Below are 115,519 nucleotides of genomic sequence, written 5' to 3'. Positions count from 1 at the left end.
GCGACTTGATATCTAAATATTTCTTCTTTTCACAGGTATTTCAACAGGATTTCTTCCAAATAAGAGGTTTGTCAACGAACTTAAACATGTAAGTCTGCTGCAAATGATGCGGTGCATCTTAAACTGAGAGGATTTCAGATGTTGAAAATACCTCAAGCACTTGTTTCTCATCTCATTTGTCTAAATGTAAATACACATGAGCATGTGTAGGTGGGCGTGCAAACACAATCACACATGCATATAAAATAATGTTTTCCAGCTACGGTTGCTGAATAAACACGATTACCTTGAACGCTTCACTAACTTTTAAATAATTATAGTAGTTCAAAATAAAAATAAAAATATGTTAACGCATATGCATATTTTAATTTGACGCAAATATAGGATGATAAAATGAAAAATGATAATATTTTGGTATTGCATTTTTCCACATGAATAATTGAATTAGTTTAAACCTCATCCATAAATTAAAATCGATAGTTGCTCCTTTCCAGTGCCCTCATGAAATATTCACACACGGACGCAACACGTGCGACTTCAGTCATGCAGGCGTACATTTTCATTTTTTATTGTTGCTGCCGAGCTCTTTAGTACAGTGTTGGGTGAAGTCTGTCCTTTTGAGGACAGTCGCAAACACATTTGAACTAAAATGTGCACACACACAGTTTTGACAGTACAACGAACCGACAAGTACAGTCAAAGTCACAGCCTTTGTTTTACTCGTCTGACCAGTACATGGACCCGCACAGTTCCAGACGCAGCTCACTTGCTTCTGCAGACAGTACTCCAAATCCCTCTCAGAAAAAAGAAAAGAACAGGCATCATATTTTCTCTTTTGTTCTCAGTTTTTCGCCTCTTTTCTCTTCGCTCTCGTCAGCTTTTATCTCGTCGAGCCTCTCATTTCTCTCAAATCCTCTTTTCTCCTTTTTGTCTTGGCTGTCTCTGTTGTCTTCGTTAGTCTGCCTCACACTATAGTGAAACAACTTCCACTCTTATCCAGAACTTCACCACGGGCTGAATTCATCAGCTTATCCAGTGTGTTTGTGCGCACCGGCTTGTGTCTATGGCTACAGTGTGAAGCAGCATTGTAGGAGAAAAGCATGTTCTGAAAATTGAAAGCAAGGGTTGGAGCGTAGAAATTTGTGTATGCGACCTCCTTTCCTGGCTGCCTAACAAAATGGGTAGGGTGCTTGGAATGGGTGGTCGTAGCAAAGCACTCAGCCGTCCATCGACCGGCGGCCATTGATCTGCAAAATCCAATGACTCACTAGCTACTCTGAATGCAACCCACATTCATATACATGCAGACGCGACTGTTGTGTTAGTAAACAAGCACACATGAAGACACTGACTGATTAATGTAATTACAGTCCACAAATTAAATGACTATAATTGGACCAGACTATTTAGACAGAGTCGTTCTTTTGGAGATTGCAGTTAACTGAGATTACAAACCCCAGCCCACACATAGTAATTAAGAAAATGACATTGGAATCTAAAGGTGGAATTGAAATACTGCCTTTGCATTTCTAAGTAAGGTAGTCCTTGTGGGGTTTTTTTGTTTTGTTTTTTTGTTTTCAAAACTATGCAAAAATCTAAAATGGGGGACCAGAAACAGGGTGGGGTGCACGTTTTCTTTTAATGCAATACTTTTTTCTATGTGTTATTTTTGCCTTAAAATTGAGTCACGAGCCACTTTATTAGGAACACCAGTGCATATGCTCATAAATGCAAATACTTAATCAGCCAATCACAAGGTAGCAACTCATAAAGATACCAAAGTTCAAACTGAGCATCAGAATGAGGAAGAAAAGTAATTAATGTCAATTTGAATGTGGCATGGTTGTTGCCAGACAGGCTGGCATAAGTGTTTATGATCTGCAGGGATTTTACAGAGAATACTCTGAAACAGAGAAAATATCCAGTGAGCATCAGTTTTCTGGGTGTAAATACCTTTTTCACGCCAAAAGTTAGAGGAGAGCAGCTCATAGAAAGATGACAGTAACTCAAAAAAAAATTATTACAACCAAAGTATGCAGAAGAGCATCTTCTGAACAAACAATACAATACAATCTTGAATCAGACATGCAGCAGAAGACCACGCTGGATGTGAATTCTGTCAGCTAATGACAGAAAACTGACAATACGCATAGACTTACCAAAATCGACGTTGTCTCATCTGACGAGTCTCGGTTTCTGCTGCAACATTTGGATGGTAGGGTCAGAATTCAGCACAAACAACACGAAAGGACGGATCCGTCATGTCTTGTATTGACAATTAAGGCGATGGTGTAATGATGAGGGGGATATTTCCTTGGCACATCTAGGGACACTCAGTACCAACTGAATATTGTTTAAATTTCACAGCATACATGAATAATGTTGCCTGAGATATAAGGCATGCCTGTCCCTTTATGACTACAGCATACCCATTTTTTGATGGCTTCTGTCAACAGGAAATTGTATCATGTGCAAAAGCTCAAACAGATCGAGAACGGTTTTCTTGAACATGACAGTAAGTTATCTGTGGCCTCCACAGTCACCAGTTCTGAATCCAGTAGAGCACCTTTGGAACATGGTGGAAAAGGAGATTCTCATCAGGGATGTGTAGACAAATCTACAGTAACTCTGGGATGCTATTATGTCAATGTGGGGCAAAAACTCTGGAGAATGTTTTCAGCACCTTGTTGAATCTATGATATGAAGAACTGAGACAGCTCTGAACATAAAAGGAAATCAAACCAAGCTCTATCAATATGTACCTAATAAAGGGGTCAGTGACTCTACAGTCATTTTTTAAAATCTAGTGTTACAGGACTTAAAAATAATTCAATTAAATTAGCAATGAGAATGAATACATGTAGGGTTAATGGAATTTTCATGCTGTCTTTCATTTGTGTTTAGAAAAATACTGCAATATTCCTCGATATCTTTTTTATGTAAGGTTGCCCAATTAAGGTTTCAGACACGCAGGCACAAGTCGTTCACGTGGGTGTGCAGATACTTACAAAGTGTTACATCATACTGTAAATGAAGAAATGCAGGCAGGTAACAAATTAAAGGGAAAAGCAACATAACGTGTCTTTGTAAGATGTCAAGTCATCACAAACTGCCAAAGAACCTTCAGTCTGCTTTGGCATTAACTATACAAGTCTGTGTCATTGTTATGGAGGGATGTGACAGTATTCTTCCGAAGGATTTTTCCTCATTTGGTGATTTGATGATGGTGGCAAAGAGCATTCCAATAACAGGTCCAAGCTCTCCATCCAGAAATGATGATTTGATTTGTTTTTATACCTGGTGACTGTAGAGGTCAGAGCTTGTTCACATAAATTTCAGCCCAATGTATTTCTGTCCGGCAGTAAGGAGAAATAAGACCGAAATGTTTGAACAAAGGATAAAGGTCACTCAGAGCAACTTTGTATTGATTCTGTCCAAGAGGACCTAAAAATGCCAGAGAGATTCCCTCCACAGCAAAAACAGAGCCACTGGATTTCCTCACTCTAGGGTCAAAGGTTCAGGCTTTCCCTTCAATATGACGCCATTTTTTAATGGCCCGTGTATTGATTCGACAGGGCGTTGAATGTCCATCTCAATGGAGAGATTTTAAGGCAATGCTGAGAAACAAATGTGTTATCAAGCTTAAAATTCAAAGAGAAAAATCGGATAACTTTTGACAGCAAACCAACAAATAAAAAAGTCACTTCACTCGTGAGAGACTGAAGATGAAATAAATGAAAACGATCCACTGTCAGTCCAAAGCCTTTAATCCATGACCAGGTTGCAGATAAAGACTTAGGTAGAAACTCTCACTGTGGAGTGTTAAGCTTTTTATTTAATTCACCAAGAAAATCCACAGATTAAAGGCTTTCAAACTCTCTCCATGAAGGCTCTCCTGTGTAGCTCGGTCTGAGTAACACAAAAGGCTTGCATACTAAAAATAATATTTCAAGTGTCACTTCCCAAACAAACTTCTGTTAATGCAGTTCCTACACAATATTTAGGGATTCACATTAGTGTTTTAAGGGCATTTGTCGCAAATCACGGAGTGCGTGATTTCACAGACTTCATGTTTCTTGATTTAAGTGTCAAAACTTCCACGATGAAAGTACAGTGGAAATAAAGAGAAAGTGCACCACTTATAGGAGAGATTTATAACTACTGCTTTTTTCTGCCCTAAATCATTTTCTGAAAGGGCATTTTAATTATCTAAGCATTGAGGATATAGTAGCACAAGCCCAGTTCAAACATTATCATTATCTCTATCTATCTATCTTTTTTTTTTTTTTTTTTTTTTTTAAAACAGAGAAAATACAAACTGCTCACACACCAACAAACACTCTTCCAAATCAATAACTTGTATAGACTGTGCAGTTGAGCTCCATCGCTACGTATCCCTATTATGGAGTGTCTTAAACCATGCTCAATCATCAGGGTAAGGAAATCCCAAAAAGTTGATTCTGTTCATCTGGACGTAGCGTAGCCTGTTATGGAGGTTTCTGCCATCAACACAGCACTGATGTGTCAGCACCGGCTTCACACCATATAAATTTGATGTTTCTTTTCATATAACTTGGCAATTTCTCTTGAATTCTATCACTTTAATATAATTGCATTTTTCTTTAAAAAGTGTCATGCCCACATTTTAGGAAGGTGTTATTATTTTCAATATGTTTCCACCAAAAATGGGTGCACTGTGGTCACAGAGGGATGGACATGGTCAGCAACAACACTTAGTTGCTGTTGTTTATTATGTAGTACACTGAGACCAAAGAAATATCCGGAGCCCTCTTCCTTGTATGTGTACAGACACTTTATCAGTAACAAGGATTCTGTGATGTTTAAATTATGCTCAGTTTATACGAAAGGGCTAAAAAGGGTGCCAAGAAAACATCACCCACACAATTACATCGCCACCACAATTTAATATGACTACAAATTCAGTAGAGATCATTTAAACCATGCTGTTCCCTTCCCTTAAAAAATATATATATATTTAAAAACACCCCCGCAAACTGGTAAATTTAGAGAGAAGTCTTTGACTCCACTAGACAGAACCAAGAGACATTTGATGGAATATTGAGCAGTGCATTGTTTCAGAGTTTGGAGAATTTAATTCATTAAGGGCGGTTCTTACCATGCAATACAAGACACAAAATCAATTTCTTTAAACAATGTCATCTACTTATGCATCCAAGTGTTCACATCGCTTTGCCAAATAGTAGTACTAGTATCCATTCGTTTTTCTACATATCCAAAACCTCTAGCTTAAGTATGAACAAGATGTGTTAAATCCACTTCAAATCACCCATCATGCCAGTGTATCGCCACACACCTTTAAAATCACAACGGAAAATTTCTTCACACAAACACTATAAACTGTGGATAATTTTTTTTTAAAATTTATTTATTGCGATGCATGTTAGTACAGCACAGCTTGCAGCTGAAAATGCACGCACCCTCTATGGGAAGCTTTACTAGTTAATATTTATACTAATTCTTGTAATATTCAAAATAATGTTTTGTAATGATGATGATGTCACTGGAAATTTCTCCAGAAATTAAGATCCACATAAAAATGACTAATGTCAACAAAGAACAGGAGATCAGAAGTACTTATCGTTGAGGTTTTTAATAATCATCGACACATTTATGTACAAAGCAAGCGATGTAATATTCAAATGACCAAAAAAGAAAAAGAAAAAATCCTAAAATGCATCACCTTGTTTTTTTCTTTCATTAAAATAGCTACCTCAGGGATCAAGTCAACCGAATAAGTCTTGTTAAAACTTTCAGATTCCCTCCAACAGTTAAACAGCCCTGGGCATGGGAGGAAGACAAAGCCAGATGGATTCAGGAATATTCCTCCCTCTAATGAAAACAAATGAATTATGAGTGCAAGATTTTTGTAAAACCAGCAAAAAAAAAAAAAAGAAGAAGAAGAAGAAGAAGAAGCTCGTCCCTGTCAGTTTTCCCAAGAGCACCAAGTTTGTCTTTGTTCTTCAGTTAGGGACAAATTAATTCTATGAAACATGTTTTCCCGGCCCACATAATACAGGATAATGTAATAGCATTTACATGGAAAGCAAATATTAAATGTGATGAAATTAAATCAAAAGGGTTTGTTGGGCGTTTCATGTTTGCACGATACACTTTTCTTGATATCAATTCACTTGTATTTGCCACCTGAGTACAAGACGTGTACATTTCAAGCAGCTACAGTTCTTTCTTCAAAACAAGCATATTGAGAGAAATAACCTGATTGTCAAATACACAAAAACAGAGCATCGTCAACTCATTCTACAGTATTAACCATGCGCTAACCCCAGCTCAGTACAATACAACCATACCTTTCTTGGTACTGACATGCCATGTCTGCCTCTTAAAAAAAAGGCCCATAAACACAAACAACTGACATTTAAATGTGTAAACTAAAAACCTGATAAACCTGTACTGATGAACTCTATGAATATGCACCCCTCTTTTTTCTCATCAGGAAACCTTCTCAACCGTTTCTGCCTGTGATCTAAATATAGGATATTCACCACTTGTCTTAAGTACCTCTAAGACAGCCCATCAATCTCGACTGCTTGTCATGCCTGACAAATGGCACTTGTTGCCATACTGATGGAAAAATAAACTCCCCTTTCAAAATTTGAAGCAAAACATGTTCCTAAGTTCAAAACATCCCAACAAAGCCCAAATGAAAGACCAGGACAGAATCAAAGATCAGCTTGGTGCTATAAAAACAGGGGGGAGGGGGAGAACACCCAGGGCAGTACAAACTGAATTAGTCATGTTTAGTGAAATGAAATTCTTTTTTTCATTGCCACAATTCAAGCACTCTTTTTTTTTGGCAACCTATATATTCAAATGACTCTTTCCTTCAAAAGAACCTGTGGTTACTCACACACCCTGGAGATCCAAGCTTATTAAAACACGTGAGGATCTACTATCTCTACCTTAATATGCATTATTTATTTATAAAATCAGGGACTAGAGATAACCGAGGGAAAAATACAGCAGAACAAGGAAACAGTCTCCACTGAACACAATTCTTAAGAAAGCATGAAGGTAAAACAAATGTAGAGAAATTTGGAGGCAGTTTACAAAAACACTTGCGCCACTAGTTTGGTTTGTTTCCTCTTCAGTCTTTACAACAGTGACTGCTTGCATAAGCAGAAACACTGAGGTGTTGGTGGTGTAAGTCACTATGTACAAACACACACGCACACACACACAGTACAGTCGTCCAACTGTTGCACGCCCCAGAGTCCCCAGTTTTCTCAGTGGCATCACAGGTGGAAGTCTGGTTGTATCTCACTCCTACAAACCGGGGAGCAGAGTGGGCAGTGGCCAGTACTCCTATGTTGTGTATGACAACTACAGTGCTCCTCCACTCAACCAAGTCATCTGTCTAACAGAGAGAAAAGTCCTTTTGGGGGGGAAAAGACAAAAAATGTTTTCCTTCAGTCCTTCGAGGGAAGAGGCTGTATAGAGACAAAGACAGAGGAAAATATAAATGTATGGTATTTTGTCTAGTTTGAATAATCGACAAAAATCACAAAACTGATTAAATGATCACCATCTATGCACAAAAACAGGGCTGTAATGTGCATTTATTTTTTCTGAATTATTTGGTTTGGTATAGCTGTTCTCAGGTCCGTATACCCTGTGAGCTTAAACTATAATAGCTCTACTGATGTTGACGTGCTTGTGTTCTAAATTAGTACTAATATTAGAGGGGGGCGCTCCACTCAAGGCGTTTTGGCAGTGCACAAGTTGTTGTCCACCAGCTATAGACTAAAAGCTGCATGCCTTTCCAGGCTAATGTATGACCTAGTGCCTAAATATTTGCATGAACAAAAATAACATATTTAGAGGTCTCCGTTGCTATGGGGAACACAAATGGTGTCATTTACAAGAACAAAAGTAAAATTTATATTTTCAACTGTCAGATGAGCAGCTATAATAGTAAATGTGCAATTTTAAAGCTGAAATTGCAGTTGGCTTTAGTGATTTAGTAATGTAGTTACCGTAAAACAAAGAACTTGTGAACTCTTTGGAATTGCCAAGATTTTAAAGTGATTACTTGTAAATGAGGCCTGACTTCATCACAATTATGGACAAACAATCAGCCCACACTAATCACAGCAAACAGTCAGATAAAAACCAGACACATTATTCATTATCACTTTTAAAATGTTTATAATTTCAAAGAGTTTACAAGTCATTCCTTAGAAAATAATGAATGCTACACCTTTCTGAATGTACAACACGGACACTTCACATTTGATGGGCTATAACTTTGTGTCATTCAATTATATAAAAATTAAATTTAAAAAGTTTATTTGATGGAGCCTAATGACTAAGCTGCTGAAAGGTGTTGCAGCACATAGCAGAATGAGGAACCTACAGGAGAATAATGTATAATTTATGAAATTAATATAAAGACTAGGGCTGCCACGATTACTATCAAAATCGTCGAAGACTAATTTAATAGTCGACGTGTCGTTGGAAGCTTTGTAAGATCCCAAAAGACGCAGGAATAAGTAGTAGGATTTAAGAGTGTAATAACGGACTGAAACAGAAGATGGCAGCATTGCATGTACAAGGACGCCAGCTGCCATTAAACGCTGAAGAAGAAGAAACTGTGTCCCAGAATTCATAGCGCGGCCCATCGCAGCCCTGCTCAGTTTCCAACAATGGCGGCAGCTAGTTAATTTTAATATTACTCTTATTATTCTTTCTGGGTCACAAAATAAATGTTTAACATATTTTCAGACGAGAATGTAGCTGTGTAAACTTCAAACATCTGCTCAGTTTATCAGACACCACATATTTTCAAAAGCGCTCCGTTTTCGGAGACGTCTGTTACCCACTAGCTCATTAGCTAGCCGAGGTTCAAGGCTCACTAGAGCCGGTGAGAACACCGGACTTCCGGCAAATCGTTTTCAAACCCACCGCTGTCTTTCGCTACTCAGGTTAAACATATATAAGTCACTTAGATAACTTAAAAATGTTATTGTTTGGCTTTTTTCAGTATTTTATTTGTCCCTGAGTAAATCTGAGGCTGAGATTAAAGTTATAGTTTTTACACAGCTGAATAAACGTCAAGCAGACAACTGATTACGGTATCAGAAGTGTGAGACGCTCAAGAATATACTCCAGTGTCCTGTTATATTTTAGATAGCAAGGAGCAGACGGCTGAGTTTATTAAACTCCACCGAAACAATCTGCAAACTTCATTAAAATTTAATAAACTATCATCCTGTCTTTATTTTTAGTTAGCACATACCTTAAACACTTAAAACTGTAAGCTAATGATTGTTATATAAGAGCAGATGCATGCTGGTGCAATAAGCTGTACGTTTTACATTCAATGGATGCATGATCTGATTAGTCGACTAATCGCAAAAATAATCGGTGACTAGTCGACTATCAAAATAATCGTTTGTGGCAGCCCTAATAAAGACGAAGGTACAGACTAATATAGAAATGAAATAAAGACAGACATTTACCTTGAGGGTTGGGGTGTTTAGCTTTCATCATCTGAGACATGTGGTTTAGCAGTGGCCATCTCCTCCTTGCTATTTGCTATCATCTTACACTTCTACAAAAAAAAACAAAACAAAAAAAAAACATCAGGTAAAGAATGGTCCATACTTTACATATATGAACCATTACAGAAATGTTATGGGGTTCAAAAGTAGAAAACACAAGCAAAAGAAATTCCATTGTGTTCTTTGCATGGTGACAAACAACTTCACCTCAATATAAATGAACCCTGAAAAACATTATGTCACTATGTCAAATATTTAATATTCTAACTGCTTTCAATTTGCACTTACTGTGATTTGTTTTAGATGGCTATATCCAACACATTATTCTTTCAATAGACATAAACCTACTCAAATAAAAAGATAAATGTACTAAAGCCTTGAACGATTTAAAAAAATTAATAAATAAAAACAAAAACAAAAAAAAAAAAAACACTGCACTACAATATTTTCTGTTCCACATGATTTCAGAAAAACAGCAACGTCAATCAAAATCTGAAGCAAAACCACACGTTTACCTCAGTAAGCTCTTTGATGGTATGTATGTTAGCCTGTTGAGTGACTTTCCTCTTGGCTTCCTCGATGTGGTCCAGGTTAAGAGATGGTGTTGGTGGGACAAGGCACGGGGGAGGCTTGTTAGTTATTGTAGGAAGTGGAGCAAGGGGAGGCATGGCCGCCAGGGCACCCATGTTGGTCAAGGCAGCGGTCATAGTAGCTGCTGTCATACTTGCCACAGCAGCACTCATAGTGATGTTTGACATGCTGGGTATTCCCGGAATATTTGGTAACCCCATTGGACCAATGTTGGGCATATTCGGCATGTTTGGCATTCCCATGCCCATTGGAAGGGGCAAAGGTAAAGGTAAGGAGATGGGGGAAGGAGATGGAGTAGGCAGAGGGAGCTGAAGGATGGCTTTTGGTCGAAGACTCTCAGGAATTGGAACCCCGGCCTTGGCACACATGGCAGCAGCATTAGCCTTGGCTATCTCGAGCAACTGATCCTTATCTGAGGAAAGGAGGGTAAAAGATTGACAGAATGAGGGGAAACACATTAGGGCAAAGGAAGCTTAGATAAAGCAAATGGAATTAAGAAACAAAACCTCTTGCATATGTGGAGCACAAAAAGAAAAATCACGTAAACGCGTTGCATAAATGTTTAGAAATATGACATCAAAATGTCTTACCCAGATCAGTCAGCCGTGGAGGAGTCTTGCTGGTGCTGCGTCGTGTCCGGGAACCTGAGCGACGTTGTTTGCGGAGGATGAGAACTGGAGAGTGGCTAGGTTCCCTCTTCCACCTGTCTCGTCTGTCAAAGGATCGACTGCGAAATACTGGGCGCCTCCCTCGACCCCTCGACCTTGACCTGCGTCTACGATCCGGTGAACGAGATCTGGATCGCCTGCTTCTATCTCCTGATCTGGACCTTTTTCTGCGGCCAGTGGAGCGACTCTTAGAGCGCTTACTCCTTTCTGTGGACTTCCTCCTTCCTCTGGGATTTGGTGAGTGTGAACGAGATCGCCTCCTGCGGGTTGCAGAACGGGACTTGGACCGGCGCGTTTTGGTTCGTGACTTGGACCGTGAGCGCTTGCGTCGCGTGGCAGACCGTGACCTTGATCTCCGACGACGTGCAGGGCTCCGAGATTTGGACCGCCGCTTCTTCCTCTCTGATGGAGAAACAGATTCTCTTTTCTTCACTGGAGACTTGGACCTAAGGGAAGGTAAATGATAAGACTGATAACCGTACACTGTACTCACATTTAATATCTGTACACAGTCCAACAGTTTAACAACTACAGAACAAGCAAGAGGGAGAGATTTCTCTCGTTTACTATTTTGGTATCATGTAATACCACAAAACAAACCTGGACAGTTTTCTTCTGGATGTAGACTTTGATGCTGAACGCCGAGGTGATGAAGTTGAACGAGAAAGTTTTCTGTGCTCCGCAGGTGAGGGAGATGGGGAAAGCTGCTTTTTCTGTACTTCTGGAGATGCTGAACGTGAGGAGCTTCTCTGGCTTTTGGATCCCGTTTTAACTGGAGATTCCACTTCCTCATCTGAGCCTTCCGAACAATCTGACCCATCCGTGCCAGTGCCAGGCTCTTGAGAAACAGACCTGGACCTGGAAACATCTCCCCCTTTTTGAGGAGAATCTGAACTTGTCTGATTAACAAGTTCATCCTGCAACTTTTCTGAAGAATTCCCAATTTCAGAGCTGGAAGATGTTGCTGGGAGTACTGGCTTCCAAGCACCTGCAACGTCAATGACATATCATATGAAGATATGCACATTTGCATAAACTAAACCAATCAATCAATTAAATGATTGATTACTTGAATCTAATGGGCAATACATGAATTGGGACACTTATATGAAGATAAAAACATCTGGAGAAAAACATTGGTTTCAATGGCTTACTTAAATATTTTGAAGGGAAAAGGTCTCACCTTCTGTAGCTGCAAGTCCTCCATTTTCCCCAGCAACCTTAAGCAAGGGGGGCTTCTTCTGTTTAACTGGGGAAGGAGATGTGGATCTGGCTGGAGATGAGCTGTCAGAAAGCCCACCACTTGACTCAGACCTAGACCTGCAGTCGGCAGACTCAGATTTAGACTTTGATCTTCTTCCACTCTTCCTCGGAGTTTTGGACCTCCTTTTGCTAGGCGGTGGTGAATGTGACTTTAACCGGTGTCTTCGAGTCAATGAGCGAGACCTAGACCGTCTACTAGACCGTGGTGGTGAACGGTTTCTCTTAGCAGGGGAACGAGAGCGCCTTCTGACTGGAGATCGGGATTTAGACCGCCGTCTGGAGGGAGGGGTCCTGGATTTTGTTCGTTTGCGGGGACTCCTGGATCTGGAGCGACGACTGCGCTTAAGCACTACAATAGAACGTGACCGAGTTCGTCTGCTCCTGCGGACCGACCGAGATCTTGAACGACGGGATCTGGGGAGTGGTGATCGCTTGCGCCGAGACAAGGATCGACTCCTGGAGCGTCTCCCTCCAGTACGTCTTGCTGGTGATCGTGATCTGGAGCGGCCAAAGGGACGTCTGGATCTAGAGTGGGAGCGGCGTGGTCTAGTGATTGAACGTGACAGCGAACGTCTGCCAACTCCACCCCCACGGCGAGGTGAGCGGGTCCTGGAGTGCCGCGTGCCTCCACGGGAACGAGACTTTGACCTTCGACTTCTCCTCGGAGACCGAGATAGAGATGGTGACCTCCGCCTGTCACGTTTAGGGGACCGTGATATCTTTCTTTTTGGAGACGGAGAAGGATGACGACGCTTTGGGGAAACAGATAGGGAACTCCTCCGCCGTTTCGGAGACCTGGACTTCCTTGGAGACTTTGACACTTTCTTTTTAGGGGTGACAGAGTGAGAAGTAGATCGGGACCGACGGCTTACTCTTTTCGGAGACTTGCGGGGGGGAGACAGTGACTTCGTCTGGGATTTAGGGGTCTCGGAGCGGGACCGAGAACGGGCGTGCTTTATAGGAGTTGCAGATCGTTTTCCCTTTGAGGTTGACCTGGAATGGGTTCTTGACCGTTCTTTCACTAATGATGTTGTCTGAGACTCCTGCCTGCTGGGACTACGTGATGGTGACCGACTTGGGCCTGACTCACTCTTCTTTATTTCTACGGTTCTGGAAGGTGAAGGAGAATTACGCAATTCATCCTCCGTGACTTTCGCCCCTTGAATTGAATTTGTCTGATCTTTCAGTACTGGGTCATCTCTTTGAGCAGCACCTTCCTGTTTTGGGATTATGTCAGGCAATTCCTGGGCATGGCTGAATGTACCATCTCCCTGACTGCACTCTGTTTTAACTGTTGCCATCTGGACTGCCTCTTCCTGGTCTACAGGGGGTGATCTCATAGGCTTCTCCTCCAATTCATTAATGTTACTGTCCTGCGCCTCAGTTGTGGGCACATCGATATCTGATGTCTCTTCTTTTTTGACTCCAAGCAATTCAGATTTCTGCTCAATGATGGGAAGGGGTTTCTCCTCCCCTCGTTTGCCTTTTGGAACCAGTCTGGATACTGGTTCTTTGAGGTCAGATGCCACAGCTGGAGAGTATTTACCACCACCAGATGCTTTGCCTCCTTCACCTTCAGAGTCTGAACCTGAGGCAGAGCTGCTTTCAGAAGGGGAGCGAGATGGGGATTTCCTTTCCTGCTTTTCATCTTTCTTTCTCTTTTTTTTCTTCTTTTTAGCTGCATGCCTTTTTTGTTTTTTGGATTTTGTCTCTCCCTCTGTATCAATACGATCTGAAGAAAATCACAATTTAGAAAGAAAAAGAAGACAAAAAAAAAAAGTTGACATTACACCATTGCTTTTTAAGCAATTATCAATTATAGCCATGTCTGACTTTCTCCTACCTGTAATTGGATCCTTTTTGCTTTCTTCCTTGATTCCTTGGTCTCCAACTCCTGCAGCTGCTGCCAGTCTGGCACTAAAAATACAACAAAAACTAAGTTAAAGAGATTTTTCTTTGTTAATCTGCTAAAAAAAAAAAATTAACACACTTGAAACAAAAAAATTCAGCTAATCTATCAAAAAAGGTTCACAGACAGTGAAAATTTATTGAAATAGCACACTGGGTTGATTCAGAATTCATTAAGTCTTTAGTCAAAGGCAAAACCTGCTACTTTTATGCGCAGATGTATAGATCTGTTAACTGGCTTTGAAGTGGAGGTCAGCCTAATTGCAACCATGGGCTCATTTAGACAAAACTGATTTGTCATGAGTGTTTTAAAAGAGATGCAGACAGTCATGCAATTTCAATTGAATGAATGGTACCAACAAAAGAAAGATACAACATGTAGACATAGACCTTTAGGAAATTCAGATAATGTGCACGTGTCTGTTCTGCACCACGGTTTAGAGAGGACACAGATCATTGGTTGTTGAGGTAGCTGATTAAATGTTGTGATTCCTCTCAAACTGCTCATCAAAAGAGAACAGATCCATCAAAAATCTTTATAATTCGTGCAGTCTGTGCCCAACAAAAAAGGCACCTTGTGACTTTTCTTAGAAAAGCTTCCCATTTAATATAGGCCTTTTTTAAAACAACTTCAACTTTTATATTATTTTAGTGGTTTACAATTTCAGTTATTTCTACTTGCATTAAAAAGAAAAAAGAAAAATGCAACGTCTATGTGTTGTTTTAGTCAGATTACATTTGTCTACAATTATGACTTACATAATGAACAATCACATCTTCATTTCATTTATTTATTTCACACTTGGTACAACAGATCAAACAAACAAACCACACTTTCTATCAATAAAGCACTACAACCATGTGTGAAAAGGAGCAGGAAGAAGAAAATATTCTTATTAAAATTTAAGATTGCAAATAATTTCCAATGGTTTGAATACAGGATTTTCCTTGGTCAAATGTAGGCCTTCAAGGCACAAGAGTAAGCATGAATCAGTCCATGTACAGTAACGGCAAAGAGTCAACTACAGAAATCTAAGCACTTCTGAATAACAAAACTGATTATTTTGTTTTGGAAAATGAAACTTTTATTAATCAATTGCTTTTGTATGCAAGAAAAAAAATCCTAAATATTAAGTAATGTACAATTTTTACTGTGCCAACTTATCAAGTCTCACATTTAGTTTAGAATTTTAAATTTTTCCAACCTGGCTCTGGTGGTCCTGACAGGTCTCGGTGGAGGTGGAGGCTCAACATCAGACTCTGCACCAGATTCTGAACTACTCTCCTTCTCGCCCTTCCTCCGCCTCTTCTTCTTCTTGCTCTTGTGTTTTCTGTGTTTCTTGTTTTTCTTGTGGGAAGGCTCAAGCTCTTCCTTGGCATTCATGTCATCTTTCTCAGGTGCCTCCCCCTCACCTGCACAGGGAATCCAATATTTCAAATTACACAAGTCTTTGACAAACAGAAAAGGAAAAATCTACAGCAAGCAGATACCATTTAGTTCTGTACGGTTCATCTAGTTTATAGTGTAATGTTGTGAGCAAGCTGTTATGAGATAGTTTACAGATATTGGTTAGCACCAGCATTAGGGTTGGGTCATATCATACCGTTCACGGTAATACCGGTATAATGTCGGGCAACGATAATAAAATGAAATATTGCAATAGAATATGGGTAAAACTTACTGACAATACCCAGAGAACCATGTTGGGTAATTTACCACTTTTCATGTATAGTTGTTTTTTTTTTTTTTTTTGGTAAGGCAAGAGCACCCAGTAGGAAGGGTGATGGCCACACACTCTGTGAATTCACTCAACAATTACCTGCGTAATTCGAACACTTTTGTAACAAAACATCACACAGACTTTGTGCTCCAAACTGGACTTTGTGTCCACGGAGCTGGTATCTTGAATATCCTGTTCAATATCAAATCCAACACTGGGTGAAAACAGTTCAAGAGAAAACTAGAACCATCTAGAGAGAGGGATAACTGTAACCAACTCTGTACATGGTTCTGGGGAATGCCAGATGGTGTTCAAGAGCGCTGGTCAAACATAATGAAGCATGAGATATTCTGAATGTTCAGTCTGTTTTGATAACCTTCTTCAGCCAGTTTCAAGCATCTAGTAGATGGGATGAGCAGCTGATCAATGATACTGACAGAACAGCAGGCAGCAAAACCTGTGCCCAAACAACTACATCATTCCCAACAGGCTTTAAGGTTGTGTTTCCCATACACTTGGAATACAAGGATTGACATCTCATTCACAATTTAGTTTTCACTGGCAATCACAGCCCACCCAAACAACTATCAAATTACAGTGCATACCTAGATAGTAGCTTTACCTGTTTGAGAGAATACTAGATCTAATTATTGGTAATTATTTTACCCAAGATGAAAAAACGACTTTTTGGCAGCTGCAGTGGCGTTTGGTTCTACATTTTCCTGTTTGTACAATGTAAACACATTTTTACTAATCAGATGCCTGCTTATTGTTTATTAGTGATAGGTAAACAGCTCTGATCAATACTACCACCACCTGGCACTAATAGGACATTACATCTTACACAGCATTGCAAAAGAACAATATTTTCAGACGGAACAGTCATGTAAACCATTACTTTTTTTTTTGTATTTTAATAATTTAATCACTATTGTAACTGTAACTTCGGTCATTGCTGTGCTTTTTTTTGGAAGTCGAATTTCCCAGAGGAACCCACCCGAGGGATTAATAAAGTTCTATCTTATCTTATCTATTCAAATATTCAACAATGATCGTATTTGTGTCCATGCCTAATAACAAGCAGTGTTTCCAGTGAGTCACTCTCGTTCTGAACAGATCATTATTTGTTGGGAAAATAACTAATTAACTGTAAACAGACTAATTAATCATTTAGTTATCTTCATGTCAATGGGCTTGCTATGTGCAAAGGGAAGTAAAGAGCTTTACACAAAGAGAGGAGCATATGGTGAAACAGAAAAACACAAGGTGAAATGAAGACCAGAGGAGAGAAACTAGCACAAATACTGTGGTTTATCCATCCCAAAAATGAATACTAAAAGGCATCCGCAATCATGCAGTGAGACCAGTTCAGCATGGAGCTTTACAGAAATTAAAAGCAACTTGATATTTTTTTGTACATTTATTTTAAATCTCACATAAATTAGAGATAACAATAAATATAAGTTATATTTTATTCATTTCACATAAATTTACTGAGGCACATACTTACACTTTAACACTGAAATCTGTGGGGCAAAAACAAACTTAAACAAAATGAGTCAAATCTGAACAGATTCGGACCTCTTTGGGGCTTGTGCATCGCTTACCTGAGGGGATGTCCACTGCACACTCCATTATGCTGTTATGCTGATCTTGTAAAAGATTATTTCAATGTCACTGTTGTGCTGTTCCCTCTCTCAACTCTAGGGAGAGAAAAAGGTAATTTAACTTGAGCAACAAACGGATGCCATACCAACAGAAGTATAGATTCACCATACTTTAGTATACATTTTGGTAACGCTACTGAAACTGCTAATATTTCCTCAAACTACATGTAAGGATGAAAACTTTCTACTGATTTGGAGCAAAACAGTAATCATTGGTTGTTATGAGTCAACCACTGTTGATGACTAAATACCATTTAAGTGGTATTCACGTATCTAATAAAAAAAACAGCCCGATCTAATTGGTTTTAAATGTCGTGGGAGAAATATTCTTAATGCCTAACATGAGTCTGAAGAAAAATTTGTTTTACTACACTTGTGTTTTATTTGCCCCTGCAATTATCCAAAGGTACAAAAACTGCCCCAAAGTAATCAGTAGGGCTGTGATTAAAGCTGCTCTGTTTTTCTAAAACAAAAGAAAAAAAAAAAAAAAAGACAGTGTACTCTACCCAGTCCCCATGGCAAGCCAACTTAATGCTCCCTCACAAATAATATAGCCATGGTGCGATTAATACTGATTTTGATTTTACCAAAACAAATGAATTATTTGAGAATAGCCTTCTACTAGGAAACTAAGGTAGCTCATCTATGAAAAAGGATATAAACCAGTACATCAAAATCAGACAATATTCTGAAAGAAAAACAGAATAGCTTGGCCTATATTTAATCACAAGTTTTACTGTGAAACAACAACAGACCATCAAACGGCCATCTTCCTACATTTCTCTAATTTTTAAAAAGACTGACGTTTAACACTTAAGTCCCTTGTCTTGAGCAGCAACTTCCATATTAAAACTGGTATATTTCTGGAAAATTATCAATTAACACTCTTCAAGATTACTCTGGAAATAAACAATGAAGTATCAACCAGAAAAATCAACATAGATAACACAGATTTAGCAGATGAGTATCCTTTAATATTTACATGTCCAAAGAACAAAACATCGCTCTTTTATTCCGCTACTGAAGAAAGTAGTTTTCTAGCACTTCCAGTAATATGTCTACTATAAGCCAATATCATAACCCATTTAGCACATAATAACCAGAATCAGGTAGTTTACCCTTGCCGTCTACCACACAAAGGTGAATCTGAAATGTGAAGGCAAACATATTTCAAAAGTATTCAACAGTGTAACTTAGCCACGTAGTTTTAAGCAATAATGCTTCGTTAGCCAAAATCTAAGATCAACGGACATCTTAAGTAACATCTAAAAAACGATTCTATAAATCTTTTACAATCAGGTCCCAATTGCTTATTTGAGGATTTTAATTCGGTTTTTTCTTTCCATTAAACTCTGCACATTACTCACGGACGAAGTGGTTTTGTAACGCTAAAGCTTTAACAAAGCCATCAGTAGTCCTTGCCAGCATGGATACATAACCTGCGAAAAGGACCAATGCTCACAAACATTATTAATAACGCCAATTTCGGGACGTAAAGGCTTCACTTAAGGATAAATTCAGAACTGGTTACTTCAACGAAAACAAAGACGATACTACGCTAAGATGCACACGGTGTTAAATAGCTAACACGTTTAGTGGACATTACGTTTCTCTATTAAAGCTAAGGCTAACGCCAGAGAACACATTATTTTTGGATTCAGTTACCTTGAGCTAGTTTAGCTGGCCTTTCAGCAACAGATATATTATAATACAGTTTTGATTAACTGCGAAATACAACCCTCCTGTACTCGCAGACCAAAAGCTAAATGAATGGCGAAAACAAGGGACACAAAGTTTCAAACTGCGACAGTTCGTTAACACGTTAGATAAGCCGCTGTCGGGCCTGCGCAGCTAAAGCTAACGTTCATTCACAGATGACTGCAGCTGGTTGCTGCTAGTTAACGTTAGCTTACTTTTAAAGAACAATAATTCCGATGTTTGTCAAACTATTATTCCCTTTAACCTAAACGCTTACCAGCTAGGCAACACGAAAGCAGTAAAAGACAACTATACTGCCTGCACACCTCGGCCTCAATGTCGGCTCATTGCCCGCTTGCTCTCCAGCGAGGACATTACCGCTAGCCATAGCATGCTCGTTAGCTTAGTTTGCTAATCACTTGGCTGCTACTTCTTTCAACAAAACAGATTAGTTCGTTCGTTCGTTCATCATACAGCCCTTTCAGTGACGCAAACTTACTGTGTTAATGTTGGATGGCTGCGCTTCCCGCGTAGAGGATGCCAAATGAATGCAAATTGCCCGAAGCTAAGAAGTCACTGAATATGCTAACCGTAGTCGTTAGCCAACTAGATGCCCCGCCATGATGGGGAAGGTATCCCAACATGCCATGCTCCGCGGGTTTGAATGGCGGCGTCACTGTCTCCTAGGCAACTCCAAGCGCAGCCAAATGCATTAAAACTTGACATGTTTATATCTCGGTGTTTTCCTATTTATTAATTACTTTAGCTTGCAATGCAAAAAACCCTATATAGCCATATCGTGTACATAAGTGGTGGTGTGGAAATTTAGTCCACTGCACACATAGTTTAGGCATGTAGTTTAAGCTACTCTCTTGAACGCTATTTACTCAACAAACTTGGATTTTGGTTTTGATGCACTTCTGCTGATATTTGTTTAGAAATATTTTCGGCCTGAAGTGTTTTTCATAATTTTTCCAGAATTTGGTATGAATAGAAAGCTAGATTTATTTTTAAGATTTTTAATAAATAGTCTTCATAGACTCTTGTATCCATTCAATTTAGGGGCAAAAAACAGTTAAAACATATATTTAAGCCACCGTTCTCGCTTTGAATCGCCTTTGGATTTCAACAGGGATGCATAGGTGGTTTATCACAGACACGTTTCTTTGAGACATGTATTCACTTTGAAAATCAGAGCCAAACAGAATTAGGGGCAATGCTTTGACATGAGGAACGAATGCTAAAGTGGGACACCTAATCCCACTAATGAGGAATGACACGCATTAACCCCTGGAGGGTCTTGGGTCGATTTGTGGCTATTTTCAAATTTCGATTACATGCCATTTGCACAGTGTTGAATGGAATATAGCGAAAGTCTGCAAAAAAAAGTTTGGTCACATTTACTGTTAAAATTTCAGTATGACTTCCGGAAATTAGCTTCAGTGGCTAAGCTAGCGATAAACTTACGCTATTAAAAATGTCCTTAAAATGAATGTTAAAAAACCTTCAAATCAGTTGCGGGTCTGTGTGAACGTGGACTAATTATTCGGAAATATCAAGACAAATTAAGGTCGTGTTGATAAAGTTGTTTTAACTTACTTGCATGTCATGCCAACAGTCTAGTTTAGTGCATAATTATCGCGTAATAACGCTTGTTTTTATCCTGTGACAGAAGGAACTGAAAAGGCTGTGTGTTTGTGCTTTTATTCTGAAAGGATTGGCCCGGAAGTGCCGTTGCAACCTTGCATTGTGTGTCAGAAAGCGAGTTCTTGCAAGTTCAACTTAATGTTTTTACTTGAGAATTCTCCAGCTGTCAACAGACATGAAGAAGAGATTTAACATCAACCTGGACGATTCTGCTTTCACTAAAGAAAGAACACCGGTCTGTATTTTGCTAAAAAAAAATAAGTTCACGGTTACGTAGCAGGCTTGCTAGCAAACGAGTCTTCAAGCATACAATTTAAATTTTTAACGTAAGATTCGTTTAAAAATGAGCTATAAAAACGTATCTATAAAGGGTTTTCGTCAGGTGGATTTCCAGACTCGTGAATGGTGGTTTGATATGATTTAATTCATAGTTAAATTATCGGTTCTCAGAGAGTTGATTGTGATTGTTGATTGATCATTGTGATTGCGTTTCAGCCAAAGCCACAGTTTCAACTCGCTTCCAAAGTTGGACAAAGCACTTCAGCTTCAGCTACCACAAAGCCTGCTCAGTCAGTGACCCAGCCGGTCTCCTACGCAGAATACATCGTCCAGAGTAAAAGCAATGCGGCTGCTGCTTCACGTAGAGATGCTGCCTCCAAGTTGCCCAGGAGCGATAATGCTGAAGTTACCTGTGTGAGGCAAAGTGAACCATCTACAGTGTCCTCCAGCACAGAAAAATGTAAAACAGTGCAGGACTTGGCTAAAGGGCCCCATGTCAAACTGAGTGAAGAGGCACAAGAGGCTACAACGGGTCAAATAGAGGGAAGCGGCCAAAGGTCAGAACCGGGCATCAGCTCCGGTCCTAAACCAGTGGGATCTGGGAGCACCATTATTGTCAGTCCTCGACAGGTATGTATTAAAACTATATAGCTTTGATCCAACAGGTTATGGTTTACAGAAAACCCTAGCGTCCTTTCATGCATTCCTATTAGTGTCCCAGATTTTGGCTTGCACAGCTGTGGACTCCTCAGTGTCAAGCAGTCTGCACACGGAGAAGTGAAGTACAATTCATAATTCAAAGTATATATTAGACACATGAAAACAGGAAATAATTGTGATTGGCTGTTGATGGGAAGATGCGATGGTTTAGACTTGTCGCCCCCTGATTTGTTCTCCTCAGGGTTCTTCCGCATGGCAACGGTCATTAACCTCTAGTCAGGGATCTTGTGAGAAAACCGCTCCCTACCTTACAGTTGTTACCAGCGATGTTTTATTTTCATGTTGAAGTCAGCTTTAATTGACACAATGAAGTCTCTATTTCTTGTTGGCTATAGCACCCTGTTATTATACACTCAAGGTCAAGTAACCTTTCTTGTCTGATACTGTGTTCTGTAAGTGTGTAGCAATTTACCTTCTACACCCAACTCTTTCTATCTCTCTTAGTTCATCCTTTACAACATGGGGTTAATGCTTTTAATGAGGAGTGTGTCAAATCTATTATGAGCATATATTGCAGTCGATGTTGAAAAGACACCCAAAAACCCCAAAACTTATTTCTAACACTACAGAGAGGAAACCCCATTCTGAAGTTTGTTAGGAGTGTCCCATGGGAGTTTGGAGATGTTGTGCCAGATTATGTCTTGGGACAGACAACCTGTGCTCTCTTCCTCAGGTGGGTTCTTGTGCTTCACAAACTCTGTTTATGTGAGCAAGAAAAAGTTGTTGTCACTGCACACACACTGGAACATTTTTGTTTTACTTTTTTCTGTTACTGTAATATCATGTTGTTATAAAAAAAAAAAAGGTTTCTATGCTTATATTTGTTGAAAAAATATGCTTTTTTCCTTTGCTTTATTTCTATTGTGTATTTTGCTTTGCTTTGATGTTGGTTTATGTTCTTTCTGTTTGTTTGTTTTTTGACTCGACATAAAGTCTGAGGTATCACAATCTCAACCCAAACTATATCCATGACCGTCTGAAACAGCTTGGACACACATTCACACTACGAGTGCTACTGGTTCAAGTAGACGTGGTAAGTAAAGATGCTCTTTAGCATTACTGATTATTTAAAGTATTCTCAACATTCAGTGGCCTGACTTCTTTGTGGTAACTTGGAGATTATTACTATTTATCAAACCATTAGGGGATGCTCTGTGTCAGTCATTGTCAAATCTAATCAAATTAAGATCTTTGAATGGCTGCAGCAGCTATTCTAAGGTGTCATTTCCTCTGATAAAGTAAAAATAGCACATGCTTATAATATACAGTCCAGTTTAGAGTTTTTTCTCAATTGTCTTAATGTGTTTATTGTTCTACTTTTATCAAAACCTTACTGACTGCAAAAACGTGAGCCTAATGTTAAGTGTTCAGATTCTTAAAAAGGAATGTAAAGGAGTGTATGTGCAGAAACAACAGCAGTTTGTACAGACGCAATGGGAAATGCTAAGGTTGGTGGGGAAGCGTGTTATTAATTTGAGAAGAGCGGTGAGAATGGTGTTCCTGATGTGAGAAATGCGTCAAAGTGATTTGAAACTGTAGTCACATAAATAATGCATTAAGGCACTTTTTTTCTATTTCAAATGCAGCTCCTGCATCTTTTTTAATCATTCAGTACCTCAGAAGCTGTTGAACATTACTCTTGTGAAATCTATATCTGAATAGCTTCAGTTTGTACATATCAGGAAAGGAGGAGGCTGTACAAAGTTTCCTGCTACAGGATTTCAAGACTGATACCATCTTCTTATTCTCTTTGTTTTCATCTAAATCTTTTACACTTCCTCCAAGCAACTAGAAGCCGTCTTGTGACAGGATCAAAACAGTGGTGATGCAAATTAATTTGCGCTCATGCTTCATTTTCTTTTGTTGTGCACTACCCATCTGTGAAATATAATGACTGCATTTTGCACAGCTGTGTGGTATTACATTCAGAAGATTTGCACACAGACAGCAGACGTGGGTACACACCTGTGCAGTACCACTTGGTTTTAAAATTGTGTCGTTTTCTTGTAACTGGATTACATCTATGCTGAACAGAATTTGCTCTTAAAGTAACTCATTTTAGATCCTGTTTAGATCGACTATAATAAAAGCAGAATCAGTGCAGCTACTGCATTTTAGATCTTTTTATACTTTAATACTTTGTGTCCATCTTTATTTTTCACGACAGACTCAGTCCTCCTCCTCATGGAGTATACTTTTTCTTTTTCTTATTAGGTGGATGGTTTGTATTGCTCTATCCTTTCTCTTTAAACTGGTTCAGTTGGATTCAAGTCAGGCAGCATACTTGGTCTGACCTGAAAAGGGCAGGTCATAGTGTTTTTTCCCTCTACTTTTGAAACTCTATTGTGATGTGGGCAGTGTGCCTTGGATCATTATTATGCTGGAATATCCCTCTTCTGCCGGCTTCTGGAGATTAGGAGTCATGGTGTCAGACAGTATTTTGGTACATTCATAGTGCAAACTATAAAGGTAATCTCCCCAGCACCTTTTGCACCAATGTATCCACACCTCATCAAACATGTTTGATCCCATTTGAACTGAACATATTTATATTGTTCTCAACTGCCCAAAGAACGTGCTCCCAATATTCATCGGTTTGTTTTGGGGTTTTTTTTTCCATGTCCTTTTTTTCTCCTCTAAGTTTAATATTACAGTTTTGTACTGAAGAACAAGCAAGTTCTTTTACTTGGACGCCATCCAGTGAGCTTAATGTTATGCATTGTCCTTCACAGCTGTCACAAAAACTCTGATTTCCATTTATAACCCCTGTGCCAAGTCTTAAGCACTTACCCAACTGTTTCTCAGAGCTGGATTGTGCAAGCAGTGCACTGTTGGTGGCATCATTTTAGGAGGACAGCCACTGCAGCTCTGATGAGTGGCAATATGGCTCATTTTGTACCTCCTGATTACTGCTGCAGCAGCTGTGCTTCCACTGATTTTTAGGTGGAAATCAATCTTTCTTTATGTTTTTTCCATCTTTGTGGAGCTTCGTGTTGAGATTATTCAGTTCCTCTGACAGTTCTTTTCTATGTGGAACCATGAGGCAGACATACAGATCAGACAAAACCCACAGGTCCAAAATTGAGAAAGTCCAGCAAAGAGTGTTACTTTTCATAAGAATCACTACTCTAAATGTCAGCTCAGGAGAATGCAAGTGCCATAAGGTGATATAATTTACATCATTTATCATTTAAACACTGTTTCAAAGGATTATACTCACCTTTGTTAAATACTGTGTAAACATCTGCCACAGAACTCAAAAGTAAATTTGTGATAGTTCTGCAAGTGTTCGTGTCTCCAGGGCCGCTTTGGGACATCTGGGTAATACTAGAAACAAAATTTGAGGCTTTTAAGCAAGTGAACAACAGAAACGGGGAAACAAATTACCTCTATGAAACTGTGGATTATCTAACGATAACAGCTGTCAGGTTGGTAACGTCAGCTGGCCTTATGAATTGCTGACAAAAATGTAAACATCCAAAAGTTTTATATATTAACAAGACAACAATCTTTTCAGGACATTACAGCTCTCCTTTAGCAGCTTAATGTAAGTGATCAATGCAGATCTACTCATTTGTGAAGTATATCTTGCCTCAGCTGAATTAGTTTCGCTAACAGTGGTGTAAATGAAGTGTGAAGAGGTGCAGCTGGAGACTATTTTTGGCACTGTGCGTAGGAAAATAAAGATCTCAGAGCTGCCAAATAATAGATACTGTGTAAGAAGACTCAGATTTGGGTCAAAATGAAAAAATGTTACAACATCTCAATTTGTAGCAAATCTAAAGGAATAATGTGACTTCATGAAGTCTTTAAGAATGAATTGTTGTTGTATTTTGTTTTAACCCTAACATCTGTTCAACTACAGAAAGATCCTCATCATGCGTTAAAAGAGCTGGCTCGCATGTGCATCATGGCTGACTGCACTCTCATCTTGGCTTGGAGGTAAGCAGCTTGCTACAAGACACATATATAAAATAAATAATCAGTGTGATTCTGGCTCCAACATCTAAAAACTATAGTTCAAAGACAAAGTCAAACGCTTCTTGTCTTTTTAAATGTGTTTTGTTGTTTTCTGTCGTTTTCATTTTGAACTGCCAGTCCAGAAGAGGCAGGTCGCTACCTGGAAACGTATAAGTCGTATGAAAAGAAGCCAGCTGACATGCTGAAGGAGCAAGTCGAAAAAGACTACCTGTCAAAGGTGTGTGTAGAGTCACTGTTTTCTATGTGAGCTCTTGGTGCTTTTTTTTGTCTTTTCGCCTACTTGTGCCCATTTAATAAAAGAAATAGATGTTATAGAAATGTCATGGAAGATATGATAACATGGGAATGTACAGTATTTGCCAAAATGTTGCAGTAGCTTTAAGACCATGAATACTGAAAATGCTGATTGGATCTCTGCTTACTTCAAGGTTACAGATTGCCTGACAACTGTGAAGTCTATCAACAAAACTGATGCCATTACTTTGCTGTCTGCGTTCTCTGTGAGTGCCTCATTTTTTCACAATTTTCACTTCAAGTATTAATTAATCATGTTTATTAAATTTCTTTAAAGACTCACTATATATACCACAAGAGTCTGCAAAGCCTAAAGGGAGATGTGCAACTTGATTGGTTCATGAACAACTGCGAGTGTGTAATTGTAGTTCAGTCATGTTGTCAGTGGATATGATCCAATCAATAAACAGACATGTTGTATTCTTCAGTCTGTAGAAGGAATCGTCAGTGCCTCTAAGGAAGATTTGGTTGTCTGCCCAGGACTTGGACCACAAAAAGTGAGGAAAACACATGTGCTGAGTATAAATATACACGGCGTAGATGAAGTGTTTGATGACTTAACATGTTGACATTTTGTGTTTACAGGCAAGACGACTCTTTGACGTCCTCCATAAGCCCTTTCTCAAGGCAAAGACAAAAGACAGCTGAGACTTTTGTTTTTTTTTTACCAAGAATGTGATATGCTTCTGAAAACAGTTCTACATGTTTGATCATCATGTTGAACATCAAACTAAAACACTCAGGAGGACTGAATACTACAAAGTCTATCGATTTACAGAGTTAAGGGAGAAACATGTTTATCCCATACAAACTCAACTAGACCTCAAACTTCATGCCATGGCTTTTCTTTTGTGGATTCTTGACATGAACTGGTTAGTTTGAAGTGGCCCATGTTTAAAATGTACCTTCTTCCTCGCTGGAATCAGTGGATGTGTTTTAGGAATTTAAGTTGTGAACTGTTTGAGCTTCAAACTTATGTATTTTTTTTTCTGTGTGTGTGCGTGTGTTATTAATTTGTATAATTTGTTAATAAATATTTTTGTTATATTTTGGTTTTTACATTATTTTATTTTTAACTGTATAATATATCTTAATATTTCATTGCAGACACACAAGACAACAATGATTTTGCTTGAATCTCTGCAGAAAGTGCACTAGAAAAAAACTAGTGCTTTAAAAAAAACTCATTCAAAAAAGGAAAAATAAGGCAAAAAAAATTTAAAGTCTGATATAGAGGTATGGATAAACTGGCGACTTGTCCGGGATGCTTTCCTTTTTATAGCTTTTATGATCTAAGTTTTTGAGAAAGTGGATGGAAGGATATCTAAAATTCTTTGAGATGTCCAGCAGTATATTAAATCTGTTTTATCTTCTTGGAAAAATTTTTTTTAATGTATTTGCATGAATGGTCCAGGGTTATTTTTAATCAAGAACCTAATGTTTAAATTTGAGGCAACGGGAAAAGCGTGCAGATCAAAAATAAATTTTTCATACCCTCAAGTCATTTTCTTTTAAGTCAAACATTTTGTCCAGGAAATTGTGAAATTCTGTTCTTTGGTCTTTCAGGAAACTTTCAGTGAAGGGTCGCTTTACACAAGCTTCAAGTCGGCCAGTTACTTAACGTGATATTAACATAGAGGCCATTTGGAAATAGAAGTGAATATGACACCAGAAGAAGGACGAAAATGCAACTGTGAAACAAACCGAATATGAAGACCAACGTATCTCATAATGAAGCTTAATAATATTTGGTGCACAATGCAGTAAATGCAGGGTTAAATGTCGTGTTATTTCGTTTGAGATGAACTTACAGTTTCGAAACTTCCGACAGCACGTGAAGGCTTGATAACGCAACCTTACGTCGAAACAGGAAGTGTTTGCAGTGCGCGCTGTAGCTGAAAGTAGGAGTTTCGCCGCTCGATTCACTCTAAACACACAGTGGGGTTTTTTTGTAGTTTTTTTTAGTTGCTCTGCACGTGAAATGGTTTGGCTTGTTTGTTAGAGAAAAACAACCAGCGAAAGTGTCAAAAGCAAATATGCAGACGGAGGATGAGGATGAGGCGTCCTGTGAGGAGTACGTTGCCCGGTCAGATTTCACTGGAAGTAGCACCGATCAGGTCAGAGAGACCCGCAGACCTCCGAGATCCTAGCCTTAAAATGGGAGGTGGGGGTATCAGCAATAACCGTGTGACTTTTTTTTGGTCTCACAGCTTAGTTTCAGCAGAGGGGACAGATTGCTCGTGCACGCGAAGCCCTCCTCAGAGTGGTGGTGGGCAGAGCTGCAGGGGGTCATAGGTTATGTCCCTGCCAGCTACATGAGCCAGGATGCTGCAGGGGAGGAGGAGGAGGACCCCTCAATAGAAGACCCGTGGCAAGATGAAGAATACTTTGGCAATTATGGAACGCTGGTTGGACATTTTAAAGAAGTGTATTGCTTTGCATATGTCCAGATTATTATCATGAACTTGAAGATAATGATGATTTGATCATAATATGCGAGTATAAACTGTTTCCCAGCGCGTTAAGCAGCCATGCGTCTAAGCATCGTCTTTTGTCGACACTACCCTGCAATGTAGCTGTGCTGGTTTAAGATGATGGTCCTCAGTGGTGCATGATTCAGAGTTTCCAGTGATATATTTACTCCTGAGATGCTGGGAAACCATGCTCAGAATAGATAAAAGATTGCTTTTAGACCCTGATTTCCAAATATACACATGTAAGCCTTTTCTTGAATGCATTACCCCTGATAAACAAGGGGGGGAAAGCATGTAACTAGACCCTGCTGTGTTTTGGGAATTTATTTGGATCCCATTTGGAGTCGTTTATTTATCAGTCGATTAATTATCAAAAACTCTTGTTTAATTCAAGCAAATTTTATATGTCTGATTTTATTTCATATTGCCATTTAGAAATTAACGTTTTATTTTATGAAGCCACTTTTCATTATAAAGAGTTAGGTTTAACAGGGGCACAGTTATGTGACTGATCACTGCTTTGATCAGTATTTTATTATAGTTAAAAAAAATGTCTAACTTTTGAGCATTAAATAAACTGCCAGTGGCTACCTGTCAGTTTGCTGTACATACATTTTTTTAGGCACTGTGTTTCATTTAGTCATGTTTCACGACACAGAGGCTTCACCTGGAGATGCTGTCAGACAAGAGCCGCACTGAGGCATACCGGCAGGTTATTCTCAGCAACAGTGCTTCTCTCAGCAGCAAGAGGGTAATGGACCTCGGCTGTGGGACTGGCATCATCAGTCTGTTCTGCGCTCAGTTGGCACGCCCCTCAATGGTAATGTTGAATCTTGGATTTTGTGTTATAAGGAGAAATGAAATCAGATTGAAATGAAATGAGATTGCATTCATTTTTAAATAATGAGGAAAAATCTGCATATATTGTGAGTTAAGTTTAGGTTTCCTGCCAAATAACAAAAACGAATTAGAATCTAAGGGTCCAAAAGTAAAATCTTTCACATAAATGTGGTTACTTAGAGGAGCAAAATCACCAGTTAGGTATTGAACATTGGTGTACTTCTACTTCCATCTGCTGGACAAAGAGTGTTGCTGCATTGAGGAAACAGCATGATGTATAGAGTGCACGGAAGGAGATTATCTGTGGTGTTGTAGGTGTATGCTGTGGAGGCGAGTTCAATGGCAGAGTATACCAGGCAGCTGGTGAAGCAGAACGGCTATGATGAGGTGGTCACGGTGCTTCAGGGGCGGGCTGAAGAGATCGAGCTGCCTGAACAGGTGGACGTCCTGGTTTCTGAGTGGATGGGTAACTGCCTTCTGGTAATTATAACACTTCCTGTCCTGCTACTTTAAAAAAAATACATTGTTGTGGGACATCCTTTTCTGCTCTTACCCATGTTCAGGTTTTACTATACCACATTGCCTCTTTCATTGTTGTTTGTTTTGCCTTTTCCCCATGCTCTAGTTTGAGTTCATGGTGGAGTCAGTTCTGCTGGCCAGGGACCGCTGGCTTAGAGATGGTGGCACGATATGGCCCTCCTCTGCGGCCCTCACCTTTGTGCCATGTCAGGCCGACAGCTATTATGCCGAGAAAATGGCCTTCTGGGAGCGGCCATATGGCCTCGACTTCACTCCTCTTCAGTAAGAGCCATTAGTTCACAGTTGACAGTGAGGAATGTCCTGTCACTTACAGATATGCGTGTGTCTGTCTGTCTGTCTGTCTGTCTGTCTGTCTGTCTGTTTGTTTGTTTGTTTGATTGATTGATTGATTGATTGATTGATTGATTGATTGATTGATTAAGTCCAGTAATGGCTGATTTCTTACTTTATGTGCTTGTGTTAAAATCTGTTTTACCACTAGATGGCCAGCTTTGAATGAATCATCCTCTCTGATTCATATCTGAGAGACAGCCTTGTGCCAGTTCATGCGTTGCCTTAAACACTTATATTGCAAAGCAAGTTCAACACATCCAGGCTTTCTTGATTTAGCTGGCTTGATAGAAACTAAAACCCCAGTCTGAGATAAGAGGCTTCATGATGCTGTGCTATCAACAGCCAGTCTTTCTGCTTCAGGCTCTGTGCACGTTCACACAAAAAGTCTTTTACACATCATTCTTTTTCCACACAAAATCAGCTGTGGACAGCATGGTGCAATCAGGGACAATATCAACAATATAAGAGCATCTAACCTCAATATGTAAAGATTATAAAACGATGAGAGCAAAATGCAGCACTGGAGCTGCAAATAATGAGATTATTTCTTCAAAAACTCTACTCTGGTGATTTGATCATCACAAGCACACAGAGCAGTACAATAAATATATTTCTGTATTACTGCTCAGTGAGCTGTCTGTGTTGCTGTTTCTACCATGTCAGCAGCACGTTAGAGCTCTAGAACTTTAAACTTCTCAGGAAATGAAGAGTCAGTTTCAGCTCTTGTTCTGTCCCACTGCCCGATCAATTAAACGTAGGAATTGCTGTAGTTTGTCACCAGTACAAAGTGAAATTACTTTTATTGATTGAATATTGATAGGTTGGTGATAAATAGCCCCAAAATGTAAGTGATCACTCTTTTAATGTGTGTTCCCATTACTACATTTCCACTAGTGTAAAATAAAAAAACCTGGCAGTATTAGGACCAAACTATGAAAGCTTGTGTCCATTACTGAAAAGTGATATGTCAGATTTTCAGGTTATTATCTTGTAAGTTGTAATTTTGAAATAATAACACAAAATTTGGCATCATCAGTTTTATGTATGTAAATTACAATTACAATGTAACATAGCCAGGTTTTTTACCACAAATTTCTGTAACAAGTAAATAAGGTTTACTTATATAGCGCTTTACAATACAGAAATAGGGATAACTGACTTATCTTTAATGTTGCAATTGAAATCTAACGTGAAACTTTTTCATCTGGGGACTTGTTTTTTGTTCATCAGTATTTACAATAATATTTTGTTTAGCTGACTAAATACAATGCACTTGGAGGTTAAGATGCTCCTGCATTTAACATTTTTATATATCAGAGTTCATCACATATTGGCTAGAAATATATAAGGTTAGAATAATTTACGAGTACACTGATAATTCATTTTACCCTTGTGCTAAATACTTTTGTTTCTGGAGGCCTTTGGCACAGCAGGAGTTCTTCACCAAGCCCAAGTTCAGCCACATCATTGAACCATGTGACTGCCTCGCTGCTCCTTGTGATGTCATCTCCCTCGACATGTACACTTTACAAGTGGGAGATCTCGAGGTCATTTTTTATTTATTTTTTATGGGAAAGTTATAAATGAGCCAACTTGGATTTTATTACTAATGCTTGACTGTTTCGTTTCTCAGGAAATGAAGGGTCAGTTTCATTTTTGTGTGGAGAAGTCTGGAGCTTTCCATGGATTCACCGCCTGGTTCACTGTTTGCTTCGAGAGCCTGGAGGCAGGAGGCGCAACTGTGGAGCTAAACACCGGCCCCAACTCTGGGTGAAAACATGAAAAGCACAAAAACAATCTGATGCATAATTAGTTAAATATGATTTTATACTAACTAGTCCCTTTTCCCTACAGGCCAACACACTGGAAGCAGACATTGTTCATGCTAGACAGGCCAGTAAGTGTATGCGCAGGAGACTCGATCAGTGGAACCATTGTCCTCCAGAGAAATCCTGTCTGGAGGCGCCACATGACCGTTACCCTGCACTGGACCATTAAAGGGAGCACAGACAATCCAGACAACTCCCAGGCAAACATCTTCATTTACTATATGCACTTTATCTGAGATATGTATTGATTATAAGGAATTGGAAGGTTTCTTTATTACTTTTTATATGAGTGTTCTTTGGAAGGGTCTTTTGTTTGTCTTTTGCATTGTTGTTGCACAACCTCCTAACTTAACCCTGCCCATAAAGTTGTTCACTTGCTGTTTCCCCCTCCCCTCTGTCCTTAGGCTGGAACAAAGAGTTTCCCCATGTGGAGGTGACACATATTCGCTCATCACCGGTGAAGATCTAAAATAGAAAAACAGTCTAATAAAATTAAACTGTTCGGCTGTGAGACTGCTGCTGAAGCGGACTGGTGTGTTGCTCACATGTTGCAATGAATGTGCCAGAGGAATTCCTGCTATCATAGTGATGAGCCCGATTGCTGCAATCACACCACCCTAAGAGCACGTTTACTGCTCATTTTTATTGAAGGGCAAAAGTACTTTACATAAAGCAGCACTGTGTCGCACAGCTGGAACATCAGTTGTTGTTTTTTTTGTTTACTGAGGTGCAAAAAAAAGACAAAGTTGAGTCACACTAGGTTACTTTTCATCAAATGGCATATTGTTTTACAATAAGCATTTAACTTACATTTTTTATTGTTTGTACATACATGCCACTAGGCTTTTATGCATTTAGAAGAACAGATTAATGAAAACCATAAATTACAATGGTTTAAGATATGACCTTTTTTTTTCATTTTAACATTGTAAGATCAGAACAATGTACGCCTCTGAAATGTTACAAACATTAGCCTAAAAGATACCTCAATAAAAATATTATAGTGCTTAAAGATAACTGCTCACAATGGAAATCACCATCTTAAAATAACAATTAGTGAACTCACATTGATATAAATTAAATAAAAATTGGAACTGTTTCAACTACCAATCTGGTGTTTGTCCCTTTCTTACCATCATCTGTAAACATTTAACCTTTTAAAACACCAACATTATACTACTGCCACCATCTCTGTCTCAGCTGACGCTCTCCTTCTGGCTATGGCTCTGTTTTAATCTTTGCTTTTGCTCTGGAGCGTGTGTTGACCTCCTGGGATAGCTGCTGAGCAGGTAAGGACTCAGGAGAAGAAGGCCTGGAGAGCGGAACAAACAGGGGAGGTTTGACGACTTTGTCTTCCACCCCCTTATTTTTATCCTTTTTCTGTCTCAGGTGTTTGTCACAGTGGTTCACAAATGTTTCCAGTTTGACAAAAGTCTTGTTGCACACTTTGCAGTGATATGGTCTCTGTCCTTTGTTGAGGCGAATGTGCAGCCGGATATAAGATGACCTGACAAAAGTGCGACAGCAGACACCGCATTTCAGATCTTCGCCGTTGGTTTGTGTTTTCTGAGGCTGGCTGAGCGGTGGTGGCGACAGTGACTTGGCCTGTCCGGAAGCCTCTTGAGCCTTGTGAGAGAGCAGCAGTGACAAAGAGCGAAAGCCCTCGCCACACTGCTCGCACTTGTATGGTCTCTCCCCGGTGTGCAGACGAACGTGTGCCAGTAGCCCAGCCTTCTGGGTGAAGGACTTGTCACAGTAAGTGCATTTAAAAGGTTTTTCGCCTGTGTGGAGTCGACGGTGGGTCTTCAGGTGTGAAGCGCGCCCAAAGGTCTTACCACAATCTGGGCATTTAAACGGCCTGTCTCCGCTGTGGATTATCTTGTGTGCCATTAGGTGGGAGGACTGATGGAAGAACTTGCCACAGGTGTTACATTTGAACTTCCTTTCCTTATTGTGAGAAGCAAGGTGAAGGGTCAGGTGAGCGGAAGAGATGAAGGTTTTGGAGCACAGGCTGCAGCTGTGAGGGTCCAGGCGGATGCGCCGGTGTGGCCGGCGTCCATTCTGGGGGCTGCTGCCTGCCTGGCAGGATGGGCATTTGGAAGAACTGTCTGTTTTATTCTGCTGTTTAGGATCGGCTGGAGTGTCATCGGAATCAGGCTCAGAGTCAGGATGTGAAAGATTAAAACTGCACCCACAGTCTGAGCAGCGCCCAGACTGCTGCTCCACTTGATCACCGGTGTTATCCAGCATGGTGCCATCTACGCCCACAGCAGCAGGGGAGGGGTTTTCACGGTCCTACAGATGATGGGAGCATCTGAGAGACAAACATGACATAATTATTGTTATTTTTTGTGGGGGAAACGCACTGTTTAATCGATGCCCCCCCTGCTTACTGACCAAACAGTTTTATCGCTGTTTCAGGTGAAATATAAGCCGGATATCCTTCATCGGTTTTTGGGCATGTTGTATAGGTTATGATCGCATTAGCGCTCCTTGTCGGCCAAATAGGCGACAACAAGACCTGTGCGAATATAACAAGTATGTGCACTAGCTTACTTAGCAGCCTACCAACTATTGTAGGCCGTGGTTGGTTTTAAACAATGCGGAAGATATTTGAGGACGCAAGCAGCACACAAACAACAATTTCACATACCGTTCTCATCCTTCCTAAGCAATGTGCTTGAATGTAAGTACTTTTCGTGCGAACGCGGTAAAAACACCATATTAACCAGAGTTAAATAACGGCGGAACACTGTCGTCTACATTTTATCGTTTTCCTTTGAGATGATGCTGCAGCCCGTTTTCTGATAAAAACGGGCTGCAGCATCATCTAGCGAGCGGCGGGACAACTGTCCTCACTGGGAAGCTCTGAAAGTTTCGTTTCACTCAGAACATTTGAAGAATGTGGCTGTTTTTGTTTATTTCGGTTTCGTTTCTAACAGAATAAGGGCGAAAATGAGACAAAACCTGAGCAGAAGTCCACGTGCCACGCTGTGATTGGCCATCAGCAGCCTTTATATAAATCAGACTGATGTAGGATCATTACTTTAACTGGACCAGATGGGACCACTCACTTTCATAAGCGAGGTACTATGATTTTAATCTTTTAATATCATTGGTATTGCAGTTACCTACTTAGTATAATGTACTCCTTAAAGGATGTACAGATATGTACAAAGTGTGGCTCTTTAATAGTTTAATAGTTTAATTATTTATATAGCACATTTAATTACAACAGAAGCGTTGACCAAAGTGCTGTACAAGAATGCAACATACATAATAAAACAACTTAGAGTATTCATAGTTTAGTTTGCATAGTATTGCATTGTATCTAAAAACAGTGCAGCGTGTAGGTAGCTGATATTTGATTTTTTAAATTCCAGCTGATTAACAGGAAGTTGGCTGCTATTCAGCGATCGTGTATATTTCCTTCCTCTTAGAGGCCACCCAAACACATGAGATATCAATAAAAAGCCCAGAATGTCCTCTATTTAGTACATCAGGACTTAGTGGGATATCTCAAATAAGTCAAAAGATATAGACCAAAAAACAAATGTCTATTACAGAGGACATAAACGAATAGGCTGGTTCTCAAGAGGATATGTTATATGACTTTGTTCTGCTCACAATACCCTGAATTTCTTACAGGAACCAACCCTGGAACAATGAGTCTGAAAGCAAAAAAGAAAGCTCGGTGAGTTACTTTGATTTTACTTTAATGTTATGTATACAGTTCTTCCTACTGTATATAAAACAATAGGAAATACTGTTATGCACTTCCTACAGAACAGTATTTCTGTAGGAAGTACTGTACGCAAAAAATGTGTGGCTCTATAGTACTGTAGGAAGTGCTGATACATATTAATATGATTTTTGGCGCCAATGTTATTTTCTCATTTTACTTGTAGGTCAAATTATTTATTGAATTGAATTACTGCTCAGTGTGTAATTATTTGAATCACTATATGAAATGTTTTTAATAATCTTTGAGTGCACATCTTCATTCATCTCCATTTGTAACCAGTTCCCTACAATTACATACTAAATGCAAAGTTCGTATTCAACGTTTTATCATCCAAATTACATCAAGTACCTGCCCCTTTTCAATTTATTGTCCCATAAAGTATCTTCTGATTTCATCACAAGCTGTTATCTGATTTAAAGTTGAGAACTTTATGGCTAAGAATACAAGTAAAATACACAAGCTTGTTTAATATTAGCTCTTTCCTATAATCAGTGTATCAGGAGGACTCACTTTGTTTTAAATTAAATTCAAACTCGGTGCTTTTTAATTTCTCTGCTGATACTGTTGCTTTTTTATAGGACTTCTTTCGGGGCCACAGCACCGCCCTTCATTGACTACTTGAAAGATATTCTACGTCGATATCCAGATGGTGGACAAATTTTGAAGGTTGGTGTAATGTTTTGCCAAAAGTCCATTTCATCAGTTACTTCTTAAAGTACTTCATAGGGTTGCAAAAGGATTTTCAGTCCTTTAGAAATCCGGTTTCAAAACTGTCCCTTGGCTCTGATCAGTAAATGCTTTCCTAATGATTGAATTGTCTCAGTTACTCATTTTGACATTTTGTACCTTGCTGATAAAAAAACATGAAGTCCATTTTGTAAATAACTTTTAAATAAATCATTATGTGATCATTTAAACTGTCACAAAGGAGGGTTATCTAGTCTGTGCTAACGGGCTAACTCCTTGTTATTAAAAAACACTATTTTCACAGTAAGATACACCATTGTGCACCCGGTTTCCAAAAAATAACAAGATAATGACAGCAAAAAAACACTAAGATTGTGGCCTCATAACAGACGTCAATGACTAATGTCACTGTGGTTCTGTCCAACTTTCATAGTGTGAAGAACTCATAAACTAATTTTGACCAAATTTCACACAAATGGATACGTTTTAGGAAATGATGATATTTTATATCCAAAGGGTCAAATTTCTGGTTTACAGTAACATAATATTAAAAAAAAAAACACTTTTCTGGCTATTGTTCAATACTGCAACACTAATCCTGGATGTGTACCTTGTGAGTATTGTCCGACTATTTGAACCTTTTTGCTGCTTGGATACAGTTTCTTTTTAGTAACAAATATATTTAAAACTCTTTTGGCTATCATAGCTATAAACTTGTGTGTGGAATCAGCTTTACAGGTCAAACGTGAGCACATGTAACATGTTTTTTGAGCTTCAAGATCTGTACCGCAAACAACATTCTCTATCCTAGATGCTTGACTTGGATAGGGATCAAATTAGTGGATTATTGGAAACATGGATGTAAACTGCAAACTGACTGCAAGCATTACTATAATTCTGTTTTTTCTGAGGTTTTGCACCACTTGCACCACATAAGCACCATGTGCATTAGGGTTCTTCTACATACTCAGTTGCCTTTTTTGTGTGCTTTAATGTTGGAAGAAAATGTGAAAATATAATACAGTACAATTCAACACTAATAGTATACAGTTGTGTTCAGAAGTTTACATACACAGGGGCATGAATGTCAGGATAAATTTTTCTTTGAAAACTAAGAATTGTATGCCCAAGTTTGGATTTATTTTGGATTTCCCCTAATCCACCAAGGGTCAAAGATATATATTAAGTTAGCCTTCTTTATCCATCTCAAAACCGGTTTTGATGTGCGTTTAGGATCATTGTCATGTTAGAACACTCAATGGTGTTTAAATTTTAACTGTCTGACTGTTGATTGGATGTAAAGTTGAAGAAGTCAATTTTCAATATTCCATCCCCTTCGTGTAATGTACCAGTACCATAGCAAAACAGCCCCAAAGCATGAAGCTATTGACATCATGCTTGACAAACTGGCACACTGTTCTTAGGTTTGAAAGACTCAGCTTCACTGCTTTTCATTGTGGCCAAATACCAGAATCTTTGTTTTCGTCTGACTATAAAACTTTTCTCCTGAATGTATTTGGCTTGTCCTTGTGGGAAGCTGCAAATTTTAGTTGAGCAGAAGGTGCCAATTTTGGAGCAGGTGCTTTTTTTCTTTGTTAGCACCGTCTAAGTCCAGGGCGAGGCAGAAATGGGTCTTTGGGTCTTCTCACAGACCAAGGTCTGTAAGAAATAAATGTAAATCCTGTAAACTTTCAGTTATAGCCAGTCATGATTTAATAATGATGATAAGAATTTAATAGGCCTTGGCATTGTAAAAGACACTGTAGAACCTTCAGTAGCACTTAAAAGATTTAAGTTACTGTATGTATATAATATATATATTATATGTTATATTTTGGCCTTCTGTGGATTAGAGAAAATCTAAAATAAATTCAACCTTGTGCATCCAATTCTTGTTTTTTAAATAATTCAAAATATATGATGTTACAGTAGGAAACCTAAATGGCTAATTAAAGCAGGGCTAGATCCCATTTAAACGAGTCACGTTCAGGGTTTAGTATGCTGGTTCACAGGAGAGATGGGACGCTTCTTGGAACAAAACCATTGTTCACATCACCTCTCCTGCTAAAGTAAGGAAAAATTGCTTGTAGGGGTGCGGCTATCAATTATTTTAGGGATCAAGTAATCTATCGATTATTCAATTGATTATTCGAGTAATTGATAAGAAATACTTTTGTCTTATTAATGAGCAATAATAAATAATCAAAAGAGAAAGAACCAGCAGTGCATTGGTTTCAATTTTACATACTGCAATGTTTTAAAGTTTAACTGCATACAAGATCTGTAAAAAATAAATAAATAAAATAAAATCTATATTGAAATTTTAGCTTTTAAAGAAAACAGTTTCTTAAATGCAAAAGATATATAAAAATCTCAAATCTCAATCACAAAGTAAACTAAGGAATAAAAATGTACCTTTTCTCTGTCTTGTTGGAAGATTTTCTGACATTATTAAAGGGTAAGTTTAAAAACCCTCAGGTCAGGTACACCCCATCTCCCCCTTTAGCCTCACCCCTGTTTGCTGAAGGTATCGCTTTTATGAAATTAAATCATGATTTTACCAGTCTGGTGTCAGACTAAACTCCCAGGAGCTTTTTTCCAGTAAAGGTTTTAATGGTAATTACATGAACAGCCCTGCTGTTTTGGACGCTCATCCTGACCTCACCGTTCTTGGTAATGGCTCTGACTCTTTGCTCTGTGTAAACAGACTCTGGCTCCACATTAAACTGTGCCAACATCAACATCACTGCTGCTATTGTGTTATCAGTGTTTTTGAAAAGCTAGCATTTACGTTGTTTTGGAAAATGAGCGCGCTACAGAGCCTTGCGTTAAACACAGCATAGAAGAATTTGTGTCGAATGTTTTTTAGAATTAAATTACTTGATGAATTTTTGCAGCCCTACTAGCTTCCATTGGCTGTCTAATGTTAATAGTTGGTTTTGTTGGTCAATCAGGAACTGATTCAAAATGCAGATGATGCTCAAGCCACAAAAGTGGTTTTCATCCATGATGAGCGAAGCTATGGGACTGAAAGCCTTTGGACTGAAGAACTGGGAAAATTTCAAGGTATTGATTGATTAACAATAAATAAAAAACCTTTTCTATAAAACATATGTTTCTAACGTTTCTTTTACTTTTACATGAAAAAATGTTAAAAAGAACAAAAATAGACAATAAGGAAAATAGATTGTTGGGGGGGGGGGGATAACTCTTTTTTTCAGTCTTTCTTTTTCTTTTTTTATGTATTATCACCAATCCATGAGAATGTTTTATTTTTACGAAGGTCCTGCTCTCTATGCCTACAACAATGCCGCATTCACTGAGGACGACTGGGGAGGAATTCAGATGGCTGGAAGGAGTGTCAAGCGTGACGACCCGAACAAAGTCGGGAGGTTTGGAATCGGCTTCAACTCTGTTTACCACATAACAGGTGAAACTATGTATAGTTATCACACTTGATAAGAGTAATGTTTTTTTAAATAAACAATTGACAGTAGCATATCTTTACTTTGTTCATAGATGTTCCAAGTATATTCAGTTCAGGCCACCTTGGCATGATGGATCCCCAAGAAAAAGTATTTGGAGAGAGAAATGGAGGGTTTTGGTGGTCTTTGGATGATGCTGAAGACCAAGAAGTTCTGCTGAATATGCGTGATCAGTTTCAACCATTTAGAGATATAGTCTCACATGTGTGTGACCATGGATGGTCAAAAGTTGTCATGGAGGATCAGCACTTCAATGGGACAATTTTTAGATTTCCTTTACGCAATGAAGCATCAGAGATTTCTGATAATCTGTATGACTCAGATAAAGTGGTTGAGCTTTTTGATAGCTTCATTGCAGATGCAGATTTGAGCCTCCTCTTCTTGAAAAATGTCACCTCCGTGTCCTTGTTACATATTAGTGAAGATGGAGCTGTTAACACCAGACTTGAAGTGAAATCTTCAGTCCCCACAGATGATGTTTTAGAGCCAGAAGAGGAGTCAATCACTGAGGGTCTAACAAGGTTCAAAGTTATAACTGTGAGTTCAAAAGACCAAAAAGAGACAAAGTGGCTTCTGACAACATGTACCATGAAAGAGGGCGTTGCAGAAGATCTTGATTTGCTTACAAAGAAGTTGAGCTTTTTACCTCAAGTTGACCTGGCATTCCCCTGTGGTGAGAAGAGAGACTGTAGCCAGAGCAGACTGAGCTGCTTTCTCCCCCTTCCAAACAATGAATCCAATAAGACAGGACTCCCAGTTTATGTCAATGCATGCTTTGGCCTCACAGACAATAGAAGACACATCAAATGGCAAGAGGAAGACCAGAGACATGATGAACATGCTTTGTGGAATGAAATGCTGATGAAGAAGGTGTTTCCACAAGCATACATCAAGATCATTCAAGATGCCATTAAACTTGCCCAAAAATCTATCCTCCCTGTTTCCTCTGTGTACAATCTGTGGCCAGATCTCACTCAGATACAACACAAAGAAAAATGGCATGCTCTCACTCTGGATGTTTTTCATCACTTATTCAGACAGAACGTGGCCATCCTCTCTCTTGCTAAAGATGAAAGACAGTTTATCTCTCCATCAGAAGCTGTTTTCCCCTGCAATGGCCCAACAAGCACCAACATATTGTCTGCCATTAAAAGGGCTTTAGTGTCATGTGGAGAAAATCTTGTCACTTTACCAGCTAGTGTTGCAAGGGCTATAAATGAGGCCTACCCAAACCCTACTACCCTAAAACATGTGACTCCAGCATTCCTCAGGGCCATTCTCCACAGGACCGGTGTGGATAACATCACTAAAGATGACAAACTCAGTCTTTTGGAGTACATTTTAGGGGATGAACAATATAAAGAACTTGAGGGTCTTCAGCTCCTTCCACTCAGTGATGGCTCTTTCAGATATTTCACATACGAAGAGGAAGACACTGCTTTGATTGACAGCCATGAATGTCCAAGGTAGGGTTTCCATACATCTATCAATATTTAAAATAATGTTATATTTATCATGACTAAAGTTGCCATTTTTATGTGTTATTCACATATTGATTGTAACTGAATATTTGGAAGGTTCAGGAATATTTCTATACTGAATGAACTCCTAACAGTTTGACAGAATCCATTGCACTTTTTTATAGAGTCTTGCTGCCATTCTGTAAACCCTTCTTCATCCCACATGATCTGACTCCAGCCTGCAGTGCACATCTGAAAGAACTGGCCAGAAGAAGTAAGTGAAAGTAATTTTAAACAATACAGAGTCATTTGTACACAGCTACACATTTTAGCACACACATTTATTCTTAACTTTAAAAAAAAAAATCTTTTTAATCTGCTCTTCAGATTTCTTCAAGGTCACCAACATTGATGCATCCCATTTGGCTGAATATGCAAGACGATATTTGCCACCAGACTGGAAGCAGACAGGGAAGAACCTTGTTGCATGGGACAACAACAACAGTCAGCATCCACCTTTAGACTGGTTCCAAGAATTCTGGAGGTTTCTCAACAGTCATTTTAATGAGTTAAGTCCTTTCACTGACATACCTCTAATACCAGTTAGTCCTCTGTCTGGCAGTCAGACTGTATCAGTAGCAAAACTACAGCAGAACACAACCCTGATCTTTCAGAAAAGTAAACAGCTGAGTTTGCCAGACCAAATAGCTCAGCTGGTGAACAAAGTTGGTGGCACAGTGGTGAGAGGAAATGAGTGGCTCAAGCATGTAGACCTTGACTCGTATGTGCTGTGCCCATCTCCAAGGAGTGTTTTGAAGGTCCTGATGAATTTAGATTTCCAGCATCTTGTCACAGAACTCAAATCTGCCTCTTACACAGCACGAGAAGAACTGAAAGATTATCTCTCTTATCTGGATTCTCTCTCAAATACAGAGAAAGATTTTCTCTTGAGGTTGCCTTTGTTTCAAACCATGAAAGGATTCAGTGTTGCAGCTCAATCGAAACAAGCTGTGCTTCTGATCTCAGGCCTAACAGTACCAACAGAGCTCCCTATGCCTGATTCCATAATCCAGTGTTCTACTGAGACTGACCGCAGACTGTTACAGCTGCTCAAAGTTCATCTCTTGGACACCGCCGAAGCAGCCAATGTTCTTGTTGACAGCATAAGGAAAGGCGCTTACAGCAGTGACAACACTAACAAAACAATGACTTGGGTTTTACAGCATGGTAAGGTGCTTTTCTCACAAAACGAATCCCTGAAATGCAGCTGTAAGGACTTGAGCTTCATTGAGGTGAATGGACAGCTGAAAAAGGCATCTGACTTTTTTGATCCAAGAATTCAGACTTTTAAAGTCATCTTTGAGTCAGACTTCTTTCCACCGCCTTCATACACTCATTCACTGCAGATGCTGGAAAGCTTAACAGAAATCGGATTACTGAATAAAGAGATGGATGTCTCACCTGAACATTTGCTACATGCTGCCACGCTGACTGACAAACTGTGTGTGAACTCACAAACTGAGGCTCTGAGAAGAGCTCAGGTTCTGTTGGAAATGTTGGAAAGTAATGATCTACTGACAAAGTTTTCTCACAGACAGCTTCATTGCCTCAAAATGCTAAAATGGATCCCATGTGAACAACCTGGAAGTGAGAAACAATTCAGTGATAAATCTCAGAAGTATTGTTTGTTTTGCCCAAATGAAATAAGACATTCTGTGTATAAGGACATTGTTGGACATGTAATGCCACTAACAGGGAAGCTCAGTGACAGAGTTAGCAACAGACTTGGTCTCAAAGACCTACCACCACCTGAAAAAGTGATTGAAAATCTTTCAGTCTTGAAATCAAAAGCACTGGAAATGGCTAATCCTGACACAGATGTAGACTTCAAAAGACAGCTGCACAGCATTTACAAACACATGCAAGACAATGTCTCTGTATTTGTTACAATGATGGGCAATGAGACATGCTGGCTATGGGCCCAGAACGAGTTTGTTGCACCCCAGGATCTGGTTCTTGAATACCCAAATAATCTAGATCTGAGTTCTTACATTGGGAAGGTGCCAAGTGAATTTTTGCCATACAGAACATTGTTCCAGAGGTTTGGCCTGAGAAAAGTACTTTCCAATGAAGACATTTTGGGCATTCTGTACTCCATCCAGCAAACAATTGAAGCAAGACAACAGCCGATTGCAAGTTCTTCAGAGGTCAAAGTGTCAATAGAAATTCTCAACTGGCTCTGGAAAGAGAAGAAAACAGTTCAGGATGACATCCCAGTGCCAGTCATTGCTGAGGGAGGAAAATTTACCCTTAAACCACGATCAACAGCTCTTTTCTGTGATGTAAGCAAAAATGGACTGAAAGAACTAAACTGCAGAGAAGAGGAAATTTATGTCATACATGAGGAAATCCCAAAAGCAGCGGCTGAATGGCTGGAAATTCGTTTTCTCAGTACCCACATCCTTGATCCAGAGGAGATAGGAATAGAGCAGTGTGGACAATCTGAACCAATAACAATGAGGATAAAAAACATTCTTAAAGAGTACGATGAAGACAGTGACATCTTCAAAGAGCTCATCCAGAATGCAGAGGACGCTGGGGCAGATGTTTGCAAGTTCTTGGTGGATTTCAGAGTACACAGAGATGCCCCCGAAAGCCTGATTGACCCTGACATGGCTCTTTGTCAGGGACCTTGTCTTTGGGCTTTTAATAATGAGCAGTTCACAGCCGAGGATTGGAAAAATATTGTCAGAGTTGGCTCAGCCTCAAAGGAAAACAAAGTGGAAAAAATTGGAAAGTTTGGACTTGGATTCAACACTGTGTATCATGTGACAGATGTCCCCTCCATCCTTAGTGGCAACACTCTCCTCATACTTGATCCAAATGTTACTCATCTCACAAAGCATATCAAACATAAATCAAATCCTGGACTCAAGCTGGATCTCTCTCAACAGCGACTCTTTCATTGTTTTCCTGGTCAGTTTGGATCATATGAAAACATTTTTGACTGTAATTTCACTCGAAAAAGTCCTCCTGAACCCTATCCAGGCACTCTGATCAAATTACCTTTCCGAAGTGAAGAAGAAGTTGTCAAATCAGAAATAAGCACAAATGTGTATCAAAAACCCCATATCCTTGATTTTCAACATCTCTTTTCTAAGAATTCACAAACCCATCTGCTTTTTTTAAAGAACATCATTACATTATCCCTCCAAAATATCCCACACAATGGATCAACTCCACCAACAGAAAACGAAATAGAGACCATCTTCTCTGTGTCCAAAACCACTGTGAGTGCAATGGAGATTCCTGATGACACCAGTGTGTCCAAGCAACGTCATGCTGAGAAATCACTGATGAAAGTTGATGGTAAATGCAAAGGACTAATTGAATCTTGCACAGTCAGAATTATCCAAATATCCAGTCAGCAGTCTAATGAAAATGAAGTTCAGCTCTGGCTCCTGTACAACTGCTTTGGGACAGATGAGTCCTTTAAAATGGCCATTCACAAAAACAAGCAGGCCAGTTTCTCTTTGCCCATTGGAGGGATTGCTGTGCCTTTGCAAAACGATCCAGAAACTGGAAAATTCACCACATTACAAACAGAACTTGTTGGACAGGCCTTTTGCTTCCTTCCTCTTCCCATTCACACGGGTCTTCCTGTCAATGTAAATGGCACATTTGCTGTGACAAGCAACCGAAAAGGTCTGTGGGAAACTGGAGTGAAAAATGACTGGAACAAAGCTCTCCTTCAGGATCCAGTAGTGACAGCATATGTTACTGTACTCAAGGCACTAAAGAAAATGTCAGAAAATAAGCAGCTGGTGAGTTACTGTTATCACACCTTTTGGCCTGATAGAGAGAAAGTGACTGAAACTTTCAAGCCTTTAGTGGATGCACTTTACTCAACCATTGTTGACGACTCTGTTGGTCCAGAGCTCTTTAGTGATGGAGAACAATGGTTCTCAATGAACAATGCCATATTTCTACATGAGAGCATTGAAAATGATGAAAAGATTGGTGACCTTGCAGTGCAAGTTTGTCAGAAATATGCAAAAGGACCCAATCATGTTGTTCCTCTTCCACTTTGGCTGAGAAATAGCTTCAAACAGGCTGGCCTAGAAAAGGTTTTACAAAACAGGACCTGGAACTGGGAGAAGTTCTACAGAGAAGCAGTGTTCAGTAACCTAACTACAATGGACTCGAAGAGTAGAGATACCCTTGTGCTGCATGCTATTGACCTTCATATCAAAGAAATTGACAATCTGCTGCTCTGCTATCCATGCATACCCACAAAGGGTGGACAGCTCCAACATGTCAGGAAACTTGTGAATCCTACAGGGAAAGTGGCCTGTCTTTTTGAACCAAAAGAGGGACGCTTGCTTGATGGATCCGAAAATGACTACAGATCTCCAAAAAGGATTCAGCGTTTGTTGGAACTTGGTATGGCAAATGACCATCTCCCATTGGAAGACATCACAGAGAAAGCAGGCACAATTAATAAAACCTGGAGCATTGACAAAAAGAAAGCATTTGTCCACTTGAAGTGCCTTTTTGAACTGATGAAGAATCACATTTATGATGAAGGCTCTCACCACTGGAAAACACTGAGGACAACTGCATTTCTTCCAGCATATTCACCTGGTGATGCAAAAATGGAAGGAAATGTAACACTTAAAAAGCCCACTGATGTTTTTAGTGACAAATGCTCCCTTCTTGTTAACATGACACAACCAGTGCTGAATAATAGTAATTTGAAAATACACCACAGTGATCCAGTCCTAAAGATCTTGGGCGTGAACAGCACTCCGAAGCCAGAGGTGGTGCTCCAGCAGCTGCATGAAGGAAGCAAACAAGCACACTCCATTGACAGATCCATGCTTTACAAAATAGCATTTGAGTGCTATACGTGTCTGGATCAGTGGATCTGTGACTCTGGAAATGCCTCTTACATTTCACAACAAGCAAATTCATTTCCATTCATCCTCATTGGTGATACATTTGTGAATGTTGATCGTGTAGCTGAGAACGGGCAATTTGAAGCAAAGCCCTATCTCCATGTACTTCCAGCTGCCTTCACAAGCTTCAGGAACCTCTGGAAATGTATAGGTGTTGAAAAACAATTCACGACCACTCAGTTTCTAACTGTGTTGCAGGAATTAAAAGTTCAACATGGAAACCAGCCCCTAACAGAGAGTGATCTCTTAGTTTGCCTCACAATTTTAATCAAAGGGATATTTGAGGCCAAAGTCAAAATCACAGATGACTGTTTGATACCCAATGAGCATGGAGTTTTGCAGTTTGCTAGTGAGCTATTTTACAATGACAGCCCATGGATGCCACTCACTTCAGGTGTCACATTATGTCACGAGAATATCCCACGAGCTATGGCTCGCCACCTTGGAATCAAAACAACAAGGCATCATTCTCTGGAAAACCACATAGTTGATGACATGTCACCATTTGCTTTTGACTTTGAACAGCAGGAACAGCTGACTGTTCGTATTAAAAACATAATTTCAGCCTATCCATCAAAGAAGGATATCCTTAAAGAGCTCATCCAAAATGCTGATGATGCAGAAGCAACAGAAATTCACTTCATCTGGGACAAAAGACAACATGGAAAAGAAAAAACATTTGGGAAGAAATGGAACAATCTCCAGGGTCCAGCACTTTGTGTGTTCAACAACAAAGTGTTTTCTGATGCTGACATTAAGGGAATTCAACAGCTGGGAGAGGGAGGAAAGCACAGAACCCCAGGGAAGATAGGCAAGTACGGAGTTGGATTCAACTCTGTTTACCATCTGACTGACTGCCCTTCGATCCTTACAGGAGATGAAGTACTTTGCATTTCTGACCCCAATCAAAAATACATTGAAAATCATTCAAATAACCAGCGAAATGGCATTGGCTATAAACTAGCAGACACTTTCAAAGAAATGTACGTAGATGTCTACAAATCCTTTCTTCCAGACAAATTTTCTCTTAAAGACGGCACCATGTTCAGATTACCTCTGAGAATGGGTACAAATGCAAACACCTCCAAAATATCACAGCAAGGAGTCACTGACCGTGACATGAAAGAACTGTGCTCTGCCCTGTCTGAAGATCCTGAAGGACTAATTCTCTTTCTGAAAAACATCTGCAAAATCAAAGTCCATGAAATCAGTGACTATTCAGGAGGACTTAAAACCATCTTTGAGGTTGAAAAAAATCTGCCACAGAAAAGTCGGGACGAGAAAGATGCTTTTGTGAAACATCTACAAAATGCACTACAATCAGACAAATTAGCAACACAAAAGACTTTCTATGAAACTGTGATTTCCACCTCAGATAAAAGACTAAGTAAGTGGATTGTTGCAGAACAGTTTGGCTCCTTCAAAGACAGCTTTGAATTAAAACTATCAGACAAAATTCCCCAAGCATCATTAGCTGCACGTGTGAACACAAAGGGATCCAGCATCATGGATTTTAAAGGAGAAGCCTTTTGTTCACTTCCTTTGCCAGGGAAAACTGGACTGCCAGTACATGTCAATGGAAACTTTGAGGTTGATTCTGCCAGGAGAAGCCTTTGGAAAGAAGATGGGAAGAGTAAGAAATCAAACTGGAATGAGATTTTGAAACAGAACGTCATTGCTCCGCTTTATGCAGACCTCCTGCATTACATCAGGCGAATGATCACAGTCAAGAAAGTTTCCCTTGCAAGGATTGAATCATGTTTCAATACAGAATACTTGTGTTTTTGGCCAACTGTGTCCAAGGATGTTTGCCCAGACTGGCATGAAATGATACATGAAGTATACAGATCACTGAAAGAAAAAGGCCTTGATGTAATCCCTGTGATGAAGAGCTCAACACGGAAAATTGCAGATAAAAAAATTAAAGAATACTCATTTGACTGGTGTAATGTCAGTGAAACAGACTCAACTGAGGCACCTTACTTGACAACCTTGGGAAATTTCAAGCTGAATAACATTTTGGAAGATCTTGGAATGAAGCTGGTTCCTTATTCCACAAACATGCAGAGGATTTGGAAAAGTTTCAGATCTGCTGGGGTTGAAGTGAAAGAGGTCAGTCCCTCCACTGTGCAGACTTTCCTACGAGCAAAACCTCTAAATGATCCAACCCAAACAGATGAGGATTTGCCTTTACCCATAAGCGCCACTTTGATCAAAGATGAGAAAAGATGTTCCGAGCTCTTGAGTTTTTGTTTAAAAAATTTCTCCTCAGAAAAGGTCACCCAGGACAATGCCAGTTTGCTTGAACAGCTTCCGCTTCTTCTCACAAAAGATAAAGTATTGACAGTTTTCAACTCCCAGTCACTCAAGTGGATATCAGTATATGAAGATCTCTTCTTTCACTACAAGAACAAATTTGCAGACTATCAGACAAACAAAGACCACATTAAACTTCTTCAAAGTTTAAAACTCATCCAAAAAATGACATTACCCTGCTCGGAAAAATATCTGAAACCATTAATTCAGCATCTTCTTAAGAACTGTGAAGTTGATCCACACAGTGGTCTTCATGTCCCAAATGAGAAAATGTTGGAGTGGCTGAAATCACTTTGGATGTTCATAACAAGTGAAATTAAACTACCAACATCTAGCGATGACAAGTCAAGTCTGACACTAAGTGATGTGAGGAAACTCTTCAGCGACTGCTACATTTTACCTGTTGTGTGTCCAAGGTTGAACAACAAGCTCTTCCTGCAAACAATGAAACACATGTCAAGTGTTGTGTTTGCCTCACAGAAACACATATCAGGCATCCTCTTCAAACTTGGTTTTATGAGTTTTGATCATGTTTTCTTCTCTAAAATGGACCGAGAGGTACGTTCATGTCTACAGCATGAGCTTCTCGATGTAGATGATGAAAGCTCAGTGTTGGATCAAGTGTACAACATTAATCGCTCAGAGTTTTCCCACCTTTCAAATGATAATATGAAAGAGTTTCAGATGTTCCTGCAATCAGGATTATCCAAGTCCAAAGTCAGCAAAGAGTATGTGAGGAAGCTCAAATCCTTACCAATATTTGAAACAACACATGGTGAACGAGTGAGGATTGATGGACCTAAACAGGTTTACGTTCTCAACAGCTTTTATTCAGTGAAATTTCCAGATTTGTTCAACCTGCCCAACACCGGCAGCATTTTTCTCAAGTTCAACTCTGAGAACCACACACTGTCAGAAACAGTCAACATTCAGGTCCTGGATGATTTGCAGTATTTCATGAAGTTTATACTGCCTGCTGTACACCAACTCACAGAGACACAGATTCTTCACAGCCTCAAGCTGTTGCTCTCACTACATTACTCTTCAGAGGACAAGAAAACTATCATCTCCTCACTGAAGACAGTGAAACTGATTCGTAGTTCCCAAGGTAGACTAGAGCCTGCATCATACTACTTTGATGAGAGTGTGGAGCTGTACAAAACAATGCTGCCTCAAGAGAAATTTGTTCCTGAGAGATTTTGGACTGAGCTGTGTGAAGGAAATGATTACCGGTACGCACCAGAAAATGCAAAAGAGCTGGTCAGAGAACTTGGAATGAAGCATGTTGTGTCAAACGATGAAATAATAAATTTCGCGTACCAGCTGGAATCAGAAGCAAAAGGAAAAGGAAAAATTGAAGACCTGAAACTGAAATCATCATTACTTTTCAGGGAAGCCTTGAATAAAGCATGTGATGTCAAAGACAACAACAAAAGTTTGCTGGAAAGCATTGCTGACATCAAATTCATTTTTCCAGTTAATATTCGAAAAGAACTGTCCAACTACCACCAACCATTTGCTGCTGAAGGAACTACTGTTAAAATTAGAGGCTCGTTGATTGAAAAAAATCCAGGACATCAGGATTTGATTTGGACCTCAATGCCAATTATTCACTTACCATTTTATACAGCACAGAAACTTATGCAGATGATGAAAAATGCAGGAGCTCATGAAGAACCACCTCCAAACTGTGTAACCAGTAACATAAGAAACATCTGTCAGTCACCATGTGAAACTGACCAGCTGATCAAAACACGAGCTAAAGTGTTCAGAAGTTCCTACGCTTACCTGCAAGCAAAAATATTTGAAGGAAACCAGCTGGCTGGTCTTCCTGTTGTGTTGGTTGAAAAAGACACAAAACTTATGAGGCCTGATGACGTGTGTCTGTCGCTCTCCTGTGATCTGGACTTCAGACCATATCTGTACAAGATTACTCCAGAAGATGCAGTGTATGCACCGTTCTTTCAGAAAATTGGTGTGAAGAACGAAGCTACTGCAGAGCAATATTGTAATGTTTTGGCAGCAGTTTACGCTGATTCCTGTGATAAACAAAAACTACATTCAAACCAGCTGAGAACTGTGAAACGAGCTGTTGAGCAGTTGTTTAAGTTAATCAGTGCTCAGGGAAACCAGACGCTTCTTGAAAATGTTGAGACTCTTTATCTTCCTGCAGTAGATGGTAAATTATACCCATCATCCACACTCTGCTACAACGACACAGTGTTTGAGACCAAAAGGTTGGAAGAAGCGCTGGAGAACAAGTTCCTGCTGCTTGAGAAACTCAGTAAATGTCATTTGGGCAACGACAAATACATGCATCATCAGGTGTTGCAACTGCTGCCTCAGAAGTTTCAGCCAAAGATGCTGTCTGAGTTCACAGAGGAAAGAGTTGTGGAATCAAAGATGCAGTGTTGTGAACTTGGGACTGGCTGTGAATTTAGTGGATGGTTTGATAAACATCTCTCCTCGGGAACCTTTAAATATGGATTAATTTGTCTTATTAGAGATAATTCTCAAGGCAAAATAATACAAGAAGATGCCACTAAAATGTGTGAGAAGACTTTTGGCAGTATACAGATTATCTGCTGCAAAACTTTGGAAACAACACTCTGGCTCGATAAACAGCCCCTTCCCAAAACTGATGAAGAAACAGATGTATCTGTGGAACGAGGGCAACAAGGGTGTACCTTTTACTTAAAGCACAATGATGACATGGCTCCCAAGGTAATAAATGAAGTCATCATGACACTGACAAAGGAGATTAATGCTCTTTTAGGAAACAGAATTGCATTGGTTCACCTTCCAGTGCTGGGACAACTCCTCATGTGTGATGATCTGCAAGATGTTCGGAAAACTCTGGCTAAACATCAGATCCGTGACAGTGCTGAAACTGAAAGTTCCTCTTTTGGTCCAGCAGCCCCTGGGACAGAGGTTCCAGAAGAATGGCATGATTGTTTGGACATGAATGTCCTCAACAACTTTGAAGAGGGGGAATATGTTGGCTACAGCATTGATGACAAGTACATTTATGCAGTTATTGTTGAAGAACTGCCTGGTCACAATGGACGATATTCATGGAGATACAAAATAGAAGTAGGAGAAGATGAGCCCATTGAAGTCAGCTGTGTTGATCTGTTTCAGTTTAAACGAGAAAAGAAGGTAAAAACAGAAAGGAGGAAATGCATGGAGCCAGGACCACAGAAGAAGACGCTAAAACCAGAAGAAAACACTTGCATGGAGCTGGAACCACTGACAGGAGCTGTGCCACATTCTTCTGAATCGTCAACAAATTCTTTACCAGCCTCTGTTGAGGAAGCTAAAAGGGAAATTGATAAATGTTTGGCAGAGATCTGGAGGCTTCCTGAGGAGGAGAGGCACAAAGCCATCAAGAGACTGTACCTCAGGTGGCACCCTGACAAAAATCCGGATTGCCAGTCTCTCGCCAATGAGGCATTCAAATATTTACAGAATCAAATTGATGAGCTTAGCAAACCCAAAGCTGCAGGCTCGACCTTTTCAAGCAGAAATACAAATTTCAGAGGCTTCTATGAAGAGTGGAATCAGGAGGCCAGGTATCACAGAAATAGTCGAGAGAGGTTCTCTAGAGGCTATAGAGGTTTCCATTCCTACAACTTCTGGACCCACAATGAAAATGTCCCAAGGCCAGACAGAGAAGAGGCCAGGCGCTGGTGTAGACAGGCTCGCTGCGATCTCAATGCAGCTCACAAAGACACTGGTGGAGGGAGCACAGAGTGGTGTCTGTTTAAGGTCCATCAAGCAGTGGAAAAGTCTCTTATAGCAGCATGCTATAAAAGAAATGGACAACGCCCCAACAGCAGCTCAATTTCAGCCACTGCTGCACAAGTTTCCTGCTACAGCCTCCAACTGAGAGATCTGCCTGAGATTGTGAAAAACCTGCAGACACTCGGAGTGGATCCCAAAAAGACTCAATATCCCAACTGCCATCCATATCCCCACATACCGAACGGACAATTCAGATCAGAGAATGAAATGCTGGCACTGAACAAGGCATCTGAGCTCCTTAATAAAATAGAAGCATATGTGAATTAAGGATTTAAAACAAGGTATTGGTCAGTGTAACGGTTTTTCTACATTTTAAAAGGATTATATCCACAGTGCAAACTGAAATATTATTTAGCATCACAACCAAAAGGAATTTAAGTTGTATTTTTTTTTTTTTTTTTTTTTTTTTTTGAGTAATGATCACTGAATGATGTTAGTATGAAGTATAAACAACAAAGGTTTTTGTGCACTTTCATGAATATTCACTTGGGAAACATGTAATCACTGTATGCCTTTGTTTTGCTTTACTTTCATTTTGAAGCTGCTCATTTGTGATATTGCTATATTATGTGTTTTGTTTTGTTTTGAAAATGCATATATCAAGTATTTTTTGTAAGCAACTTAGTTGGGATTTTTGACTACTCTTGGGGGGAGGTCATTGGACCGCTTCATTGTTGTTTGGTAAATACCTGCTGGGAAGCAATATACTTACTGTAATATAACATTTATGAAAAGGCAAATGTGAAGACTACTTACTGAGTGAAGCTGCAATTACTGTAGAAGTTCTGTCTAATGTATTTAGAGATATTCTTACTTATTTTTCTTACATTTTAAACACTTATTACTATTGACATCCATAACTTTTGGTGACAGAAGACACTCAGCATGTAATTTTGTTATGTTAAGTGCAAATGCAAAAGAAATTGGCAGAAATCTGTTGCAACCTATTATTATCATTTAATAAAAGTTTTCTTATGAAAGAAAAGAAATGGCAATTCCTGTCATATTTCTAAATACGGGTCAAGGGTTAGCTAATTTTACTATAATTAAGTATAAGTATGTAATAAGTTTAAGATTATTACTTCATTTCCTTCCTTGTTCATTTACTGTATATTCAGGAGTTCGTAAAGGAATAAAGATTACCTACTTTACACTAACTGTGTCTGTTTAATGTGATTTCACTTTTTCACTGTGTAGCAGCCCTTGGCATCAAGAACGACAGAAGAGTCTCTAACGGGTGCAGCCATTTATTTCCTCACCACACACGGCTCCTTCTCTGGACGTTGAGCACCGTGAAAACTATAAAATAAGAAAAAATTGATACCCGTACAGTACCTTTTAAACTATAACAATGAGCAATAACAACAATGAGCTTAAGTTAACTCAGGCAAGTTCAAACAAGTAATTCTGAGATATACAGTCACAGATTAAATAAAGCAAAAGGGGTTACTTCAAACAGCATCAAGGGGGTTACACAGTTCAGTTAAATAAAATATAACAACAGATCACCTCTCATCACATACCTCAGTCCGCTTGCCAAGGGTGCAAAAACTCCGGTAAACACTTAAACACTTCGGCCCGTTTCTCATGGGGTGCTGCTAGCTTGCATGACACACATGTCTAGCTAAAAAATAGCACATGGATGTAAGTAACGTAAATACAGAATGAAAAGGTTTTCAGATAGCTCACAATACAAACACAGCAACATACCTTACATTAGAAACACACTTATCACTTATCAAAGTATTATCGTAACTTACATGGACTTTGTACAACTTATTCCTGCCGCGACATACTGCTCCATACACATTACGGGGCAGGCCTCTGAGCGCATCTGTCCTCAGTGCGCCTGCGCATACAGTTCCGACAACCCCTGCAAGGATGACTTTTGCTACAGATCAGCGGTTCATTACACTCCCACCAATCATGCTATGATTTACAAACTAGCTAATCATACATGATTTGAACAACAACAAAATGAAACCACTTCAACCAATATACAGGTGTACAAACATCATAGAGCAGGTGCCACCTGGACTGTTACATTGTTTATGTCAGTTCCTCTCAGATAATAACATGGTTGTTATTACTCTCTTTCAACAAGAACCACCAGTTTTTGAATAGGCCGCTCGATAATGGGGGGCTTGAAAGCACGGTCCTGTTTCTTGGTCTGACTTCGGACTCCTACTTGAACTTTGACCCGACGGACTAAACCATCATCGCCTTCGATAGTTTCAACGATACGCCCCAGTTGCCACTGACACCTTGGTAACATATCTTCCTTGATGATAACAATGTCATTCACTTTTAGATTACGGCGGGTTTTGTGCCACTTCTGTCTTGTGGAGACATTCATGAGGTATTCTCTTTTCCACCTACCCCAGAACTGCTCAGTTAAGTATTGTACTCTACGCCACCTCTTCGCTGCATACAAGTCTTCTCTCACAAATTTCCAGGTGGTGGTAGAGCAACTTTGGACTTCATCAGTATAAGATGGTTCGGAGTAAGAGGTTCAGGTGCCTTTGGGTCACAGATACTGTCCACAGTCAAGGGGCGACTATTTACAATAGCCATGGCCTCATAAAACAAAGTTCTAAGAGAGGCATCGTCTAGTCTTCCTGCACACTGAGCAGTAGTGGCATTTAGCACATTACGAATGGTTCTAATTTGGCGTTCCCAGATGCCACCAGCATGACTTGCAGAAGGAGCATTGAAAACAAACTCACACTGTTTGTCTGCCAGGAAAGCCTCCAGTGCCTGCATGTCACATTGTTTGAGAGCCTCTCTGAACTCATTTCTGGCTCCTACAAAGTTTGTGCCTTGGTCACAGCGGAGTTGGCAAACAGCTCCTCTGAGGCTGATGAAGCATCTAAGGGCGTTGATGAATGCGTCTGTTGATAGGTCTTCTAGCATCTCGATATGAACAGCACGTGAAGACAGGCATGTAAAGATAAGCCCATACCTTTTGTACTCCTTACGGCCCCGCTTGATGGAAAATGGACCAAAGCAATCCATACCAGAGTACGAGAAAGGAGCGGAGGCTTCAGTCCTTTCTTTTAGGAGCTCTGCCATGCGTTGCTCCTCGGTGGGGCGCCGAAGTTTTCGACATTGCACACATTTATGTATTAACTTGGCAACTGCTTTGCTTCCCCCAAGCACCCAAAACCCATTTGCTCTGAGTTCTGCTAGGGTTTGACTGCGACCCTGATGACAGATGGTGGCATGGTAATGAGACAGTATTAGTCTTGTGATGTGACTTTCCTTTGGAAGGATAACCGGGTGTTTTAGTTCTCGACTGAGCGTTGCCTTTGTCAGTCTTCCACCGACACGAAGAAGTCCTTCATCTAAGATGGGATCAAGACAACTTAGGGGGCTAGAGCATGGAAGAGAGTTGCCCTTCTGAAGTGTCTTTATGTCTTGCAAAAGGCTTGTCGCTGAACCAGACTGATTACTAGCTCACAAGCTTTTCTCCTTTCCTCTACCGTCACAATGCTGCTGACACGATCTGACTTCATGCCTAGTCTCTTAATTCTTGCAACTACTGTAATGAGCGTTGTCCAGCTGGAAAAGCGGCTTAGACAGTTCAGAATGTCATTTTGCTCATTTGCATGGGTGGCAAAGGTTTTCACCGATTTAACTTCAGGGTCACAGACTAGCAAATCTGGTGAAAAATGTAGTGTTGGGTGTATCTCAGGTTTCCATAGAAATTTAGGACCCGATAACCAGTTCGTTGACAGAATGTCCCCTGCACATAGACCTCTCAAAGCGTGGTCAGCTGGGTTTTCTGCCGTATCCACATAGTGCCACTGAGCAGGATCTGTGGTTTCTCGGATTAGCTGAACACGATTTGCGACAAACACATGGAATCGCCGTGCCTCATTGCTGATGTAGGCCAATACAACTTGGGAATCAGTCCAAAAGAATTCCTCGTCAATCTGCATGCCGAGCTCTGTTTTTAACATGACGCTTAGCCTTGCGGAGATTACTGCAGCCGAAAGCTCCAGCCTTGGGATGCTCATGAGCTTTGTTGGTGCAACTCTTGCTTTGGCTAACACAAGGCTACAGTGTACTTCATCCTTTCCATTCATGTATCTGAGGTAGGAACATGCACCATAACCTATGTTACTGGCATCTGAAAAGTGATGCAGTTCCACCCTCACTATGTTGCCAAAGTCTGGAGGATGGTAGCATCTGGGTATCGCTATTTCCTTTAGCTTGTGTAGATTCCTTTTCCATTGCTCCCACTGTGCATGTAGGCTATCGGGAAGCTGATCATCCCAACCTATGCCCATGCAACACAGCTCCTGGAGAATACATTTACCACTCAGGATAAAGGGAGCTACAAGACCAAGAGGGTCGTAGAGGGAGGAGACAGCGGACAGGATACCACGACGAGTTAAGGGTTGGTCCCTTTTGTCAATGTTGAAGCTGAAGGTGTCACTTTCTATTGACCACTGAATGCCAAGTACGTGACCCTCCGCTGTTGAATCCAGGCTAAGGTTGAGAGGTCCAGTGGTTCCTGCCCTTTCTGAAGGCGCAACACCACGTTGCTGCTGTGCATTGATAATCAGGTCTGTAGCTTCTGTGACTGATGGGACGCTAGTCAGTCCATCATCAATGTAAAAGTTATTTTCAATGAAAGCAGCAGCCGAAGGATAATCGGCTTCGCATTGCTGTGCAAGATATTTAAGGCCGAAATTGGCACACCCTGGAGAGGAACCAGCACCGAAAAGGTGCACCGCCATTCTGTACTCTTGGGGTTCTGTTTCCAGCTGACCGCCCTTCCACCATAGGAACCTCAGGTAGTTCCGCATGTTGGGTGGAACATAGAACTGATGGAACATTTTTTAAATGTCGCAGGTGATGGCTACTGCTTCCCTCCTAAAGCGGCAGAGAACTCCTACTAGAGAGTTTATCAGATCAGGGCCGGTCAATAAGGTGTCATTCAGAGAGATGCCCAGAAACTTGGCTGAACAGTCGAAGACCACCCTAAGTTTATCTGGTTTCCTAGGATGGTTCACCCCATGATGTGGGATGTACCAAATTGTCTCTCCCTCATGTGCTGGGGGGGCTGGTTCTGCAACATCTTTGCTGATGGTTTCCTCCATGAATGCTGTGTAATGGTCATGGTACTGCCTATTGGACCTTAACTTCCTCTTGAGGTGTTGCAAACGAGCTTCAGCCAGTCGCTTGTTGTTTGGCAGCATGGGTGGAGAGCTGCCCTTGAAAGGAAGTGGCATCTCATAGTGTCCATCCTTCCTTTTCCTGATTGTGCTGCCGAGGAGTTTTACAAAATGAACATCATCTTGAGAAACATATTTATCTTGATAGTTTCTTTCGCTGAAATCCATTTCTAAGACCTTTAACGCATCATTGACCGGAGGCAATGGCATTTCCTTTACTGCCACTCTGTGTACAAAGCTTTGATGTTCCTTTCTATCAAGATATGGATTTGCTGATCTTATGATGCTCCAGCCAAGCACGGTTCTTTGAGCAAATGGATGGTTTTCTGACCCTACAATGACTTCTAGAGGGGCCAGTGCTGATGGGCAATCATAGCCAATCAGCAATCCCACTTCACAGTCTTGAAGTGGCTGCAGCTTGTTTGCCAGTTGCCTCAGATGTGGCCACTGAAGTGCGGTGTCCTTTGTAGGAATGTGAGACTTATCGACTGGGATGAAATCCCTTGTGTATGCCTGGCGTAGCTTAACATGCGACTCACTATGGAGCCCACGAACTTGCAATCCACAAGCCACTTTGCTAGCTATGACTGTGTCTACTGCTGTCATTGTACTGAGCCTTAATTGCACTGGCTGAGTCTTCACATTTAGTGCAGAGACCAGATCTCCCAAGATGAAAGTTGAATCGCTCTGTGTGTCAAGCAGAGCATATGTGAGAATCTCACTGTGGGGGTCTTCTGCCAATGACACAAAAACTGGAACAATGCTAGACGTAGCCGAGGAGTGTCTTGTCAATGTGTGTGACATGACATTGCGGACTTCCTTTGTCTCATTTCCTGCAGATGGTGAATCACTGTTTAACATTTCACTGGCTCCCTCAATTCTCTCTATGTGCAAGCAAGTTGGATGATTTCGACCACATATAGTGTATGTGTGCCTTCTTTTGCATTCTTTACTAGTGTGACCCTTTCTTAAACAGCCGAAGCAAAGACGGTTTTCACGAATGAAAGCTCTCTTTTCATCAGGAAGCCTTGTGGCAAAGGTTGGGCACTTGGTGACACCGTGTGTTTCATCGTTGCAGACGAAGCATGGAGGTCTTGGCTTTGAAATTAAGGTCCCTGGTTTACCTGCAGAGTGTTTAGCTTGAGCATTGGTGCTGAGTGCCTTGGTTCTTTTAGGAAGCCTTTCATCTGTTACTTTAGTGGTTAATAAGAAGGGAGAAGCAATGGGGTTGCAGGCTATTCTAGCTTCCCTTTGTAGAAATCTGGTGAAATGAGCAAATGGTGGATACTCTTGACATCTGTCTAGTTCATCCACAACAACGCGACCCCATCTGCGTACCAGCCATTCGGGCAGTTTTTTGAGAAGTTTATGATTTTCTTCACAATCATTTAGAATTGCCAGCCCTTTAACATGAGGGATGGCCTCAGCACAACTTTGAAGGAAATCTGAAAACTCTCTGAGGGCTACTGGGTCATTGGGAGCTATTTTTGGCCATTTCATCAGTTTATCCCTGAAAGCCTTTTGGACGACAAATGAACTTCCATACCTCTCCTGAAGAATCTCCCAGGCACCCTGATATGCATCTTCTGAGTTTCGATAGAAGAATCCTTCGACCGCCTTCCGTGCCTCACCTGCAAGATAACTTTTCAAGTACAACATTTTTTCGCCTGCGGGGAGGGGTTTGTGGCCAATCAATGCCATAAAGGATATCTTCCAGTCTATAAACTTTAAAGGGTCAGCTTCGGCATCCACACGTTTGCTAGAAGTCGTAGAGGTGGCTCCAGAGTATGAATCTGAGCCCTTTGAATGCTCTGAAATAACTGTTTCTGTTTCAGTTTTCCCAAAAACAGATCCATACTCCTCCTTACTTAATATCATCCTTACACGCTCCTTCTCGAGCCTGTCATTAAAAGTCTCATCTATATCTTCTAGTCGTTTACTAATGAGATCACAAATTTCTGTTGTTAGGGCAACACACGCATCCATTTTCTTGACAACATCTGGAGTAGAAGTATGATTACGTCGGATAGGCTCATACAGTTCATGCATTAATGCTTCTTTAGCCTTAATGTCCGTTTGTGTTCTAACAAGGTCTTCGTTTGAGCAGAAACCTTTCAGCTTTGTTCTAACTCCTCTTGCTAACTCCTTCCAGGACTCATATGCCTTGCTAAATGACCTTTCATTTTTCTTGGCTTCCTGTTCATGCATCTCCTGCCCCTTTTCTGTTAGTCTTCGCTCTCTGGAGCTGGACCTGGCCTCTTGTGCCTCTGTAGATTTGTCTATTTCTTCAACAGGGGACAACATTATTATTAATTTTATTTTTGGCTTGTTGCACCTGCCCTTTTAAGTGTATATATCTGAACTCAAATGGGTTGAGTGGTGGTTTCAAAACTTATTAACACTCAACTTAGATATTTGCACCTTTAACCTCACAGACTGGCAACAAAACCCAAATAATACTAATGATGCCCTCAAATCAGACAATTTGCCACCTAAGTTTTTACAGAAGTACAACTGATAGCATAAAGCCCAGATTCAGTCTTAGACATTCTGATGCAAGAAATGTGGGATATTCAGCATCACAACTTTACATGCTACTGTGTTAAATACAGAAGAGGTCTTTCTTTCTTGCATTACTTTAGACTGCCATGTTGAAGATCATTTGCTCACACAGTTTACAAGATGAAGGTGTGCATGACATTGTATTTATAATGTCCTTATTTTGAGTCCTTTACTGATCCAGCAGTCTCTGGATGATGCGATACACTCCTTTACTCACAGTTCGACGAAAGAATAAGATGAGTGTAGATGGCTGCAAGGCAGCGATGAGTTTTCACTGCAGCAGCCCTTGGCATCAAGAACGACAGAAGAGTCTCTAACGGGTGCAGCCATTTATTTCCTCACCACACACGGCTCCTTCTCTGGACGTTGAGCACCGTGAAAACTATAATATAAGAAAAAATTGATACCCGTACAGTACCTTTTAAACTATAACAATGAGCAATAACAACAATGAGCTTAAGTTAACTCAGGCAAGTTCAAACAAGTAATTCTGAGATATACAGTCACAGATTAAATAAAGCAAAAGGGGTTACTTCAAACAGCATCAAGGGGGTTACACAGTTCAGTTAAATAAAATATAACAACAGATCACCTCTCATCACATACCTCAGTCCGCTTGCCAAGGGTGCAAAAACTCCGGTAAACACTTAAACACTTCGGCCCGTTTCTCATGGGGTGCTGCTAGCTTGCATGACACACATGTCTAGCTAAAAAATAGCACATGGATGTAAGTAACGTAAATACAGAATGAAAAGGTTTTCAGATAGCTCACAATACAAACACAGCAACATACCTTACATTAGAAACACACTTATCACTTATCAAAGTATTATCGTAACTTACATGGACTTTGTACAACTTATTCCTGCCGCGACAGACTGCTCCATACACATTACGGGGCAGGCCTCTGAGCGCATCTGTCCTCAGTGCGCCTGCGCATACAGTTCCGACAACCCCCGCAAGGATGACTTTTGCTACAGATCAGCGGTTCATTACACACTGTATCATTTAATTTTAATGTGTCAGTGGCCAGTGTGACATAAAAACTGTACCCAGTAATACCAGCAAAATCTGACAGCAAAAAATCTCTGAAGTTTGCTGACTTTGACTCTCTCCCTAAACTTCGACCACCATCTATGGCAATGTAGAATTAAGGCTACGGGTATTTTTGAAAACGGAGATTTTCCGTTTTCGTTTTAAAAAATAATCCCGTCCACACGTAAAGGCAGAAATGAAGGAAAACGCTGCTAGGAACATGCCAAAGCAACAGGTGGCGATATATTTCTAACCGTGCAGAAATGTTGGCCAATCAGAAGTCTAGAAGCCTCGGTGGGAAATAGTAAACAGGGATGGGGCATAGAAGCAGAACCGAGTCGTATGTGTGGAGGGACAGAAACTAGGGTTGCCAACCGTCCCATAAAAAACGGAATCGTCCCGTATTTCGAAACAAAAGTACACGTCCCGTATTGAGCTAATGAGGAACGCACTTTGTCCCGTAATACAGTGAGAATAAAAAGTAGTCTATAAATGTTAATGGAATTAACGCTTTGTTTGAAAACATAATTCCCAGCCCCTCTCCTGCTTTGTGACCAATGAGCTGACAGCACACTTATGACAATTCGAGTATGACAATTCAGATTACCGCTCATCTCATTGGTCGAGGAAAGGTCGCTTGCGGAGAAAATACCGGAAGACAACAGATAACCATAACAAGAAGCATGGCCAACAGGGAAACAAACGCCGACACTGTGGTGCAAGTCTCGGACGACACTACACCTAAAGCTGGGCAGACACTGTGCGATTTTTTTCAGTAACATTATTCAGCTCCTGCTCAAACTGCACGATTGACTCACAGGGGTTAGAAGTTGGTAGCTCACGATGCAGGGTCTCGCACTATACCGCCCGATGCTCTGATGCGACCTGAGTGCTCACACTGTGCCTCCATAAAATGAAGGTTATAACAGAAAATCTGTCGCTCTCTCTCTCTGTCTTTCACTCACACAGACACACCACCACCATCAACTTTGCTAAATTGCTAATGAAAAACATTGATCAGGCAGCTGTGATTGAGCAGCAATGTAAATCCAACTATTTTCACGGTTGTTGTGGTCGTGATAATTTTGTGAGGCCACATGGAAAAGGCTCGGATGAGCTTTCCAAAGTTCTACAAGTTGTGCCTCCATCACTTGTGTCCAGATCACACGTACTAAATCTCTACATATTTAGTGTAAATTATCACATCCCTGTAACTGAAGGGATGTAAAGATAGAAAAAAGAAGTAAGGATCTTTACAAAGTTAGTGCGATACAATGGGAGCTCAAGGTGTTACAAGCATATTAGACGCTTGCCTTAATGACACATCTAATCCAAGCCTGGAGGGAACTGCAATAGGTACATTCTTCTATTAGTATATTTTGTGTTGAAGAGACTCACCTCATTAACGCAAAGACATGTTTTGGGTTTTGGAGCTTAGGTTCTAGTTGTGAAGGTTAAGGTGGACACATCAGAGTTGTTATAAATGTGATGAATCACGAGCTCTGCAGTTTGTTAATAGCTGATCACGAGGCAACATGAAAACCGGTTTAGCTAGAACACCATGTATTATTACTGAATACCCACCTGACAGTGAATGAATCGAAGCATCACCAGTTTAAATGCAAATTCATCCCTGCTACACTTGATGTAACATAAGTCTGACCATCACAACCACAGCCACTGTGTATCAGTCTAACACAGATCTTTACTGTGAATTCACCACAGTCCTGCAAACTAACTAAAATATGTAATTTCTTAAAGCACATCATATGAACTACTTTCAACCCACTTTAATTCCCAAACATTTCCGTTATAAATGACACCGCTTAACCAAAAGTAACAAGTCCGTTATGAAAATGTAAAAAGTAGAAAGTAATTATATTTGTGTTAAAATATAGGGAGTAAAAGTAAAAAGTTAATAAGTACTCAAGTAAAATATAGATACCTGAAAACTACTTAAGTACAGTCCGACCCACTTCTGTGGAAGAACCAGAATGAGCATGTAAAAAGATGTGATCCTAAAATTCAGATAAACTATCTTGAATAATTTACTTAACGAATGACATTGTTAGTGAAAAACCAGAAGATTATAGGGCTGGGCTAAGCGCCCAATGTTTCAAAAACCTAGTAACGCCTTTGGACCGCCGATGCTGGCTCTCAGTGGGTCTAACAGGCGAATATCAGAGCCGTGCATATACAGAATGTAAGTACTTATCTTACAAACGCAGTAAGAAAAAACCCATAAAATAAAGAATGAAATAACGGCGCAGGATTGAATGTTACATTTGATAGTTTTCCTGCAAGAACATGCTGTAGCCCGTTTTGTGAGTGATTTAAAAAAAAGAAAAACTAAAAATAATAATAAAAAGGGGAGCAGGAGAGGGCCCGGTATAGTTCACTAGGATGAGCGGACGAACATATGCCGCATGGCGTGGAGCGTCCGCGTTTGCCGCGTGTCTGCTCCGTCTGTTCTGTCTAATAAAGCTGAAAAAGCGCCCCCATTTTTTTAAAATGGGTTTGCAGAATCATCTAGCAAGCGGCGGGACAACAACAGGTAGTAGGGTAACCTGTTGGAGCTCAGAAAGTTTCGTTTCACTGGAACATTAGAGAAAAAAATACCTCAGTGGCTCCTTTTGTTTCTTTAGTTTCGTTTCCAAATGAATAACGGAGAAAACGCGACCAAACTTGACTGGAGCCAACGTGCGACGTCGTGATTGGGCACTTGCAGTCTTTATATAAAGCAGAATAATGTAGTATCACTATCATCACTGAAACAGATGGGACCGTTCACTTTCACGAGCGAGGTACTATAATTTTAATATTTTAATGTCATCAGTAAATAGCAGTTTCCCACTCTGTGCCATATACTCCTAAAAAGATGTACAAGTAAATATATGGCTCTTAATTGTGAAGCTTTTGTGGCATTTCTTTGTGTCTAAAAGCAATTTTAAAGTACAAATAAAAAAAATATCAAGCTTTCAGTCTTGGACTTTTTTTAGGTGATTAATATTTGATTGTTTTTCTGTCTTCCAGGAGGCTGGCTGCTTATCAGGGATAGTACTGAAAAGTCTGCAGAATTTAATCCCTGGCAGAGTTTTGCTTGCTTTATTTTAAATAACAGTTACTCTCTGCAAATTTTTCAAATTATTTTGTTTTCTTTTCCTTTGATAATTGCAAATATTTGCAGGTAATTGCAAAAGTTTTAGAAGTTTTAAACTTTTCAGAATGTGTCACAATACCCCGAAGTTATTACAAGGACCAAAGCAGGAATTATGAGTCTGAAAGCAAAGAAGAAAGCTCGGTGAGTTTTCCTTATTCTACCCCACCCCACCCTCAAGGGAGTGATTGTGTATTAAGTCTCTTTTGTTTGTCTGTGTGTTTGTTAGCAGTCTATCAGATCGGAGCAAATGTGAAAATCATTGAAAACATTATATTACCCACAATTTTTTATGGATCGCCTTCAAAACTTAACAATGTACTAGACCTTGGGGGACATGACTACCTAGGTTGGCTAAGGATTTGACCTTGACCTGACCTCTATTGTTATGCCCAAGATCAAAGTTGACCTTTGACATTACAATGATAAAACTTTGCTAAATCACACACTTCATGAATACATCCTAAAATGTCAAGTTGTTACAGCTCATAGAAGCCAGATCAAAGGTCAGACATCAGTTTGTTGTTTAAAAAACAGGCTGATATAAGCAAGCTGTGTTTGTCTTTTATATTTGGTGGTATTGTACAGCACTTTGGTTTGCCCTATTACTGTTGGTTTTAAAAGTGCTTCACAGATAAAGTGGACGATATGGTATGCAGCACTTCCTGCATCTTGAACAGTGATGGATATTGATATGATTTTGTCACTAATGTTATTTTTTAGTTTGCTTGTAGGTCAGATTATTTATCAGTTGCCTTACTGGTGACTGGTTTGTTTTCTGTAATTAAAAAAAAAAGGCTTTCACCAATGTTGCAACATTTTATTACCTCCTAATGTAAACTCAGTGTAGCTGCATTACACGAATGTGAGACAATTGTTCTGTGATGCAAAAGTGTCTGAAAAAAACATGTCAGTATTGGTAAAAGGAAATTATAAGCATGGAGGTTTTCTAGTGTTTGACTGACAGTATTATTGAAATTGCGTGGTGAAAGCAATCGATAATGACTGTGTGCCTGTTTATAGGGAGGGGCACGGTTACACCCTACACTTCCAGTCTTATCTCTGTAATCAATTACAGAGATAAGACTGGATAAGACATGGAATTGTTTTCCCACACAGTGTGAATTACTGCTCAGTGTGTAAAGATTCAAACCCCTATATGAAATGTTTTTTATTAGTCTTTGAGTGCACAACTTCAATGATCTCCATGAAATAGTATATTTGTAACCAATTCCCTAAAATACTAAATACTAGGTAGTAATTATATACTTGTATAGTAATACAATATTATCTACACCTATAATGTATGAGGACTCATTTTGGGTTACTTTTAGTTCAAACTATATGTTCTTTAGTTTCTTACCATCAATTTTGCTTTTTTTAGGACTTCTTTTGGGGCCACAGCACCACCCTTCATTGACTACCTGAAAGATATTCTACGTCGATATCCAGATGGTGGACAGATTTTGAAGGTTGGTGTAATGTTCTGCCAAAAGCCCATCATATCAGCCACTTCACAAAATACTTCACAAAAAACTTCTTATTCTTTAGAAATTTGCGGGAACCAGACCCTTGGTCGTGACCTCAGTAAATGCTTATAGGTTTATGATCTTAATTAGCATTTTGGACCACACTAACTAAAAAGTATTTTGTAAACATAATCATTCTAACTTTTATAAATGATGATTAGCTCGGGTGTGGAAACTGGCTAATAACTTGTGTTTAAAAAAATGTCAGCTGTGTGGTTTCCTACTGAGATCCACCATTTGCGGTTTCTAAAAAACATCAAAATGAGGATAGCAAAATATGCTTAGCTCAAGGCCTCATGATGGACTTTAGTGAGTAATGTTATAATGTTCATGTTTTTAACTCCTTAATTCATAAACTAATTTTGGTCAGTTTTAAAAAGAAGCGATATTTCATACTGAAAGGATCAAATATCGATCAATCGATCAATCAATCAAGCCTTTTATTTGTCACATGCAATGTTTACACCTGCAGTGAAATTGGACCCCCCGGACCATACATATATAGCAAAGACATGATGTGGGAAGACAGGTCAGAGACAGGTAGTAATTTGGAAAAAACAATGGGCAAGTGGAAGAGGGGAAAAAAGAGACCTCTACTCATACTGGGTTCCTTATGGGAGGTCAGCATGAGAACAGAAAACAAAATATGTAGTTTACAGTGACAAAAACACTTTGCAGTAACATTCATATTTGAAGCTCTGTCTTCTGTTGAGGCTACAAATTTGTGTTCTGTTATGTGAGCACAAGTGACATGCTCTTTTTATTGTTTCAATTTGTTCATGTTGACAGCAAATTTTAATTTGATTCTTGAATTTCGTTTTAGTCATAGTCATTTGACTAAAACCTCATTTAGGTTGTGATAATTTAGACACCTAAACTCTCTTAGTTTTAGTCTTGACTAAAACTAAGAGAGTTTAGGTGTGTATAAATCTAAAGTTGATCAAGGTGAGTAAAACAAAAAAGTATAAAAGTTTGTTGTGTTTTCACCTCTAAAAGTTACTCTACACGGTTTACAAAGCACCTTGTTTTCCTTGCCATCAAATTCAAAATGTGTCCATATGTCTACTCTTCTCTTGCTCTCAAGTGTTGACATTTTACTTTACTTCTGATTGGATGGATTGGTTTTAGTTTTTATTTAGACATCATCTTGTTCTCATCAGGCAAAACAGCTTGTTGATAAAAAAAAGAAAAACGTGTCAAAAATGATTTGTTAGTGACATTAGCACTGGTTTCAGAGATCTTAAAAACTATAACAGTGTCCAGACAAATACCTTTTTATTTATATAGAAAATAATGGCAAACCCAAAATTTGCATCAAGGCACTTCATCATATGTATTGCAAGCAACATTCCTTAGATACTTGACTTGGTGAGTTAAATGGAAACTTAGATGTTGACTGTAAATAAAAACATAATACTGTACTATACTAATATGTATACTCTTAAGTATTTGACCACACTGAGCTGACATTTTATCAGATATCCTTCATATGTCACTCAGGTAGGTGAAATATGAAAAAATATAATGCAGTAGAGTTCAACAATAAAATATATGTAGCCTTCATTATTACCAGTGATTTAAATCAATACACATAATGAACATGTGACAAAGCATAAAACACTTTTGGTTGTCATTGTTGGAGAATAAAGAATAAGAAATAATGTGCAACTATACACAGCAGATAAATATTAACAACAGAATCTGAAACTCCTTTCACTCTAGATATTTTGATGTTAATGTGGGAATTCTAAATTTCTAATAAAAACAGGGCTAGATCCCATTTAGATGAGTCACTCTCAGTGTTTGGTATGCTGATTCACTGGAGAGATGGGACACTTCTTGGAACAAAGTCATCGATCATATCACTTTTGTGTTATTTTTATTTGTCAATCAGGAACTGATTCAAAATGCAGATGATGCTGGAGCAACAGAAGTGGTTTTCATCCATGATGAGCGGAGCTATGGGACTGAGAGCCTTTGGACGGAAGAATTGGGAAAATACCAAGGTATTCACTGAAAACTGAAGTTTTGAAACCTTTTTTGTTTGTTTTCTACATTTAAAAAGATGAATATAGAAAATATAAACTAGTTGCTTCACAGGAAAAAAAAAAACAATATTCAGTTGTCTTTTTAAACTTTGTGCAGCCTTGGTTCTCTCCAGGTACTCTGGCTTTTTTTATGTCCTATTATAGAACAGTGGTCAGCGGTCATGTTTTCTCTGTCCCAGTGTGGATTCCCTCTGGAAACCCAAACTGGCACAGAGAAAAATATAAGCTCCACACAGAAGGGCCCCAGAAGGGCTCCACACTGTTTTCCTCCAACAGTCCAAAGACATACTTATCGGTAAAATCAGCGGTCCCCAACCTTTTTTGCGCCACGGACTGGTTTATGTCCGACAGTAAGGTGTTGCAGATAAATACAACAAAATAAAACCAGTACTGGTACAAAAAAAAAGATTTATTCATAACCAGTGTTGGGAAAGTTACTTTGAAAAAGTAATTAATTATAGTTACTAGTTACTTCTTCAAAAAAGTAACTGAGTTAGTAGCTGAGTTACAAGATTCTAAAAGTAATTAATTACTTGACAAGTAACTATTGCGTTATTTTAAAAAAAATGTTTAACCATGGGGTCCAGGGTATAATTTGCCATTTTTGACTACTTTTGATTTGACCTCTACATTTCACCTTTAAAAACTGTTTATTTTGCCTTGTTGGTATCATTCTTTTCAGCACAACCTCATGTGTATTAACACAATTGATCTAAAATCAGACAAAAAGCATAAAATCTAAGTAGAAAAAGTTATATTTTTTACTGTAACAACCACAAACATGTTTAATTAATCATATTTCATAACTTTAAATGCAAATATAAATTGTCATTTTTAAAATCATAGGCACAAGTTTTGCAAACAACAAAGTTATTTGCAGCTATTTACCTTTTAGCCCTTTTTTTATAACCATTTCAAACTATTTACATAACAATCAGGTGTTCTGCTTTCAATAAGATGCCACACAAATTATTTGTGCAACTCCAAAAATTTCTGTCTACTATACAGGGAGTGCAGAATTATTAGGCAAGTTGTATTTTTGAGGAATAATTTTATTATTGAACAACAACCATGTTCTCAATGAACCCAAAAAACTCATTAATATCAAAGCTGAATGTTTTTGGAAGTAGTTTTTAGTTTGTTTTTAGTTTTAGCTATTTTAGGGGGATATCTGTGTGTGCAGGTGACTATTACTGTGCATAATTATTAGGCAACTTAACAAAAGACAAATATATACCCATTTCAATTATTTATTTTTACCAGTGAAACCAATATAACATCTCCACATTCACAAATATACATTTCTGACATTCAAAAACAAAACAAAAACAAATCAGCGACCAATATAGCCACCTTTCTTTGCAAGGACACTCAAAAGCCTGCCATCCATGGATTCTGTCAGTGTTTTGATCTGTTCACCATCAACATTGCGTGCAGCAGCAACCACAGCCTCCCAGACACTGTTCAGAGAGGTGTACTGTTTTCCCTCCTTGTAAATCTCACATTTGATGATGGACCACAGGTTCTCAATGGGGTTCAGATCAGGTGAACAAGGTGGCCATGTCATTAGTGTTTCTTCTTTTATACCCTTTCTTGCCAGCCACGCTGTGGAGTACTTGGACGCGTGTGATGGAGCATTGTCCTGCATGGAAATCATGTTTTTCTTGAAGGATGCAGACTTCTTCCTGTACCACTGCTTGAAGAAGGTGTCTTCCAGAAACTGGCAGTAGGACTGGGAGTTGAGCTTGACTCCATCCTCAACCCGAAAAGGCCCCACAAGCTCATCTTTGATGATACCAGCCCAAACCAGTACGCCACCTCCACCTTGCTGGCGTCTGAGTCGGACTGGAGCTCTCTGCCCTTTACCAATCCAGCCACGGGCTCATCCATCTGGCCCATCAAGACTCACTCTCATTTCATCAGTCCATAAAACCTTAGAAAAATCAGTCTTGAGATATTTCTTGGCCCAGTCTTGACGTTTCAGCTTGTGTGTCTTGTTCAGTGGTGGTCGTCTTTCAGCCTTTCTTACCTTGGCCATGTCTCTGAGTTTTGCACACCTTGTGCTTTTGGGCACTCCAGTGATGTTGCAGCTCTGAAATATGGCCAAACTGGTGGCAAGTGGCATCTTGGCAGCTGCACGCTTGACTTTTCTCAGTTCATGGGCAGTTATTTTGCGCCTTGGTTTTTCCACACGCTTCTTGCGACCCTGTTGACTATTTTGAATGAAACGCTTGATTGTTCGATGATCACGCTTCAGAAGCTTTGCAATTTTGAGACTGCTGCATCCCTCTGCAAGATATCTCACTATTTTTGACTTTTCTGAGCCTGTCAAGTCCTTCTTTTGACCCATTTTGCCAAAGGAAAGGACGTTGCCTAATAATTATGCACACCTGATGTAGGGTGTTGATGTCATTAGACCACACCCCTTCTCATTACAGAGATGCACATCACCTAATATGCTTAATTGGTAGTAGGCTTTTGAGCCTATACAGCTTGGAGTAAGACAACATGCATGAAGAGGATGATGTGGACAAAATACTCATTTGCCTAATAATTCTGCACTCCCTGTAAAGGAGAACATCACAGCCTGATACCTGCAGGCCTGACAGCAGGTGTATCACTCCTGTTCTCTACCTGGAGACAGCAGTCGCCTCATTGTTCTGACACACAACACAAAACTATCCACAACACTATACACTAACTACACAAGACAACACATTAACTACACACTCCAAACATGCTAAACGTCACAAATCTCTCACAACTCACAACTCAAAACTCGCTCTCTCTCTCTCTCCTGCCGTCACTCCTAAAACTTCCCCCTCTTCCTAAACAACCAAATGTCATGTTGCCATATGACTTTTGAGTGGTCGACATGGTGCATTTTTCCACCAACAGGAACGGGCTATTTTTTGTTTGGTCATAAGCAGAGAGTGCTTGCTAGCGCTGTCCTTAGACAGTTAACGTGACAAAACTATTGGGGGAAAAACGCCACGTATATATTGTTTATCATGACTCTGGTTTTACATGGCCTATCAACACAATTAAAAACTGGTATATATCACTTTGTTGCTTTGTCATCTTGAAGTGGTCATATGATTGGCTTACCACGACTACTTTATTCTTCCTCAGCCAAACAGCAGCACTCATGCGATTGTTTTGCCCCCTTAGCTCCAGGTGTTGTGCCAAAAAGTGATAGTCACTCACGAGGGCGCGCGGAGCTGCTTAAAGCTGTTGCGCCCGGATTACTTACGTAGACAGCTACTTCCATGCAACTGATATAAGATGCTGTAAGCTGAACACAGCTTCAGCCGTCTGTTTGTTGACAAATAGTAACCCGACCACATTTTCATGTTAGTAACGGTAACGGCGTTGTAACGATAGACATAGTAATTAGTTAGATTACTCGTTACTGAAAAAAGTAACAGCGTTAGTAACGGCGTTACTGACACTGTTACTTGTAATGCCGTTAGTAACGCCATTACTTGTAATGCCGTTATTCCCATCACTGTTCATAACACATGGGAAAAGACCCAGTGAAACAGAGTTAACAATAAAAACGATAAAAAAAAAAAATGAATAAAACCGATTAAAACCCTGAAAAACATACATTTCACACCTGAGACTCAACTCACCAAACGACTCACAGTCCGTGCCCCAGGGGTTGGGGACCGCTGGGTTAAATGGCAACTCTAAATTGGCCATAGGTGTGACAATGAGGTTGAATGGTTATGCAACAGACTGCCAACCTGTGTAGAGATGTATCCTTTTTAATGCCCCTTTGCAGTCAGGATAGGCTCGTTTTGTTTCATTTATAGTTTTTCCAAGTCTTCAGATTTTCAGCTGACTTGCTCCTGGCACTCCTCTCTCGTCTGGACCCAGCTAGCTATTGAAATAGCCCAACCAATTGCCAGATCAGTCCCAGCTGCTCTGCCAGCCTCCTGGCACTGCCTCCTGAACCCACAGACCACAGCTCCGAAAACAATCTTTTACAGAGAATGTATCAAGTAATGCAGAGATACCTTAAACATACACCATGAGCATGTTTTGTTTTCGCAAAGGTCCTGCTCTCTATGCCTACAACAATGCCACATTCACTGATGAAGACTGGCAAGGAATTCAGATGGCTGGAAGGAGTGTCAAGCGTGATGACCCGAACAAAGTCGGGAGGTTTGGAATTGGCTTCAACTCCGTTTATCACACAACAGGTGAAACTATCTATAATTAGCACACATGGCAAGGAAAACATAAACAGTTGACATTGACATATCTTTCTTTACTTTGTCCACAGATGTTCCAAGTATATTCAGTTCAGAGCATCTTGGCATGATGGATCCCCAAGAAAAAATATTTGGAGAGAGAAATGGAGGGTTTTGGTGGTCTTTGGATGATGTTGAAGACCAAGAAGTTCTACTGAATATGCATGATCAGTTTCAACCATTTAGAGATATAGTCTCACTTGTATGTGAACATGGATGGTCAAAAGTTGTCATGGAGGATCAGCACTTCAATGGGACAATTTTTAGATTTCCTTTACGTAATGAAGCATCAGAGATTTCTGATAATCTGTATGACTCAGATAAAGTGGTTGAGCTTTTTGATAGCTTCATTGCAGATGCAGATTTGAGCCTCCTCTTCTTGAAAAATGTCACCTCTGTGTCCTTGTTACATATTAGTGAAGATGGAGCTGTTAACACCAGACTTGAAGTGAAATCCTCAGTCCCCACAGATGGTGTTTTAGAGCCAGAAGAGGAGTCAGTCATTGAGGGTCTAACAAGGTTCAAAGTTATAACTGTGAGTTCAAAAGACCAAAAAGAGACAAAGTGGCTTCTGACAACATGTACCATGAAAGAGGGCGTTGCAGAAGATCTTGATTTGCTTACAAAGAAGTTGAGCTTTTTACCTCAAGTTGACCTGGCATTCCCCTGTGGTGAGAAGAGAGACTGTAGCCAGAGCAGACTGAGCTGCTTTCTCCCCCTTCCAAACAATGAATCCAATAAGACAGGACTCCCAGTTTATGTCAATGCATGCTTTGGCCTCACAGACAATAGAAGACACATCAAATGGCAAGAGGAAGACCAGAGACATGATGAACATGCTTTGTGGAATGAAATGCTGATGAAGAAGGTGTTTCCACAAGCATACATCAAGATCATTCAAGATGCCATTAAACTTGCCCAAAAATCTATCCTCCCCGTTTCCTCTGTGTACAATCTGTGGCCAGATCTCACTCAGATACAACACAAAGAAAAATGGCATGCTCTCACTCTGGATGTTTTTCATCACTTATTCAGACAGAACGTGGCCATCCTCTCTCTTGCTAAAGATGAAAGACAGTTTATCTCTCCATCAGAAGCTGTTTTCCCCTGCAATGGCCCAACAAGCACCAACATATTGTCTGCCATTAAAAGGGCTTTAGTGTCATGTGGAGAAAATCTTGTCACTTTACCAGCTAGTGTTGCAAAGGCTATAAATGAGGCCTACCCAAACCCTACTACCCTAAAACATGTGACTCCAGCATTCCTCAGGGCCATTCTCCACAGGACCGGTGTGGATAACATCACTAAAGATGACAAACTCAGTCTTTTGGAGTACATTTTAGGTGATGAACAATACAAAGAACTTGAGGGTCTTCAGCTCCTTCCACTCAGTGATGGCTCTTTCAGATATTTCACATACGAAGAGGAAGACACTGCTTTGATTGACAGCCATGAATTTCCAAGGTAGGATTTTCATACATCTATCAATATTTAAAATAAATGTTACATAAAGTATAACTGAAGTTGTCATTTTTTTTATTATTTTGAGTGTCAAGTTTTTCCATTGTTTTGTTACATTTAAGGCAAAACTAGCACTTATCGTTACGTCTGATAAAACCAAAATAAAGCATGCATAAGCTGAATAGTGTGACATAGTGCCACATTTTAATTGCAGCAGAAATTTTGGTAATTAGACATCCAAAAAGACCTGATTTACTGTTCGACTATGTTCACCAAAAAAGGTGGACAGATCCACTGGGCTTATAAGATTTCGAAGAATATTCATATATTGAATGAAATTGTAAACCCAAGTCATGACTTGTGAGCAGAGATGCACAGTAAAACGGTACAAGTGATGCATTACTGTAATCTGTAGTAAGTAATTTAAGGAGTACTATTGCAAAAAAAGTAATTCGTTACTTTCCCGTAAACACCCTGCATTGCTGCATTACTAAACCGCTGTAATTTTGTTTGTGAGAGTGTCTCATGACAATGATGTAAGCATGTGCGATGTCCGTGGCAGCAACAGACGTGCCTAGATCAACAATGAATAGTATGGAATGCAGGAGAGAGAACGACCATGTAGAGTTTAAAACTTGGAAGTACTGACATTACTTTAAGTTTGATTCTGTAAAGAATGACAAAAACATTAGCATCCGCTGTACACTTTGTGTGGGATGAAAACTTCTTTCTACAGCGAAAAATTAAACTGAGCAAGCACCTAGCAAGCTGCCATGGGAATGTGAAATTCACAGGTCCCACCCCAACCACCAACCCCCACTGACCGCCACGGAGAAGTAATCAGTAATTAGCAACTAATTACTTTTTTCAAATAACTTGACCAACACTGCTTGTGAGGCACAGGGTGCTTGTGAAGTGTTTCATTTACAGTGAACAGTTTCGTTTTTACGTTTCTGACAACGGCCAGCAAACTTTCCAGTTCCCAGTCCCAGTGTCACTGAAATAGGGGAGCTTTTTCTAGTTGGAATGCACCTGCCCTGCCAGGCTACCTGGCACTAGTCCTCGAGCTTGCTGCACCATCCCTCCCTGCCGTGGAGCAAAAGACCACGCCTCTATTACATGACTCCTAACAGTTTGATCAACAGATATCACTACTTTTGTTTTTGTTAAATTGAATTAACAAAATTATATTTTGTGCAGACTCTTGTTGCCCTTCTGTAAGCACCTCTTCATCCCAAATGATCTGACTCCAGCCTGCAGTGCCCATCTGAAAAAACTGGCCAGAAGAAGTAGGTCAAAGTAGTATGCAGAGACCTGAAAGTCATTTGTACCTACCATACATTTTTAAACAGCACAGCTCTTAAAATCTCTCTTTATTTTTATGATCTGTTCTTTAGATTTCTTCAAGATCATCAATGTTGATGCATCCCGTGTAGCTGAATATACAAGAAGGTATTTGCCACCAGACTGTAAGCAGACAGGGAAGAACGTTGTTACATGGGAAAACGGCAACAGTCAACATCCACCTTCAGACTGGTTTCAAGAATTCTGGAGGTTTCTCAACAGTCATTTTAATGAGTTAAGTCCTTTCACTGACATACCTCTAATACCAGTTAGTCCTCTGTCTGGCAGTCAGACTGTATCAGTAGCAAAACTACAGCAGAACACAACTCTGATCTTTCAGAAAAGTAAACAGCTGAATTTGCCAGACCAAATAACTCAGCTGCTGAACAAAGTTGGTGGCACAGTGGTGAGAGGAAATGAGTGGCTCAAGCATGTAGACCTTGACTCATATGTGCTGTGCCCATCTCCAAGGAGTGTTTTGAAGGTCCTGATGAATTTAGATTTCCAGCATCTTGTCACAGAACTCAAATCCGCCTCTCACACAGCACGAGAAGAACTGAAAGATTATCTCTCTTATCTGGATTCTCTCTCAAAAGCAGAGAAAGATTTTCTCTTGAAGTTGCCTTTGTTTCAAACCATGAAAGGATTCAGTGTTGCAGCTCAATCAAAACAAGCTGTGCTTCTGATATCAGGCCTAACAGTACCAACAGAGCTCCCTATGCCTGATTCCATAATCCAGTGTTCTACTGAGACTGACCGCAGACTGTTACAGCTGCTCAAAGTTCATCTCTTGGACACCGCCGAAGCAGCCAGTGTTCTTGTTGACAGCATAAGCAAAGGCGCTTGCAGCAGTGACAACACTAACAAAACAATGACTTGGATTTTACAGCATGGTAAGGTGCTTTTCTCACAAAACGAATCCCTGAAATGCAGCTGTAAGGACTTGAGCTTCATTGAGGTGAATGGACAGCTGAAAAAGGCATCTGACTTTTTTGATCCAAGAATTCAGACTTTTAAAGTCATCTTTGAGTCAGACTTCTTTCCACCGCCTTCATACACTCATTCACTGCAGATGCTGGAAAGCTTAACAGAAATCGGATTACTGAATAAAGAGATAGATGTCTCACCTGAACATTTGCTACATGCTGCCACGCTGACTGACAAACTGTGTGTGAACTCACAAACTGAGGCTCTGAGAAGAGCTCAGGTTCTGTTGGAAATGGTGGAAAGTAATGATCTACTGACAAAGTTTTCTCACAAACAACTTCATTGCCTCAAAATGCTAAAATGGATCCCATGTGAACAACCTGGAAGTGAGAAACAATTCAGTGATAAATCTCAGAAGTATTGTTTGTTTTGCCCAAATGAAATAAGACATTCTGTGTATAAGGACATTGTTGGACATGTAATGCCACTAACAGGGAAGCTCAGTGACAGAGTTAGCAACAGACTTGGTCTCAAAGACCTACCACCACCTGAAAAAGTGACTGAGAATCTGTCAGTCTTGAAATCAAAAGCACTGGAAATGGTTAATCCTGACACAGATGTAGACTTCAAAAGACAGCTGCACAGCATTTACAAACACATGCAAGACAATGTCTCTGTATTTGTTACAATGATGGGCAATGAGACATGTTGGCTATGGGCCCAGAACCAGTTTGTTGCACCCCAGGATCTGGTTCTTGAATACCCAAATAATCTAGATCTGAGTTCTTACATTGGGAAGGTGCCAAGTGAATTTTTGCCATACAGAACATTGTTCCAGAGGTTTGGCCTGAGAAAAGTACTTTCCAATGAAGACATTTTGGGCATTCTGTACTCCATCCAGCAAACAATTGAAGCAAGACAACCGCCATTTGCAAGTTCCTCAGAGGTCAAAGTGTCAATAGAAATTCTCAACTGGCTCTGGAAAGAGAAGAAAACAGTTCAGGATGACATCCCAGTGCCAGTCATTGCTGAGGGAGGAAAATTTACCCTTAAACCACGATCAACAGCTCTTTTCTGTGATGTAAGCAAAAATGGACTGAAAGAACTAAACTGCAGAGAAGAGGAAATTTATGTCATACATGAGGAAATCCCAAAAGCAGCGGCTGAATGGCTGGAAATTCGTTTTCTCAGTACCCACATCCTTGATCCAGAGGAGATAGGAATAGAGCAGTGTGGACAATCTGAACCAATAACAATGAGAATAAAAAACATTCTTAAAGAGTACGATGAAGACAGTGACATCTTCAAAGAGCTCATCCAGAATGCAGAGGATGCTGGGGCAGATGTTTGCAAGTTCTTGGTGGATTTCAGAGTACACAGAGATGCCCCCGAAAGCCTGATTGACCCTGACATGGCTCTTTGTCAGGGACCTTGTCTTTGGGCTTTTAATAATGAGCAGTTCACAGCAGAGGATTGGAAAAATATTGTCAGAGTTGGCTCAGCCTCAAAGGAAAACAAGGTGGAAAAAATTGGAAAGTTTGGACTTGGATTCAACACTGTGTATCATGTGACAGATGTCCCCTCCATCCTTAGTGGCAACACTCTTCTCATATTTGATCCAAATGTTACTCATCTCACAAAGCATATCAAACATAAATCAAATCCTGGAATCAAGCTGGATCTCTCTCAACAGCGACTCTTTCATTGTTTTCCTGGTCAGTTTGGATCATATGAAAACATTTTTGACTGTAATTTCACCCGAAAAAGTCCTCCTGAACCCTATCCAGGCACTCTGATCAAACTACCTTTCCGAAGTGAAGAAGAGGCTGTCAAATCAGAAATAAGCACAAATGTGTATCAAAAACCCAATATCCTTGATTTTCTACATCTCTTTTCTAAGAATTCACAAACCCATCTGCTTTTTTTAAAGAACATCATTACATTATCCCTCCAAAATATCCCACACAATGGATCAACTCCACCAAGAGAAAATGAAATAGAGACCATCTTCTCTGTGTCCAAAACCACTGTGAGTGCAATGGAGATTCCTGATGACAACAGTGTGTCCAAGCAACGTCATGCTGAGAAATCACTGATGAAACTTGATGGTAAATGCAAAGAGTTAATCAATTGCTATAAATTCAGCATTGTGAAAATATCCAGTCAGCAGTCTAATGAAAATGAAATTCAGTTCTGGCTCCTGTACAACTGCTTTGGGACAGATGAGTCCTTTAAAATGGCCATTCACAAAAACAAGCAGGCCAGTTTCTCTTTGCCCATTGGAGGGATTGCTGTGCCCTTGCAAAATGATCCAGAAACTGGAAAATTCAGCACATTACAAACAGATCTTGTTGGACAGGCCTTTTGCTTCCTTCCTCTTCCCATTCACACGGGTCTTCCTGTCAATGTAAATGGCACATTTGCTGTGACAAGCAACCGAAAAGGTCTGTGGGAAACTGGAGTGAAAAATGACTGGAACAAAGCTCTCCTTCAGGATCCAGTAGTGACAGCATATGTTACTGTACTCAAGGCACTAAAGAAAATGTCAGAAAATAAACAGCTGGTGAGTTACTGTTATCACACCTTTTGGCCTGATAGAGAGAAAGTGACTGAAACTTTCAAGCCTTTAGTGGACGCACTTTACTCAACCATTGTTGATGACTCTGTTGGTCCAGAGCTCTTTAGTGATGGAGAACAATGGTTCTCAATGAACAATGCCATATTTCTTCATGAGAGCATTGAAAATGATGAAAAGATTGGTGACCTTGCAGTGCAAGTTTGTCAGAAATATGCAAAAGGACCCAATCATGTTGTTCCTCTTCCACTGTGGCTGAGAAATACTTTTAAACAGGCTGGCCTAGAAAAGGTTTTACAAAACAGGACATGGAACTGGGAGAAGTTCTACAGAGAAGCAGTGTTCAGTAACCTAACTACAATGGACTCGAAGAGTAGAGATACCCTTGTGCTGCATGCTATTGACCTTCATATCAAAGAAATTGACAATCTGCTGCTCTGCTATGCATGCATACCCACAAAGGGTGGACAGCTCCAACATGTCAGGAAACTTGTGAATCCTACAGGGAAAGTGGCCTGTCTTTTTGAACCAAAAGAGGGACGCTTGCTTGATGGATCCGAAAATGACTTCAGATCTCCAAAAAGGATTCAGCGTTTGTTGGAACTCGGTATGGCAAATGACCATCTCCCATTGGAAGACATCACAGAGAAAGCAGGCACAATTAATAAAACCTGGAGCATTGACAAAAAGAAAGCATTTGTGCATTTGAGGTGCCTTTTTGAACTGATGAAGAATCACATTTATGATATAGAGTCTCACCACTGGAAAACACTGAGGACAACTGCATTTCTTCCAGCATATTCACCTGGTGATGCAAAAATGGAAGGAAATGTAACACTTAAAAGGCCCACTGATGTTTTTAGTGACAAATGCTCTCTTCTCGTTAACATGACACAACCAGTGTTGGATCATACTAATCTAAACATACACAACACAGATCCAGTTCTACTGATTTTAGGAGTTCACAGCACTCCAAAACCAGAAATGGTTCTTATGCAGTTGCACCAAACAAGCAAACAAGCACACTCTATTGACAGATCCATGCTTTACAAAATAGCATCTGAGTGCTATAAGTTTCTGGATCAGTGGATCTCTCATTTTGGAAAAGTTTGCATCCCACACTGGGCAAGTTCATTTCCATTCATCCTCATTGGCGATACATTTGTGAATGTCGACCGTGTAGCTGAGAACGGGCAATTTGAAGCAAAGCCCTATCTCCACGTACTTCCAGCTGCCTTCACAAGCTTCAGGAACCTCTGGACATGTATAGGTGTTGAAAAACATTTCACAAAAATTCAGTTTCTAACTGTGTTGCAAGAATTAAAAGCTCAACATGTAAATAAGCCCCTACCAAAAAGTGATCTCTCAGTTGTCCTCACAATTTTAAATAAAGGGATTTTTGAGGCCAAATTGAAAATCACGGATGACTTTCTGATACCCAATGAGCGTGGAGTTTTGCAACCTGCAAGTGAGCTATTTTACAATGACAGCCCATGGATGCCACTCACTTCAGGTGTCACATTATGTCACGAGAATATCCCACGTGTTATGGCTCGCCACCTTGGAATCAAAACAACAAGGCATCATACTCTGGAAAACCACATAGTTGATGACATGTCACCATTTGCTTTTGACTTTGAACAGCAGGAACAGCTGACTGTTCGTATTAAAAACATAATTTCAGCCTATCCATCAAAGAAGGACATCCTTAAAGAGCTCATTCAAAATGCTGATGATGCAGAAGCAACAGAAATTCACTTCATCTGGGACAAAAGACAACATGGAAAAGAAAAAACATTTGGGAAGAAATGGAACAATCTCCAGGGTCCAGCACTTTGTGTGTTCAACAACAAAGTGTTTTCTGATGCTGACATTAAGGGAATTCAACAGCTGGGAGAGGGAGGAAAGCACAGCACCCCAGGGAAGATAGGCAAGTACGGCGTTGGATTCAACTCTGTTTACCATCTGACTGACTGCCCTTCGATCCTTACAGGAGATGAAGTACTTTGCATTTCTGACCCCAATCAAAAATACATTGAAAATCATTCAAATAACCAGCGATATGGCATTGGCTATAAACTAGCTGACACTTTCAAAGAAATGTACGTAGATGTCTACAAATCCTTTCTTCCAGACAAATTTTCTCTTAAAGACGGCACCATGTTCAGATTACCTCTGAGAATGGGTACAAATGCAAATACCTCCAAAATATCACAGCAAGGAGTCACTGACCGCGACATGAAAGAACTGTGCTCTGCTCTGTCTGAAGATCCTGAAGGACTAATTCTCTTTCTGAAAAACATCTGCAAAATCAAAGTCCATGAAATCAGTGAAGATTCAGGAGGACTTAAAACCATCTTTGAGGTTGAAAAACATCTGCCACAAAGAAGTCGGGACGAGAAAGATACTTTTGTAAAACATCTACAAAATGCACTGCAATCAGACAAAACAGTAACACCGCACAAGACTTTCTATGAAACTGTGATTTCCACCTCAGATAAAAGACAAAGTAAGTGGATTGTTGCAGAACAGTTTGGTTCTTTCAAATACAATTTTCTCTTGAAAATATCAGACAAACTTCCCCAAGCATCATTAGCTGCACGTGTGAACACAAAAGGATACCTCATCATGGATTTTAAAGGAGAAGCCTTTTGTTCACTTCCTTTGCCAGGGAAAACTGGACTGCCAGTACATGTCAATGGAAACTTTGAGGTTGATTCTGCCAGGAGAAGCCTTTGGAAAGAAGATGGGAAGAGTAAGAAATCAAACTGGAATGAGATTTTGAAACAGAACGTCATTGCTCCGCTTTATGCAGATCTCCTGCATTACATCAGGCGCAGCATTGCAGTCAAGAAAGTTTCCCTTACATTTATTGGCTCATGTTTCAGTACAGAATACTTGTGTTTTTGGCCAACTGTGTCCAAGGATGTTTGCCCAGACTGGCATGAAATGATACATGGAGTATACAGATCACTGAAAGAAAAAGGCCTTGATGTAATCCCTGTGATGAAGAGCTCAACACAGAAAATTGCAGATAAAAAAATTAAAGAATACTCTTTTGACTGGTGTAATGTCAGTGAAACAGGCTCACTTGAGGACCCTTATCTGACAAACCTGACAAACTACAAGCTGATGGCCATCTTGGAAGATCTTGGAATGAAGCTGGTTCCTTATTCCACAAACATGCAGAGGATTTGGAAAAGTTTCAGATCTGCTGGGGTTGAAGTGAAAGAGGTCAGTCCCTCCTCTGTGCAGATTTTCTTACGAGCAAAGCCTCTCAATGATCCAACCCAAACAGATAAGGATTTACCTTTACCCATAAGTGCCACTTTGATCAAAGATGAAACAAGATGTTCAGAGCTCTTGAGTTTTTGTTTAAAAGATTTCTCCTCAGAAAAGGTCACCCAAGACAATTCAAATTTACTTGATGGGCTTCCACTTCTTCTCACAAGAGATAAAGTATTGACAGTTTTCAACTCCCAGTCACCCAAGTGGATATCAAGATATGCAAATCTCTTCTTTGGCTGTGAGGAAACATTTGCAGATTATCACACAAACATTCAGCACATTCGTCTTCTACAAACTTTTAACTTTGTCAAAATGTTAACATTGCCATGTGCAGCAAGAGCTTTGAAACCATTTGTTCAGCATCTTCTTAAGAACTGCTATGTTGATCCACTCTGTGGTCTTCATGTCCCAAATGAGACAATGTTGGAGTGGCTGAAATCACTTTGGATGTTCATAACAAGTGAAATTAAACTACCAACCTCTAGAGTTGATGAACAAAGCCTGACACTAAGTGATGTGAGGAAACTCTTCAGTGACTGCTACATTTTACCTGTTGTGTGTCCAAGGTTGAAAAACAAGCACTTCCTGCAAACAATGAAACACATGTCAAGTGTTGTGTTTGCCTCACAGAAACACAAAGACATATCAGGCATCCTCTTCAAACTTGGTTTTATGAGGTTTGATCATGTTTTCTTCTCTGAGATGGATCGATGGATATATTCATGTCTACAAGATGAACTTCTTGATGTAGATGATGAAAGCTCAGTGTTGGATCAAGTGTACAACATTAATCGCTCAGAGTTTTCCCAGCTTTCAAATGATGATATGAAAGAGTTTCAGATGTTCCTGCAATCGGGATTATCCAAATCCAAAGTCAGCCAAGAGTATGTGAGGAAGCTCAAATCCTTACCAATATTTGAAACAACACAAGGTGAACGAGTGAGGATTGATGGACCTAAAAAGGTTTATGTTCTCAACAGCGTTTATTCAGTGAAATTTCCAGATTTGTTCAACCTGCCCAACACCGGCAGCATTTTTCTGAAACACAACTCTGAGAACTACACACTGTCACAAACACTCAACATTCAGGTCCTGGATGATTTGGAGTATTTCATGAAGTTCATTCTACCTGTTGTGCACCAACTCACAGAGTCACAGATTCTTCACAGCCTCAAACTGTTGCTGTCACTACGTTACCCTTTGAAGGAAAGGGAAACTATCATCTCCTCACTGAAGACAGTGAAACTGATTCGCAGTTCTCAAGGTAGACTGGAGCCTGCATCATACTACTTTGATGAGAGAGTGGAGCTGTACAAACGGATGTTGCCCCACGAGAGATTTGTACCTGAGAGATTTTGGACTGAACTGTGTGAAGGAGATGACTACACAACAGAAAAAGCAAAAGAGCTGGTCAGAAAACTTGGAATGAAGCATGTTGTGTCAGCGGACGAGATAATACATTTTGCATACCAGCTGGAATCAGAAGCAAAAGTTAACAGAAGACTCAAAGACATGAAACTAAAATCATCATTACTTTTCAGGGAAGCCTTAAATAAAGCATGTGATCCCAAAGACAACAAGGAAAGGTTGCTGGAAAGCATTGCTGACATCAAATTCATTTTTCCAGTTATGATTCGAAAAGAACTGTCCAACTACCACCAACCATTTGCTCCTGAAGGAACTACTGTTAAAATTAGAGGCTCGTTGATTGAGAAAAATCCAGAGCATCAAGATTTGATTTGGTCCTCAATACCAGTTATTCACTTACCAGTTTATACAACACAGAAACTTGTGCAGATGATGAAAAATGCAGGAGCTCATGAAGAACCACCTCCAAACTGTGTAACCAGTAACATAAGAAACATCTGTCAGTCACCATGTGAAACTGACCAGCTGATCAAAACACGAGCTAAAGTGTTCAGAAGTTCCTACGCTTACCTGCAAGCAAAAAGATTTGAAGGAAACCAGCTGGCTGGTCTTCCTGTTGTGTTGGTTGAAAAAGACACAAAACTTATGAGGCCTGATGACGTGTGTCTGTCGCTCTCCTATGATCGTGACTTCAGACCATATCTGTACAAGATTACTCCAGAAGATGCAATGTATGCACCGTTCTTTCAGAAAATTGGTGTGAAGAACGAAGCTACTGCAGAGCAATATTGTAATGTTTTGGCAGCAGTTTACGCTGATTCCTGTGATAAACAAAAACTACATTCAAACCAGCTGAGAACTGTGAAACGAGCTGTTGAGCAGTTGTTTAAGTTAATCAGTGCTCAGGGAAACCAGACGCTTCTTGAAAATGTTGAGACTCTGTATCTTCCTGCAGTAGATGGTAAATTATACCCATCATCCACACTCTGCTACAACGACACAGTGTTTGAGACCAAAAGGTTGGAAGAAGCACTGGAGAACAAGTTCCTGCTGCTTGAGAAACTCAGTGAATGTCATTTGGGCAACGACAAATACAAGCATCATCAGCTGTTGCAACTGCTGCCTCAGAAATTTCAGCCAAAGATGCTGTCTGAGTTCACAGAGGAAAGAGTTGTGGAATCAAAGATGCAGCGTTGTGAACTTGGGACTGGCTGTGAATTTAGCGGATGGTTTGCTAAACATCTCTCCTCAGGAGCCTTTAAATATGGATTCATTTGTCTTATTAGAGAGCAGTTGCAAGGCAAAATAACACAAGAAGATGCTTCTAACATATGTCAGAAGATTTTTGGCAGTATACAGATTATCTGCTGCAAAACATTGAAAACAACACTCTGGCTCAATAAACAGCCACTTCCCAAAACTGATGAAGAAAATGATGTTTTTGTGGAACGAGGGCAACAAGGATGCACCTTTTACTTAAAGCACAATGATGACATGGCTGTCAAGGTAATAAATGAAGTCATCATGACACTGACAAAAGAGATTAATGCTCTTTTAGGGAACAGAATTGCATCGGTTCACCTTCCAGTGCTGGGACAACTCCTCATGTGTGATGATCTGCAAGATGTTCGGAAAACTTTGGCTAAACATCAGATCCGTGACAGTGCTGAAACTGAAAGTTCCTCTTTTAGTCCAGCAGCCCCTGGGACAGAGGTTCCAGAAGAATGGCATGATTGCTTGGACATGAATGTCCTCAACAACTTTGAAGAGGGGGAATATGTTGGTTACAGCATTGATGACAAGTACATTTATGCAGTTATTGTTGAAGAACTGCCTGGTCACAATGGACGATATTCATGGAGATACAAAATAGATATTGGAGAAGATGAGCCCACTGAAGTCAGCTGTGTTGATCTGTTTCAGTTTAAACGAGAAAAGAAGGTAAAAACAGAAAGGAGGAAATGCATAGAGCCAGGACCACAGAAGAAGACGCTAAAAACAGAAGAAAACACTTGCATGGAGCTGGAACCACTGACAGGAGCTGTGCCACATTCTTCTGAATCATCAACAAATTCTTTACCAGCCTCTGTTGAGGAAGCTAAAAGGGAAATTGATAAATGTTTGGCAGAGATCTGGAGGCTTCCTGAGGAGGAGAGGCACAAAGCCATCAAGAGACTGTACCTCAGGTGGCACCCTGACAAAAATCCGGATTGCCAGTCTCTCGCCAATGAGGCATTCAAATATTTACAGAATCGAATTGATGAGCTTAGCAAACCCAAAGCTGCAGGATCGACCTTTTCAAGCAGAAACACAAATTTCAGAGGCTTCTATCAACAGTGGAATCAGGAGGCCAGGTATCACAGAAATAGTCGAGAGAGGTTCTCTAGAGGCTATAGAGGTTTCCATTCCTACAACTTCTGGACCCACAATGAAAATGTCCCAAGGCCAGACAGAGAAGAGGCCAGGCGCTGGTGTAGACAGGCTCGCTGCGATCTCAATGCAGCTCACAAAGACACTGGTGGAGGGAGCACAGAGTGGTGTCTGTTTAAGGTCCATCAAGCAGTGGAAAAGTCTCTTATAGCAGCATGCTATAAAAGAAATGGACAACGCCCCAACAGCAGCTCAATTTCAGCCACTGCTGCACAAGTTTCCCGCTACAGCCTCCAACTGAGAGATCTGCCTGAGATTGTGAAAAACCTGCAGACACTCGGGGTGGATCCCAAAAGGACTCAATATCCCAACTGTCATCCATATCCCCACATACCGAATGGACGATTCAGATCAGAGAATGAAATGCTGGCACTGAACAAGGCATCAGAGCTCCTTAATAAAATAGAAGCATATGTGAATTAAGGATTTAAGACAGATGGACTATCAATTAGTGTGACTGTGTTTTGACGTGTTAAAAGGATGATATCTACAATCTAAAGCTGAAATATTATTTAGCATCACAACCAAAATCATTTCAAGTTGTCTAATTTTTCACAGTAATAATCACAGAAAATATTAAAGAAAAAATGTTTTTTATTTATGTCAATGCTATTTACTCACTAGTGTTTTTATATACATTTAGAAATATTTACTTTCCTATGTTTTAAGCAAGTTCTACTACTGTGACCCAAGTATGTATTGTTAAATTTAAATGATTTATGATAATGAGGACCAAAACAATACCGTATGAATTTCCAATGAAAGTTTGTTTTTTGCAAAGATTTCTTTAGCATTTAGATGAAACAAAATATTTAATGCAGTATTTGGCGTTTGAGGGGTTTTAATGTAGTAGTTTTGTTCTGGAAATAAAAGTACAAAAGATTTTAATGGAAACTTTTTCAACTTTTATTCAATTTTACTTATAAAATGAAATGATGAAACAGCAATCTCATATTTCAAACACCTTTGTAAACTGATTCCCAGTCTTTCTAATACTTCTATAGTTACTTTTGGAATTTTACTGTCTCTTTTTAATAATCATGTACCCAAAACTTTTGAGAAATAAAGCGTACTTACTAAATAATGACAGTGTGTGTGTTCATGATGTGATTTCACTGAATGTTACAGCAAAGATTTACCACTTCTTTTATCTTTTATAAATTGTGAGGATTGTGCCCCCAGAGGTCTAATTCTATGTTTGAGAGGACATGCAGTAAGTCCATATGTTTTGACAGATTTCCTTTTACATCAGGCACACCGTCGAGGATCAGGATCTGAGCAGAGAATAGCAAATGTGATTACAAAGAGCATATGAACAATAGTTTTCAAGTGTCATTATATCAAACATGTCTTTGCATAAAAGCTGCAAAACTTTATGGCCATAGTGTGAAAAAAAACCCATAACATTTAAGCCTTAATAAAAATTATAAAGATATAAAACAATTATATATGTAAAATACACAATTACTTAAAAGAAATCAATAAATACATAAACACTTCAACCAGTGCTTCCTCCAACTGGATGAAAACTGGGAACACTGTGAGTGCTAAAATTATACTGTTACTAGAGCCATCCAGTCGTTATCTAAAAGTGAACATTAATTTTTTTAAGAGTTTAAGAGTTCTAGGTATCCTACAAGGATTCTCATTGCATCATTATATGCAACATGCAGCTTCTGCATGCTACATTGCTTGTAAGATGACCACAAGGGGGCAGTATATAGTGGTGCGCAATACTTTTTAAACAAAGCCACTTTAACTGGAACTGAACAGAAGCTGAATTTGTGTGCAATAGTATTTGCCTGCACATAGAGCTTACAGCATTGTCTGTATATGTCATCATCATTCATTTAATCAGTAATAAAGTGATCGAGGTATTTCACCTTTTTATGAACCTCAAGAGTATCGTCAGACAGTTTAAACACAGGGAAATTTAGCTGTTTATCCTGCTTGGTTCTACATATCAAGATAGCATTGTAGTTTATATCATATAGCACACCATATTCAGTACGGATATTAAGAAGCTGCTGTAATTCAGCACTACGAACTAAAAACAACCAGGTCATCTGCACATGTAAGATGAGTTATCAATGTTTTACCTAACATACATCCAGTGTTACAGGTTCTCAGCTGTATGGGCAAATCATCAACATATAAATTAAATAAAATTGGAGACAAAATCCCACCCTGACTGATACCTCACAACAGAGAGTGAGAACAGCTCATTGGAGCCTCTCTTGCCTCCATCACAGACTTTTTATTGCACCCGCTGCAGCCGCAAAGCCACCAGCATTGTGGAGGACCCAACACATGCCCTCACACACGCTCTTCACCCTGCTGCCATTCTAGCAAGAGGTACTGGCCCTCACTGCCAGACTGCGAAACAGTTTCTTCCCCCAAGCCATTGGACTCCTGAACCCTCAGAGACTGGACTGACACACACACACGCACACCTTCATACACGTCACTACCAAGCACTTATCTGCACAATCTCATACACACAGAGACACCTTCATACACCAAGTGACTTTTTGCACAATGCTGTCTTTTGCACATTTCTATTGCACTGTTGTGCCTGTACTGTCTTGTGTCTGTATCGCTCTGTTCTGTCTGATGTTGCACTGTCTTTGTTTTGTTTTTTGCAATTTTGCACACTGCACATTATGCAGTCCTGTGTTGATTGTCTGTTATGTGTCATATGTAGCACCATGGTCTTGCAGGAATGTTGTCTTGTTTCACTGTGTACCGTACCACTGCACATGGTTGGAATGACAAGATAGCCACTTGACCCTTGACCCCTTCATGCACATGTCAGTACCGTGCTTTGGTTTGAAGTCAAACTGATTATCCAGGGAAAAGACACACTAATTCTATCAAACAAGATTCTTTCTAGCACCATAATTATCCAGACAACTCGCTTTCCAGCTTTGTCCTTCAGAAAAATACACATCATTGAGTCTGGTATGCCATGAATTATAAACAGAGTGCTAGAAGAAGAGCTAGCCTTAAACTAGCATGTTTTAATTGTTCTGCAGTAATGTGATCCAAACACAAGCTTTACTATCGGATAACCGATGAATACTTTCATATACTTCATGTGTCCTTACACTTATTGTTTCATCGCTCATGTCAGAATCGTCTTCATATGGTTCACTTTTTATACAGTTAATTTACTGTAATGATGCCTCCATAATGCTCCAGATAACATTGGAGCGTTATGGAGACCCAGAAACACCTTTAACAGTTGATGATAAAAATGGTTTTCGATTAAGATTTTATTTGCATATTGTGAATTTGTAAACAATTAATGCAATACTTATACCACTTAAATTAACCTGAAAAGACTGTGTTTTACTCCTAACTTCACTGTGTGAAGAAAAATCCACTGGGCACTTTCCACTGTGTGGTGTGTGTGTGTGTGTGTGTGTGTGTGTGTGTGTGTGTGTGTGTGTGTGTGTGTGTGTGTGTGTGTGTGTGTGTGTGTGAGAGAGAGAGAGAGAGAGAGATCAAGTGTACTTGACCTAGTATGACGTGGCAGTAAATGTCCAAAAAATATCTGAACCAGAGTCTGTCATCAAGTTGTACAAGGAGCTGAAAGGACATTCTCATATTAACTTTTCTTACAGTGACTCAACTCATTAAAGTACAGACATGATTTTCAAAAATAAATAAATGAAAGAAATAAGTCTTTAAATTTAAAGGCATGGACCTGGATGGACATTTGTAAGAACTGTCATTTTATTCTGCTGTTTAGGAGCAACTGGAATGTCATCAGAATCAAGGTCAGAGTCAGGAAAGACTAAAACTTGAGGTTACTCTATTCCGTAACCCCTGTTCTCTGATAACATGAGTGAGGTGTCTCACTATGGGGAACGCTCTCTCAGCGTTGTCCTCAGAAGCCTCTATATCATTACTCCAGCCAGTATTGGCTGGCAGTCGTGACGCTTGCGTCAGGGAGGGGCCACCCTCCTCCCTATAAAAGGGTGTGACGCAGCGTCACCCGCCATTCAAGATAAGCTCACCTCTTCCTCGCTTCGTGCAAGGAGGGTGATCTGGTGAGACACCTCACTCATGTTATCAGAGAACAGGGGTTACGGAATAGAGTAACCTCAAGTTCTCTTTCAAACATTCGTTTCGGTGTCTCACTATGGGGATATGCAGACTCCCGTATTGCCAGATAAGCCCATCTGAACGACTGACTGCCAATTTAGGAGGTCTCGTGGGGACCCACACTTAACACAGTGTGGGCTAGAGACGGTGCAGTGACATCCAACCTGTAAAACCTTGCAAAGGTCAAAGGTGAAGCCCAGCTCGCAGCTGCACATATCTCTTCTATAGAGACACCCCTAAAAAGGGCCCAAGAGGTTGCCATCCCTCTGGCAGAATGAGCACGAAGTCCCTCCGGGGGGGGCAGACCCGTGCTGGAATAAGCCAATTGGATCGCCTCAACAATCCAGTGGGAAATGCGTTGTTTGCTAACGGGCTTGCCAAGATGTGGTTTAGCCCAGGAAACAAACAGCTGATCCGACCTCCTGAAAACCTTCGTTCTCTCCATATAGGTACATAAAGCCCTGACTGGACAGAGAGCATGTAGTTCAGGGGAGGAGAAAGGAGGAGGGCAAAAAGCTTCCAGCTCCAATGGGGTGCATTGAAGATAGGGGTTTTTGGGCACAAAGGCCGGATTTGGCCTGAGTGTGACTCTAGAGTTATCCCGTGTGAAGCGGGTGCACTCTTTGTGTATTGACAGCGCATGAATATCACTGACACGCTTCGCAGATGCGAGGGCCAGGAGCAATGCAGTCTTCAAAGACAGGATTTTTATTTCCACCTGGTTTAGTGGTTCAAATGGTGGCTGTGAAACTGCCCCCAGCACCAGGGATAAATCCCACGTGGGAACGAGAGGTTTAGACACTGGGTGGAGCCGCCGTGCCCCTTTCATGAAACGGCAGACTAGCGGGTGATGGCTCACCGGGCCATCTACGAAGCCCACATGGCAGGCTGAAATGGCTGCTAGATATACTTTAATTGTGGAAAAGGCCTTTCCTTTATCTAACAGTTCTTGGAGAAAGGAGAGAATTGTTGTCACAGAGCACTGAAAGGAGAGAGTGTGAGACTTTCCACACCATTCCTCAAATACCCTCCACTTGTTCTCATACAATGATCTTGTGGAGGGGGCTCTAGCACTCTGAATAGTGGCTATAACACCCTGGGGGAGTCCTGCCGTACTCAGATTCAACCTCTCACGGGCCAAGCCCACAGGGCGAGGCGCTCGGGGTGAGGGTGAAAAATCTCCCCCCTGGCTTGGGAGACTAGGTCTCGTCGGAGAGGGAGAGGCCAAGGTTCGCTCCACAAGAGTGGCATGATCTCCGCTAACCAATGGGACCTCATCCACCTTGGGGCGATCAGTATCATTGTTAGCCCTCTCTCTCTCACTCTGGTTAGAGTGGGAGAAATTAAGGCCAGTGGAGGGAACGCATAAAGCAGAGCATGTGGCCAGTTGTGAGCTAATGCGTCTACCCCTAGCGGAGCCTCCTGGTCCCTCAGGGAGAAATACAGTGGACACTGAGCGTTCTCCCTCGAGGCAAACAGATCGACCTGTGGCTGGCCAAAGCGGGTCCAGATTTGGGTCACCACATGTGGGTGCAGGGTCCAGTCCCCGAACTGCGGGTTTCCCCTGGACATTAAGTCTGCTCCCAAGTTCAGGGCTCCTGGAATGTGAGTGGCTCTCAGTGACAACAGATTGATGCTGCTCCACATGATCAGTCTGCGAGCCAGCATGTGCAAAGGACGGGAACGTAACCCGCCCTGTCTGTTGATGTATGCCACAACAGTGGTGTTGTCTGTTCTGATCAGAACATGGTGGTTTCTCAACAGGGGAAGGAAGTGTCTCAGTGCTAGAAAAGCTGCTAGCAATTCTAGCCAATTTATATGAGCACCCCTCTGTTGTGAGTCCCAGCTGCCGCTCACTGCTCTGCCCTCGTGAGTGGCACCCCAACCCGTGAGACTCGCGTCCGTGGTCACCACCTTTCTGGCTGTGACAGCTCCCAGTGACACCCCCTGAGTGAGAAATGTGGGATTTCTCCAACAGTGGAGTGCTGCAGCGCAGTCTGCTGTCACTCTGATATAGCGGTGGGTATGGCGCTTTCGATTCAGTCTCAGTGATGCAACCCATCGCTGAAATTCCCTCATATGCAGTCTGCCTAGTGGAATGACTGCCAGTGAAGACGCCATTAATCCCAGCATCTGCAGGCATTTTCTGAATGGGAGATATCTTCCCAACTGAAAAATGCCGGCATGTGATAGCATTTTTTTTACTCTGTCCACAGGGAGACACGCTCTGTACGAGGCGGAGTTTAGAGCTATTCCTATGAAAGAGATGGCCTGAGCTGGCTGCAGGACACTCTTTTGGTAGTTTATGGTGAAACCCAGAGCCATCAGATGATCCACTGTCAACCTGGTGTGCTCCCTTCCCATTATTTCTGACTCTGATAGCAGCAGCCAATCGTCTATGTATGTTGCTATGCGGATGCCCCGCCTCTTCAGTGGGGCTATGGCCGCCTCTGTGCATTTCACAAATACCCGAGGGCTCAGTGAGAGACCAAACGGCAGGACCTGGTACTCGTACATTCTGCCCTGAAACGCAAAGCGCAGGAATTTTCTGTGAGGCGGGTAAATAGGGATGTGAAAATATGCGTCCTTCAGGTCTATTGATGTAAACCAATCGCCTGGGCGCACTACATGCAGCAGAGTGGTGGTCGTCAACATCCTGAATTTGTATGACCTCAGATGCTGATTCAGAGCCCGTAGGTCCAGTATCGGACGTAGTCCCCCTCCCTTCTTGGGCACGAGAAAATACCTTGAGTAAAAGCCGCATTGGCTCTGCTCCTGGGGTATTTCTCGTACTGCCCCCTTTGATAGCAAGGTAGTTATTTCTTCTTGCAGGATCCTGGCTGATTCGCCTTTTGCAAGAGAGAAAATCACTTTGTGAAATCTGGGAGGGGTGGTTGCGAATTGCAAACGATAACCTCGCTCTAATGTCCTCACAACCCATTCTGGCGCAGCGAGAGCTCGCCATCTCTCTATTCTTGCTGACAGCGGCCCCAAAGATAGGCGCTCCACAGTAGACGGAGCTCTGGCTCCCTCTTGTGGCGGAAACTGGTCCTTCTGACCAGACCCGACTGCGCATGCGCGAGCGGCCCGCGCTTGACCAGCGCTTATGGGGCCGGACACCACTGAGGGAATCAACCCCGGTGGTGTCTGGGTGCGTGGGGGCATTATGTTTTTCAACATATTTTCTGTGTTTTTCACACATTTTTCCCGTGCCCTTGGCAACATGCCTGGATGCAACGGGTGAGTTTTTAATAAACAGTGTGTTTTGTGAGACAGACATGCTTGAATCAGCTGAACAGCGTTTCGTCGTCTCTTTTTTTGAAATCCGCTCTGTGGGATCCAACTCGAGTCCCAGGCGCTGAAAGGTGGAGGCAGAACACACTTCTCCGAACGGGCTCCGGAACTGAGCCCTGGAGTGAACTTGGAGCCCGGGCTGGTCCGGCTCCAATCTCCCCGTGGGGGATGTTAGGCAGTCCGCTTCTTCTTGCGGTCCGACTGCTTGGCTGGTGGTGGGGCACCCTGAGCAGCAGCAGGCGGGACGTGTTTCTTGGGCCAGTGGGTCTTAGGGTTCTGCGATCCTAGAGGACCCTGGGCCGCGACCTGCGGGGCTGGGCGGCGAGGGATTTTAAACGTCGGCACGCCGGCTGGACGGCTGGTGACCTGAGCGAACGTGCGGCGACCGGGTGGAGGCGCAGCCTGGGTCTTCCTAGGGAGACACAGCTGGAGGGCCTCTCCCTCTTTCGTCTTTGCATGGTGGCAACGGCGGTCCCGAAAAGCCCAGCGGGGTCGATGCTTTCGTCCAGAATGTCACGTTTTTCTCTGTCCGAAAGCCCCGACAAGTTCAGCCATCTTGCCCTCTCCTGTAGGACGATGATGCTGAGGGCTCTGCCCGCCGCTTGTACTGCTGCTCTAGTGAGGTGGAGACACTGGTCCGTAACTACGCCCAGCTCTTCCCACAACTCGCTAGCATCCGGGTTCGCAGCAGCCTGGTCCTGGAGCTCCGCCGAGTAGGCTAGCAGGAGCGACGAGGCGTTCAATGCCCTCGCGGTGGTGGCCACCGATTTATACGCCTTGTCAGCCAGGGAGGACTGCAGGCGTTCGGCCTTGGAGGGCAGGGACGGACCAGATGACATGGAGAGTTTCTGGTTCGGGTGGAGATGAGAAGCCACCAGATTCTCCACTGTGGGAATTTGGTAGATGCCCTTCTCTTTCATTCCAGCGCAGTCAAACGCCGCCGTTCCCTGCACGGGGTTGGGTGACGAAAATGGCTTTTCCCAGCAGCGTGTGACCTCGTCCACGCATTCGGGGAAAAGCGGCAGTACCTGCTTAGTAGTGCGCTTTGCTTTGGGGAGCCTTTTACCCTCGTATCGTGAGGTGGTCTCCGTTGTCACCGCGGGCCATGGGATTGCCAGCTTTTCAGCTGCCCGTTTTGCAACGTCAAATAGCTCCACGCCGCGGGACTGTGTGCCGGGGTTATCACAGTCGGCCCCTTGTGTCGCAGAATTCCGACCAGAGGGGGCAAAGAAAACGTCGTCATCCTCGTCCGAGACGAGATGTTCCGACGCTCCCTCAGAGGATTCGCTGAGTAGCTCGTCATTAGCCTCGAGGGAATCAAGCATAGCTTCGCAGCTGACCTCGGCATCATCCACCAGCGGGAGGACGACATCCATCTCGTCTCCCCAGCTGGTGCCTGGTGTGGCGGACTCAGTGTGCTCCATCGGTGGGCCGATTGGAGACAGCATTGGGTCCTCCTTCGACAGGCTAGCCTGGCGGGCTAGCCTTCGGCGAAGGCTTTTTAGGGTGAAGCGAGCGCAATGTTCGCATATACCCGGTGTGGAAATAGCCGCTTGGGCGTGTTGCAGCCCGAGGCACATCACACACGCGTCATGTGTATCTGAACCTGAGATTTTGCAACCGCAGGGGCAAATTCTGGGCAGCGGTTTGCAGTCTGCCATATTAAGGAAGCTTGGTGTAGCTAGCTTGGAATGGCTGGACGGCTAACGCTGATCCTTTATTTTTTCTTTTTTGTTTTTTTGTTTCTTCTCTCGGTCGGGTAGCTATGGTGAGCTAGTATGACCTGGCTAGTGTGGTGGCTAGCGCTTGTGCTACTTGGCTTGGTGACCGTGTGTAGCAAAGACAGTTAGCTTGATCAGCTAACTGTTGTGCTAGATGCGTGGTGGCAGCTAACACACTCTCCGACCTGGCTCTGTGGTGAAGAGCAGGCGACTCGAAACGCGAGCCGTGCTGGCGCCCGGTGACCAAGGTGTTAGCTTGCTCGTGTGGACAGTTAAGCTAGCACTCACGTTCGCAGTCAGGAGAGATGAGGTTTCTAAGAAGCGAGAAGAGGAAATTGAATGGCGGGTGACGCTGCGTCACACCCTTTTATAGGGAGGAGGGTGGCCCCTCCCTGACGCAAGCGTCACGACTGCCAGCCAATACTGGCTGGAGTAATGATATAGAGGCTTCTGAGGACAACGCTGAGAGAGCGTTCCCCATAGTGAGACACCGAAACGAATGTTTGAAAGAGAACTACACCAACAGTCTGAGCAGACCGCTGCTCTACTTGATCACTGTGTTATCCAGCATGGTGCCATCTGAACCCACAGCAGCAGGGGAGGGGTTTTCACTGTCCTACAGATGATGAGAGCATCTGAAAGAGAAACATGACATAATCTTTATTTTTTTACACAGTTATGCTGATTTTTGGAGAGACTGGCACTCTTTTATAACCATGCCTCCTCTGCTTACTAACCTACAGGTTTATTACTGTTTTAAATAAACAATAAGTCATGTTTCCTTTTCCATCAATAGTTTTTTGCTATTTTATATCAATTATGATTGCACTGACTCATCCAATTACGCCCTTTATGGGTCAAACAGGCCACCATAAGAGACATGCAAATTTTAAAGCAGGTGTACTAGCTTACTTTGTAGCCAACCAACTATTCTATTGTACATTTGAGGATGCAAAGATTGTTCATGTGGGGATTTTACTACGTTTGTAAGATAAATACCTATCTTCAAGTACATTTCTTAGGAAGGATGAACAGAGTGAAATAACAGCGTAAGTCGCATTTCCTCTGATTTCCTGCATCATCATCATCTAGCTAGGAGGCAGCTGGATGATGCGGGATGCGGGGCAACTTTCCTCCGAAAGTTTCGTTTCTTCCAGGACATCAGAGGAAATTCAGTCTCAGAGGAAAATCTGCTGCTTCTGTTTCAGTCAGTTTCGTTTCTAACGAGATGACGGAACTCGGAAGAGAAAAAAAGACCAGCGTTAGTTGCTGTGATTGGACATCAGCAGCCTTTATATACAGCAGACTGATGCAGCATCACTACTTTCCCTGGCACTGATAGGAGCCTGCACTGGCATGACTGAGGTACTGTGATTGTATTTATTTGTTTTATTGGCGTATTTAGGTAGGCTACTAGCTAATTAATAACAAAAAAGTGTTTTTGCTATTTTAAACACTGTGATCACATAATAGAGAAAATCTTTATTTGTTAATTTACTAAGTTTAAAAAAAATATTTTATACACTTTTGTCAAATTATATACAGATGATCTTATTTAGACTGTGTTTAATTGTATTTGCTGCTTTGTTGTTGTTTAATTCCAAAGTACAAATGCTTTGGAAGCAACAAAGTGAACAAAGAGAGCTCACAAGCACAATTTCAGTGTGCATCATCAACCACAGCCCTGGTACTGTAGCTGTTTAGTCTGTTTGAGAGGTGGGTGAAGTAGCTAAATCGTAAGATCATCTAGATTCAGGCTAAGTTACTTAAACACTTGAATTATTGATCGTTTCCTTGTGCAATACACTGTTACTCAGCAAAATGATCAGAACAAAACAAGAAATAAAACCTTGAATGACTCATAGTTCAAAGATTTGTTTCACATTTATATTTTCTTTGGTTTAAAGAGAGCACTATAAACGTAATTTGTAAACTAAGCAAAAGGTTTGCATGTGTTTCTAAATTGTTAAACCTTTGCTATCATCACACAATTATCTCAGTCATCTGATCCAGAGGAGTACAGTCTCCTTTCCCACATGGGTGTGGTTTACATCACACATTAAAAAGAATAAGCAAACAAAAGCATGCAATACTTGAAACAGAAATCAATCATCCTAATCCACATTCTACAACAATGCTGCGTTTGTAGCTCTGTGCCTTGTGGCCAAACTTCTCCACTTTGGTGGGGAAGACTAGCAGCTGTCCTGAATGTTTTGCTATTAATGTCATTAATCACCTTCCAGCTCATGGGTGCTACCTACTACAGTAAGTACTGCAGAAGCAGTGTGTGTTTATTTGAGTTTTTTTGCACTGCTTCTGTATTTTGATTTCATTTTTGTTAAATAAATAATGACACGGTGTAATATGTCACGTTTAGATGTTCATCTGAGGTTTTATTGACCTATTTTTAAAACCCATTAAGCCCCATAGTTCATGTGTGTTTTTTTATTACATCCAGATATATAAAACCTTAAAACTAAAAGTGTGACAGTAAGTTTGCACTGCTGTAACACATGTCACAATTTTCTGAATTTCTTACAGGAACCCGTTCTGGCATGGTGAATCCAAAGGCAAAGAAGAAAGTCCGGTGAATTGCTTTCTTTTTAATATACTGTAAACAGTAGGAGGCAGTAACTGTTCTCCTACATGCTGAGTAGACATTATATTAATAGGATTTGGGCACTAATGCCATTTTTGATTCTGCTTAAAAATCAGATTCTTTATTGATATCATTACTAACTACTAGTCAGTTTCCTGTGGTCAAAATAAATTAGGGAATAAATATGTTTTCAGCATTAAAGCAAATGTGTGGAATCTATACATGAAGTAAACATTTTGAAACCAGATGGCCAAAATTATTTTTATACTCGACTTTAGTGTCTCTTTTTAATTAAATATTAATTTTTGTCTAATTTCATAAAGATGATTCTATTTAATTTAAAGTAAAGAACCTCATCTCTAACAATATCAGTCAAATACGTGCATGTGCTTTGCTAACTTAGCTCTCAACCTTATCCTTACTAACATTGCATCAGCAGGACCAACATGGTTTTAATTTGCCTTCAGACTCTAGTTTCTTTGTGTTTAATGCTTTTACTTTGTTTAGGACTTCCTTCGGGGCCACAGCACCACCCATCATTGACTATCTGAAAGATATTCTACGGCGATATCCAGATGGTGGACAAATTTTGAAGGTTGGTGTAATGATGTAACAAAAACACACAACAGTTACTTTAGGTAATATTGGGATGCTGTGCAAATAATAATAACAATAATAAAATGTAAATGACAATAGAAAGCGACGGGTTTTTGCAGTTCTCACGAACATAAAAATGATTCACAATGGAACAACTGAAAACAGTAAAAATTTAAACTGAGACATTTTATTATTTCATGAAAAAAATTGTCTCATTTTGGATTTGGTGAAATCAACATGGTTGAATAAGTTGGGACGGGGCAACATTTAATGAGGTTAACTGGTAAAAAGTCAGTAACATGATTGGACAGAGACAAGTGAAGGGGCAGAGGTTCACCAATCTGTAAAGAAAAAAACATGTCTACAAGTTGTAGACATAGTGTCAGAATAATATTCCTCAATGCAAAATTGTGCAGATTTTGATTATTTCATCATCTACTGTATATAGATTCAGAGAATCTGGAGAAATCTCTGTGTGCAAGAGATAAGGCCAAAAGTCAGTACCACAGCCACACAGGATTTTCAAGGCCTCAGGCAGTTCTGCAAAACAGGCATGATTCTCTCATGCAAACCACTGCATTAGCTCCAGAACACTTCCACAAATCACTGTTTGTGAACACAGGTCACAGTGCCATCCACAAATGTGGGTTAAAGCTGTAGCTTGCAAAGAAAAAGCCATATGTCAATACGATTCAGAAAGGCCACAATCTTCTCAGAGCTAAAGCTTGTTTAAAATGGACTGAAGAAAAGTGAAAACCTATTCTGTAGTCTAGACAAAAAACTCAAAATTGTATTTATTTTTTACAAACATAGACGGGTATACAACTATTGCAAGAGCTTGTTCCGCATAGCCGGCAATAAGCCGGAGTTGCTCCCGGAGGGTGATGGGCTGCCAGGGCTGCCCTTTGTCACCGATTCTGTTCATAATTTTTACGGACCGAAGTTCTAGGCCCAGCCAAGTGGCGGAAGGCTTTGTCTCAGAAGGTGACAGAGGTGGTCTCAGAATCTCATCTCTGCTTTTTGCTGTGGTTTTTGATGTGGTTCAGTTGGCTTCTTCGAGTGATGGCGTCCAGCTCGCAGCTAAGTGTGAAGCAGTGGGAATGAGAATCAGCACCTCCAAATCTGAGGTCATGGTTCTCAGCCAGAACAGGGTAGAGTGCCCGCTCCCAGGTCAGGACAGGGACGAGTTCCTGCCCCAAGTGGAGGAGTTTAAGTATCTCGGGGTCTTGTTCACGAGCGACGGGAGAAGGGAGCTGGAGATCGACAGACGGATTGGTGCTGCGGATGCAGTGATGCGGATGCTGTACCAGTCCGTCATGGTGAAGAGAGAGCTGAGTGTAAAAGCAAAGCTCTCAATTTACCGGTTGATCTACGTCTCTACCCTCACCTATGGTCATGAACTGTGGGTAGTGATCCAAGATCGCGGATACAAGCGGCTGAAATGAGCTTCCTCTGAAGGGTGGCTTGCCTCTTCCTAAGAGATAGGGTGAGAGGTTCAGCCGTCTGGGAGGGGCTCAGAGTAGAGCTGCTGCTCCTCCACATTGAAAGGTGCCAGTTGAGGTGGTTCAGACATTTGACAAGGATGCCTCCTGGGCGCCTCATGGGTGAGGTGTCCTGGGCATGTCCCACCGGGAGGGAGGGAGGGAGGGAGGGAGGAAGGAAGGAAGGAAGGAAGGAAGGAAGGAAGGAAGGAAGGAAGGAAGGAAGGAAGGAAGGAAGGAAGGAAGGAAGGAAGGAAGGAAGGAAGGAAGGAAGGATGGATGGATGGATGGATGGATGGATGGATGGATCATCTGCCAGAGTGAATAGAAGAGGGCCCATATGGCATATTATCATCACTATGCATGTCTGATGGTATGGGGGTGCATTAGTGCCTATGGAATTCGCAGCTTGCATATCTAAAGGCACCATCAATGCTGAAAGGTATACACAGGTTTTAGAGCAAAATGTTCTCAATGAGGTAATTTCTTTTGCAGGGCAGGCCTTGAATATTTTAGAAAGATAATCCTAAACTCCGTACTGCATCTAGTACAACAGCATGTTTTCACAGTAGAAGAGTCCAGCTGCTGAACTCGCCTGCCTGCAGTATGGACCTTTCACCCATTAAAAACATTTGAAAGTGAACCTACACATTAATTGTGTGAACACAGAAGAACAAGAACAACAATTATTTCTACATTTAATGAAAATGTCATTTATTTCTACATAACATTGTGACAAATCCAAAATATAAAACAATGAGCTTCATAATATGTACTGACTCTGTCCTTAGACCATCAGCTCAGATTAGAAAAAGCTCTATTTAATTGGCAAAATGGAAACATGGATGTTGGTGGAGGTGTAACTAAAATATGGTTGTAATTCACAGAAATCTCCCAGATTTTGTGCTGCTTGCAAATGATAAGAGCCTGCAAATTTTTGCTTTTTTGCAACCGACCATACTGAGCTGGCATTTTATCAGACAAAATATTAAAAATATAATGCAGTACAATTCATCAGTTTTACCACAGAGTTAAATTTACACAATTATTGACCATTTTTGAAGCTTAAAACATTTTTGCCATTGTATGCTAAAGAACAAGAATGACTACATCATATACTCTGACTGGACACTTTGGACTACAGTGTCCAGTGAGTCTGAGTTAGACTGAAATGGACCCTTTTTTGTTTTTCCTCTGTAGACATACTTGCTGTGAGAAAGATCTACCAGCTTTCTGTGCAGAACTGTGTCAGTGGCAGCGTTGTACTGCCATTTTCTGCTCAAGGTTGTTTTTATTTGTCAACAGGAGCTGATTCAAAATGCAGATGATGCTCGAGCCACAGAAGTGTTTTTCATCCATGACGAGCGAAGCTATGGGACTGAAAGCCTTTGGACTGAAGAACTGGAGACATACCAAGGTATTCACTGAATAAAAGAAATATATTTCACAAAAACTATTATTTATTTACATTTAAAAGTAATAAATAGAGCCAATACATCTCCAGTTAAGAATGTCTGTCCGGGTTTGCTGGGAACTTTTTGGTTTGTTTTTATTTAACATTCTGCTTCCTTTGGGGGTCACGTCGAAAAGTGGAGCTACTCACTGTGGCAATCCCTTGTGACTAAAGGAGCAGCTAAAAGTAGCAGGTTCTGCTTGTTTCAGTGTGTAATTTCTCCCAAAGTATAGTGTGTGGATGTTTTTCCCCATATTTTTCCACATTATCAAACATTTCCTAGGTGGCTGTTTTTAGAAAGCCCTATAAAACTGGATTCTGATTGTAGACTACATAAAATATGTGATGTCACATGGTGGGACTGCAGTTCTGAATCCTCAGCTTTGGAATTTTGGCTGTCACCATCATTGTTTATTCAAGCTGTCCAAGGCCCTGGAAAAACTAGATTTCCAACAACAACTGATTGGAAAAACAAGTACAAAAATTTTCTCATTTTATTTATTTATTTTCTATTGTATAATTTTTTAATAGTAGTAATAGTGGGTCTTAGGTTGCTTATATTCTTTCATGTCTCAGGTGGTGCATAACAGGACAGATTACATTTTCTTAGTCTATATTTTCTGTGCTTTCTTGGATATTTGTGCTTTCAGAGACCAACGTTATCACTGTTAATGTGCTTCACTTAAAGGCATTGGTCATATAAGAAAACATGAATAACCTATGTGCATTTACAGCATCATTAAATAATATAGCTCCTGCTTCCTAACAAATTCCCACACTCACTTAATTCCATGTTTGTCTGAAAGGCAGAGCCTTGCAAAGTAAAAACTACTTGTTAACAAGCTACTGGCACTGTAATTCACTATGATAATGAATGTTGACTAGTGAAAACCAAATGTACTCACTTAATTAAACAGCCAAATAGTTTTATATGTATGTTCATGCAGCCCTCACCCTTAACACAGTTTAAACTTGCACAAGGTTGTTGAGCATTTTACTTTTGGAGCAAACCTCAGCTGATCACAGCACTGCAGTTTTTAAAACTGGCTTCATTTTTCAACAATGGAGCTTTCAGCTTAATTATAATATGCAGATCAAGAGAGAAGATTTAGGATAGTCACTGTTAATATTGTCTCTAGTTACCGTTACACTCAAAGTGTTCTACATAAAATCCATTTGCATAGCAACTGAAAAGTGTCTCCTGTCTTCTGATTTCCTTTCTGGAAAAATCTCATTCAGTGCACGTTGGTATAGAGATTCCAGAGAATGTGTCACTAACACATAGATACCTAAAGCATAAGCCTTGAGTTTGTTATGTTTTTACGAAGGTCCTGCTCTCTATACCTACAACAATGCCGCATTCACTGATGAAGACTGGGAAGGAATTCAGATGGCTGGAAGGAGTGTCAAGCGTGATGACCCAAACAGAGTGGGAAGGTTTGGAATCGGCTTCAACTCTGTTTACCACATAACAGGTGAAACTATGTGTAGTTAGATCACAGATATGAGTAGTAATTTTTGAAAAGATAAACAGTTAGCAGTAACATATTTTTACTTTGTTCATAGATGTGCCAAGTATATTCAGTTCAGGCCACCTTGGCATGATGGATCCCCAAGAAAAAATATTTGGAGAGAGAAATGGAGGGTTTTGGTGGTCTTTGGATGATTCTGAAGACCAAGAAGTTCTGCTGAATATGCGTGATCAGTTTCAACCATTTAGAGATATAGTCTCACTTGTATGTGAACATGGATGGTCAAAAGTTGTCATGGAGGATCAGCACTTCAGTGGGACAATTTTTAGATTTCCTTTACGCAATGAAGCATCAGAAATTTCTGATAATCTGTATGACTCAAATAAAGTGGTTGAGCTTTTTGATAGCTTCATTGCAGATGCAGATTTGAGCCTCCTCTTCTTGAAAAATGTCACCTCCGTGTCCTTGTTACATATTAGTGAAGATGGAGCTGTTAACACCAGACTTGAAGTGAAATCCTCAGTCCCCACAGATGGTGTTTTGGAGCCAGAAGAGGAGTCAATCACTGAGGGTCTAACAAGGTTCAAAGTTATAACTGTGAGTTCAAAAGACCAAAAAGAGACAAAGTGGCTTCTGACAACATGTACCATGAAAGAGGGCGTTGCAGAAGATCTTGATTTGCTTACAAAGAAGTTGAGCTTTTTACCTCAAGTTGACCTGGCATTCCCCTGTGGTGAGAAGAGAGACTGTAGCCAGAGCAGACTGAGCTGCTTTCTCCCCCTTCCAAACAATGAATCCAATAAGACAGGACTCCCAGTTTATGTCAATGCATGCTTTGGCCTCACAGACAATAGAAGACACATCAAATGGCAAGAGGAAGACCAGAGACATGATGAACATGCTTTGTGGAATGAAATGCTGATGAAGAAGGTGTTTCCACAAGCATACATCAAGATCATTCAAGATGCCATTAAACTTGCCCAAAAATCTATCCTCCCTGTTTCCTCTGTGTACAATCTGTGGCCAGATCTCACTCAGATACAACACAAAGAAAAATGGCATGCTCTCACTCTGGATGTTTTTCATCACTTATTCAGACAGAACGTGGCCATCCTCTCTCTTGCTAAAGATGAAAGACAGTTTATCTCTCCATCAGAAGCTGTTTTCCCCTGCAATGGCCCAACAAGCACCAACATATTGTCTGCCATTAAAAGGACTTTAGTGTCATGTGGAGAAAATCTTGTCACTTTACCAGCTAGTGTTGCAAAGGCTATAAATGAGGCCTACCCAAACCCTACTACCCTAAAACATGTGACTCCAGCATTCCTCAGGGCCATTCTCCACAGGACCGGTGTGGATAACATCACTAAAGATGACAAACTCAGTCTTTTGGAGTACATTTTAGGTGATGAACAATATAAAGAACTTGAGGGTCTTCACCTCCTTCCACTCAGTGATGGCTCTTTCAGATATTTCACATACGAAGAGGAAGACACTGCTTTGATTGACAGCCATGAATGTCCAAGGTAGGGTTTCCATACATCTATCAATATTTAAAATAATGTTATATTTATCATGACTAAAGTTGCCATTTTTATGTGTTATTCACATATTGATTGTAACTGAATATTTGGAAGGTTCAGGAATATTTCTATACTGAATGAACTCCTAACAGTTTGACAGAATCCATTGCACTTTTTTATAGAGTCTTGCTGCCATTCTGTAAACCCTTCTTCATCCCACATGATCTGACTCCAGCCTGCAGTGCACATCTGAAAGAACTGGCCAGAAGAAGTAAGTGAAAGTAATTTTAAACAATACAGAGTCATTTGTACACAGCTACACATTTTAGCACACACATTTATTCTTATCTTTAAAAAACAAATCTTTTTGATCTGCTCTTCAGATTTCTTCAAGATCACCAACATTGATGCATCCCATGTGGCTGAATATGCAAGACGATATTTGCCACCAGACTGGAAACAGACAGGGAAGAACCTTGTTGCATGGGACAACAACAACAACAGTCAGCATCCACCTTTAGACTGGTTTCAAGAATTCTGGAGGTTTCTCAACAGTCATTTTAATGAGTTAAATCCTTTCACTGACATACCTCTAATACCAGTTAGTCCTCTGTCTGGCAGTCAGACTGTATCAGTCGCAAAACTACAGCAGAACACAACTCTGATCTTTCAGAAAAGTAAACAGCTGAGTTTGCCAGACCAAATAACTCAGCTGGTGAACAAAGTTGGTGGCACAGTGGTGAGAGGAAATGAGTGGCTCAAGCATGTAGACCTTGACTCGTATGTGCTGTGCCCATCTCCAAGGAGTGTTTTGAAGGTCCTGATGAATTTAGATTTCCAGCATCTTATCACAGAACTCACATCTGCCTCTCACACAGCACACAATGAACTAATAGATTATCTTTCTTATCTGGATTCTCTCTCAAAAACAGAGAAAGATTTTCTCTTGAAGTTGCCTTTGTTTCAAACCATGAAAGGATTCAGTGTTGCAGCTCAATCGAAACAAGCTGTGCTTCTGATCTCAGGCCTAACAGTACCAACAGAGCTCCCTATGCCTGATTCCATAATCCAGTGTTCTACTGAGACTGACCGCAGACTGTTACAGCTGCTCAAAGTTCATCTCTTGGACACCGCCGAAGCAGCCAATGTTCTTGTTGACAGCATAAGGAAAGGCGCTTGCAGCAGTGACAACACTAACAAAACAATGACTTGGGTTTTACAGCATGGTAAGGTGCTTTTCTCACAAAACGAATCCCTGAAATGTAGCTGTAAGGACTTGAGCTTCATTGAGGTGAATGGACAGCTGAAAAAAGCCTCTGACTTTTTTGATCCAAGAATTCAGACTTTTAAAGTCATCTTTGAGTCAGACTTCTTTCCACCGCCTTCATACACTCATTCACTGCAGATGCTGGAAAGCTTAACAGAAATCGGATTACTGAATAAAGAGATGGATGTCTCACCTGAACATTTTCTACATGCTGCCACGCTGACTGACAAACTGTGCATGAACTCACAAATCGAGGCTCTGAGAAGAGCTCAGGTTCTCCTGGAAATGGTGGAAAGTAATGATTTACTGACAAAGTTTTCTCACAGACAACTTCATTGCCTCAAAATGCTAAAATGGATCCCATGTGAACAACCTGGAAGTGAGAAACAATTCAGTGATAAATCTCAGAAGTATTGTTTGTTTTGCCCAAATGAAATAAGACATTCTGTTTATAAGGACATTGTTGGACATGTAATGCCACTAACAGGGAAGCTCAGTGACAGAGTTAGCAACAGACTTGGTCTCAAAGACCTACCACCACCTGAAAAAGTGATTGAAAATCTGTCAGTCTTGAAATCAAAAGCACTGGAAATGGTTAATCCTGACACAGATGTAGACTTCAAAAGACAGCTGCACATCATTTACAAACACATGCAAGACAACCTCTTTGTATTTGTTACAATGATGGGCAATGAGACATGCTGGCTATGGGCCCAGAACGAGTTTGTTGCACCCCAGGATCTGGTTCTTGAATACCCAAATAATCTAGATCTGAGTTCTTACATTGGGAAGGTGCCAAGTGAATTTTTGCCATACAGAACATTGTTCCAGAGGTTTGGCCTGAGAAAAGTACTTTCCAATGAAGACATTTTGGGCATTCTGTACTCCATCCAGCAAACAATTGAAGCAAGACAACCGCCATTTGCAAGTTCCTCAGAGGTCAAAGTGTCAATAGAAATTCTCAACTGGCTCTGGAAAGAGAAGAAAACAGTTCAGGATGACATCCCAGTGCCAGTCATTGCTGATGGAGGAAAATTTACCCTTAAACCACGATCAACAGCTCTTTTCTGTGATGTAAGCAAAAATGGACTGAAAGAACTAAACTGCAGAGAAGAGGAAATTTATGTCATACATGAGGAAATCCCAAAAGCAGCGGCTGAATGGCTGGAAATTCGTTTTCTCAGTACCCACATCCTTGATCCAGAGGAGATAGGAATAGAGCAGTGTGGACAATCTGAACCAATAACAATGAGGATAAAAAATATTCTTAAAGAGTACGATGAAGACAGTGACATCTTCAAAGAGCTCATCCAGAATGCAGAGGACGCTGGGGCAGATGTTTGCAAGTTCTTGGTGGATTTCAGAGTACACAGAGATGCCCCCGAAAGCCTGATTGACCCTGACATGGCTCTTTGTCAGGGACCTTGTCTTTGGGCTTTCAATAATGAGCAGTTCACAGCCGAGGATTGGAAAAATATTGTCAGAGTTGGCTCAGCCTCAAAGGAAAACAAAGCAGAAAAAATTGGAAAGTTTGGACTTGGATTCAATACTGTGTATCATGTGACAGATGTCCCCTCCATCCTTAGTGGCAACACTCTCCTCATACTTGATCCAAATGTTACTCATCTCACAAAACATATCAAACACAAAACAAATCCTGGAATCAAGCTGGATCTCTCTCAACAGCGACTCTTTCATTGTTTTCCTGGTCAGTTTGGATCATATGAAAACATTTTTGACTGTAATTTTACCCGAAAAAGTCCTCCTGAACCCTATCCAGGCACTCTGATCAAACTACCTTTCCGAAGTGAAGAAGAGGCTGCCAAATCAGAAATAAACCCAAAAGTGTATAAAAAACCCAATATCCTTGATTTTCAACATCTCTTTTCTAAAAACTCACAAACCCATCTGCTTTTTTTAAAGAACATCATTACATTATCCCTCCAAAATATCCCACACAATGGATCAACTCCACCAAGAGAAAATGAAATGGAGACCATCTTCTCTGTGTCCAAAACCACTGTGAGTGCAATGGAGATTCCTGATGACACCAGTGTGTCCAAGCAACGTCATGCTGAGAAATCACTGATGAAACTTGATGGTAAATGCAAAGAGGTGATCAATTGCTGCAAAATCAGCATTGTGAAAATATCCAGTCAGCAGTCTAATGAAACTAAACTTCAGTTCTGGCTCCTGTACAACTGCTTTGGGACAGATGAGTCCTTTAAAATGGCCATTCACAAAAACAAGCAGGCCAGTTTCTCTTTGCCCATTGGAGGGATTGCTGTGCCTTTGCAAAATCATCCAGAAACTGGAAAATTCACCACATTACAAACAGATCTTGTTGGACAGGCCTTTTGCTTCCTTCCTCTTCCCATTCACACGGGTCTTCCTGTCAATGTAAATGGCACATTTGCTGTGACAAGCAACCGAAAAGGTCTGTGGGAAACTGGAGTGAAAAATGACTGGAACAAAGCTCTCCTTCAGGATCCAGTAGTGACAGCATATGTTACTGTACTCAAGGCACTAAAGAAAATGTCAGAAGATAAGCAGCTGGTGAGTTACTGTTATCACACCTTTTGGCCTGAGAGAGAGAAAGTGACTGAAACTTTCAAGCCTTTAGTGGATGCACTTTACTCAACCATTGTTGACGACTCTGTTGGTCCAGAGCTCTTTAGTGATGGAGAACAATGGTTCTCAATGAACAATGCCATATTTCTTCATGAGAGCATTGAAAATGATGAAAAGATTGGTGACCTTGCAGTGCAAGTTTGTCAGAAATATGCAAAAGGGCCCAATCATGTTGTTCCTCTTCCACTTTGGCTGAGAAATAGCTTCAAACAGGCTGGCCTAGAAAAGGTTTTACAAAACAGGACCTGGAACTGGGAGAAGTTCTACAGAGAAGCAGTGTTTGGTAACCTAACTACAATGGACTCGAAGAGTAGAGATACCCTTGTGCTGCATGCTATTGACCTTCATATCAAAGAAATTGACAATCTGCTGCTCTGCTATCCATGCATACCCACAAAGGGTGGACAGCTCCAACATGTCAGGAAACTTGTGAATCCTACAGGGAAAGTGGCCTGTCTTTTTGAACCAAACGAGGGACGCTTGCTGGATGGATCCGAAAATGACTTCAGATCTCCAAAAAGGATTCAGCGTTTGTTGGAACTCGGTATGGCAAATGATCATCTCCCATTGGAAGACATCACAGAGAAAGCAGGCACGATTAATAAAACCTGGAGCATTGACAAAAAGAAAGCATTTGTCGACTTGAAGTGTCTATTTGAACTTATGAAGAATCACATTTATGATAAAGACTCTCACCACTGGAAAACACTGAGGACAACTGCATTTCTTCCAGCATATTCACCTGGTGATGCAAAAATGGAAGGAAATGTAACACTTAAAAAGCCCACTGATGTTTTTAGTGACAAATGCTCCCTTCTCGTTAACATGACACAACCAGTGCTGAATAATAGTAATTTGAAAATACACCACAGTGATCCAGTCCTAAAGATCTTGGGCGTGAACAGCACCCCGAAGCCAGAGGTGGTGCTCCAGCAGCTGCATGAAGGAAGCAAACAAGCACACTCCATTGACAGATCCATGCTTTACAAAATAGCATTTGAGTGCTATACGTGTCTGGATCAGTGGATCTGTGACTCTGGAAATACCACTTACATTTCACAACAAGCAAGTTCATTTCCATTCATCCTCATTGGTGATACATTTGTGAATGTTGATCATGCAGCTGAGAACGGGCAATTTGAAGCAAAGCCCTATCTCCATGTACTTCCAGCTGCCTTCACAAGCTTCAGGAACCTCTGGAAATGTATAGGTGTTGAAAAACAATTCACGATCACTCAGTTTCTAACTGTGTTGCAGGAATTAAAAGCTCAACATGGAAACAAGCCCCTAACAAAGAGTGATCTCTCAGTTGTCCTCACAATTTTAAATAAAGGGATTTTTGAGGCCGAATTGAAAATCACGGATGACTGTCTGATACCCAATGAGCATGGAGTTTTGCAACCTGCAAATGAGCTGTTTTACAATGACAGCCCGTGGATGCCACTCACTTCAGGTGTCACATTATGTCACGAGAATATCCCACGAGCTATGGCTCGCCACCTTGGAATCAAAACAACAAGGCATCATACTCTGGAAAACCACATAGTTGATGACCTTTCACCATTTGCTTTTGACTTTGAACAGCAGGAACAGCTGACTGTTCGTATTAAAAACATAATTTCAGCCTATCCATCAAAGAAGGATATCCTTAAAGAGCTCATCCAAAATGCTGATGATGCAGAAGCAACAGAAATTCACTTCATCTGGGACAAAAGACAACATGGGAAAGAAAAAACATTTGGGAAGAAATGGAAAAATCTCCAGGGTCCAGCACTTTGTGTGTTCAACAACAAAGTGTTTTCTGATGCTGACATTAAGGGAATTCAACAGCTGGGAGAGGGAGGAAAGCACAACACCCCAGGGAAGATAGGCAAGTACGGAGTTGGATTCAACTCTGTTTACCATCTGACTGACTGCCCTTCGATCCTTACAGGAGATGAAGTACTTTGCATTTCTGACCCCAATCAAAAATACATTGAAAATCATTCAAATAACCAGCGATATGGCATTGGCTATAAACTAGCAGACACTTTCAAAGAAATGTACGTAGATGTCTACAAATCCTTTCTTCCAGACAAATTTTCTCTTAAAGACGGCACCATGTTCAGATTACCTCTGAGAATGGGTACAAATGCAAATACCTCCAAAATATCACAGCAAGGAGTCACTGACCGCGACATGAATGAACTGTGCTCTGCTCTGTCTGAAGATCCTGAAGGACTAATTCTCTTTCTGAAAAACATCTGCAAAATCAAAGTCCATGAAATCAGTGACTATTCAGGAGGACTTAAAACCATCTTTGAGGTTGAAAAAAATCTGCCACAGAAAAGTCGGGACGAGAAAGATGCTTTTGTGAAACATCTACAAAATGCACTGCAATCAGACAAAACAGCAACACAAAAGACTTTCTATGAAACTGTGATTTCCACCTCAGATAAAAGACAAAGTAAGTGGATTGTTGCAGAACAATTTGGCTCCTTCAAAGACAGCTTTGAATTAAAACTATCAGACAAAATTCCCCAAGCATCATTAGCTGCACGTGTGAACACAAAAGGATACCTCATCATGGATTTTAAAGGAGAAGCCTTTTGTTCACTTCCTTTGCCAGGGAAAACTGGACTGCCAGTACATGTCAATGGAAACTTTGAGGTTGATTCTGCCAGGAGAAGCCTTTGGAAAGAAGATGGGAAGAGTAAGAAATCAAACTGGAATGAGATTTTGAAACAGAACGTCATTGCTCCGCTTTATGCAGATCTCCTGCATTACATCAGGCGCAGCATTGCAGTCAGGAAAGTTTCCCTTACATGTATTGGCTCATGTTTCAGTACAGAATACTTGTGTTTTTGGCCAACTGTGTCCAAGGATGTTTGCCCAGACTGGCATGAAATGATACATGGAGTATACAGATCACTGAAAGAAAAAGGCCTTGATGTAATCCCTGTGATGAAGAGCTCAACACGGAAAATTGCAGATAAAAAAATTAAAGAATACTCATTTGACTGGTGTAATGTCAGTGAAACAGACTCACTTGAGGACCCTTATCTGACAAACCTGACAAACTACAAGCTGATGGCCATCTTGGAAGATCTTGGAATGAAGCTGGTTCCTTATTCCACAAACATGGAGAAGATTTGGAAAAGTTTCACAGATGCTGGTGTTGAAGTGAAAGCGGTCAGTCCCTCCACTGTGCAGACTTTTCTACGAGCAAAACCTCTCAATGATCCAACCCAAACAGATGAGGATTTACCTTTACCCATAAGTGCCACTTTGATCAAAGATGAAACAAGATGTTCAGAGCTCTTGAGTTTTTGTTTAAAAAATTTCTCCTCAGAAAAGGTCACCCAAGACAATTCAAATTTACTTGATGGGCTTCCACTTCTTCTCACAAGAGATAAAGTATTGACAGTTTTCAACTCCCAGTCACCCAAGTGGATATCAAGATATGCAAATCTCTTCTTTGGCTGTGAGGAAACATTTGCAGACTATCAGACAAACAAAGACCACATTAAACTTCTTCAAAGTTTAAAACTCATCCAAAAAATGACATTACCCTGCTCGGAAAAATATCTGAAACCATTAATTCAGCATCTTCTTAAGAACTGTGAAGTTGATCCACACTGTGGTCTTCATGTCCCAAATGAGAAAATGTTGGAGTGGCTGAAATCACTTTGGATGTTCATAACAAGTGAAATTAAACTACCAACATCTAGCGATGACAAGTCAAGTCTGACACTAAGTGATGTGATGAAACTCTTCAGCGACTGCTACATTTTACCTGTTGTGTGTCCAAGGTTGAACAACAAGCTCTTCCTGCAAACAATGAAACACATGTCAAGTGTTGTGTTTGCCTCACAGAAACACATATCAGGCATCCTCTTCAAACTTGGTTTTATGAGTTTTGATCATGTTTTCTTCTCTAAAATGGACCGAGAGGTACGTTCATGTCTACAGCATGAGCTTCTCGATGTAGATGATCAAAGCTCAGTGTTGGATCAAGTGTACAACATTAATCGCTCAGAGTTTTCCCACCTTTCAAATGATAATATGAAAGAGTTTCAGATGTTCCTGCAATCAGGATTATCCAAGTCCAAAGTCAGCAAAGAGTATGTGAGGAAGCTCAAATCCTTACCAATATTTGAAACAACACATGGTGAACGAGTGAGGATTGATGGACCTAAACAGGTTTACGTTCTCAACAGCTTTTATTCAGTGAAATTTCCAGATTTGTTCAACCTGCCCAACACCGGCAGCATTTTTCTCAAGTTCAACTCTGAGAACCACACACTGTCAGAAACAGTCAACATTCAGGTCCTGGATGATTTGCAGTATTTCATGAAGTTTATACTGCCTGCTGTACACCAACTCACAGAGACACAGATTCTTCACAGCCTCAAGCTGTTGCTCTCACTACATTACTCTTCAGAGGACAAGAAAACTATCATCTCCTCACTGAAGACAGTGAAACTGATTCGTAGTTCCCAAGGTAGACTAGAGCCTGCATCATACTACTTTGATGAGAGTGTGGAGCTGTACAAAACAATGCTGCCTCAAGAGAAATTTGTTCCTGAGAGATTTTGGACTGAGCTGTGTGAAGGAAATGATTACCGGTACGCACCAGAAAAGGCAAAAGAGCTGGTCAGAGAACTTGGAATGAAGCATGTTGTGTCAAACGATGAAATAATAAATTTCGCGTACCAGCTGGAATCAGAAGCAAAAGGAAAAGGAAAAATTGAAGACCTGAAACTGAAATCATCATTACTTTTCAGGGAAGCCTTGAATAAAGCATGTGATGTCAAAGACAACAACAAAAGTTTGCTGGAAAGCATTGCTGACATCAAATTCATTTTTCCAGTTAATATTAGAAAAGAACTGTCCAACTACCACCAACCATTTGCTGCTGAAGGAACTACTGTTAAAATTAGAGGCTCGTTGATTGAAAAAAATCCAGGACATCAGGATTTGATTTGGACCTCAATGCCAATTATTCACTTACCATTTTATACAACACAGAAACTTATGCAGATGATGAAAAATGCAGGAGCTCATGAAGAACCACCTCCAAACTGTGTAACCAGTAACATAAGAAACATCTGTCAGTCACCATGTGAAACTGACCAGCTGATCAAAACACGAGCTAAAGTGTTCAGAAGTTCCTACGCTTACCTGCAAGCAAAAAGATTTGAAGGAAACCAGCTGGCTGGTCTTCCTGTTGTGTTGGTTGAAAAAGACACAAAACTTATGAGGCCTGATGACGTGTGTCTGTCGCTCTCCTATGATCTGGACTTCAGACCATATCTGTACAAGATTACTCCAGAAGATGCAGTGTATGCACCGTTCTTTCAGAAAATTGGTGTGAAGAACGAAGCTACTGCAGAGCAATATTGTAATGTTTTGGCAGCAGTTTACGCTGATTCCTGTGATAAACAGAAACTACATTTGAACCAGCTGATAACTGTGAAACGAGCTGTTGAGCAGTTGTTTAAGTTAATCAGTGCTCAGGGAAACCAGACGCTTCTTGAAAATGTTGAGACTCTGTATCTTCCTGCAGTAGATGGTAAATTATACCCATCATCCACACTCTGCTACAACGACACAGTGTTTGAGACCAAAAGGTTGGAAGAAGCGCTGGAGAACAAGTTCCTGCTGCTTCAGAAACTCAGTGAATGTCATTTGGGCAACGACAAATACAAGCATCATCAGCTGTTGCAACTGCTGCCTCAGAAGTTTCAGCCAAAGATGCTGTCTGAGTTCACAGAGGAAAGAGTTGTGGAATCAGAGATGCAGCTTTGTGAACTTGAGACTGGCTGTAAATTTAGTGGATGGTTTGATAAACATCTCTCCTCAGGAGCCTTTAAATATGGATTAATTTGTCTTATTAGAGAGAATTCTCAAGGCAAAATAACACAAGAGGATGCCACTAAAATGTGTGAGAAGACTTTTGGCAGTATACAAATTATCTGCTGCAAAACATTGAAAACAACACTCTGGCTCGATAAACAGCCCCTTCCCAAAACAGATGAAGAAACAGATGTATCTGTGGAACGAGGGCAACAAGGATGCACCTTTTACTTAAAGCACAATGATGACATGGCTCTCAAGGTAATAAATGAAGTCATCATGACACTGACAAAGGAGATTAATGCTCTTTTAGGGAACAGAATTGCATCGGTTCACCTTCCAGTGCTGGGACAACTCCTCATGTGTGACGATCTGCAAGATGTTCGGAAAACTCTGGCTAAAAATCAGATCCGTGACAGTGCTGAAACTGAAAGTTCCTCTTTTAGTCCAGCAGCCCCTGGGACAGAGGTTCCAGAAGAATGGCATGATTGCTTGGACATGAATGTCCTCAACAACTTTGAGGAGGGGGAATATGTTGGTTACAGCATTGATGACAAGTACATTTATGCAGTTATTGTTGAAGAACTTCCTGGTCACAATGGACGATATTCATGGAGATACAAAATAGATATTGGAGAAGATGAGCCCATTGAAGTCAGCTGTGTTGATCTGTTTCAGTTTAAACGAGAAAAGAAGGTAAAAACAGAAAGGAGGAAATGCATGGAGCCAGGACCACAGAAGAAGACGCTAAAACCAGAAGAAAACACTTGCATGGAGCTGGAACCACTGACAGGAGCTGTGCCACATTCTTCTGAATCATCAACAAATTCTTTACCGGCCTCTGTTGAGGAAGCTAAAAGGGAAATTGATAAATGTTTGACAGAGATCTGGAGGCTTCCTGAGGAGGAGAGGCACAAAGCCATCAAGAGACTGTACCTCAGGTGGCACCCTGACAAAAATCCGGATTGCCAGTCTCTCGCCAATGAGGCATTCAAATATTTACAGAATCAAATTGATGAGCTCAGCAAACCCAAAGCTGCAGGCTCGACCTTTTCAAGCAGAAACACAAATTTCAGAGGCTTCTATGAAGAGTGGAATCAGGAGGCCAGGTATCACAGAAATAGTCGAGAGAGGTTCTCTAGAGGTTATAGAGGTTTCCATTCCTACAACTTCTGGACCCATAATGAAAATGTCCCAAGGCCAGACAGAGAAGAGGCCAGGCGCTGGTGTAGACAGGCTCGCTGCGATCTCAATGCAGCTCACAAAGACACTGGTGGAGGGAGCACAGAGTGGTGTCTGTTTAAGGTCCATCAAGCAGTGGAAAAGTCTCTCATAGCAGCATGCTATAAAAGAAATGGACAACACCCCAACAGCAGCTCAATTTCAGCCACTGCTGCACAAGTTTCCTGCTACAGCCTCCAACTGAGAGATCTGCCTGAGATTGTGAAAAACCTGCAGACACTCGGAGTGGATCCTAAAAAGACTCAATATCCCAACTGCCATCCATATCCTCACATACCAAACGGACGATTCAGATCAGAGAATGAAATGCTGGCACTGAACAAGGCATCAGAGCTCCTTAATAAAATAGAAGCATATGTGAATTAAGGATTTAAGACAAGGTATTGGTCAGTGTAACTGTTTTTCTAAATGTTAAAAGGATGATTCCCACAGTGGAAAACTGAAATATTATTTAGCATCACAACCAAAAAGGAATTTAAGTTGTATTTTTTTTTTTGTTTGAGTAATGATCACTGAATGATGTTAGTATGAAGTATAAACAACAAAGGTTTTTGTGCACTTTCATGAATATTCACCTAGGAAACATGTAATGACTGTATGACTTTGTTTTGCTTTGCTTTCGTTTTGAAGCTGCTCATTTGTGATATTGATATT

At 40.6% G+C, this 115,519-nt stretch overlaps 8 protein-coding genes across 10 annotated transcripts; 5 read left to right on the top strand and 3 right to left on the bottom strand.

Moving 5' to 3' along the window:
* Positions 1-5,616: 5,616 nt before the first annotated feature.
* Positions 5,617-19,737, bottom strand: sona (SON DNA and RNA binding protein a). 2 transcript variants are annotated; one of them, XM_012920292.3, is made up of 10 exons: positions 19,579-19,737; positions 17,322-17,417; positions 15,199-15,406; positions 13,929-14,002; positions 12,006-13,817; positions 11,423-11,810; positions 10,745-11,268; positions 10,079-10,566; positions 9,522-9,613; positions 5,617-7,490 (listed from the first exon to the last, which is right to left on the bottom strand). In XM_012920292.3, exons 2-9 carry the CDS (start codon positions 17,347-17,349, stop codon positions 9,539-9,541), a joined length of 3,597 nt encoding a protein of 1,198 aa, XP_012775746.1. In that variant the 5' UTR covers positions 17,350-17,417; positions 19,579-19,737; the 3' UTR covers positions 5,617-7,490; positions 9,522-9,538. The 2 variants fall into 2 exon arrangements, with proteins under 2 accessions (XP_012775746.1, XP_014263758.1); XM_014408272.4 differs by lacking the exon at positions 19,579-19,737 and adding an exon at positions 19,357-19,462.
* Positions 19,738-20,794: 1,057 nt separating this feature from the next.
* ercc1 (excision repair cross-complementation group 1) lies at positions 20,795-27,047 on the top strand. Its single transcript, XM_004555483.5, has 9 exons — positions 20,795-20,961; positions 21,222-21,635; positions 22,295-22,398; positions 22,659-22,758; positions 25,591-25,667; positions 25,824-25,923; positions 26,135-26,206; positions 26,429-26,497; positions 26,586-27,047. Exons 1-9 carry the CDS (start codon positions 20,902-20,904, stop codon positions 26,646-26,648), a joined length of 1,059 nt encoding a protein of 352 aa, XP_004555540.1. The 5' UTR covers positions 20,795-20,901; the 3' UTR covers positions 26,649-27,047.
* An 823-nt stretch (positions 27,048-27,870) lies between these two features.
* On the top strand, positions 27,871-32,948 carry prmt2 (protein arginine methyltransferase 2). Its single transcript, XM_004555482.4, has 9 exons — positions 27,871-28,117; positions 28,211-28,408; positions 29,133-29,294; positions 29,630-29,794; positions 29,940-30,115; positions 31,605-31,734; positions 31,821-31,957; positions 32,042-32,216; positions 32,421-32,948. The coding sequence occupies exons 1-9, from the start codon at positions 28,037-28,039 to the stop codon at positions 32,451-32,453; spliced, it is 1,257 nt and encodes a 418-aa protein (XP_004555539.1). The 5' UTR covers positions 27,871-28,036; the 3' UTR covers positions 32,454-32,948.
* On the bottom strand, positions 32,778-34,829 carry LOC101467907 (uncharacterized). Of its 2 annotated transcripts, XM_004555480.2 has the most exons (3): positions 34,670-34,826; positions 34,414-34,537; positions 32,778-34,330 (listed from the first exon to the last, which is right to left on the bottom strand). In XM_004555480.2, the coding sequence occupies exon 3, from the start codon at positions 34,264-34,266 to the stop codon at positions 33,235-33,237; it is 1,032 nt and encodes a 343-aa protein (XP_004555537.1). In that variant the 5' UTR covers positions 34,267-34,330; positions 34,414-34,537; positions 34,670-34,826; the 3' UTR covers positions 32,778-33,234. The 2 variants fall into 2 exon arrangements, with proteins under 2 accessions (XP_004555537.1, XP_004555536.1); XM_004555479.2 differs by lacking the exon at positions 34,414-34,537 and having other exon boundaries at positions 34,670-34,829.
* A 26-nt stretch (positions 34,830-34,855) lies between these two features.
* Positions 34,856-53,628, top strand: LOC101475756 (sacsin). The gene is made up of 8 exons (XM_024805365.2): positions 34,856-35,103; positions 35,665-35,710; positions 36,340-36,427; positions 39,403-39,514; positions 39,732-39,878; positions 39,968-41,399; positions 41,579-41,667; positions 41,781-53,628. Exons 2-8 carry the CDS (start codon positions 35,682-35,684, stop codon positions 52,736-52,738), a joined length of 12,855 nt encoding a protein of 4,284 aa, XP_024661133.2. The 5' UTR covers positions 34,856-35,103; positions 35,665-35,681; the 3' UTR covers positions 52,739-53,628.
* Positions 53,629-53,730: 102 nt separating this feature from the next.
* On the bottom strand, positions 53,731-61,147 carry LOC143413014 (uncharacterized). The gene is made up of 3 exons (XM_076875117.1): positions 61,060-61,147; positions 60,823-60,923; positions 53,731-60,598 (listed from the first exon to the last, which is right to left on the bottom strand). The coding sequence occupies exon 3, from the start codon at positions 57,313-57,315 to the stop codon at positions 55,882-55,884; it is 1,434 nt and encodes a 477-aa protein (XP_076731232.1). The 5' UTR covers positions 57,316-60,598; positions 60,823-60,923; positions 61,060-61,147; the 3' UTR covers positions 53,731-55,881.
* Positions 61,148-64,437: 3,290 nt separating this feature from the next.
* LOC143413013 (sacsin-like) lies at positions 64,438-86,721 on the top strand. The gene is made up of 7 exons (XM_076875116.1): positions 64,438-64,552; positions 65,793-65,880; positions 67,832-67,943; positions 72,047-72,193; positions 72,277-73,708; positions 74,906-74,994; positions 75,103-86,721. Exons 1-7 carry the CDS (start codon positions 64,524-64,526, stop codon positions 86,058-86,060), a joined length of 12,855 nt encoding a protein of 4,284 aa, XP_076731231.1. The 5' UTR covers positions 64,438-64,523; the 3' UTR covers positions 86,061-86,721.
* A 10,263-nt stretch (positions 86,722-96,984) lies between these two features.
* LOC143412902 (sacsin-like) lies at positions 96,985-115,231 on the top strand. Its single transcript, XM_076874697.1, has 12 exons — positions 96,985-97,027; positions 97,829-97,956; positions 100,745-100,856; positions 102,221-102,367; positions 102,459-103,890; positions 104,070-104,158; positions 104,271-104,704; positions 104,960-105,113; positions 105,642-106,568; positions 112,008-112,268; positions 113,334-113,591; positions 113,967-115,231. Exons 1-12 carry the CDS (start codon positions 96,985-96,987, stop codon positions 115,229-115,231), a joined length of 5,250 nt encoding a protein of 1,749 aa, XP_076730812.1.
* Positions 115,232-115,519: the final 288 nt, after the last annotated feature.

The sequence above is a fragment of the Maylandia zebra genome, linkage group LG16 (assembly GCF_041146795.1).
Source record: "Maylandia zebra isolate NMK-2024a linkage group LG16, Mzebra_GT3a, whole genome shotgun sequence".
NCBI classification, from domain to species: Eukaryota; Metazoa; Chordata; class Actinopteri; order Cichliformes; family Cichlidae; genus Maylandia; species Maylandia zebra.
Note: the sequence above shows the minus strand (reverse complement) of the source record. Positions and strands in the feature narration are given on the sequence as shown.

Coding starts and splice junctions, on each gene's coding strand:
- sona (XM_012920292.3), bottom strand. CDS start 17,349: ATGGAGTGTGCAGTGGACATCCCCTCAG. Junction 10,567..10,744: donor TCCACGGCTGACTGATCTGG/GTAAGACATTTT, acceptor TCCTTTCCTCAG/ATAAGGATCAGTTGCTCGAG. Junction 9,614..10,078: donor CCATCAAAGAGCTTACTGAG/GTAAACGTGTGG, acceptor TTTTTTTTGTAG/AAGTGTAAGATGATAGCAAA.
- ercc1 (XM_004555483.5), top strand. CDS start 20,902: ATGAAGAAGAGATTTAACATCAACCTGGACGATTCTGCTTTCACTAAA. Junction 20,962..21,221: donor TCACTAAAGAAAGAACACCG/GTCTGTATTTTG, acceptor ATTGCGTTTCAG/CCAAAGCCACAGTTTCAACT. Junction 25,668..25,823: donor ACTCTCATCTTGGCTTGGAG/GTAAGCAGCTTG, acceptor TTGAACTGCCAG/TCCAGAAGAGGCAGGTCGCT.
- prmt2 (XM_004555482.4), top strand. CDS start 28,037: ATGCAGACGGAGGATGAGGATGAGGCGTCCTGTGAGGAGTACGTTGCC. Junction 30,116..31,604: donor CTCGACTTCACTCCTCTTCA/GTAAGAGCCATT, acceptor TTGTTTCTGGAG/GCCTTTGGCACAGCAGGAGT. Junction 31,958..32,041: donor AACACCGGCCCCAACTCTGG/GTGAAAACATGA, acceptor TTTTCCCTACAG/GCCAACACACTGGAAGCAGA.
- LOC101467907 (XM_004555479.2), bottom strand. CDS start 34,266: ATGCTGGATAACACCGGTGATCAAGTGGAGCAGCAGTCTGGGCGCTGC.
- LOC101475756 (XM_024805365.2), top strand. CDS start 35,682: ATGAGTCTGAAAGCAAAAAAGAAAGCTCG. Junction 39,515..39,731: donor AGAACTGGGAAAATTTCAAG/GTATTGATTGAT, acceptor ATTTTTACGAAG/GTCCTGCTCTCTATGCCTAC. Junction 39,879..39,967: donor CTCTGTTTACCACATAACAG/GTGAAACTATGT, acceptor CTTTGTTCATAG/ATGTTCCAAGTATATTCAGT.
- LOC143413014 (XM_076875117.1), bottom strand. CDS start 57,315: ATGTTCCATCAGTTCTATGTTCCACCCAACATGCGGAACTACCTGAGG.
- LOC143413013 (XM_076875116.1), top strand. CDS start 64,524: ATGAGTCTGAAAGCAAAGAAGAAAGCTCG. Junction 67,944..72,046: donor AGAATTGGGAAAATACCAAG/GTATTCACTGAA, acceptor GTTTTCGCAAAG/GTCCTGCTCTCTATGCCTAC. Junction 74,995..75,102: donor GAAAAAACTGGCCAGAAGAA/GTAGGTCAAAGT, acceptor TCTGTTCTTTAG/ATTTCTTCAAGATCATCAAT.
- LOC143412902 (XM_076874697.1), top strand. CDS start 96,985: ATGTCATTAATCACCTTCCAGCTCATGGGTGCTACCTACTACA. Junction 103,891..104,069: donor GACAGCCATGAATGTCCAAG/GTAGGGTTTCCA, acceptor ACTTTTTTATAG/AGTCTTGCTGCCATTCTGTA. Junction 113,592..113,966: donor TTGTGAACTTGAGACTGGCT/GTAAATTTAGTG, acceptor TTCACCTTCCAG/TGCTGGGACAACTCCTCATG.